The following is a 104,644-nucleotide window of genomic DNA, read 5'->3' on the forward strand; positions in this document are numbered from 1 at the left end:
CACGTGAGACCAATTTAAATTGCACGGAGGAAACCCACATCACAAAGTGCTTCAGGTACCACCTACTATAAAGTGGCAAGCAAATTATGTTGACTTATTAACATAAAGAGGAAACAGGAGTATCATTCTGTCTCTCACTAGGATGTAGTGTTGTGCAGGCCTCTGTCAGCCAACCAAGAGGCATGTTCTGAGTGCCTACAGAGGAGGAGTCACTGCTACTAAAAGTCGCGTGTACCTTTTCCACCAGGTCAATTGATTTACTTATTCAAGTGACTCAAGAGCAGCAGTAACTTCATCTAATGTGGCATTAGAGGTGTGAAAACTGAGGCTCACTACAAAATCCTTTTTCTCCCCAACTCTCTAAAATCTTTTTTCTTTGTGCATCTAAAATAATTAGTTACTTGTAAACAGAGTGCCCATAGCAACAATGCTCATTCACATATTTTTCCCAGATCTGATATCTTATTTAAGAGCAAGGGGTTTGGAATCAAGTTAAAATTGAGTTGACATTGTGACTATTACTGTAAGTAAATGTGATGTTGGGGAAGCCACATAAACTCTCTGGGTCTGTTTTCTCATCTCTAAAATGGGACTAAAAATAGACATTACCTCACTGGCTATTAAGAATTAAGTGAAATAATATTTGCAAATTTCTTAGACTGGGAGTATACATTCAATAAGGCTGGATTTAATTATTATTCTTTAATAACTGGCCCAGGTTTTGTAATTCTGCCAGGCAGTTTCCATGGATGAGTCAAGTGACTTATCCAGGGTTAAACAATTTGCTAGTGACAGCACAAGGTCTTCTGACTCCAGGCCCCAGGATCCCCGCCTCACCCTATTACCCCCAGTCAGCTTTATAGACTTTTACAGAATGAGATGCAGTGTCCAGCACAAGAAGAGAATTCTCCTTGGTGAAGGTCAGTGCCACAGGATGGGAAAGGCCCTGAGTGACCATGGGCTTCAATCCTGGGAACTCTTCAGGTTTCCCTAGGCACAGGATAGCTGGACCGGAGGTGTCTGTCACCACCACATTCCCCTGGTGATCAAAGGTCACAGCCGAAGCAGTAACTCTGGAGGGAAAGAAGAGGCTCAGCCCAAAGGTATCCACCTGGCCGATCAGTTGCATACTTGAGCTAAACACCTTCACTCTGGTACTGCAGGCCCCGGGTCCCAGGGCCAACGGGTGCTCTAGGACCGCGACAGCCCCAGTGAGCCAAGACACTGCCACCCCTCGGGGACTGCTCAGATGAGCTTGCAACCTTTCTGTTCTCTGAAGGGCTCCTTCCAGGAAGTCGACTTCCAGCAGGTGCAGAGACCCTCCTTCCGCATCGGTTACCAGGACCCCATTCTGAGGGGTGGTCTCCACACCCCAAGGTAAGGAGAACTGGCCTCCGATGACGAGCTTGATCTGGCCAAAAAAATCAAACACTTTGATGGACCGGTCGCCAGCGTCGGTGACAACCACGTGGCAGTCATTGGTGACGGTGACGTCCAGTGGGTACCTAATGTCTTGGGCGGCGTCACCTTTCTCTCCAAATTGATGCACACATCCTCCCCCTGAGTCAAAGATCTTGACCCGCCTCTTGCCGTCGTGCACCACCACGACCCGTCCTGTCTTGGGACAAAGTGCCAGACCCGTGGGGTTGACCAGGGTCCCCCACCCGCCAAAGGCATGGTGGCAGCTAAGGGCCCCGGGGATGCAGGGGGCGGCGCAGGGGGCGGCTGGGGACCGGTGAAGGGTGGAGCCCAGGAGCTCCAGCAGGTGCAGCACCGGCAGGCAGTCGCTGGTGTCGCAGGCGCGGCAGGCTCGCCGGCAGAAGGGGCACTCGAGGGCCAGGGTCCGCGGGTGTGCCAGGGCGGCCACGCAGGCCAGGCAGACCACGTGGCCGCAGGCCAGGTTGCGCGGGCGCCGCTGCTGGCTGTGGCCGAACCTCTCAAAGCACACCTTGCACTCCAGCAAGCTGATCTCGGCCTCGCGCACCAGCTCCGGCGGCGTCTCCCCGCCGCCCGAGGCCTCCTCCCCCATGGCGCGCTGTCCCGGGCTGGACGCTGCCCCCGCGCCGCCCGCGGTCACGGTCACTGGGCGGGGCGTCCGCCCTGACGTCGAGCGCCGCGGGTGGCTGACCGCGACCTACCGCCCCCTGGTGGGCGCGCGGCGTTTCTGCCTGTGTGGACGTTTCCGGGATGAATTCACGTGCGCATTTTTTGTGCAGACCGGTAACCCTCAGCCGTGGGTGGATCCCCTGCATTTAACAGGGGAGGAAGCACAGCCATGGAGGACAGGGTGTCCCTGTTCTTCAGCCCATAAAGGACAAAGCAGGAAGTAGAACCCAGTATTCCAGCGCTGGAGTCCCATGGTTCCTTCATATTAGGTGTGACCCGGCTGGGAGAACACAGACACGTCAAGGTTAAAACTCTAAGAAAGTGAGATGGTGTGCGCACTTCTTTGGTGTGTTTTAAGACGTTTGTAGTAAAGCAGATGTTTCCTGAATACTTATAAAATGAATTTGCATGCGGAAGAAGGAAGGTTATAGGACAATCAATACTCCAACACACTAGGCTTGTGGCTTTCAGGTGGAGAGCCACGGCTGAGAATGCCTTCCAGAGGAAGAAATATAAAATGATAAAGCTGTTAACAATTACTATAGAAATTTGCTCCATGCCTGCCTTTTTTATAAAAAGGGTTTACATAGGTTATCTCTTTTAAACCTCATGACAATCCTATATGGTATATTATTTTCATCACCCATTTTCTACAATAGAGTTCATAGAGGTTCAATATCATGTCTAGGGTCACATGGCTAGCAAGTGGCTGAGCTTCCATCCCCAGAGATTTAGCTGCTCTGGGGTGTGGTCTGGGCTGCTGGGATTTGTAAAGGCCCCCCAGCTGATTATAACATACAGTCACGTCTGAGAACCAATGCACTATGGTGAGTCCATCAAATACCAACAGGTTCCAGTATTCCAATCTCAGGTAGGACTGAAAGCAAAAAGAATCGATTACAGTCTTCCATTTGCAGGATGTTTTTACCCAAATGTCTTACTCGAGTGAGGCCCTTGACATTCTGTTCACTTAGAGATCCCAGTCATAACCAGTGACCCTTTTATTTCCTAGACTTCTGAGAACACAGGGTTCTATCACCTGTTAAAACCCGGGGAGAGAAACTTAATGTAAGACAAGAAAGAACATTTCCTTATTACTTGTTACATGATTCAAAGATTGTATATTAGAATACCACAACCAACTCAGTTCCGTAATTTCAGAATACATTTCCATTCCAACTAAATTATCCACTTAAAACACACCCAATAGAGAGTTCTTCTAGAAGTAATTTCTTAGTCAAGAAGTACCATTCAGAACATCAAAAAATGGAATATTTTTAGAACCAGTGTTGCCTCAAAGAAATATGAGCGCTACATTATATCATGCTAATTTTTTTGTTGCCACACTTTATAAAAGAAACTAGTGATATTAATTTAAGTGTATATTTTATTTAACCCCAAATATACAAATATTGTCACTTTGATTTTTTAATCATTACAAAAAATATCAACGAGATGTTATACTCTTTCTTTTGTGTGTCATAAGTAAAATCCAGTGTGTATTGTTCACTTACAGCACATTCCAGTTCAGATTAGCTCCCTTTCAAGTGCTCATTAGTCACATGTGGCCGGTGGCAGTCACATAAGGCTGGCTGCTACCCTCAGAGCAGCACAAATGCAGGCCAGGTATGTGCTGAGATGTTACCTTCTCAAGATGCTTCCCAGACTGACTCTGTGGATCCTTGATTTGCTCTAACATGTCTCTGCTCCAACATTCTTTTAAAAATATTCAAAGATCTCAATTCTTTGTTGACTATAGCTGAGCTTTGACCCTTCAGCCTTGTCCTGCCAGACTTCTAAGAGGGAGGAGCCGGAGGGCTCAACTCCTCTGCACACTACCTGCTAATCCTACCACCTTCTTGATCCTTTGTTGCCCCCGTGAGGCAACTAATAGTACTGCACCACCAGCTTTGTCAGCCCTTGGGGCTGCAGCCTAATCAAGGCCTCAGGGAAATACAAAGAGGCAGATGTTCAGAAGACAAATCAGAGCAAGCTGCAATAATGTCCACAGAGCTGGGCCCCGGGGTGCATGCCTGTAACCCCAGCGACTGGGGAGGCTGAGGCAAGAGGATCCCAAGTTCAAAGCCAGCCTCAGCAACTTTTCAAGCCCCTAAGCAACTTAGTGAGACCCTGTTTCAAAATAAAAATTCACAAGGGCTGGGGATGTGGCTCAGTGTTTAAGTGCACCCTGGGGTTCAATCTCTGATTCCAAATAAATAAATATAATAAATAAATAAACAAATATGTCCATAGTGATTGCTCTACTGCATTAGTTGGACAGCATAGTCGTGATGGAAAGCTTTGTGACACCCAATTTACCCTCATAATTTACTGTCGAGGATCCAGTGGTAAATTTGACATGTAGGAATATAACTTGTGGCATTTGATTGGGGATTAAGGTTTTCTCAATTAAGTCCTTTGGTGATTTAGGGTCACCATATCCTGGCTGGCACTCTTGGCTACTGTTATCTTTGGCCTTTGCTGATGCCCCATGGAGTAGCTGCGGTTTCTAGACTGGGGTTCCTGTCAACAGAAGCCAGCATTCCCTCCTTTTACACTGTCTCTGTTCCTACTTAACTGAAGATATGGAGTCCAGAAGGCTTTTTTGTAATACACTCTTTTTTTTTTTTTTTTTTTTTTTTTTTTTTTTTTTTAAATTTTTTATTGTGGGTTGTTCAAAACATTACAAATTTCTTGACATATCATATTCCACACTTTGATTCTAGTGGGTTATGAACTCCCACCTTCACCCCATACACAGATTGCAGATTCACATCAGTTACACATCCATTGATTTACAAATTGCCATACTGTAATACACTCTTAAAACTGCACCTTATCTTCATTCCCGATTTCTTTCACGCCTATCTCTGAAGAGATAAGAGAGTCCCACACCTGGTTTTACTCAGCACTGTATCCAAGTGCCTGTATCTACATTTGCTGAATGAATGCTGACTACAGTGACAGGAGAAATACAGCTGTCAAAAAATGTTGGGCTGGGGCAGAACACATGCTCAGCACGCGTGAGGCCCCGGATTCAATCTCCAGCACCATCAAAACCAAATTTTGTTCTTGGTAAAATATTTAGTGACTGGGCTATTCAGTAGGCTGAGGCAGGAAGACCTCAAGTTGGAGTCTAGCCTGGGCAACTTAGTCTGTCTCAAAGAGGCTGGGGGTATTGTTAAGTGCCCCGGGCGGGGTTCAATTCCCAATATCCCAAAAACAAAACAACAAACCTGTATCCAGGTTGATTGAAACTTTTTGTCAAAGCACACATATGTAAGTGGACAAAAAAGTAAGAAAGCACATCTCCATCTTTTCAGTATCATCTCAAGCAATAAGATTTGGTTGTTTTTGTTTGTCCTTCTTAGACTTTCCTATACCTTCCAAATTTCCAGAGTATCATTTTTATTATTTATGTATAAATAATTGCTAGTATCTGATTTCTAAATACCACTTCCCTTGACCATTCTCCTCTACCTTCTGTTGACAGGTCTCACCAGTAGTGAAACCAATTTCTATCAACATCCATTGGTTACTCACGCCTGTAATCCCAGCGGCTCGGAAGGCTGAGGCAAGAGGATCTCGAGTTCTAAATCAGCCTCAGCAACTTAGTGAGGCCCTGAGCAACTCAGTGAGACCTGTCTCTAAATAAAATACAAATAGAACTGGTTATTGTGGCTTAGTGGTTGAGCACCCCTGTGTTCAATACCCAGTGCCAAAAACAAAACACACAAACAAGAAAACACACTCCACTGGTTAACAGATTTTCAGGCATATTTTCAATTTGAACATTAAAGTTATATATAATTAAGAAATCTGGAACATGACTATTTGTCACACATAGCAGAGTGACTGTGCTTAAGGTACCTGTATGGAATCCTATCTTATCTACATTAACTCTGCCACTCTGGTGAATTTTTTTAAAATATTTTTTTAGTTGTAGATGGACACTTTATTTATTTATGTGGTGCTAAGGATCAAATTCATGTGCCTCACACTTGCTAGGCGAGTGCTCTACCCCTAAGGCACAACTTCAGCCCTACTCTGGTGAATCTGTAATATAATGTTTGGCAAAAAATAAAGCACATCAGATAAGAAGTGCTAAAAAGTCAGAGCTATAAGGATTAAAGACTATTATTATTATTTATTTTGCAGTATTTGGGGAATCAAACCCAGGGTCTAGCACATGCTAGGCAAATAAATACTCTACTATGAAGCAACATTGCCAATACTTTTTATTTTGAGACAGGGTCTCTCTAAATTGCCCAGGCTGGCCTTGAACTTGTGATCCTCGTGCCTCAGCCTTCCAAATAGCTGGGATTATAGGCATGTGTCACCATGTTCAGCAAGACAATTTTGAGTTTTAGAAAGCATTTAGTAGAAATCTTTCTTTGAAAGATCTTTGAGTGTGTGCCATGTACTTATATACATATATAAATGAGCATACATCTAGATTGTTCCTATTATGAGAATAAAATAGTGATAGGTGTAGCTACAGTTGTGAACAGGTAAATTACTTGGACTAACATCTCTGTGGGTTAGGTTTCTATTTGCACAGGAGTCCCTTTATTTGGGAACTCTCTCACAGGTACATCTTTCAGGCTACCTTCTGTGGTCCTCTGACCATTAACTGTTCACGATGCCAAATCCCTGGCTTGACCGAGGTCAGCATGAAAGCTTTGGTCCTATCTCTTTGTGCTTCTACTTCCCCACTCACCCACATAGACTATTACATTCTTTTCTTGTTTCCTCCAGACTGCTAATGATAACTTTGAATACCTACGTTGGACATCATAACCCTGTGTAGGCAAGGGCAAGGCAGTTAATGAATCATGGTTCAGATCCTCTGTTATTTAAAAGTACAAAATGAAATAAAAGGCATTTTTAGAAAAGTCTGAGAATAATTCAATTGCTGTAAAACAATGTATACCTTCTATCTTTTTTTTTTTTTTGAGAGAGAAAGAGAGAGAATTTTTTAATATTTATTTTTTAGTTTTCGGCGGACACAACATCTTGTTTGTATGTGGTGCTGAGGGTCGAACCCAGCGCCCCACGCATGCCAGGCGAGCGCGCTACCGCTTGAGCCACATCCCCAGCCCTATATCTTCTATCTTGAGACTTTTAAAAAAGTTCTTCCAATGAGGACACACATTACATGAAAGATTGACTATATCAGTATTCTGTTTTTCAGATGTCTAGGTGAGATGTGGCTGCCCCAGAGCTCCTGGTCCATGTTACAGTTTCACCCTCTCTGCATTCAGCTTACTGTTTTACTGTTTCAGCCCCAAGTCCAAAAATCTCAAAAGAGAATCAGATTGGCCCAGCTTGGGTCAGTGGTCCACTCTTGTTTCACTCAACTGGCTGTGTGGTATGTGTGGGTATGTGTGGCTCTGAGCCCACACTGTGGCCTGGGGACAGGGCTCGGGGAAATGAGAATCTTTTTTTTTTTTTTTTTTTGATACTGGGGATTGAATCCAGTATCCACATCTGGATCCACATCCCCAGCCCTTTTTGTATTTTACTTAGAGACTGGGTCTCACTGAGTTGCTTAGGGCCTTGGTAAGTTGCTGAGGCTGGCTTTGAACTTGCAATCCTCCTATCTCAGCCTCTGGAGCCACTGGATTATAGGCATGTGTCACTGTGCCAGCTCTTCTTATAGTTTGGGGAAAGAAAACATTTGTCCCATATAGGTTGGTTTACTTAAGTTTTAAAAAATCTGTTTCTTGATTTTGTTACATGTAGAGAAAATGTTACAGTGAATTCTAGGATTTCAGGATAAGATGGTTGCTTATAGTAAAAGCTCATCTTTTGCATAAGCTTTGTACTACTTTGAACCCTATTAAATCGTTACATTTCTTCCATGATTCTAAATTTCATAAAAATGCGAATTTTTCCAGTCAGTAGGTTATATGCATTATTTATTTTATCTTTTAATTATACAAGGAATACATGCTGACTACAAAAAATATTCTTAAAAATCTTTAAGACTCACAGGTTAACATTTTGCCTCCAGTTATATACTCCTCTGTAAAGGAGCTACCTTAACATTTAAGTACGAGTTTTCCTCTAAAAATTTATATGCACTTTTTGAGCAATGATCTATGATTTGACTTATGAGAAATTAAAAAAATTTTAAAACACCTATTTTTAAGGCTTAGCATGATTTTCAAAACCACATGACTTATTTTAGTTATATTTCATTTACTTTTCGGTAAGTAGATACAATTTTTCAAAGATGTAGTCAATTCCCCAAGTTTTATGTCTTTCTTCAAAAGTGTCGACCTTCTCAAGGCAAAGAATATTGCATTTTGTACCTAAAACGAGAAAGGGTCACACGTCAAAATTCTGTGAAGCAATAGTTAAACTATAGAACCAGCCCAGGTGTCCATCAATGGACAGATGAATAAAGAAACTGTGGTACATATACACATGGAGCTTATCCAGCCATAATGAAAAGAGAAATCATGTCATTTGCAGGGAAATGGATGGAACTTGAGAATATTATATTAAGTGATATAAACCAAACTCAGAAGGTCAAGGGTCGCATTTTTCTCTCATATGTGGAAGCTGGGGAGGAAAAAGGAGAAGAAAGGTGGTGAGGGTGGGGGTCTCATGAAAATCAAAGGGAGATCAGTAGAGGAAAGGGACCGAGGGGAAGGAGGAGGAGAGGAAAGGGGGAGTGCCAGGGAGTGACGCTGGACAAATTATACTGACACATTGTGTGCACACGTGTGAATATGTTACAGCAGGCCCTGCTCTTACATACAACTATATAACGCACCAATAAAAAATGTGGGGAAAAACTGAAGAATGTCATGAGGGTGCTTCTAAGAACACTTCACATGATTTTAAAGGGAGTGTGCACTGAGGCTCTTTCTCTTCTGTTTAATGCAAAATAGGAAATGCTAAGGACAAACTCTGGGCTCTGAATTGTTATCAATTAAAACTCCCAAGAGCAACAGTTAACATACCACCTCTGTAGAAGAGTTCAAATGTTTTAACACCAAGCGTATAGCCAAAAAGCCATGTTATAGAGATTGGTTCCTTTTCTAGGAGACAACGGTTTTCAATAAAATGGTCTTTGTCTTTTAAATTTCATAGGCTTTAATCACATACTAATAGTTTACTAACAGCTCAAAACAGTTAACCGTGGACTTAAAAAGTTAGAGCCTAACTTACCAAACAACCTTTGAATTTCAGTATCTGGCACATAAAATGGTGGGCCTAGGAAAAAGAGAAACAGGATGAAGAATGATTCCTATAAACCTGACTCTGAAGAGCAATGAGCGCCCCAGGCCTACCTCCACCTGTTCCCCGTGGCCCAGTTGTACCTGCTCTACACACAACTCCGTCATCGAAATAGGTGAGGATGTGCATGTTCTGTTTTTTTTTTTTTTTTTTGTTGTTGTTGTTTGTATTTTTTTTTTTTTTGCATATCTCATACAAAGAAGAAAACTGGGATATTGAGGGAATGATCTTGTTACATATCCATTCGAGTGTAGATAAAATAGAGGCTGAGCCAGCATGGATCTTTAGAACATGGAAATCAGGGTGGAGTCCATTAGTAAATTCCTTTGGGGTTTCTTGTCTTCTGGGCACTGATTTTCTTTCTACCTCCTGCACCCACTCACTTTCTGTATGCTCCTCCTCCTCCGCTGTGGGGCACAGAGTTTACTAGGAACCTTCCCTTTGCCTTTTAAGAGAGACTCCACCCCTAGACAGAGCCCGCTACGTCTCCTTCCCACGGGCCTTTCTGAGGCCTCTGTTCATGAATGGAATTCAGATCAGGTTAGCAGAACTAATTTCTGCCTGCAATAGCTTCTATTTCCATCCAACTGTCTCAGACTTAATTAGGGGCACTGGATCTCATCTCTTAATGAGTTTTTTTAGACCTAATTTATTCAGACAGAAAAAAAAGACTAACATATGCAAATATTTATATAACAAGGCTCTTTTTAAAAAACTCGACTAAAAATCCAAAAGGGGATTCTTAAAAATTAAAAGCCTATGTATTTGGTTTTCACTTCTCCCTGAAAATTAAAGTCCGGACATGACAAATGTTAAGTTTCAGTGTCCAGGCAAAATGAGTCTAGGAGAAAACACCCCGTTCATAGATTCAAAACAAGGGAGCCATAATGGGATGCAATAGATAAATTGTAAAGTTTAGGTTTAGAGATTTTCTGCCCACCCTATCACTTCTTCCCCAGCTGGTCCTGTGAGGGGGCACCTGTGTGTGTGCATAAGCACCTGACTGGCGCACTGCCACACCACGATGGTATGGCTATGCAGTATCCATGGCAGGGTGACCAGATCTCCCCTTCCTTCCACTCCAGCGCTTACGAGGTTTCTCTTGTATATTAGGATCGTCCATTTTCCTTTTCAACTATAGTTTGAGTATAAATAGTATATAAAATGTGAAAGGAATATACGAAAAACATATATAATATGGGAATACAAAAAAAAATGATCATTCCCATTAGCCCAAAGTAGAATTATCTTCATGCATACAAGTAATATGTTTCTCTTGAAATAAATTAGACCCAAAAATTCTTATTCATGTCAGAGAATTAAACAGAATATTAGGGGGAAAAAATAAAACCAGCTTTACCTGCATGTTTTGTTGGATCATAAGAAAGAACAGCCAGGAGGTACTGAAACCTTTCTCTCAGTAGGGACAACATGATATCCACATAGCTAAAGAGGACACAGAAAGGTTTAGGATACATTCCTCTGGGGACCTGAGGCAGGGCAGGAAGCCCGCGCTCATTTTCATCAACACACCCAAGTTAGTTCTCATTCTAAACACAGGAAATGGGTCCAGCAAATTATGGCCCTGTCTAAAGTGGGCGAGGAAAAAGAGCCAAGTTGCAGGCTGCTCCAAAGGACTGCGTTGCCACAGTGCTCAAGGAGGTGGCTCCCAGGCCAGGTCAGGGCTCAGTGTCACCCGGGCACGCACTCACTGAAAGGACAGATGCTGAACTCTGTCCACAGGTTGACTCAGCAGGTTTGCTGTGAGGCCGAGGATGCTGCAGTTTAACAAGTATCCTAGGTGCCTGGCCCCTCCTCCAGGGCATGTGTAGGAGATTCAAACTCAACCCTTTTCCTCTAATCTGCTGGGAGAGACAAGACCTCCATGCAGGTAAAAACTCAAGGTGGGGCTGGGAAGAGCACATGCATGAGGCCCTTGGTTTGATTCCCCAGCACTGCCAACACAAAAGAAAAAAGAAGAAAAAAAACATTAAAGTGGGCACGGTGGCATACACCAGAAATCCCAGGGGCTTGGGAGGCTGCGGCAGGAGGATTGCAAGTGCAAAGCCAGCCTCAGCAATGGAGAGGCCCTGAGCAACTCAGTGAGACCCTGTCTCTGAAACACAAAATAGGGCTGGGGATAGGGCTCAGTGGCTGAGTGGCCCCGAGTTCAGTCCCGAGTACCCGCCACTCCCGGCCCCCAAAAAGCATTCAAGGTGGCATGAGATTAAAGTCCTCCAACTGTGACCCAAGCCATGAGTGCTGCTGGAATGGTCCTTGCAGGGAGCAGGTGACACCACTTTCCAGCTATGTCTTGGTCCAGAGGGGGGACAGGACCCCAATTGGCCCATCAGTAGATGAACCAGGAGCCGGGGCTGGGCCTGGGGCAGGATGGTGAGGGGAACAACCAGGTGGCTCCACTTGGGAACGGAATTAGGAGAGGAGGAAAGCTAGGCGGTGGTGCTTGGCAAGCGTGCATTGTGCTGCTGTGCACAGTGTGCTGCTTTATCAGAGAATCTTACTCACGGTAAGAATCACACCATGCTTGCCCTGGGGAAAGAGCCGGACATGCCACACCTGGTCTGCCCTTGCCTGCCCTTGACATCCAGTTTGCTCCTCATTGCCTTGTGGGTTTCGCCAGGCAAACCAATGCCTCAAAGAAGAGGAGGCACATCCTGCCAGAGTGGGAAGTTTTGACATTTATCAGAATTGAGTTTAGTACCTGAGAGTGGTGTTTTATGGAGAAGAAAGCGTCTCAGGTGATGCTCTGAGTTGATAAAGGACACTTGAGTCCCATGTGAAAGGCAAAGCAGACATTGGAACTGTGGTGTAGATATTTGGGGGAAAGAACAAGGCTGGAAATATAAAAATCATAAGGGCAAAGGCCAGGTACAATTTATTCAGTCATTTCCCCCAACACTGGACATAGTATAAATTTAGAACATAGTAGGAACTGAAGAGTTAAATAAGGCACTTTCCACATATTTAATTTCCGTTAACACCCATGCTTTGAGGTGGTCAGATGTAGGGTGTGGATTTTAAAGCCACAACAATGAGGGTTAGAGCTCAGCTCCGTCTGTACTAACTGATGAGTAATTTAGTCTCTTTGAGTTTGGTCTCCTCATCACTGTAATGGAGTAAAGACAACGCATCCCTCCCAGACCTTCAGATGGACTTACGGCTTGATCTGGAGTGTCCCCCAAAACTCACGTGCTGGAGTCTTGGTCTCGAATGTGGCAATGTTGGGAGGAGGGGCCTTTGGAGGTGACTGGATCACAAGGGCTCTGACCTCGGTGGGTTTATCATGTATGAATTCATAGCTTAATGGGCTACTGCTGGTGGAGGGAGCTTCAGGAAGCTGGGCCGGTGTGGAGGAAGTAGGTTGTTGTGGGTGTGCCCTTGAGCTGACCTCAGCCCCTTCTCTGTCCTCTGTGCTTCCTGACTAAGATGAGGTGAGCAGTTTTCCTCCGCCACATGCTTTGTCATGATGTTTGCCTTACCACAGGTGTACGGGCAATCTGGCCAAGTGACCATGAACTGAGACCTTTGTGAGCCACAGTAAATCCTTCTTCCTTTGAATTGATTTATCTCAGGCATTTTGTCCCAGCAAAAGAAACCTGGCTAATACAGGTGAATTAAATATGTCAAACAACACCTGACAGAGGGCAAGTATCCAAGAGGTGTTACTGGGCCATATTAGTGAGGCAATGAGGATGGTGTGCAGCGATATTCCATGTTTGCAGAGGAGTAAACACAGAGGCCAAGAGAAGTTGAGTACTTTGACCAGGGCAACACAGCATAAAAGTGACAGAGCCACAGCCTTATACCTAGGTTCCTAGAGTGAAATCCTACGGTTTCCTAAAACTCAGTGGGTTTGTAAAAAAAAAAAAAAAAAAAAAGAAAGAAACAGAAAACAAAATCCAAATCACTTACCATTTGCGATCACCTGGATTAATGGCCACTAATGCTCCTCTATCCCAAATCCTGTCAAATTTGCCAATATTTGCTCTACCAGAAAGACAGAGGGAGAAATTGCAACATTTTATGTATGAAAAGTCAAATCCTGAACAAGATGTACCAGTTCCCCATGGCACACGCTGGTGCCTCACCCAGCATCAAGGGATTAGGATCTCAGGTCTGCTTTTCTTCACGGACTCCAGGGGTATGTTGATCTGGGTGTGGGGGGCTGTCCATTTCCTTATAGTTTAAGAGCCTGTGGCAGCGGTTTCCCTATTATTTTATGACTCAGAAACACAAGGAGAAATGAAGGACAATGTCTGACAACTCTGCTCCCAGCCTCTGGCTCAGCTATCAGAAATTTCAGATGGGATCTTGCTTGCTGGTGAACCTAGCCGTTCACTTCTGCGCAGGCCAGGAGCAGGGTAGAAGACACTATCTCACTCCCCCTACCTTTTCCTATTTGCCTGGGTTTGGGAGCTATCTCCTAGTTTGGGAGCTCTCCGAGAATATTAATGGACAGATAAGGAGTCTATAAGAAAAATATCTGCAGAACAGAGATTCAAATCAGTGCCTCATGGAGTTTACACCAACAGGCAGAAGTGACGAGAAGACCCCCAGCCCCTGGCCAGCACCCACTGTTTTGAAAGCATAGATGTAGAATTCAGTCTTACCTGGGAAGGTCAAAAATGCTGCAACAGTACAATGAAATATTCCCGGAAGAACTCTGTAATGAAACAATGAAAAAATTTTTTCTACTTAGTTAAGGTGTATTTGAATGCCAAAGAAGAAAAAGAAGTTCCAAAAAAAGCAAAGGCGGCAAAGAGAGAATGAAATACATAGTAAACACAGCAATTTTAATGTAGTTTAATTTACAATTAATTATTAATTAATTTAATGTACCTTATTTACTCTTTTAAAACCTGTGTTGGGTTCTTTAGGACCAACTCAAAGAGGAAAATCATAGAGTACAACCCTAAAGATCAGTGAGGTATTATATTTATATATATATTTAGTTGTAGATGGACACAATACCTTTATTTAATTTATTTATTTTTATGTGGTGCTGAGGATCAAACCCAGGGCCTCACACATGCCAGGCGAGCGCTCTACCACTGAGCCACAACCCCGGCCCTGACGTATTATGTGTTTTGAGGTTAAAATTCTAGTAATGCTTACTTGAGTAGGGTCCTGACATTTTCGCCCTGCTATAGATAAATTTGCAGCTCAATCAGCCTGCTGATACAGACAGATTTATTTATTTATTTATTTTTAAAAAATTTTTTAATATTTATTTTTCAGTTTTCGGCGGACACAACATCTTTGTTTGTATGTGGTGCTGAGGATCGAACCCGGGCCGCACGCATGCCAGGCGAGTGTGCTACCGCTTGAGCCACATCCCCAGCCCAAGACAGATTTTTTAATTGGTGCATTATGGTTGTACACAGTGATGGGATTTGAGTTACCTGTTTGTACTTGCACGTAATATAACAGTACAATTTGGCCAATATCACTCCACAGCAGTTCCCCCTTCCCTTCCCTTCTCCCACCCCCTGCTCTGATCTCCCTCCGTTTTTCATAAGATCCACCCCCCACCACAACCTTCTTTCTCTTTTTCCTCTCTAGCTTCCATATATGAAAGAAAACACAACCCTTGACCTTCTGAGTTTGGCTTATTTCGCTTAACCTAATGGTCTCAAGTTCCATTCACTTTCCTGCTAGTGGCTGAATAAATACCACATTTTCTTTACCTATTCATCTATTGACAAATACGTAGGTTGGTTCTATAGTTTGGCTATTGTGAATTGTGCTGCTATAAACATGGTGTGCATGTACCTCAATAGTATGATGATTTTGATTCTTCAGGATAAATACCAAAGAGGGGGATAGCTGGTCATATGGTAGTTCCATGCCTAACCTTTTGAGAAACCTCCACACTGTTCTCCACAGTGGTTATATTAATGTACAGTCCTACCAACAGTGTGAAAGTGCATTTATTATTGTTTGTTCTCTTGATGACTCCACTCATACATATTTAAAATGTTATTCAGGAAAAGTGTGTTTGTACTGCCTCCCCCATTTCTCAATCACTCCACCATGAGCACTTGTTGACTGAGCACTTGGGTGACAGGAGGGGACCTATCCTGAACTCTAGGTAATGCATGTGAGTTTGACTCAGTCTCTGACTGCAGAGAAACAGGATGACAGAGAAACAGATGGCCAGTTTGGTCATGGTGTGTGCCTGAGGACATTGTGAACACAGAAGACAGAGCAAGGGGCTTTCCGGGATCCTTGGGGCAGGTTGAACAAGAGGGAGCCTCAGATGGCGTCTTGATGTATCTGTTGACATCAAAGTGGGGGGCTGGGGGTGCACTCCAGGGAGAGCAACACGATGCAGACCTGAGAAGTCTGGGAGCTGGGAGTGCGGGGGAGGGCCGTGTAAGAAAGGTGCATCAGGATGCGCCAGATTTGACCGGAACCAAGGCACCAGTACAGGTTCCCAAGTAGAGGAGAGAAGGTCTTGAACACCAGCTTGGAAGCTCTGTGGGGGTCATCCAGAGGGTAGGGGATGCTGGAGGCTGGAAAAACAGCCAGTGGATCTCTCCTTTGGTTGCAGACTGGAATCCCTGGGCAGCTTTAACCAGTATTGACGCTCCTGCCCCAGAAGACTCCAATTTAATTGACTTGGGTGAGACTTGGGAATTTTTAAAAGACTCATGGATGATTTTAAATGTGCAGCCAGGGCTGGAAAGCACTACCCTAAGAGGGAGTCTGGAAGCAGGCCTAGCTTCTTTGGACTAAGCAAACTCCCAGAATTCCTACATGATTGAGAACGGGTTGGAGGTGGGGTAACTTTAAAGCAAAGTGTTATCAAGTCTTGTACTGAACTGAGCAATAAATTTCAATATTTAGAAGAGAATTTGTGAGAGACTGGGTATACAAATGGACAACAGCCAGGCCATTTATGACAACATGACTCTGAACCACAACCTGGGTCTACCTGGTTAATGACTGCCAGCTTCCCTGACACCTACCACCAGCCCCTCCAACTCTGACCTACCACAGCAAATCAAATACACTCCCCAACCAGCCACACAGGATGGCCATCCTAGATGCCCACCTGGCACATCCCCAGGCCAACAGCCTCCGGTCAGTACACACCAGGAGGCCTTTCCCCCACTATCATGTTTTCCTGCTCTTCTGCAGCCTTTGAGTCTCTGCTAAACACAAGTGGCTGACTCCCTCTTAAAATCAGCCTCTGCTGTCATCTGGGTGGGTTTGTTTATTTCTCTATTATTACTGCAAACTAGAGGCATTGTTCCACTGGATCAGGGTGATGACAACCCCCAAAGCCATCGTCTCCAGCCCTAACACCACCCCTTTCGTATCCTTCAACTCATCATCCCCAGAATAGAACTCATTTTCTCTGCTCTTCGACTTGCTGCTTTATTCTCTACCACCTGACTAGTTAGTTACCCGAGCTAGAAATGGAACCCATCACCCCCTTTATCCCCGCTCAGTCTCCAAACCCTGCCAGTGACACTGCAAATGTTGCTTTAATTCATCCTGTATTCTCTCCATGCCTCATTCTCCTCCCCCAGGCCTTTGAGATCTCCTTCCTGGGCCACTGCCACACCCTCCTATTGAGAGGCTACCTCCCTTCAAGTAAATTCCCATGAAGGCGTAAAGGTGATCTATCTCTAATGGAAATCTGGCCCTGTCCTGATGCTACTTAAACCCCACTGTGCAGAAGCAGTGCTGACTTCCGGGGGCATCTGAGATCAGGGACTCAAGCCTTGCCTTTTCCCAGGCTTGTCACCATGAGTCAGTGTGTACCCCAAGCTGGGCTGGGTCACTCCCTGTCATTCCCTTAATCCCCTAGGTCTTTAAGTTTGTTCCATGCATTACGTAGTTTCGTTTCTGTTTCTTTTTTCTCCTAAGCTAAGAGATTTTTTAGGGCAGAGACTATATCATCTTTTATTTCTTCAATGTCTGATACAGGTTTTGCCACCTAATAGATTCTCAGAAAAGGACTATTAATTTAAAAAGAAGGAGGAGAAGGAGAAATAGAAAAATAAAAGGTTAGGGGTATAGTTCAGTGGTAGAGCATTTGCCTAGCATACATGAGGCCCTGTGTTCCAGTCCAACACCTAGTGTGTATGCGTGCATGCGTACACACACACACACACACACACACACAGACCAAACCAAACTGTGCGGCTCAGTGCAGTGGAGTACAGAGAGACTTTGACCTCAGCTTTTGTATTTCTCTACGCCTATATATCTATCTATCTATCTATCTATCTATCTATATATATATATATATATATTTGGCTAGCTACCATCTATATTTTGAGGCCCTAGTTCCTTACTGTATATAATTACTTACCAAGATCAAAACAAACCTTAAATACTTTGGTGCCAGGAATTTCAGCAATTGGTTCTTCTGAGTAAGAGAGGTTTTGCTCCATAAAAAATTCCCGTATCCCAAGTTCACTGATTTCCACACCAACTACACTGTGTCCCCGGTCAGCAAACCTACAAAAAACAACATATTTATACTTACAATCCAAATAAAATACTAAATAAAGGCATATACCTCAATAAACATGTTTTCTTTAATTTTAAGGGATTCATATATATCTAGGTTCATGAGGTTCCTTCCACAAGACTTGAAAGACAGGGGGATCTATGTACTTTCAAACCTCCTGTTAAGTAGATTTCTGCAAAGTTGATTTATATGACTTTAGTAAAAAATAAAATTTGGAATGTTGAGTATTGATTTAAACCTATGTATCTGACTTGAGGAAATGCTTTCAATGTCCCTAAATCCATGCTTTCCATTAAACCATTGCGTGTGGAGGACAGGTCTATATCTGTGCGGCTCAGTGCAGTGGCCATTAACTCCTTGGCTACCAAACAGCGGTCTGACAGAGGAACTGAAATTTTTTTTTGGGGGGGAACTGATTTTTAAATTTTATTTAGTTTAAACATATAAAGCCACTGTGATGCGTAGCTACTATATTGGAGCACACAGCTCTAGAACATTAGCTTCCATTTCTATAATTATCTCATTTCTATTTATTTATAACAAATATCCTAAATTTTTTTATCAGCATATGCAACTAACATTTTCCTGGCAAGCTAATTATAGAAATCACAGTTTTGGGATCTTGGACACTGGAGAAAATAGTATCAACTGCTGGGTTTCTGATCTCGCAACTTAAAGGCTCAGGGGTCACTCCAGGTAAACTGGGCTGACTGGGCTGCGCAAAATAACCACACGAGAGACACAAATACTGTGACGGCTCCTCTGACCTTAAGGGTCCTCAGGAAGAGAGAGGGCGAAAGCATGCGCTGACCCCTTTTATTGAGGCAAAGTATTCAAATGAGGCAAGGAGTCAGGTTTCAGGGAGCTGAGTCTATATCTTCATGGTGTCCACTGTCAGCAGGTTGATTGACACCTGGGTAGGCCACACCCAAGGGTACAGTAAGAGAAGGGGACACACACAAGGCACTTCCATGGAAGATTCTATCCTAAACAGGGCAAGGGATTATATTACAAAGGAACAGGTGAGCATAGCTTCACCCATGGGGCTGTAGCAAGACACACCCATGCACGAGACACCGACCCTCGGACCTAAGAAGGGTGGGAAAGCTCTGCCACATTTATGTGACTGAGCGCCTCAGCACCCAGCCAGGGAGTGTGACTCAGTCATGGGTGAGGTTGGTTTCCCACAATCAACAGCACAAATACCTTGGCACAGTAATAAGGTTAGGTCCAATTACATAAGAATAGTCAGTTCTGCTGCAGTGTGACACATGCTTTCCTAAAAATCGCTACAGTATGCAAAATTGTGCAGGCCATGTAGTCACATGGCTGATGGAAATGTGGGGGTTAGGGAACGACATTTAAAAACTGTACAGTGCCACAGTAAACAGAAACAAGCAGGAACCTGACAATAATGGGTTCACACATGTGAAATGGTTAAGAATAGATAAATACTGCCACATGGCACTTCCCCTTGAAAAAGACCTAAAGTTTTCTTGTAGAGGTGGGCACTGGCAGGGCTGCGATTGGTGAATTATTGTGAAGTGATGGAGGAGTGTTACTGGAAACCAAATGGAAAGTTGCAGTACCTGGCGAGCACAACATAGGCTCATAGCACCTGGGGTAAATTGAGGCTGCAGGTGGTGCTGGGGTGTGTGCGCAGGCACGTGCTGTCTGGTCAGCACACGTTGGAGCACTCTTCTGCTTTTGCCTAACGTTTCTTGCAGACGAAATCACCAGAAAGCAAATGGAAAAATCATACAGTCCTCTAATTGTTCCCCAGAATATCAGTTGAGTTAGAACAAAATTCACATTTTCAAAACAAGAACAAGACTGACTGTTACCTATTATCTACACAAGAGTACATCCTTTCAACCAGGGCAGAGCATGAACTGTTTGCAGTTCCAAAATGAAACATACTAACTGCTTCTCTTGTATTTCCTAGGAAATTTGTGAACTAATACACAGGGAATATTTTTTAATTTTCATTTTCAAAAAATGCATTTTTTGAAATTATACAATATAAACAAAGAAAGTATCCAAATTGACTACATTTTCCCCCTCATTCAACACGTGGAAAAATGAAGCATGTTCTACAACAGAGTGGCATTAAAACAAAACAAAATAAAAACAAAAGCCTAAACAGCTTAAACATTTCATTTTGATGCTTATGGTTAAGTTGATCTATTCACTCTGATGTCTATATAGATTTCGAACATGGACCTAGTTAAATAAATGAAAATTTCTCTAATATAATAACTTACATGCCACCACAGTAGCTCAGTTCTGATATGTCATCGTTATTATATTTTGCAGTGCTGGGGATTGGACCCAGGGTTCTGTGCATGCTAGCAAGTGCTCTACCACTGAGCTACAGTCCCAGCTCCAAATGGCTTTAGACCAAAAAATATTCAACAACCACACTTAACTGGTTTATTCCTCATATTGTTAATAGAGTTAATATAAACTATTTGCAAATAGTTTCCAAAGTAACTCTGTCTTCTGGTTCAGTGAGGTGGTCAACCCCTATGTCTAACAATAGAGAGAAATGTTCTCAAGTTCATGGCCACATTGGATCTTAAGCCACAGCACCCGTTTAACATATTCTCTCTCTCTCTCTCCCCTTCCCTTTGTGGTGCTGGGAATTGAACCCAGGGCCTTGTGCATGTGAGGCAAGCACTCTACCAACTGAGGTATATCCTCAGCCCTTAACATACACTCTTATCTATAAGTTGAAAGAGCGAGAGCTGTCAAAATTTTGCCATCTTTATTGAAAAACCAACTATAAATACACCTTTCCTCCATGGATAGTCACTGATGATAGAGGGAACAGAATATTTTTACTCTATTTTGCCTTTACTATATTTTGCATTTAGTAGTCTTTTTTCTTTCCTACTTAATGATCAAATTTCTCAACATTTAAGCTTAAAAATGAAGATGTCTTGGCAGGTAAGCTTGTGTTTTGTGTGTGTGTGTGTGTGTGTGTGTATTATTAAAACAGAGTTCTGTATAGAAAACAAATTCCAGGTTCCTGACTTTAGGGTAACCCACAGTAACAGTGGCTTATTAATTAATGTGAATTATTTTGGTAGGAATTACTTGCAAGGAATATTTTATGCATCACTGATTTTATAACAATGATTCATGATTGAAAAAACTCTCTTGTTTTTGGACGGTGTGAGGATTGGACCCCAGGACTTCATACATGGCTAAGCAAGTGCTCTACCCTTAAGCTACATCCCCAGTATCTTTTCCTTTTTTTTTTTTTTTTTCTTGGTGGTGGGGTGGTGCCAGGGATTGAACTCAGGGGCACTCGGCCACTAAGGCACATCCCCAGCCCTATTTTGTGTTTTATTTAGAGACAGTGTCTCACTGAGTTGCTTAGCGCCTCACTATTGCTGAGGCTGGCTTTGAACTTGCGATCCTCCTGTCTCAGCCTCTGGAGCCACTGAGATTACAGGCATGTAATCAGACACTCAGCCCCTCTCCCTTTTTATTCCTTAAAGACAGGGTCTCATTAAGCAGTTACCCTGGGTAGCCTTGAACTTTCAATCTTCTTGCCTCACCCTTCTGAGTAGCTGGATTGTAGGTGTATGCCACCACACCTTGTCATTACAAAAATTTTTATTTGCTCATAGTGAGAGAGTGAGCTGAGCTGCACAGTGGACCATAAACACTGTCCTGCCAAAAACTTATAAGACATTTAAAATTTTTCTGTTTATCTCTATTTCAAATACCTAAAGTTAATTTAGGTTAATTCCTCAACTACCTACAATAATGAAACCATGCTCAAAGATACTGGGTTTTCTCCCCTGCTGGTTCCAAACTAATTTTTTTCCTTTGAAATGTAATGCAAAAAACCTGTGTCTGCTTCCTTTATTACTGTTTGAAAATATTGCCTCTAATTACATAACTATCAATAAGAGTCTACTAAAAATAAAGAATTCCTCTGCATTTCCTGAGGACGATTTTTTTTTTTTTTTTTTTTGGTACTGGGGATTGAACCCATGGGTGCTCTCCCACTGAGCTACATCTCCAGCCCTTTTATTTTTTGAGACAGGGTTTCACTAAATTGCCCAGGCTGGCCTTGACCGTCCTCCTGCCTCAGTCTCCCAAGTAGCTGGGATTACAGACATGTGCCACTTTTCAACCTATATCCTGTTAAATATTCACTCAAAGAATTTATCGTGAAAGACCAGTATGTTGATGGAAATCTCTTCCTACCATTTCATCTCAACAGCTTTTCCACAAAGAGGGAAAAATACTCTTAGTCCACTCTCCCTTTTAAGAAAAGTATCCAAATGTTTCTTTAACAGCCTGCGGAGAGAGAAAAAAATGTGATGTACACACAGATGACTTTTTATGCATCACCTCATTTAAAATTCTCTGAAATCTTAATGAGTAGGTAATGTTATTATAACATTCACTTTACATATGAATGAACAGGACAGTTAAGTAACTGGTTTAGTCATCCTTCTAGTAATAAATGACTTACACACTGGGTTTTCCTGATCCGTAATTAAAATTAAAAAAATTTTTTTTTCTTGGTCAATGTGTTTTGAAAATTCTGTATTAATCTTCACATGTATACTTAACAAAGAAAGTGTTGTGGAGAGGGAGCCTCTGAACCTGTGGAGTTTTCAACAACTGTTTTATGGAAATTTCTCTAAATAACTTTAACTCTTACAGTTTAATTTCCTCTACGGACACGTGGCTCTTCTAAGGCCACCCCTAAGGCAGAGGTGATCTATAACAATGTTCTGGGATGATGCCTCAATTTCTATTCACTGAAAAAGTGATAATAATAATAATAATGAAAACAACATCTTTTGGATAGTGGGGTGTTGGCCTAGAACAAAGATTGTCTATAATGATCACTTAACTCAAATGGGTTCCATAATTTGTCATTGCTTCTACAAAGACAAATACTGCTGCTAAGAAGTTGCTTGATATTCTAGCTCACATATTTTCTCTTCCTCTCTCTTCTTCACCATACAGAAGAACAATAGAATACATGTGACTGGAAATCTGTCAAAACACCCCCACTTTGGAGTATAGAGAGATGGTACTTCAGCATCTGCTTTGTATAGGCCTGCATGACCATAGATAGAGGCTACCAGCAATTTGGTTTTATATGTAGTTTTTAATTGTAGGTGGATACAATACCTTAATTTTACTTTTATGTGATGCTGAGGATCAAACCCAGTGCCTCACACGGGCCAGGTGAGTGCTCTACCACTGAGCCACAGCCCCCCAGCCTTGCTACCAGCAATTTTATAAAGAAAGACATATCATAAATCTAAGATGCCTTCAGTTGTAAGTCGCATCATTGTTTGTACTCTATTGGAAGAAAACAGATTGCCAATTCAATTATGACATGCCACAGATGCATTCTCATTTCAGAATTGATACGTATGACAAACTAAAAATGTGCCTCTTAAAAATCAGTCTAACAACTGATATTATTATTTCTGTTTCAAAATCAGTGTGTGATACAGAATTTCTCTTTCATAGAACAAACATATCTTACTGATGTCCTTGTTCTTGATGAAATCCAATTTTGTGGGTCACCCACTTGTCCTGCCATTCTTCCAGGGTTAGTATTCGGTTTTTCTGTACCTCCCAATCGGGGTACTCTTCAATATCAAGTGAAGTTCTTGTATCACTCATTGTGTATAATAGACACCTTTGTCTACAGGCAGATATCTCCAATTCCTAAATGGAAAATATGTGCAATGTTGTTATTTAAGGACCCTGCAATTCTACTACTAAACTCAATGAAAACCTAGTATCCTTGGGAGTACGGCTTCTAACAAATATTTCACAATTCAACAGAAAGTCATGCAAAAAATTACTTTTCAGTGAGTCTGATGGTAGAGGCATAACTCATGTTACACATTAGGAAAGATCTTTAAATAAATTGAATTATGCCTTAACACTACAGTAAAAGAGAAGGATTTAAGCTTCAAAAAGGTAGAAAAAAAAATCAGACATCACACAGTAACATTCATAAACTTAGAATTTTTTCTAGCATCTTAATTTTAAAAATTTTCATATTTATGTTTTAGTTTTCATCAATATTATAGTATACACAATTTGAAGAGTTTAACAGATTTGCTATGAAATAAGCAGTCCTTTTTCCCCATGAGAGACAACCATCTTTAACTCTTTTAGCTGGGTCATGCTATCTTAAATTTGCATGTTTATTTTGTATCTTCTTAATTTGTTCATTTCTAGGTAGCATCTAGAGAAGATGAGCATTTACCTCTCTTACAAATTCCAGGCACACATTCATTCACACACACACACACACACACACACACACACCATCCTTCTCATCTTTCCTATCTTTCAAATATACTCGCAACATACTTTTGTTGAAATATTTGGTGTGTACATTATAACTAGGTAGGTTCAAAGTTTAACAATATAGTATTCTATGATTACTTTTCCTTTTCTTCACAACTTTTGATTCTGTACTGGTTTCTCTCATTTATAAAATTTTCATGAACTCACTAATTCAACTCCAAGCTCTGCCAATTGTCCTGGTTTCCCATCAATATACTCTCAACTCTTAATCATCAGATATGAGGATTAAATTCTGTTATTGGTGGGGTTTCAAGAAGGAGGCAAAATACATGCAGGAGTTCAGTATCTCATTTGTTCATCATAATCTGTATTTTAAAATAATTTTCTCCTAGCTTATTTTTTGCGTGGGAAAATGCACACAAAGGGAACTGAGAAAAAGAACATATAAACATACCTGTAGGTCTATCAGAATGTAGAGGAAAATGTCCTTTCAATTTTGCAATATTAAGGACAAACACCACAATTCCAAAATTCCCTTTAAATCATTAGCGAAGCTAATTTGGTTTGGATTGAACTAGCATGTTATTATTGGCAGCTCAAACTTAATGATTTATTCATGAATAGCAAATTTGCATAAAAGCAAGAATTTCAGGAAAAAGTTCCCCTTTTGTTGCACAATTTGGCATCAGTGTGCTTAGGATTAAAGGAAAAGGCATATTTCAGGATTCACTTTTCAACAAATACTTGTTAACAAGTGGCTTTTGCAAGGCCTTGAAGATATCAGAAGGGGACAGTTTTCTGAGAGGCCCTGGGAAGTGTTCGATTATATTGGGTACACAAAAGCAAGAGAGTTGCAGGAACTGGACCCCTGAGTCCAGAGATCCCTCCTACAGAAGTTCTTTACTGAAACTAAATGGGAAGCACAGTCTATATCATTCACTAGAGCAATCCGGAATTACAAGACTCCATTCCTTTTCCACAGACTTGATCTATATTAATATCATAAATATCATCACTTCTTAATTCTAACAGCTTCTTAACGTGTACTCCACTTGTCTAGGTCATTTCTTAAGAAATAATGTTTCTCAACACGATATAAACGCAAAGTACCAGAATCAGAAAAGGCAAATTTCACAATGATCCCTTCTCATAAAAGTTAATTTCAAATGTGCTCATCGGTCGCCCAGGTCCTCCTTCACCTTAAAAAAATAAACCCTATTTCTACTTTAGTTACATTTTAATATTTTGTTGGATTGAGTGACTTCCCTAAGTCACACAAATTTTGAGTAAGGGCTTGGTGAAGCTTTTTACAAATGCACACGCTAGTTAACACACCACTGAGCAGGCCTTAGAATATTCACGACTCCCAGCTTTCCCTGCCCCAAGGGCACAAGTCACTATTTTGGCAGTTTTCTCTTTTCTTAAAACTCACCAATATAAACAGTGCTTCGTGCGTTCTCTTGAAATCTTGGATTCAAGGACCGTGCGCTACCTGACCTCTTTAGTACTACTTCTCGCTTAGGTTCCTTGACCCCATTTCAGGGCGCGGATGGCATCCGCGCTCCCGGTTCGCGAATTCGGGAAGGCTTCCAGGAGCGCAGGCACTCCAGGCAACACTCTCCTCCCGGCTCGCTCAGGGCGCCCCAGGACTCACCTCTCCGGTCCCCGGCTGCCTGTCTCTGCCCGCGTCCCTCCTCCCGCGGAGCTCCCGCCAAAGGGCCCCTCCTACTCCCCCGAGGCCCCGCCCCGCCGGATAGCCCCTCCTCCTTCCGCGCCTCCTGCCCCGCCCCTCCCGGAGTGCCCCACCCTAGAGGCCACGCCCCCGGAGGGCCCCTGTCCTCCCTCGCTCCGCCCCCGAGCGCCCCTCCTGCCGGCGCCCCGCCCACTCCTCGCCCCTCAGGGGCGCTCCTCCTTCCCCCGAACCTCGCCCCGCCTGTCCCTGAGCCCGGGCCTGCGCAGCCGCGGAAATGGCGGGGGCGGGGCGCGCGGCGGCGGCGGCGAGGGCGGGGCCTCGTGCGTTGTTTCTCCGGCTCCTCCCACCCCGGGTCACGCCGCGGTAGGGGCGGAAGCAGCGCGGCCGCGCGTGTGCTGGGTCCTGCGCGCGGCTCAGAGGGGTGCCGGCAGCCGGGCAGCGCGCACCGCGGCTGCCGCTGCGAGGTGGGGCTCGCGGTAGGGGGCGGGCGCGGGGGCGGCGGGATGACAGCTCCGGTCGGCGGCGGGGCGGGTCGCTAGCCCTCCCCTCCGCTCTGCGGCGCGGCGCCTGCCGCCCGGGAGCGAGGCGAGGGGGCGTCCCGGGAGCTGAATGCGCCGCCGCCGAGGGCAAGGTTTGTGGGGCGGGGGTCTCCTCAGAGCGGGGGCATTTCCGGGCCGCGGTGTCGGGACCACGGGGTTCGCGGCGGGGCGCGGGGCGGCGAGCCTCCGGGCCTGACCGCGTCTCCTTCCCCCGGCGGTGCCCCTCCCCGGCTCGCCGCGCCTCCGTGCGCAGAGGTGAGCCCGGGGCGGCTTCTCTGACGAGGGAGGGGACGGGGCTCCCCTCCGGGGCGGCCGCGGGACCCGGTGTGGCGGGAGCGCCCTCGCTCGCCCAGGGCCGCGCAGGTGTAGCGGGGCCGCGGCGCGGCGCCGGCGGAGCCCCGAGGAGCCGCGGCGGCTGCGCTCGCGCCCGGGGCCCCGCCGCGGAGAGCCCGGTGCTCGGCGCGGCTGGCGGGACTCCACCGGCTCCCCGCTACGCTCGCGGCGCACGGGTCGGCCAGTTTTATTTTTGTTTTTAAAAATATTTCAGTGGAAGAAAGGCGAGTGGGAGGGAGCTTTCTTCAGGAGGCGCGCACAGGAGAAAATGACCATCAATAATTAATTGTCTCCCCGGCGGAGAAAGTGGTCAACAAAAGACGTCCAGGCGGGTGGGGATTCCGTGTTGCATTACTGAGTCGTTCAATGTTGAATATAGTTCTGGGTCCGTATTCCTGAGAATTTGATTAGTGTAGGAGTAGTAAGGTATTAGTCTTGCCTTATTTTAAGTGGCCCAAAGGGAAATTATTCTTTCTTTGGTCTGTGAAGAAGTTTCTAGTATTAGTTTGTTCTAATTTTAGAAATTATGCTGACTCTACTGTAGATTTGGAATCCTCTTGATTCACATTTTTGTGAATTCTGTATGTTTTAAGAAACAGTTCCTGAATAAGGTGGTTCAGAAACACCTGGGAATTATTTAAGTAGAAGTCTGGGTATTGATATAGCCACTTGTATGTTTATAGAAAACACCTGCTTTTTTCTTTTATCACATTAAAAGCAAACCAAAGCTGTGCATTTCAAATTAGGAAGAAATGTGCTCATAAAGTATTGAACATGAAACATTATATTTACTTAGGTGTCTTTAAAGAATCAGATGTGAAAACTTTGAGTATCCCAGTTTATTTTAATGACACTTTGGTTAGTATTTCTAAGACGGTGTTTAAAAACTTCCTTACAACTTCGCTTATTTTTTCTCTCTTAAGACCCAGCAACAGTGAAAATAGGGATTATGTCAAGTGCTAAAAAAAGAATGGAGGTACATAATTGTATAATTAAAGGTGAAATGTACTATTTTAAAAACCTTTGATCAAATTTAATAATGGCCTTTATAGTGTTTCCATTTCGTATTTAACTACTTCTTGAATTATATTATTTTTTTATTGCATTAAGAACATTTTCAGTGTACAATTTGATTAAAATATTTGAAATTTCTGGAAACTATGCTTTTAGGAAACATTCCTAGGTGACAGAGTCAAATATTGCAGGAACCTTGGCTGATTTCATTTTTGTTCCTGAACCCCCCTTCAGATATTTTGCTACAATACCATATGTACTGCTGGAGGTGTAGCTCAGTGGTAGGATTCAGGAGGCTCTAAGTTCAGTCCCTGTCCAAAAAAAATTGTACTGTGCATAATACTATATATTTTCACATTCTTTTTTTGTTTTTTATGAATAATGTATAGATTTTAAAAATAAATATGTGAAGATTTATGTGTAAGAATTCATATTTATATATTCATATTTTTATGTATAGAGAGTTTTGTCAGACTTTTTGAAAACACAAATGAGACCCAGAAAGCCTTAGAGTATAACAACGATTAGGTAGGTACTATTATTAAATTACCAGCACCTTCTCTAGCAGTACAAGGATGTTATAGAACTAAATGTCAACTTATTTATTTTGGTGCTGGGGATTGAACCCAGCTTCTCATGCATGAAAAACATTCGTTTTACCACTGAGCTACACCCTCAGGCCCCTAAGCGGTTATTTAATGCTTAAAGAAGTATAGTGCACTTCAGAATATGTATGGTTCATAGGTAAAATTATATTGTTTCTAAGAAAATGAAGACTAAGTCAAAGGAAAATTGTTGATAGGAAGGCTTCTCAGAATAAGGGTAGATGGCAAAGTTTTTCCACATGATGTTAATAATCCATGAAAAGTACTCTTAAAGATGTTATTATAATGCATAAATATGAAACAGTAGGATTACAAAATCTTCAAAGCTTTTCTCCGAGATTAAGTTTGTGTATATGGGATTTGTATTTTATGGTAATACTTTTCTACTTTGAAATTCCTATCCACAGGTATGTCCTATTTATTTTTCATTTTATTATTTCATATATGTGTGCACACATAGTAAAAACAATGGATCAGGGAAGGGAATGAATGATAATTACAGAATCCATATATTATTAATTACTTATGCTAAGTATTTTTCTATCCTTAATTGAAAAAATTCGAATAGCTTTCAGTTTTTCATGTTACTATTCATTATTTATCTTGTAGTCTTTAGTTCTTATTGTTTATTATAACAACAACATGATTAAACAGTTTGAGAATGCTTAAAATTGATCTAGTAGAAGATACCAGTGCTTCTATCTAATCCAGATTCCTGTGTTCAGTAGTGACCACACATTGTGCCTGATACTCATCTATTGAGTTTACTAAGAAGGAATGAGTAAGTTTTTAAAGTATACTAAGGCATCAGAATTCAGGAACTGGTAAGAAGACACAGTGAGATGGAAAAAGGGGAACACAACAAAAACTAGGTATATTTCCCTACTGAATGTTACAAACAGTTGTGTAATTTGAATATTGATCATTCATGTGATATGTTTCTCATTTTAAAAGTGTACATAGTACTAATGGGTAGTATTTATTGAGTACTTCTGCCAGTACTGGTGCTCTAAATTATCTTGTTTAATTTTCATGCCACTGATGTGGTACACCTTTACCATGCCCATTTTATCTGAGGACACTTGGGGAGGTTAAGTAATTCCGAAGTGATGGCTTTACACCCAAGCAGTCTAGTATGCCTTCATACCTACTAAACTACATACTTTGCTCCACACAGTTGAAAATAATAGCAGATGCTAATATTGAGTGGCTTAATTTCTTTTTTTTTGGCAGATTTTTTTAATATAATGGCAACCCCTCGGGGAAGGTCAAAGAAAAGAACAGCTTATGATGGTTCAGATAGCCTTCCTTTGAGGAGCTCCGGCAGGCAGGTATGTTCATTTGTTCACTCAATGAACCTCTTTTGAGCATACAGGAATATTATGGTTGGGACTGGAAAATTAGAGGTGGGAAGACACCTCTAGTCCTCTAGTCCTATTGTGGAGAAAATCACAGTAGTCGTGGTATAGCATGATAAAGGGAGAGGACGTAGAAATGCTGCATCTCTGGTTGGGGGAACTGCAAGGATAAAGGCATGGCGTGCAGATGGGCATCAGAGAATTGCACTAGGTGATGGGGCTCTGGCCCCATTATGCACGGCTTGGATATCATTCAGAGGAATTTGGACTTCTGCTTATAGTCAGTTAGGTATTGCTTTCTTTTGGTAGTGTTTTTCTTTTTCATGAAAAAAATGATAGAATTATCTCTCTAGAATTTTCCTGACTTTTTTAAAAAAATAAAAGTCTGTAATACTGTAAGGGTTTAAGTCTTCTAAGAAAAAAAAGTCTTAATTTTGAGAATGACTTGTGTTTACTCTGAGCGGTGTCACTTTTTCCTGAGAAAGGCTCAGGTGAATTTGAGTTCCTAGGTGCCTGCTATTAAAGTGCTGGTTCTGTATCTCTAGCCAGCCAGTGAACTGTGTGTGCAGTGAGTCATGAGGCAGTGGTTCCTGTGGGTCAGCCTCTGGGCCACTGCCAGGATGTTGTTGACCTTCACACTTGGAACTCGTAACGCATGTGGTTTCAGTAGTAACACACCTTCCACCCCATCACCCTGGTCAGCCCAGTGATCCTCACCTCAGCTGACTCTCCCACAGGCAAAGAAGAAGGCAACAGAGACAGCAGATGAGGACGAGGATGGCGTGTCAGAGAAGAAGTATAGGAAGTGCGAAAAGGCGGGCTGTACGGCTACCTGTCCTGTGTGCTTTGCAAGTGCCTCTGAAAGGTCTGTTTGGAAGGCACATCCGGCCTTGAGTTGCTGCCCATGAGAGCAGTGTGCTTTGTGGGGACATCTTCCTAGAAGGTAGTTTTCCCAAAGACAGATGCCAGTACTGAAAGTCACCTGAGAGAGAGAGACATTGCTCATTCTCTACACTCCACATCTCCACAGAGCTCCTTGGCACTCCTGGACTAATGGGAGAGAGCACACCCATGCCAACTCTGCAGTACAATGCCCTCATATGCCACCAATCATAGGGGCTGGCGACACAGTGGGGAAGATCCTTGACCTTCCAGAGGAGACCAGCGAGTGATCACTGGTCACTGATTTTTCTCCCTTGTGTAATATGCCACGTCTTCCCACATCTATGTAAAAGTCTCACAGAAACTATGTAGTTAACTGCAGTCTGACATTTCCAGAGGAAAATCTTTAGTTAAGGCTTAAGATTCAATAAACTCTGGAAAACACATCCTGCTTATTTTGAAACATGCAGAGGTGGTGGGGGATGTGCTCCCAGTGGCAGGATTCCTCGTTCTGTTGCTGTATTATCTCTTTGGCAAGTTACGTGGCCAGATAGCCTGCGTGATATTCAGATTACAGCTGGCCGGATCCGTCCCTGTTCAGGATTGGGCCAAATGGGCTCCTGGAGTCCTCTGCACTAGCAACTCAAGTGCAGTGGCATGGATGCGTCATGGCATAAGCATCCATGCTCCGGGTTGGCCCCGGCTGCCAGCTAGGCAAGAGACCACTGGTCTAAGGCCTTGTGTCCCTACTGTGTACTGCAGATAGAGCATCTCTAATCTGAAAGCCAAAATGCTTTAAAATCTGAAACTTTCTGAGTGCCAACATGATTCTACACCTGACCTCATGTGATGGCCTCAGTCAAAATGCAAATGCTAATAAAATTTTGTATGAAATTACCTTCAAGATATGTGTATAAAGTACATATGAAACAAACAAATTTATACTTAAGTTTGAGTTCCATCCTCAAAATGTTTTATATGTATGCCAAGATTCTAAAATCAAAAAATTTCTGAAATTCTTCAACTTCTGGTCTGAAGCATTTCAGATAAGGAATACTTGACTTGGTTCACTTTATATACTCCTGCATTCCAGTTTCCCCTGTTGTTGGCTCATGGCCATTAGGAGTTTTATGTGGAAATAATGTCAATAGGATACCCTTGTTGAATGTTTTTTTTTTTAAAGGGAAAAGAAATGTTTATTTTTTATCAAAGTTACATGTTTTTGCTGTTTTCAGATGTGCCAAAAATGGCTACACATCCCGATGGTATCACCTTTCCTGTGGGGAGCATTTCTGTAATGAATGCTTTGACCATTATTACAGAAGGTTTGTTTGCTAATTGAACTGTCCATGGTGGGTGAGACGGTGGCAAGGGCAAGGGAGGGGATCAGGGTTAAGGCTTAGTCCCTGGGCTCACTGAATTGTTGGACTGTTTTGGTCACATCTGTGACCACTTTTACTTTGACCAGGACTTTGATGTGCCAGTTTGTATGTGTGTTTCTTATATGTGCACACACTCAGGGCTCAAAAAATATCTGCCACGGATCTATACATTCTGAAAGCTCTCAGAGCCGCTCTGCTATTCTGTCATAATATGCAGACGGTGGGGTGCAGAAGTAGGGGAGAGGGCTGCTGATGGACAGAGTGCACTGGACAGCCAGCCATTCCTTTTACTAATTTTATTGTGGGTTTTTTTTTTTTTTCCCCTCTTCTTCTCTGTTAATGTGGTTGGTGGCATAGGAGTTTTACTTAAAGAACTGATTCTTTGTTTATATTTTCAATTTTTTTGTGCTCTCATTTTTTTATTCTAGTTGATTTAGGTTTAATTTTTTTCTTTATCTAGTTTCTTAAGTTGGAAGCTTTAAGGTTATTAATTTTAGATCTCTCTTCTAAGAAGTGCATTTAATGCCATAAATTTCCCTCCAAATGATTTTCTTCCACAAATCTCAATAATTTTCATTCATTTAGTTCAAAGTATTTTTAAATTTCCCTTGAGTATTTTTCTTTGATCCAAGATTATTTACGTACAAGGCTCCAGCACCAAAATAAGTAACTGATTTAATTTTCAACTGCCTTTAATTTATGTGTATGTATTATTCACATTTTAAGAAATTATTGACATAGTTGAATTGAAATATATTAATTGCTGGTTGTTTATCTTGGTTCTCTCTTTTGCCTTCTCTGATTTTAATTGCACATTTTTTGATTATGTTACTTAATCTAGTGATGTAATTTTTAAGTGGCCACCCTAAGATTTACTGTGTACATTTGAAAATATTCTTTTTTTTTTTTTTTTTTTGGTGGTTCTGGGTATAGAACTCGGGGTCTCGGCCATACAAGTGCTCAACCACTGAGCTGTACCCCCAGTTCTTAGATTTTAAAATATCCTAATTTCTCCTTTAGAGAATACTTTTCCCTTATTAGATTAATTTTTTTTTTTAATTGGTTCTTTTTGGTTACATATGTCCGCAGAATTTGTTATGCTGTCGTCATCGTACAAACGTGGAATAGAGAACACCCCTTCTGACCGCCTGCTGTATGGGTGCCATAGTAACTTCCCTCTGTGTGAAAGACTGGGTTAGTCCTTCATGTAAAATTTACTGAACTGACTTGTGTTTTGACATGTAGCTTGGTATATTTATTGTTTGCAGCCATAAAGATGGATATGATAAGTATACCTCCTGGAAAAAAATATGGACCAGCAATGGCAAAACTGAACCTAGCCCCAAAGCATTCATGGCAGACCAGCAGCTCCCCTACTGGGTAAGAAATAGCATTTATTGAGCTAAAAGGAAGAGCAATGGATGAAAACCCTGACTTTTAAAAAATCTTTCTTTTATTACTTCTGTTCTGATTTATTTTGGGGGGTGGGTACTGGGGAGCTTAACCACTGAGCCAAATCCCCAGCCCTTTTTAATTTTTGAGATGGGGTCTCGCTAAGTTGCTTAGGGACTTACTAGTTGCTCAGGCTGATTATAGAGAACTTGGTGATCCTCCTGCCTCAGCCTCCCAAGTGGTTGGGATTACAGGTGCACACCACCATGACTCTCAGTTCTTTCTGATTATTATTATTTTTTATAGAAAGATAATATAGGAAGAAACTAACGCCTCACACCTGCTGGTGATAGTTATTGCTAAGTTTGGTATATATCCTTCTAGTCTTTAATTTATTCATATTTTTGAGTTTGTTTAAACATAATTTTGTGCTTTATATACAAATCTTAATTAGGTTAAAAAATTTGGATTTTTTTTTTTTTTTTTTTTACAACTTGTTTTAAATTTTTGGTACGAGGGATTGAACTCATGGATGCTTAACCACTAAGCCACATTCCAGCCCCCTTCCCACCCCCGCTTTTGTTTGTTTTGAGACAGGGTCTCACTAAGATGCCTAGAGCCTCAGCCTCCTGAGTTGCTGGGATTATAGGTGTACACCATTGCACCTGGCTCTAACTGTTTTTTTTTTTTTTTTTAAGAGAGAATTTTTTAACATTTATTTTTTTTTTTAGTTTTCGGCGGACACAACATCTTTGTTTGTATGTGGTGCTGAGGATCGAACCTGGGCCGCATGCATGCCAGGCAAGCATGCTACTGCTTGAGCCACATCCCCAGCCCCCTCTAACTGTTTTTTTTAAATCTTACTTTTTATGATCCTTTTTCCATTTAGCCATTCTTTGAAAATATATTTTAGTGATTATATATATCATAAATCACCACTTAATAAATGATTTGCTTTTTTTTTAATACAAGTAATTCTGAGCTGCCTTGTACACACTTAAACTTTTTATTGAAGTAGAAAGTCAAACAACAGAATTAACTATTTTAATGTTGTCTAATGAGGTTTTTTTTGGAGGGGGTGGTGGGGGATTCAATTTTTTAAAAAATATTTTTAGTTGTAGATGGAACAACACCTTTATTTTGTTTATTTAGTTTTATGTGACGCTGGGGATCTAACCCAACCAGGGTCTTACACATGCTAGGCAAGCGCTCTACCACCGAGCTACAACCCCATCCTGGGGATTCAGTCTTGATCTCAACATTGCTAAATACATGCTCTTCCCCTAAGCCAAATCCTGAGACCTAACATTAACTATTTAAGGCATACAATTCAGTGGCATTTAGCATATTAACAGTGTTGTGTAACTGCCACCTCTGTATTATTCCAACTTGCTTTCATCACCCACAAAGGAAACCTTGTACATTAGGCAGTCACCCTCTAGTTCTCCCACCTTTCAGTCCCTGGAAACTGCTAATCTGCTTTCCATCTTTTTTTTTTTTTTTTTTTTTTTTTTTTTAGAGAGAATTTTTTAATATTTATTTTTTAGTTCTCGGCAGACACAACATCTTTGTTTGTATGTGGTGCTGAGGATCGAACCCGGGCCGCACGCATACCAGGGGAGCGCGCTACCGCTTGATCCACATCCCCAGCCCCTGCTTTCCATCTTTATGGATTTATCCAGCTAGGGTGTTTCCTATAAATGGAATCCTACTGCATGATAGCCTAATTATCCTTTCATCTTTTGATGGACACTTAGGTTGTTTTAAACCTTTAGCTATTGTGAATAGTGTGGCTATAAACATTCTTTTATAAATATTTGTTTGAATATCTGTTTATAGTTACTTTAGGGCTATTCCTAAGGAATGGAATTGGAGGGCCATATCGTAATTCTGTATTTGATTTTTTGAGAACCTTCACACTCTTTTCCATAGCTGCCCCACAATTTTCATTTCTGTGTGTGTGGGCTCAGATTCTCAATGCCCTCCCCAACTTTCATTTTGTTTTACATTTTATATACTGGCAATTGTAAGTGGGTGTGAAGTGGTATCTCATTGTGGGTTTTTTTTTTTTTTAAATCACCTATAACAGTAGTTTGTAAGTGGACCTTTATTTATTTAAATGCAGTGCTGAGAATTGAACCCAGTATCTCATACATGCTAGGCAAGTGCTCTACCACTGAGCCACAGCCCAGCCCCTCGCTGTGGTTTTGATTTTCGTTTCTTTAACTAATGGCAATTTGCATATCTTCTTTGGAGAAGTGTCTGTTGAAATGGTTTACCTGTTTTTAAGTTGAGTTGTCTTTTTATTTTTGAGTTGTAGGAATTCTTTATACATTATGTAAACTAAGCCCTTATCAGATCTTGGATTTGCAGATATTTTTTCACTGTAGTTGTCTTTTCACTTTGCTAGTGTCCTTTGATGCATGAAAGTTTTCAGTTTTATAAAGTTTAGTTTGTCCACTTTTTTCTTGTTTGTGGTTTTGGTACCACACCTAAGAATTCACTGCCATATTTGAGGCCATAAAGATTAATCCCTGTTTTTTTTTTTTCTTTTTGGCTTGTACTTTTTGTTTTTTGATAAACATGACCCTAGACTATATTTTGACATACATACATGGAGTAAAACCCCTTCCAATTAGGATTCCATTCAGTGTGTATACATAATGCCCTGTTTTCTTCTAAGTATTTTATTGAATTAGCAATTACATTTAGTTGTTTAATCCATTTTGAGTTAATTTTTATGTGTGAAGTTGAATCTGACTTCATTCTTCTGCATGTGGATATCTCCACACTTTTTTTAAAAAATATTTATTTTAGTTGTAGTTGGACACAATACCTTTATTTTTATGTGGTGCTGAGGATTGAACCCAGGGCCTCGCACGTGCTAGGCGAGCACTCTACCACTGAGCCACAAACCAGCCCTCTCCACACTTTTTAAAAATAACTTATTTTGGAATAATTTAAAATGTACAGAAGGTTGCAGAGATAGCATAGAGAGTTCTCATATATCCTTCACCCAGTTTGCTTAATGTAATCATCTTATGTACCATGATTGTTTGTCAGACTGAGAAATTAACATTGGCAAGTGTGAATAATGACATTACAGATTTTGTTTAGATTTTATCTGTTTTTTCATCTAGTCCTTTTACTGTTCTGGGATCCAGCCCAGGGTATCACATTATTTGCATTGAGTGTACTGACTTTTTTGACCTGTGATAACAAAATTCATCTCTGATTATTTCCTTAGTCTGAGCTGGAAAATCTTTCTGACAACAGTTCTTAGCTCCTCTGTGCTCTTTGTTGTTGCCTGAGCTAGTACTGAATCAGAAATTAGCCTAATGGGGTAGAAGTGGATTATGTGGGGAATGGTGACACAGGATAAGTGGTGGAGGGTGGAAAAGTAGCTCAAGATTAGCCAACCTGTTGATCTTGACCTCTCTTCTTTCCCTAGGTTCAGTGTACCAAACCAGAGTGTGGTAAGTGGCGGCAGCTTACCAAGGAAATCCAGCTCACTCCACAGGTAGCAAAGACGTATCGGTGTGGTATGAAACCAAATACTGCTGTTAAGGTATGATTTCTGTTGGTGTTCCTTTTGAAGTAATGGATAACATTAATTTAGTTGTCAGTAAATAGTAAGGGTATGTATTTTTCGTTTTATCTGGGTTGTGTGAATGCATGTGACAACCCCAGCTGCAGGTGGTGTACTAATTAAGAATTTCACTTTTCTCTCGTTACAAGTGGTTTGGAAATAGGCTGTCCAGAGTTGGTCGTCTTCTTTCCAGTGCGTCTAGTCTATCCTTAGTTTGTCCTCCATCCTCAAGTTCATCAGGTGGTTGCCGTACCGCCAGCCACTGTGTCTAAATTGTACCAGAGAAAGGGCAAAGGGTGTGAGAGGTACAACAGCTGACTCTATCCTGTTATTGGGAAATAGGGTAGATATCTATTTGTATCTTATTGGCTGGAACAGAATCATGCAGCTACTCTGGATTGCACTGAAGACAAAGGAAGAAGATATTTTTACAACTGAGCATGTTGCAACACCAGACGAAAGCAGGATCTCACCAGTAAGGAGGGACAGATGTGTGGCTGTTAGGAATTAGCCATCATTGGTATAATGTGCCTTCTTTGAAATTTGGCAATTAAGGTTTAAAAATGTGTAATTCTTTAACGTGTTAAAGGAATTAATCCATACAAATGTCACTAATGCTTTAAATAAGTTAAATAATATTAAAAGTCATTCTGTCATGGTGGTTCACCCCTGTAACCCCAGTGACTCAGGAGGCTGAGGCAGAAGGATCACAAGCTCCAGGCACCTCAGTAACTCAGGCCCCGTCTCAAAATAGAGCTGGGATGTAGCTCAGTAATAAAGTCCCTCAGGGTTCAGTTCCTGTACTTAAAACAAAACAATGTTAGGAATCAAATTCCAGATTGAAAATACTATCTTTTTCAAAAAATTCAGAAATGATTTGCATATTATTTAAAATTTACCTTTTAAATAATATAATACAGTAGTTTGTGGTATATTCACAAAAAATATGCAATTATTTCCAGCAAAACACTTAAATATTCTTCTTTTAAAGAATGGATGGAAAGTTTTTATAAAGTTTATAGTCAAGTTTTAAAAACCTTGGATTTAACATAAAAATATTGCTAAAGCAACACATAATTATTTCAAAATATCAATTTGGTGTCTGGAGCCGTAGGTCAGTGGTAGAGGCCTTGCCTAACATGATTGAAGCCCTGATTTAGTCCTCCACACCACCAAAAAACATTGGAAGATTTTTGCAAGTGACAAAATGAGAAAAAGAGTATGAACATTTAGGAGTTAGAGTTTTTATTTTTTCATAAATAAGTTTTACGTAAGAATTTACTCTTGGGGCTGGGGCTCAGCAGTAGAGCACTCGCCTAGCATGTGCTAAGGTGCTGGGTTTTATCCTCAGCACCACATAAAAATAAATAAAGGTATTGTGCCCAACTACAACTAAAAAAAATTTTAAAAAAAGAATTTACTCTTAGGATAAAGTTAATTGAAAATATGCATGTACATATATCGTATACAACTAAAAAATGAAAGTTTTTCTTATCTCTTTCCTGTTTTGATGAGTAAGCTGTTAGTTAAGCTGTTAATGATTCATTTATCCTACTAGACTTTTTTTTTTTTTTTTTTTTTTTTTTTTTGGTAATGCTGGGAATTAAAGTCTGGTTGGTATGTGCTTGGCAAGCACTCTAAGACTGAGTCACATTTTCAGTCCTGTGTGGGGTGTGTGTGTGTGTGTGTGTGTGTGTGTGTGTGTGTGTGTCCCCGCTTTTTAGAAATGCATTTGAATGTATTTATGAGGGGCACATTACTTAAGACTATTGATATGAATATGCAAATTGCATTTTAAAGATCCAAAGACCCCAACTCAGAGTCATCATTATATCAAAACCTTATCTGCATCAACTGGTGTTATTTTTAATTGATATAAAGTTGCATCTTATTTTTGTTTTTGAGCTGTGATTACATACTATAGTTATAGGAATAGCTCCTAAGTGAATTTCATTGAGTTTCAGAAGATGTCTACAGATTGAATTCATTATGCCAATGAAGATATACAATATTTCCATCACTCTAAAAAATTCTGGTTATTTCTTCTCTTCCCCAGAGGAATTTCTGGTGTCTATCATCATAGCTTAGTTTTCCTTGTTCTTGAACTTTGTAAAAAATGAAATCAGGGGCTGGGACTTGTGTCTCAGTGAAACTATGAGAGGAGGGACAGATGTGTGGCTGTTAGGAATTAGCCATCATTGGTATAATGTGCGTTCTATGTGTGAGGCACTGGGTTCAATCATCAGCACCATGTAAAAATATAAAATAAAAAAAAAATGAGGGCTGGGGATATAGCTCAGTTGGTACAGTGCTTGCCTCACATGCACAAGGCCCTGAGTTCAATCCCCAGTACCACAAAAAAAAAAAAAAACAAAAAAAAAAAAAACAGCCATATGTATTGTGTAGTGTAGTGTTCGCTTTTTTTCACTAAGTAGGATTTGAGAGTCACCTCGTCACTCTCGTGATCAGTAGTTTCTTTTAATTGTCAAGTAAAATTGCATTGTAGGTATGCCCTGCAGTTTGTTTAACCATTGTCCCTGTGTTTTTGCTGTGTGAGAAAAGCTACAGTGAGCATTCTGTGCAAGTGTTCTGTGGGCCTTTTCATTTCTTACAGGCAAATACACAAGAGTGACACTACTGAGTCATGTAGTAGTTGTTTAATGTTAAGAAACTGCCAAATGGTTTTCCATGATTCTTGTGCCATGTTCCAACATTTGGTGGTGTTTTCTTTTGTGGTTTTGTTGGTATAGTGGGTATGTTTTGGCATCTCATGGGGGCATTGGTTTGCATTCCCCTGTTAACTGGTGATGCTGAGCATCTTTTTTTTTTCCTAATTTTTAAATTTTTAGTTGTACATGGATACAATATCTTTTATCAAGTTAAAGGCTTTTGATATGAGGAATAGGACAAAATTCAATTTTTTCCATATAGGTACTTAGTTTTTCAGTACTATTTGTTGAAAAGATTATTCTTTTTTTCATTGAACTAACTTGATATCATTTTTTTAAAAAAATCAATTGACCATACATGCAGTATGTACCACATTCCATAGTTCCCATTGTTTATCCTTGACCAAAATGGTCTTGTCTTGATTATTGTATCTTTTTTAAGTCTTAAAATTAGTTAGTGGTAAGTTCCTCCAACCTTTTTTTTATGATTATGTATTCTAGGACCGTTATGTTTCCATGTATGTTTTCCATAAGCTTGTCCATATCTACCCTCCAGGATTTTGATTGGAATGTGTTGAATCTGTGTATCTTTTGGAGGATAATGGACATTTTTCAGTTTTCTAACCCAGTTACTGCAAGTAATGGCTTGTGAGTCAAATCTGGCCCTTTGCCTGTTTTCATAAATAATGTTTTTTTTGTTGTTGATGGTGGTTCGTTTTAGTTATATATAACATTAGGATTAATTTTGACATAGTTATAAAAGCATGGAATATGATTTGCTCTAATTCAGACCCCAGGAGGTCCTTTTCCTACCTTTCTCCCTCCCTCTGTTCCCTTCCCTCTCCTCTACTAATCTTTCAGCTATAAAGAAAGTTTTATTGGTGCACAGCGTGCTCTTTAATTATGTAGTGTCGACGGCTGCTTTCATGCTCCATGACAGGAGTCATGATGGAGACTGCATGGTCTACAGAGCCTAAAATATTTACTATCTAGTCTTTACAGAAATCATTTCCCAGGATTCCTTAATTTCTCCCAGCAGTGTTTTCTAGTTTTCACTGAGGATGAATTTTTATTTTCAAGTTGTTTGTGGCATTTGTATAGGTATATAGTTGACTTATATGTGCTGACTTTATACCCAGAGACTTTTTTGGCTTTCCTTATTAACTTTTATAAGTCCTTTTGTAGATTCCTTTAGGTTGTCTACAAACTAATATCAACTGATATTCTTTTCTCTTTTTTTAATATTTATTTTATTTTATTTTTTTTTTTTAGTTTTTGGCGGACACAACATCTTTGTATGTGGTGCTGGGGATCGAACCCAGGCTGCACGCACGCCAGGCGAGCGCGCTGCCGCTTGAGCCACATCCCCAGCCCCTGATATTCTTTCTTTTTCTCTTTTTCTTGCCTTATTGATTTGGGCAGGACCACCACTGACATACCATACAGAGGTGGTGAAAGCCAAGCCTCCTTGTCTTACTCCTGGCCTCAATCTGACTGGAGTACTCTGCTTATTGATATAGCTTCTTGTAGATGCTCCTTTGTTAGGTTGAGGGAGAAGGTCCTTTCTTCTCCTGCTTTGCTAAGAACTTTTATTCGAAATTTTGGTTGACTTTTGCCAAATATATTTTCTTCATCTATTACGGTGATCATGTGGGTTTTTTGTCCTTTAATCTGCTAATGGGGTGAATCACACTGATTTTGAAATGTTGAAACAATCTTATATTTCTGGAAAAATTTCTCCCTTTTTTTCTAGTGTACTATGCTTTTAATATATTGCTGGGTTTTATTATGTTTTGTTAAGGATTCTGGCATCTGTGTTCATAGTGATGCTGTCACAACTCTTACAGCATCCTCGTCAGGTTCTGTCAGAGCTATGCTAGCTCCCCAAGAAGCAAATGGAGAATATGCCATGCTTTGTATTTTGTTAAACAGGGTGCATAAAGTCAGTATTAGTCCTTTTTTTAGTGTTTGGTTGACTCTTCTGGTCCAGGAGTTTGGGCCAGTATGTTTTAATTCGATTTCTTCAACAGATGTGTTATGATTCGGGTGGTTTGTGACTTGGAGATGGTTTGGAGATGCTTCAGGGCCCAGGTGCTTTTCATCTACGCTGTCAAATTTGTTGAAGTTGTTTATATTGTTCACTCTTCTTCTGTTAATGTCGGTGGCCTCTGTGGTATTCTCTCTTCTGTTCTTGTTGGTAATTTGGGAGTGAGGAATGGAAAGATCAGATCTGAGCCTAGTACCAGGTTCCTGGAATCGATGACTTGTTCTAAAATCTTTTAATTTAGCCCTTAATTATTCTTTTCAAAAAGTCATTTAATTTTAATTGACAAATGAAAAATATATGTTTGTTGTATGTAAGATGTTATTTTGAAATGCATATGCATTGTGGAGTGGCTAAATCAAGCTAATTAATTTATATATTACCTTATATATTGATTTTTTATGGGGAGAACATTTAGAATATACTGTCTTTCATCTTCAAGATCCTCAACCTCTGCTTTAGAATAGAAGAGAAAAAAGTGGGAGGGGGCTGAGGAATGCAGTGCTGAGATTGTGGGGCAGGGGAAGCTCCTCTGGCCCAGGGGGACAGTGCCTTGGTTGCACTGAATTAACCAGCACCATGCCCCAGGTGACTTCTCAAGTGAACAAGAGGCAGGCATTTCATTGTAACATTGAGAGGGGACTGCAGCCGCCGACCAGCAGTCAACAATAGAAGACTGCTTCATTAGAGTCTGGTCTTTGAACCATTTTCGCATGATTTATGTAGGTAGTGTTTTAAGGTTGAACAGTTCATTTAAAAAGATTTTGGATGAATCATTTAATAGTAGGTTACTAAATACGAGGTGTAATTTTTACATTTCTTTCTATGCTTTGACTAAAGAATAATTTGGAGCCATCCATAATTGCTCCTCTATTGCTCTCTCATAATTGAATGTACGACTTCAAAATCATCTCTGCTAATTGTTCACAGTGTTTGGGTGCGTCAGTATTTTTTCCCCCTTGGGTGGCAGTTGTCATTTTCAGCTTCTCTAACATACTTAGTTTTTGAAAACTATAGGGTTTTCTTTGGAATGACTCTTTTGTAGACAAATGATATGTGTCCATCATTGAAAACTTCAAAAGAAATACAGAAAAGAACAGAGATGCTAGCCAAGAAAATGTATGCTGTTAGTCATCATGAAATAGCCACCACTTTTTGAGAGTTTTGAGTGTTCCTGTATGAATGAAGGAGGAGTGGTTGACGGACAACTTCCTGTTAAGGAATAGTGCCAACAAGATTTTTCTTTCTTTCTTCTTTTTTTTTTTTTTGGCGGGGAGTGGGGAGTACTGGGGATTGAACCCAGAGGTGCTTGACCTCTGAACCACATCCCCAGCCCACCAACATGATTTTTGTAACATGCATTTGAAATAAGAAAAAGAAGCCAGGCTGAAATAAGAAATTGCTGAGCATGGAGTAATTATTTCCCCACCCAAAGAAATAGTGGTTTCTAAAAACTCCCTAAAAATTGAAAAATACATTATGTGACTATTGAGTTAAAATCACTCTAACCTTAAAAAAAAAAATCATAGTTCTATTAGAAGATACTAATCAACACCATGCTCTGAAATCAGTAAAAGTAATTCAGATGATATCACACTTCAGTCGACCTCCTTTTTCCCTTTCTTCCAAGTGTTTTAAATGTCATTCTCCCCCATAACCTCGTGCCCTCTGCCTTTTTCTCTCACTGCCGTAGTTCTGTGGATCCCCCGCTCCCTATGGTTTCTTCTACTGTAGTGCCTTCCCTTCCAGGTTCTGCACTGTGGTTTGTTACCTGGTTGGATGTATCTTAACATTGAGGACTTTTTTCCAGGAGGGTCTCAGAGGTGTTGGATCCCTTATGTTTTGGAAAACTTGCTTGCTTTTACTCTTAACCTTGCCCTACAATGGAAGCCTTTTTCGTCTCCTTAGGGTCCCTTACCTCCTCAGTCACTCTCCTTTGATACCTGCCATCCTGTTGTTCCTGTCTACTTGATTGCCATCCATAACCTGAACCATGGAAATATTTATTTAAACAGTGTTTACTGAGTCATCTTGGTGTTTAGCCTGGTAACACTATCAGGGACCAAGTTGAGAGTTTATTTGTGGAACAGCAGTAAGAAGAAAGGCAGCAAATTCCACGTGTTTTTGTCATTTCTTTTTTCAGGAGGCTTCCATCTCGGTACATAAAGAACTTTCTTAGGTGACTCTGATGTTTAGTCCACAGAACAAATGTACCATGCTTAATTCTGCACTTAAGGGGCAGTTAGGTTATTTGTAGATGTTATTGTTTATGACAGTACTGTAGCAAATAGCCTTCTATTGATGCCATTTTTGAGTATTTTTGTAGCATCAGTTCTTTTAAATGAAATTTTGGTATCAAAGTGTATGTTCAGTTTCAATATGATATAATTTATAAGTGCAGAGAGGATTTATAATTGTATGTAAAGCATTAAACGGTCCTCACCCAGTTTACGAAGCAGAGCAATGGCTTCCCAGGTCCTGGGTGCTCCTGCAGCGCGTCTCCTTTTCCCTTCTCTGTAAGGGCAAATGCTCTTTTGAATTTCATTGCTTTTTGTTTTATTAACTAACCTGTTAAGTGCCCATTTATCTGGCTCTTAGTATAGAAATTGAATAGCCCCTCAGAAGCCATCTGGTACTCCCTGTCTGTCACGGCCTCCAACCTTTCTCCCCTGTGTACTTATTATTCTAATTTGCAATATTGTAGATTTTTTTCCTTGTTTGAGCTTTATATAAGTGGAATCATATGGTCTGATGGGTGCGGCTCCTTCTGCTCAACATTATGTTGTGTGTACAACATGAATACATCTCACAGACGTGTAGTAGCCTGTGGTTGTAGTTCACGCCCATTGTTGTGTAGCTTGTCATCGTTTGAATATAATATGGTCTATTTGTCCATTCCACTATTGAGAAATTTTGGGTTGTCCTTATCATTTTTCCTATTACAAACCATGCTCCTTTGTACTTTTTTTTTTTTTTGGTGGTGCTGGGGATTGAACCCAGGAACTTGTGCACGCCAGGGAAGCACTCCACTAACTGAACTATATCCCCAGCGCGCTCCTTTGTATATTTTTTAATCTATCTGTTAGTGCACATGTTACAAGATTCTCTCAAGAAAATACATATAGGTTAGAATTGCTGGGTGTATCCTCTTTATGCTCTAATGAATTGCTGGTGGTGTCCTCAGTTATGAAGTCAAGTTACTATGCATTTAAAATCTCCATATTTTGTCAAATTGCTCTCCACAGTGGTATTCCTGCATGTTTTTACTAGGACATCCTCGCTCATGCAGGGTCTTAGCAAACTTTTTTGTCCGTTTAATAGGTGAAAAAGAGGTATTGAAGATAAATAGACAAGGCTATGTTTTATAAGTAAACTTAATTAAAACTTGGGTTTCTTTTGCAGCCTGAGACCTCAGATCATTGTTCCCTCCCTGAAGATCTAGTGAGTATTTCTGAGTATCCTGGATCAGAGTTAATGTGCTTTTGATGATAAGTAAATGACGGCAACGTTTCATGAGTTTCTCGTCTTCATTTGCTTGCTGATCAAAGCCTTTCTGATGTAGCTTGGTAACTGTGTTATGAAAATGTCATCAGTGGTGTTATATGTGACCCACTCCCAACTTAAAAATGTATACTGCTTTATATTAAAAGGAAGTAAAGGCTTCCTTGCCTTGCCTTAGGGCTCAGAATTACTGAACTTGTGTTTCAGGGATGACTTTATGACCCTTTCTCCACTTGAATCCTTCCCAGAAAAGAACAAGAGGGCCATAAATTGATTTTCTTGGCCTGGATTCAGCAGCAGGAGTGTCCCATGCATTTTGACCTCAATGTGACAGCTTTGTCCTTTTCATGACTAGATGTGGAAAGGGGAGTAGTATGTCTAGCTGGCAAGGACTGGCCACATTTCTGGTGTCTTCTTGAAGCTTAGCTCCCTGAGTTGGCAAGATCCGTGCAACCAGATCCAGTTTAAAATGATGTTTCAAAATTCTGGGCTTCTGAGTTCTCAAATTCTGAGAATTCTGAGTCATTCTGATTTTTAGTGATTCAGGATTAATTTGGGTTGTTCCAGGTATCTGAAATACAGGGACCAGAATGGAATTTTTAGCAAAGGGAGAAACTGACATCTAGCTAATCTACTTTAAATCCATTCTGTTACTTGAGGAGTGGGGTGTATATGTGTGTGTGTAGACATACACATATATACATACATATTTTTACAGGCTGGACCCTCATATATTCCCTTGGTATGGCAGTGGACCATATGATTTCTGGATTTGAGGTATAGACAGTATGAGATGATAGAAAGAAAGGAAAAATAACTTTAAATATTATATAATTGTTCATCCATCTGTCCCATAACACTGAGACTATTTTGCAACCAGAAAAATCTGAACTCTTAAGATAGAAGCTGTTTATGAGATATAAGTATGTAAAAAAAGGAAGAATTCTTGGAAATTGATCTGCTGGTTTTTGTGTTCAGCTGAGAGAGTCAGGTCCAGGTTGGTAGTGATGGTCATCTGCCTTACATTTTTAATGTTCCTGGGATTCTAGGGTCACAGCAGTTTCTAAGTTTTCAGTAAGTATCTTAGGTACCTGGAGCTTCTGTAGCAAGTTACCAGGATTCGCTGGAAGGCTTAGACAGTCGAGTGTGTTCTTCCACAGTCGAGTGTGTTATTCCACAGTTCTAGAGCTAGAAGCCCGAATCTGGGTGTCGGCCAAGCCGTGCTCCCTTTGCAGACTCAAGGGGGAGGGTCCTCTTGGAGGTTGCCAGAAGTTGTTAGCATTCCTTGGCATGAGGCACACTGCTTTCATCCCTGCTTGCATCATCACCACCCCTTCCCCCGGCTCTTTCTTCTCTCTCTGGCTTCCACTAAGGACTCTAGTCATGGTGAATTTGGGGCTCCCACTATGCCAGTATGAACTCATCATAACTAAGTACATCTGTAAAGACCCTGCTTCCAAATAAGGTCACGTTGTAAGGTTCCGGGTGGACATAAAATTTTGGGGAACACTAACCTAGCACAGTGGGTATTTGATGATTGAATATGCTAATAGATTGTATGTCAAGTACGGGTTCTTCAGTGGTATGTGTATTAAAGTGAGGGAGGGATGTTTGTTGGTCTGTTTACAAAATTATAGGGATCCAGGGTTGGCGACTAGCCGGAGCATGTACTAAGTATGAGTCCCATTGCTCCTACACCAGCAGAGTTCGGGTTGGTATGTCTTCAGATGGGTTTCTAGGGAAATAATAGCTGGGGGATTAGAGCAAGATGCCAAGGCCTCTAGTGGTCCTGACTCATTTTGCCCACTGAGCTGCATGACCCAGGGAACAGAAGAGAATTGGAGCAGCCTGGGTTCATGTTTTCCAAGGCACTGCATTCCACCCTCTGCATAGTCCAGCCTGAGTGCCAAGAGCTGAATCTCCATTTGCTCTTGCTTCGGGATCCGGCCAGGAAGGTGGCTGCTAGAGACAGGCTGGTGTGCTGGGAAAGGAGCTGGAGTGCCCCTGGTTTTGGTACAGTGTGGGCCTGTCAAGGATAGGTTTAACCTAAAGCAGGTGCTGAGAGCAGAGGTTGCAGGTGCATGTGGCTTTAGGGGCTGGGCATAGAAGGTGACTGAAGCAGTGGGGTATACTGTTGGGAATGTTGGGGCTCGTAGACAGTGAAAAATGTTCCAGATAGCCTCTTGTTCAGGTCTACGTTTGGCATCTTATTTGATGGTACTAGTGTACTTTTACCTTCCAAAAGTTTTTTTTTTTTTTTTTTTTTAAGTAGTTTTTGGCTAAAAGCAGTAATGATAGACTAGTACTTGGAGAATTATGTTTTTATGTCCAATTTTAACTCTTTAAAAATCTTAAGTAAAAGGGAGCTGGATGATAGATAACTGTGGAGCAGAAATAAATTTCCCTTTTGAAACTTAAAGCCAGGCTTGCAGGGTAGTAAGTGGGTGGAGCTCTAAAGATTTACCTGGCATTGGTGGGACTTTGGAGGGGGGAGACTGTCACTGTACATTAAGGCTATATTTTGCCTTAAGAAACATTGTGTGTATCATAATCCATTTGTTTTTAAATTTGTGTGTGCAGAACTCTGGTATAGAATTGTTAAGTCTGGTGGGGGGGGTAGAATAAAGGGCTAAGGATGAATGAAATGAAGATGGCCCTCTGTCCTTGGCACTAGCCGCATGTCCGTTTCTCTCTGCTGTTTTCTCTTTCTCCTGCATTTCAGAGAGTGTCAGAAGTTTCCAACCACTGGTGGTACTCCATGCTCATCCTACCTCCTTTGCTGAAAGACAGCGTGGCAGCACCCCTGCTGTCTGCCTACTACCCTGACTGCGTTGGCATGAGCCCTTCGTGTACCAGCACGAATCGTGCTGCTACTGCTGGGGATACCAGCCCTGGGAAGCTGGAGGCCTCCAAAGTGGCTCCCTCTGCGCTTGGTAAGAGCTGGTCCTGCTACTCCCTCCTTTCCAACCCTTACCCCTGCCCCCGAAGAAATGTAAGGGTGAGCAAAATGCAAAAGAATTCTTAGAAAACATAAGGAGGCATGATACAGGGCACATAATTATTCATGCATCTGGTTATATAGTCAGCTCTCCACATCCAGAGTTCTGGATCCACAAATCCAACTAACCATGGTTAGAAAACATTTGGGGGAAAAAAAAATTGTGTTGAGTATGTATAGACCTTTAATTCTTGTCATTATTCCCTAAATAATATAGAACAGCTATTTACATAGCATTTGCATTTTGCGGGGGGAGTGTAAGTCACCTAGAGGTGATTTAGAGCACACATGTATGTGGATTATATGTAAATATTATACCATCTTGGCGAAGGGACTTAAGTGTGCATAGATTTAGGTGTCCTGGGGTGGGGTGCGGCTTGGAACTAATTCCCTGAGGATGTTGAGGGATAACTGTACTGTGGACCTGTCACACCATTAGTTTACAGTGTACAGTTAACTTTTCCCTCAGTAATTTGGGAACCCTTCACATTAATCTGAACATTGGATAGTGTGTGGAGGATATGCACTCTGAACTACCAGAAGAAAGCTCTGAACTCTGTGAGCAGTACCTTTTTCTCATTTCCATCTTTCTCCTCTAATGATGCCATGGGTGATCCACTCTCAGAAAGGTGTAGAGCCTCAGGGTAGGCATGTTGCTGACTACCAACTGGAAAGAGAATCTTCAAGATTCTCCATCTTTTACTGTCTGTGCACACAGACAAACTGCATATTTTGTGGTGCGAATAGATGTTTACATTGTTTTTATTTTTCCGTAAGTTTTTATTTTTCCATAAGTTTTTAATTAATAACACTGATCCCTCTTAAAATGTAGATATGACGGAGATCAAACCGAAAGTGGTAATTCCCAGTGTTAATGAAGGTGTCATGAAATAGGTGCTCAAATCCTGTTGGAGGGTACATTTGTGAAGGACATGTTGGCAGTGTGCATCAAAAATCTTAGACAGGTACCCTTAAACCCAGCAGTGCCATTTCTAGGACTTTTTTCTGAATACCTATTGTATGAGTAAGTCCAAAGATATATACAGAAAGGAATTTGTTTTGGAATTGTGTACAACAGTGAAAAATTGAATGAAATTTAAATGCCCAGAATAGGGGAATGGCTAAGTAATAGGAAAATATATAACCATTGAAGTCATGTGTAATGACATGAAAAAGTGTTCATAGTATTCTAAATTCTAAAAAGCAAATTAGAAAATAGCACCTCTAGCATTTTCCCCAGCTTTGTAAAAGAAGTATCTGTTATATTAATATTCCTCATTTGTCAAAGCAGAATAATAGAGCATGCCCCTCAATGTAACCCCACCACTAGGACACCAGCAAGGGTTAGTGATTATTCTATTTTTTTGTGTGCCAAAAAAGTTACTATTAAAACATATCTTGAGGCTGAGGCTGTGGCTCAGTGGTAGAGCGCTTGCCTAGCACGTGCAAGGCCCTGGGTTCAATCCTCAGCACCACATAAAAATAAATAAAATTAAGATATTGTGTCTAGTTACAACTAAAATATATATATATATATATATCTTTATGAGGAGTTGTTTTATGGGTATAGAGCTTCAGTCTTGCAAGATGAGAAAGTCTCGTAGCTCTGTTGCACAACAGTGTTTTTTAAAGAATCAAAATTTTCATGCCACAGACACTAGGGTTGTGAATAACTTGTGAAGTAAGAGTGGGAAACTGTTTAGTTCATGGACATTTTATCCACTAGGTGCAAGAAGCAGAAGTTGTGCTGGATATACTGTGGGGCTCGCCCAGGTTGTGCTTTTGGGTTTGTTTTTGCTCTTTAATTCTTCTGGATTTGGAAGTGAAAGCCTGCAGGAGTTTCCTGTTTGTGTCACCTGTCAGTTCCAGGCATGAACCGGTACTTCCAGCCTTTCTACCAGCCCAATGAATGTGGCAAAGCCCTTTGTGTGAGGCCTGATGTGATGGAGCTGGACGAGCTTTATGAGTTTCCAGAGTACTCCCGGGACCCCACAATGTACCTGGCTTTGAGAAACCTCATCCTTGCCCTGTGGTATACGAATTGCAAAGTAAGTAAGCTTGGCCAGCTAGCAGCAAGGGGACAGAGGACCTCCTTGCAGGAGAGTGCTGCCCTCTGTGGGGATGGAAGCCTCAGACCAGGGCTTCTCAGCCTCAGCACTGTGGCATCTTGGGCATGCCGCCATTTGGGTGCCAGGGGGGCCATCCTATGTGCTGCAGGATGCTGAACAACAGCCCTGGCCTCTGCCCACTCTGTCAGCAACACTTCCCAGTCATGACAGCCAGATACACACTGAGGATCCCTTATCCAAAATGCTTGGGACCAGATATGTTTCCAGTTTGGGTTTTTTTCAGATATTAGAATATTTACTTGAAACTTTATCGGTCAAACTCTCTGATCCAAAAGTTAGGAATGCTCCAAAATTCTTTGAGCACTGTATTGGCACTCAGATTTTGAAGCATTTCAGATTCTTGAATTAGAGATGCTCAGCCTGTATGTTTCTGGACATTTCCAAAAGGGAATAGAACCACCACTCAGACCATATGTACATTAGAGTGCTCAGTCTAGGAATGGGAATGAGGTGCAAGACTTGGTCCAAAGAGTTCCGGCAGCACTGCCAGGAGGGAGATAAAAACAAATCAAAGATTGGATTTAAGAGATCAGGTCTCCTTACCTCAGTGTTTCCAACCAACCAAGATGGTGATTTTCACTCTGTTGGAACTGAATAAACGTTGGGAGCACCAAACAGCACCACCTTGAAAGGCGTGAACATAAGCTGGGGATGGGGGGAGTAAGAATGCCAGTAGTTTTGTTTTTGTTTTTAACAAAGACAAACTCTCTTGGCCCTAGTATTTTTCTGATTTATTATTTCTTCAGCAATTATTTGAGTCACTGTTATATACAGAATGTTGTGGGAGACTGCCACAGTGGTCTTGATTAAAGAAAGATATTCTGACTTCACTCTGATCTTTCACTGGATTAGAATCCAGTGTGAAATGAGTTGACCCAGTTAAATTCTGGATTAATACAGTTTATATGAATTATACCCAGGTGAGTATGCTGGGCAAGGTAGACATATTCATTTTGTGCCCAGATGGTTTGAGATAAGGGCTCACTAAACATTCACTAAATTATACAAAGTTGTGGTCAGAATTTTCTGTAAATAATATACATTTCAGAAACAACCTTGGATTTATTGTTTGTTATATTTCTTTTTGATTTTGAAATTTGATAGGGCTGGGCACGGTGGTGCACATCTGTAATCCCAGTGGCTCCAGAGGCTGGGGCAGGAAGATCACAAGTTCAAGGCCAGCCTCAGCAACTTGGCAAAGCCCTAAGCAACTTAGCGAGACATTTCTCAAAAAAAAAAAAAAAAAAAGGGCTAGGAATGTATCTTAGTAGTTAAGTGCCCCTGGGTTCTATCCCTGGTAACAAAAATCCCGAAAATTTGGTAGAGGGGAAGAATTTAATAAAGTCCTTGGTATTTGTATGTAGTTTATGGGTTTTTATTAGGAAGGGATACTGGGGATTGAACCCAGGGGCATTTAACCACTGAGCTACATCTGAGCCATTTTTATATTTTATTTAGAGACAGGGTCTTGTTAGGTTGCTTAGGCCTTTGCTAAGTTGCTGAGGCTGGCTTTGAACTCTAGATCCTCCTGCCTCCGCCTCCTGAACCACTGGGATTACAGGTGTGTGCTGCTGTATCTGGTTCTGTAGTTTAGGTTCTAATAAGAGTATTTATTATTTACATATGAAATAATTTGGTTAAAACAAATTTAAAAGAATTGAAGACTTTGCAGTGCTTTTTCTAAACTTTACGAGCACAAATGTCTCTCTTCAGCAGCCCCAGCAGCGTGCTGCATGTTGTTTGAGTCTGCCAGCCACATCGTCAACTCCCAGTCTGATTGATAGTGGAGCCAGATGTTGGTGACAAGTAAAGGATCCTGTCCTCAGCTTCCTGTCCTGGGCTCGGGAAGTGGACCAAGGAAAGCTAGTGTCTTTTTTTTTTTTTCCTTATAAGTTCATGACATCACTCATGAGCCAGCTTTTGCTGCTGGTACCAGCAGCAGCCCGGGTTTCTGTAAGGTCCTCTTGAGTCAGAAGGGTAATGTGTCATGCTGCCACATTCCCTCGTAGCAGTCCTTCTCAGTGAGAAGAAACGGGATGCTCAAGTATAAACTGCTGAGTCCTCTCTCCCTTCCTCCTCTTATTCCCTCCAGCACACCCCTTCTGTCCTTCCTGTCTTGCTGATAAATGGTGGATGCAAATTATCCCTAGAGGCTTTTCTTCATTATGATAAAATAAACATAATTTACCATGTTTACCATTTTAGTCATTGTGGAATGTATAGTTCATCACCACTGTCGAGTTCCAGAACTTTCTCAGTATCCCAAGAAGAAACCCCATACCTGGTCACTCTTTCCTGTCCTTCACCAGCCCTTAGTAATTGCTAATCTACTTTCTGTCTTTGTGGATTTGCCTGTTCTAGATGTTGCTTATAAATGGAATCATATAATATGTGGCCTTTTGTGACTGGCTCTTTCACTTAGCATGGTTATTTTCAAGGTTCACCAATATTGTTGCATGTATCAGAACTTCATTCCATTTTATAGTGGAAGAATAGTTCATTGTTTGGGGATATACATATGTGTGTATCTATAGATGTAGATATGTAGACAAATATGAATGGTTATGTTTATTTATCCATTGATGGACATTGGTTTTCACTGCTTGGCTGTTTGAATACTTCTGTGAACATTGTATCTAAACATGTTTTTAATTCTAGGTCATGTAATGCTGGGTCATATGATGATTTTCTGCTTACCTCTTTGAGAAATCAAAAGATTTAAAACTTATTTTTAAATTGACAAAAATTGTATCTGCTTATGATATATAATACAATGTTTTGAAAAATGTGTACTTAAGGGGCTGGGGTGGTAGAGCACTTGCCTAGTATGTGTGAGACACTGGGTTTGATTCTCAGCACTGCATTTAAATAAATAAAAATCCATTAGCAACTAAAAAGTAGTTAAAAAAAAAAAAAGAAGTATGTGTACTTTTGGAATGGCTAAATCAAGCTAATTAATATATGCAAATTTTTTTTGTGGTGAGAACACTTAAATCTACTCATTAATTTTTCAAGTGTACGGTTCCTGTTACTACCTGTAGTCCCAAGTCATGTAATAGATTTCTTGCACTCCTCTTGTCTAACAGAAACTTCGTACCTTTTGGCCAGTGTCTCCCCACCCCACCCCACCAGTCCCTGGTCCCTTCTACACTCTCTCTTGAGTTCAGCTCTTTCAGATTTCACATTTATGTAGGTGAGATTGTGCCGCTTTGCTGTCTATTCATCTGTTGACACATTTCTCAGCTCTTGTGAAAGGTGCTACACTGAACGTGGGAGCATAGACCTTGACACTGATTTCATTCCTTTTGGAAACTGACCCAGTAGTGGGATTGCTAGATGGCATGGTAGTCTGTTTTTAATTCTTAAGGAAACACTATATCATTTTGCAGGATGGCTGTGTTGATTTCCATTCCCACCCACAGTGTGCAGAGCTCCCTGTCCTCCGCCTCTCGCCCCTTTTACTTTTGCCCTTTGGTAAAGGCTGTTAGCTGGATGAGGTGATGTACAGCATTATAGTTTGAATTTGCGTCTCCCTGGTGATTAATGAGCTTGAGCATTTTATCGTGTACCCATTGGCCACTGTTACATCTTTTGAGAAATGTCCCGTTAGGTCATTTTCCCATTTTTCTGGTGCCGAGAAAGGAACAGGGCCGTGCACATATCAGCCAAAGTGCTCTACCACTGAGCCACATCCCCAGCTGCTATTTTGTCCATTTTTAAATTGGATTGTTTCTTGCTATTCATTCATTTTGAGTTCCTTGAGGTTTTTCTTAACACTTGGTCTCATTTCCAAACACAGGAAGCTCTTACTCCTCAGAAATGCATTCCTCACATCATCGTCCGGGGTCTCGTCCGCATCCGGTGCGTTCAGGAAGTGGAGAGGATACTTTATTTCATGACGAGGAAAGGTCTCATCAACACAGGCGTTCTCACCGTGGCAGCTGACCAGTACCTGCTTCCTAAAGACTACCACAACGTAGGTGCCGCTCTGCCCTGTGCTGTGGAGCCCGTGTGTCGCTGTGGGGGTACCCAGCAGACCATGGCATCACCATAGAACTCGCTTGAGGATTGTGTGGAGTGTTCCCCCCACGAGGAGGGTGCCCAGCTGTCTCCACACTGAGGAAGAGGGGAGGGATTGCTTCAGACAAGTAGCACCATGTGCTTGAGGAAAATAATTTTCTAAGAGAATTAAAAAACAGTAGGTGAACGTCAGAAAAGTGGAACAGTGCATTGTTGCCGTTGCTCTAATTTGAGTTTTGTTTCTTTTCTTTTTTTAAAGAAATCCGTCGCCATTGTTGGGGCTGGTCCAGCAGGATTAGCAGCTGCTAGGCAATTGCATAACTTTGGAATTAAGGTAAGATTTCTGGGATATGTAGGTGGAAACAGATGGTTATCTGCTTCTTTGGTCTTAATTTTCTAAGACATAGAAACCAGTTCTAATTTTAGTAGAGAATCTAAATGTGTTACCTCTTTACACTAGATCCTAGAATAGTCATAGCATTTGACATTGATTCAATAAAAGAAGGGTGGAGAAAGGTAGAAATCCTCCCAGCTTTGGAGGGAGTTTCAGACCCCATTGAGCAAATCAGGAGAAACTCTAACTTGGAGTTAAAATATAAGCTCTTGATAGATTTCCTTTGCACAGAGGCCAAGGGGAAGCCCTTGCTTCTGTTGATAGTTTGAAAAGACAAAGGACAGCCCTGCAGTTCGTTTCTTGGAAGTTCCTGAAATACTCATGTAGATTTTCTTAGGCAAATAAATCAAAGGCACTCTTTGGATCTTATTCAAAAACAAAAACCTTTGCTTTTGGAAGGAAGACTGAATTGATTGATTGCTTGAGGTAGAACTGTGTGATTTCCATAGTCCTGCAGGTATGTAAGGGGGCTTGCTCCCCTGAGGAGGGGTGGGCCCCATGCTGTTGCCAGACTCTTGCCTTAAACCAGTTCATATTGAGCCATAATAGAGACTGACAAAAACATCTATGTGATTCATTGTTCGATTCCATTAAATTAATTCACATTAACCATCCCTCAAGTTCACTGATTGGCTAGGTCTGATACATCTCTTCTTTCTCAAATTTACTTTGGAAGAACTTTGGTTTTAGTGAAAAATGAAAAATTTGTAGAATTAAATTAGCCTTTTTACTCTTCTCTACTTGGCTAAAAGAAGTGACCTTTTTTTTTTTTTTTTTTTTTTTTGGCAATATCTTCTCTGGGATGATTTTTAGAAGTTCCAGAGTTTCAGAGAAAATTTTTCAAAAGCTGTGCCTAAAAGATTTTCTTCCTGGTGGATGGAAGACCCATGTCATGGATCATTATATAGTTGGCAAAACAGAAGATTCTGAGATGGATTTATAGGACATGTGCTTGCATTTTGAAATATTTTCTGTGTGGTAGTAAACTAGAAAGTATTTTAATTGATTATTTCAGCATTGGATATTAGAGCCAGCTTTTTTGTTTGTGTTTTACTTGGGAAACCTACAGATTATATTTCATAACCAACTTGAATCTAATGTATGAAATATGATATGTGAAGAGCTTTATAATGTTTTGAACAACCAATAAAAAAAATTAAAAAAAAAAAAATAAAAAAAAAAATAAATTCTAAAAAAAAAAAAAAAAATACAGATTATATTTCAGAGAAGGTTATTAATATCCAAAGTCTAGGGAGGGGCTGTCTTTAATATTCAGCCTTCCTCTTACTCTAAAAAGAAACTAAAGTGTTAAAGTTGGAGAAAGATGGTGAGGAGCATGGAACCACACAGTGTAGCCTTCCTGGTTAGAGGAACTGAGGAATTTAGGTCTGGGGTCCCCTGCCACTTTCCTCTCATTCTTCCCAAGTGATGAAGGACAGCCAGGAGACCATCCATTCCCCTTGAGGTTAGGAAATTGATTCTTGTCTTAGGAAAAAGTTAAGGCCTATTTGTAGTGCTAAAGGGATTTTGCTACACATATAGACATTTCATAGGAAAATCAATTTTTTATCCTAATTTTAAATATAGTTTATGGAACTACTTAGTGATAGCTTTCAAAGTACATCTCACTTACTAACTTATCAAATCTTATTATCTGATTTGAGAAGGAAACAGTGAGATCACTTTAGCAGATCACTCAAATCGCTCCTCTCGGATATCTGGGTTGTTTGAACATCTGCTTTGCCTTCTGTTCACCCTCAACTGAAGTTGTTTCTTTAAAAGTATATAATAAATGAAATATGGAGATTCTTTATCAGTATCATTCTGTATTTTTAAAATATTGTCTGGTATGACTATTCTGTCCTGTTTAGATTCCCTGGTTGTCTTTTTAGGTGACTGTTCTGGAAGCCAAAGACAGAATTGGAGGCCGGGTATGGGATGATAAATCTTTTAAAGGTGTCACAGTGGGAAGAGGACCTCAGATTGTCAATGGCTGTATTAATAACCCAGTAGCACTAATGTGTGAGCAAGTGAGTTTCTTTGAGATCTGTATTGTGAACAAAGTAAAGAAAAATGTTTCATTTCATTATTGATAGTATTAATGTGGCTGGGGTGTAGCTCAGTGGTAGAGGACTTGTCTAGCATGTTTGAGGTCCTGGGTTTGATTCCCAAACTGGAAAAAAAAATAGTGTTAATGTGCTTCTAAAGTAAGTAATATTCAACAGTCTCCTCATCCCTTTTGCAAGGTAAATAAAACAGTTACCCTTCTGTCTTCCCAAGAAGGTATTTAAAAGGTTTTTTTTTTTTTTTTTTTTTCTTTTTCCCAGATCTTTAATTTTGTATGTTATTTACAGGCTACTTGTTCATAATCTTAGGGCAGCTGATCAGCAGTTAAGAATACAGGATTCTTAGTTAAAATTTTTTTTTTAAAGAATGACTTTTTTAAGTTGTTGATATATCTTTATTTTATTTACTTATTTATATGTGGTGCTGAGATTTGAACCCAGGGCTTCACATATGCCAGGCAAGTGCTCTACTGCTGAGCCACAACCCAAGCCCCTCTTATTTGACTTTCAGATAAGCAGTCATTTTTTGGTGTAGATGTGTCTCATATTACATGGAATATTTTGTCATGTTTGAGCATACTTAATTCTTTAAAAAGTGTGTTATTTATTTACTGGGGCATTCTATTTATTATCCGGTAACTTGCGAGGCCCAAGAATTTTTCTGAAACTTTTTTTGGGGGGTGGGGGGGTGCTGGGGATAGAACCCAGGGCCTCACGCATGCTAGGCAAGTGCTCTGCCACTGAGTTAGAGGAATTGAGGAATTTAGGTCCTTCAGCATTGATTGACAGTACACTCAGTTTCAGCTTCTATGAGTGTTTGTGTGTGTTGTGTTCATTTACATGAGGGTCCAAAGGGGGGCAGAAGGGTCTATGAGGACAGGCAGTCCACAGCATCTCAAAGAGTGGCAGGGGTTAGAGTTCACGGCGCAGAAACTATTGCTGTCCCCCTCACATTCTCCTAAAATTAAGGCATTTTCCAGTTCACGCTGTTTTCTCGCTGCGTCACTTTGCTGTCATTGTGTGTTAAGCACGCCCAGCTTTATTTTTGCCTTTAGACCCTCTTCTCCATGAGAGGTCTGTCTGATTTCAGCTTAGAACCTGTAAATATTTTTTCCAGGGAAGATTTTCACCTTCTTATTCTTATTATTTTGAAGCTTGGCATCAGCATGCATAAGTTTGGAGAAAGATGTGACTTAATTCAGGAAGGTGGAAGAATAACTGACCCCACTATTGACAAGCGCATGGATTTTCATTTTAATGCTCTCTTGGATGTTGTCTCTGAGTGGAGGAAGGATAAGACTCAGCTCCAAGATGTCCCTTTAGGAGGTATGGGGAGAATGGCATTCTGATTGTTCCATCTTCTGTCACTCTGACCTTAGCAGGAGCAGCGTTCACTCGGCAGGCTCCACGTCCATGGTAGGGGCAGAGCTTATGCATGTTCCCTGGGGATTAGTGGACTCTGCAGACTGGTCCTCGGAGGGGGCAGAGTTTCCTTGGGGGTCCTTTCCATGCTTGTGTGCATATGTGCACAGGGACCTTATTTTTCATGATAGCTGGTGTTTTACGAAGTTACCTAAATGTTCAATTTTTAATTTCCCAGGGGAGCTTTCTTTTAAGGAAACCTCTGGTAAGCCCTGTGTTGTTAAATCCTCAGCCCGTAATGTCTAGATGAATGTTTCCGTACACCAGGATTTCTTTAGGCAGTATATTTAGTTTTTTTTTTTTTTTTTTTCAGTGTATTTTGCTTAGGAATGTTATAATTTAAGAATTTTAACTCAGAATCCTTCAGCTTTGGTACTTAAATGAGCAGTTTAACCACAACTCTGTAGCATGCCTGACTGCCTGTAGTGACTCATTTCCATGAGGGGGCTGGCCGAGATTTCCTGCACTGCTTCTTAAATTGATATTTATGTATCCTACAATCTATGACCTTGGAGGCATGTCTGTATTTCTTGAAGTGTGAATGTTTGTACTCAGTTTGTAAGACGTTAATTTTCTCCAGCTGTGCGTGTCTGTGCATGGATTCTCAGTTCTTCAGGTGGGATAGCGCTTCACCTGCTTGGGCTGGTTGGGCAGAAACAGTCTTTTTCTCCTCCACTACCTCTAAGAGATGGACCCACTCTGATCACCCTTGGAAAGGGTTGACTGACAGACCATAGCAGAACATGTTACAGAGATAGACTCCAGTGCGCAGGGACCGTTTCATCCCGTCTTGTGTGTAGAGCAAGTGGTGGGTTATTAAATTTTCTGGGGTTGAAAACTATTAGTCTCACTTGCAGGGTAGTCTCAGGATTTGGTTAGTGTTCTGCATCTGTGGGGTAGTTGCTGGCTGGGGTTTTCTTTACACTTCTTTCAGAGTTACAAAAAAAAAAAAAAAAAAAAAGATTGCTTTGTCTTGGCCTTATTTTTAAAAAGTCATTGAAGGCTGGGGTGTGACTGACTCAGTGGTAGGGCAGTTGCCTAGCACATGCCTAACCCTGGGTTTCATCCCAGCACTGCAAAAAAAAGAAGAAGAAGAAACAAAAAGGCCTAGTGATACTGTATAAGTCATTTTTCATCTTTATATTTAATTTAAAAATTCCTTAATAGTACACACACCTCTGTATAAGGTTATAGATACTTTCTGCGTTTCAGGATCTCAGCTGAGATCTCACCTTAGTGTAGCGCATAGCTGGAAAAAACAAATATACATACTGAGAAACTGGAATTCATTTCACAAAGCATGTAGACTGAAGCTTTTAAATATCACATACAAGAAAATTGCAGTAAGGCCTTTCCTAGTCTGTTCATTCTTAATTTTATATTCTAAAAACCATGATTCTTTCTCCACAAAACAGGAAAGTAGAACTGGTATCAGCAAGGGCCTGGGACTACCAGGAGGGCACTGGCAATGGCAGAAAGCCAAGGGTTGAAAACCTAGCATAAATCCAGAGGTCCTTTGGACATCCCCATGTTACAGTCTTGTGTGAGAATAAATTCTAATGAGAACCTTGATTGGAAGTTAACTGCTCCTTAGTTGATTCTAGCAAGGCAAGGACACGGTGTTTACCGGATGCTTGGGGTCTGTGATGTACCTGTTGGGCAGCTGTACTCACAGTGGGTGCTTGAAATTAGACATGTGACCACATGCCTCCCTGTCGGTCCTCCAGGGATTGTTTCATAGGGCTGTGTCTGCAGGGTTAGACTCCAGGTGAATGGGGTAGATGAGTGCTGGGGCCGAGAACAGGGAGAGCTGCGGGGCCTTGGAGTGGCTGGGTGATGCTGGGCTGTTAAGTCATGGGTGGGGAGGACAGTCCCAGGAGGGAGAGTGGGTGTGGGCCCTGCAGGGCTGGACTTCACCAGGAAAAGTGTCAGAAGCAGCAAGGCCACACCTGTAAATGGACAGGCAGCAGTTGCTACCTTAGAAAAGGCTAACATGCTAGCTGTGGCTTTTGGAATTTATTTTCCAACAGGAGCCAGTAATTAAAGATACTGATACAGAAGGGTGACGTGACAAAAGGACTTAGTGGACTGTTCTTGTTTGGGAGAGAATGTTGCCAATGGTTAGTCTACTGTGGTGTCTTACTTGAAGTGAGATGTTAAGAGAACTTGACTTTAAGACATTGGCAGTAGGACCAGAGAAGTACTCTTCTTTTTGTGTGTACTTACGTGTGTGTGTTTGTGTGTGTGTGTATTGGAGGGAGGGGTATTTTTTTCTGCATCTTGGGCATAGGAGGAAATGGTTTCTTAACTCAGCATTAATGAAACATTTTGAAGGTATCAACCCCCATATCTTTGTTTCCATTAAGATAAGCTTTTGCCTCCTAAGAAAAATCAACCTTACTGAGAGATCCCTCCCCAAGATTACTTAGGGAGAGACTTGAGAAGTTTTGGGTTTTGCCAGGTGAAGAAGATTGAGAGCAAAGGATAAGGAACTAGACAGAATCATGTAAATGCTGTTTTTTTCTGCTTTGATCCATTATCACAGAGAAGATAGATGAGATCTACAAAGCTTTTGTTAAGGAGTCCGGGATCCATTTCAGCGAGCTGGAAGGGCAGGTGCTGCAGTTCCACCTGGGCAACCTGGAGTACGCATGTGGTAGCACCCTCCACCAGGTGCGCCTGGCCTTGGGAACGGGCTTGGAAATGCTGTCATGGGGGGCGGGGGCGGGGGGCGTCTTAGGTTTAAACACCCACTCAGGCTGGTTTGGATGAGCAGGGAAGAATGGCTGAGTTTTACCCAGAAGATTGACAACCAGATTTCAGACCATGTGAACCCTACAGTGATTTAGAAAAGCAAGAGAAATCCCGATTCAGATAATGCCCATGAGGCCAATCTATAAAACCCCAGAAAGGAGCGTGGCCAGGCTGAATTCTGATTCAGGGGGCCAGGAGCCTTGCCCTCTGCAGAAACTCCTGAGTCACCTTTGGGGAGTGTGGAGTCTCAAAGGGCCTTTCTCAAGAAACCAAAATACAGCATCCTTGCAATTTTGGCCCATTTATCTTGTAAAAATAAATTTAAGATTTCCTTCCTCATTGAACCAGCTGTGAACCTAACACTCCAGTGTTGTGCATTTTGAAAGGAAACCCATGGATGGTTTGATCTGCTCTCCTGGGGGCTCCTTTCCCGTCAGTGCTGCAGTACAATTGAATTGCATGCTGAGTTCAGTCTCTGTAGAGTTTTATGTTGAGGAAACTTGCCAGCATATATGTAGAGCTCATCAGAAGCAGTTTCACGCCCAGGGAATTCTTCTTTGCCAGAGTTGTCTATATATAAAATCAACTTTTATTATCTTAAGAATGGTCCCCATGCCCACGTTGTGTAGGCCTTTTGTTCTGTGGAAGGCTTTCCTCTGCACTCTGGAGGAAGATCTTCTCTGGTGGTGGCATCTCCCTGGCTGGTCAGATTGTCCTCTTCCTTGATGTTTGCCATGGGCTGGTAGCCTGCCCTCCCACCTCGCTTTGCGTAGGTGTAGGCTTAAGGATTTACATTGCCAGGTTCCCAGCATCCCCTTATATTTCCCAGGTGTCTGCTCGCTCCTGGGACCACAATGAGTTCTTTGCCCAGTTTGCTGGTGACCACACTCTCCTGAGTCCTGGGTACTCTGCAATCATTGACAAGCTGGCTGAAGGGCTAGACATCCGGCTCAACTCTCCAGTGAGTATGGGCCAGGGTGGGGACTCTAGTTCTGCCTTGTTTTACGAGAGTGTGAAGTTTGGGGCATGGGCCCTCAGGGGACAGGTGTGGTTGCTGTCTCCCAACTCTGTGGGGTGGTGGCGGCCTGTGATCAGTAGCATTACCACGTTGGGCGATTGCTGTTGCAAACGGTAGCAGCCGTGTGTGTTAATCAAAGTGGTCAGGCTGCTTGCCCCTCCAGCTCAGTGCAGTTATTTTCACCTTAAGTTTCCCTTCAATCTTTATCCCAAAGGATTTATATTGTACATTGTAAAAACAGAGATGATTATATATGTTTCACTTTATGCTTCATTATGACAATTTTCCGTATTCTAACAAGTTTATGAAGTTCAGTTCTGAGTTCAGCTGTAGCTATTTAGCTCTGAATGCCAGGAAATGGTTTCCCCTGGCCTTAGAGAAGTGAGCTCACCTGGTAGGAGAATTGGAAAAGACTGAGGTTCCAGGTCTCATTTTCTTTCCGTAATTGCTTGTCCTGAGCCAGGTGCAAAGCATTGATTACACTGGTGATGACGTGCAGATCAGGACGACAGACGGCACTGGGTTCTCTGCACAGAAGGTAAGTGTCAAGCCTGCGCCAGGCCTGAGGGAAGGAGTCAAGGGCTTTTTCTATCATATTGTTTGCCTTTGGCAGTCTGCCCAGGGCCTCGTTGGACTTCTCATGAATTAGGTCTGTCCACTTGGTTGTCTGTAGATGTGCGAATCTGTTCTGCTTGGTGGATGCCCATCTAGATGCAGGGCGGATGCAGTTCTGACCAGTGTTCCTCAGGTGGGTTCTGTGGCACCGTGGTCCTGCGAGCAGGAAGTGTGCACGTGTGTGTTTACGTTCCCAGATTGTGCTGGGGTTGAACCGAGAGCCTTGCACATGCTAGGCAAGAGCTCTACCTTTGAGGTAGGCCCCGGTCCTTGGGACACTCTTGGGCTGAGAGGAGCATAGTAGAGGTTCTGGAAAGTCCTGCATTGAAGAAATCCGTTTTACTTTAATTTTGTGCTTTTTACCATGGAACCTTTTTCAGATAAAATTCTGTTTTCATCCTGAAGCTACTTTTCTATAACTTAAGTACTTGTACGTAACTCAAAGACAACCTGGAGTCACACTGAGATATCCCTAGTCCTGGAAAACAAGGGCCCATGCCTGGGGCAGAGGGGATTATAAATAATGGAAGTTCAGTTATGCCTCAAGTGATACCAAAAAATATCATGGAGGAATGGCCACTGGTTCGCAGACTAGCTGTGCTTTCTACTCTGCAGTGATCTCACATCAGTTCCAGTCTTTGGTAGTCATACAGATATAAAGGGGTGTGTGTCACATGGGAAGAAAGGGCCCAGAGATGAGGTGGGGTAATACTGCTGTTGCCACAACTGTGGACTAGCAGTGCTTCTCAATCTAGGCTGCAGGTTAGAATCACCTGGGAAATGCTTGCGAAGAAAGGTACAAAACCTCCCTCCCAAGAGAGTCATGGTTTCAAAGCCTCGCAGTTGATTCCAGGGTTGTAGCCTGGCTGGGAACCACTGGGCTGCAGGGTCTTAAGTTTAATGTCTAAGGCTTTGTCTAGTGATTTTTTTTTTTAAACAAAAATCATTTTCTAAAATTTCAAGTCAGCTTATGGTTCAGGCTTTGGCTCTGTGCTCTGCCTCTTTTTGTCCGGGACCACACCCTAGCTGTGCTGCCCCTGCCTAGTCACCCTCCCCTGACCTGACTGGGCACATGCACCATCCTGTCTTCATCTTCTGGCCTTCCAGAGAAGTTAGGGCAGAGCTGTAGGCTTCGTTTTGAAATGTTTAAAGCAAATATTTCATTTTTCTGTAGCTAGGACTCACTGCAGTTTGAAGTCTTCCTGGATGCGTGAGGGAAAGCTTTCCAGCCCAACACCGTAGGTAGACCCGCAGCCTTTAACCAACTAACTCAATCCAGGCCGCTTCCACTGTGACTGAGTGGCAGTTTCCAGCCAGGGTGTGTCTGTGTCATTTGTTTACCCAAGTTCTTATGCTTTGGGAAACTTTTCTCAGTAAGAAGACATCTAGACTTTATTTCCTTTCAGTTCTTATTCATAGCTCAGTGGCTAATTTCTGCTTGATGGTTTTGGTCACATGGTAGCTGTTATTTATAAACAGACTGTGAACTTCTTAAGGATGAGAAGGACATGTTTTATAAAGTTTTCATGCAGAAAAAAAAAAATCACAGGAAGAACTGTGAGATTTGTGATCCTGAGTTGAGGGTTCAGCTGTGTTAGCACAGGAGCTCTGGGGTGGGTGGGTGGGGTGCTTGCTGCTCAGCTCCACCAGCTTTCCTTCGTGTGGTGCTGGCTGCGGGGTTGGGAACACACACCCTCTTCCCGGGCCCCCTGTGGCTGAGGTCAGCCTGGCCAGCCACGTGCCCTGCATGGGGTCTGGAGGCTGTGGCTTCCTTGGCACCTCCTCTGCTGACAAGTGGTCAGCATTTTGTTTCTGGAGCACAGAGCAGAGGTCCCGGGGCTGCGTGTGGTGGTGGGGCGGTTCTGGGTGGGCTAGGTTCTGCCGGCTGCAGCAGCGGCAGCTTCCTCATGGCAGCGTGGTTCTGGAGCCAGAACTGCCTGAGGTATGGCGAGGCATCACCTTTGATGGCTGGTTTTTGTGATGTGGCCTTGAGAATCATTCTTGGAGGCTCAGCTTAGCATCTGTTTCACCAGCCCTTCTAAATGATTTTTTTAGAACCATATGAGACTTTGTAATAAATTACTTTCAGCTTAAAAAAAATTTCATTGTGACCGGGTAGGGTGGTGCATTCGTGGAATCCCAGCAACTTGGAAGGCTGAGGCAGGAGGATCATGAGTCCAAAGCCAGCCACAGCAATTTAGCAAGGCCCCAAGCAACTCAGGGAGACCCTGTCCCATATTTTATATAAAGAAACGCTGGGGATGTGGCTCAGAGGTTAAGCGCCCCTGGGTTCAATTCCTAGTACCAAAACCCAAAACTAACAAAAACATGGCTTTACACAATACTATCACTCTAATCCCTGACATTTGTAATGTGCTCCATCATTTATGAAGCATATTAACATATCTTATTTTTAATCTTGAGCATCATGTGGTCCTGACATTAATAGGGCAGGTATTTTCTTCATCTTATAGATGCCTGGTCGAGATAGTGACAGAGCTTGACCACACATTAGAATTTATCAGAAACAATAGAAAAAGTTCTGCCGGCCCCATATTTTGGACAATGTTCTTTCATAGTACTATTTTTCAGGGCTGGGATCTGCTATCTCTTCTGACCCAGGATTATTGTAAGTTTTCAGGACCTTTATGCAAATTCCTCCATGTGGATGTCCCTTCTCAGCCAAGGACCCTTGTAGTGAACAAACTGCACAATCACACATGGCGGCCCTTGTTTTCATAACAAGATGGGATACTGATGATCTTTTGATTGGAAATGGGGAGAATGTTCAAGTGTTGATCTTCTAGGAAATAAACCCACTGAGTAGTTGTGTTAGTTCAGTTGCTGTGTGTTTACCATTAATTATTTCCCACAGGTATTAGTCACTGTACCACTGGCCATACTGCAGAAAGGTGCCATTCAGTTTAATCCACCGTTGTCAGAGAAGAAGATGAAGGCTATCAATAGCTTGGGGGCAGGCATCATTGAAAAGGTGAGGAGACCTAACTTATTTATCCTCAGAGCTCAAGCAGTTTGTCAAATGATATGGAGCAGTAGGGAGTCATGTTTTAATCCAAATACAACTCAGAGATTTCCTTTTTATTTGAATAATTGTTCATGAAGAATACAAAGGAACATTAACAAAACAAAAGGCTATCTGAAGCCTCAGTTTTGACTTTTAGGAGAATGAATCTTGTTATTCAAAATTTGGATTTGCTATGAGCAATTCTTATATTTTCTGCTTTCATGTTCCACCCCCCACTCATTTGTCCCAAGGAGGACTGTGGTCTATTTCCTCTCCCTTAGAATCCCCTGTAGAAGGCTGCCAGGGCTGCAGTGGATCTCTGCACACAGGAGGAGTGGGTGATCGTGACATGCTGCTTTAAGACCCCCATCAGGAGGGCTGTACATCTTTAGATTAGCCTGTGGATTAGCCGGCAGGCGACTTTATCCAGGGGAGTGTAGAACCGGGTGGCAGAAGGCAGGAAGCTCACAGGTGAGAGGAGTGGAGAGGGTGTTGACCAGGGTGTGTTTTGGCATGAGCTGCAGGTGGCTTGGAGGCTGCATGTGATTTGGGTGCAGGAAGCACTTCATCTCTCCTCTGCTTGCTTTCCAGATCGCCTTGCAATTTCCATATAGATTTTGGGACAGTAAAGTTCAAGGGGCTGACTTTTTTGGTCATGTTCCTCCCAGTGCCAGCCAGCGAGGGCTCTTTGCTGTATACTATGACATGGATCCCCAGGTAAAAATCATGTGTGAAGTGTGGTTCAAATTCACATCTCCAGGTTTAGAATGTAATTAATTATTCACGTGTCAGGCTCAGGAATGAATGAACATTGCGGAGATTCTTGATAGTTCCTTTCTGGGAGGTCACCTGGCCTGGGACATTTTCCAGTGGAAAGGAACCCTGATATTTGCTGTTTTCTGAAGGACTAATGTTGCTTTTTTGGGCACGAATTGTTGCTTGTGGAAACGAGCACTGCAGGCTGAGGGAGACATCCTCTAGGTAAAGTTGGTGGCAGCATAGTCAAGAGTGAGCTTGACCCTTCCTAAGGGTCTTGTGGTGGGTACGGAGGGCAGGAGGTGGTTGGTCTCTTGGGGGTGGGGGGGGGCACACCTGGAGTGAGCAGTTGCTGGATTCCCTTGCAGCTGCCACACACTGGTCACAGCTGTCATTTCCTGCTCTCTCAGTTCCAAGAGACTTTCTCTTAAAGTTTCACGTAGGAGCCAAGGGCAAGCTTCTATTACCACTTGTTTTCTTCTCATTGTTTTGTAATTTCCCCTCAATCACTTCCTACTCCTTCTGAAGCAAGGTTTTGTATGTGAACAGCAAAAGGAACCCTAAATTTTATTTTTGCAGTATTTCCTGTCCCACCAGGGAACAGTGGAACAGGTGGGTGAGTAGCATATGTTTGAGGAGAATGGATAGGAGATTGGAGGGAGGATAAGGGACAGTTGAAGTTATAAAATTGAGCTTGGAGGATGAGGCCCTTGTCCGGAACTGAGCCTTAAATGTTTGTACCAGAAGCAAAACACTTCAACTGCTGTTCCTTCCTGCCTCCAGAAGCAGCAAAGCGTGCTGATGTCAGTGATCGCAGGAGAGGCAGTAGCATCCGTGAGGACCCTGGATGACAAGCAGGTGCTGCAGCAGTGCATGGCCACCCTCCGGGAGCTGTTCAAGGAGCAGGTCAGAGAAGCCTTCTTGAAAGAAGGACCTGCTTTCCCTAGTGGGAGGGACCCAGTGCTGTTGAATGGCTAAGGATGCAGGGGGCCCCATTCTTTCTCCACTTAAGTGCCTAGATGAGTTTGCCAGGACTGACCTAACAGGAAATCACAGGACCGTGGCTTAGCAACAGAAAGTTACTTGTACGGTTCTGGAGACTGGAAATCCAAGATCAAGGTGACAGCAGACTTGGGCTTTAGATGCCTTTCTCCATGGCTTGCTGATGGCCCTCCGCTCTCTGGGTCCTGTTATGCTCTTCCCTCTGTAGTATGTGTTGTCATCTCCCCTTTTTATAAGGACATACACCAGTTACACTGGATTAGGCCCACAACAACAACCTCATTTTAACTTCTCATTAAAGACCCAGTTTCCAAATAGTCACACTGTCCAAATAATCACACAAGAGACAGAAATACCTTTTTCCCTGGGTCCTGTGACACCTCCTCTGACCTCAGGGGTCCCTGGACAGAGAGGGCGAGCACGTGCTGAACCCTTTTACTGGAGAGAAGCCATTCAAATGAGGCAAGGGGTCAGGTTTCATGAGGTTGAATCTAGGGTCATGTCTGCTGTCAGCAGATTGACTGATATCTAAGAAGGCCACACCCAAAGGCAGAGCAAGAGAAGGGAGTTTCCATGGAACATTCTATTCCAAACAGGGGGAAGGGGTAGGATTATAAGAGAATAGGTGAGTGTAGCTCAACCCCAGAGTATGCCGACTCAGAAGACTGGGCTTGCTATCCAAGCGGGGGTAAGGATCTTTCAGATCCCCATGCGTCTGGACTGGAAGGCGTGGTAACTCATTGTGGCTCCCCACATGTGCCAAGCATTGGCCCAGGGTGACTTGAACTCTTGACCACTGGTGATAGCACCCAGAAGGTAGGCAGATGTCGTCTCTGGCAGGGTGAAGTGTGGAAGCAAGGGAGTTGTGTGTGGCTGGGCAGGGAACACGTTTATGGGGTAAGAGGAACATGGATGTTCATAGTGCTAGAGGATGAAGGCAGGCCACACCCTGAGGGAGAAATGTGCATTTATAATTGGGGGTACACTGTGCCCAAGTTCTTCCTTGATCCTGTTTTATGATTCCTTTCTGTTGGACATAGGAGGTCCCAGAGCCCACAAAGTATTTTGTCACTCGGTGGAGCACAGAGCCATGGATCCAGATGGCATACAGTTTTGTGAAGACCTTTGGAAGTGGTGAGGCCTATGATATCATCGCTGAAGATATACAAGGAACTGTCTTTTTTGCGGGTGAGGTGTGTGTCTCAATTCAAAATTCAGTTATATTTTGATTTTTATTATAATTAAAACAATTGCCATCCAGAGTTTAAAGACCATTATGTCAAATACTGTTCAGCATCTTAAGACAACAAATGGAAGCCTTCTCACACTCCCAGAGGCAGTCATTTTAAACTCTTCCAGCCATTTTTCCAGGACTTTCCTTCCTATCTTAAAAATTATGTTTATATCGCTGTCTTCTGACTTAACATTAGACAGAAGTGTTTATTGACTAGCTGTCAGATTAAAGATTCAACACATTTAGTCTGCAGCACTTCAGTTAGATTGGTGGGTGTTTCTATGCAAATGTGTGCTGCTGAGCCAGGGTGTCTGTGGATTCCATCTTGGCCAACATCAATTGCTTCTTTGGTCATTATCCTGTTTTGGTCCCTGTCCCCTTCACACATCTGATTTCAGTCCAGTCTGAGCTGGCCCGTTACTTCAGCCTCTGACCTCCCCCTCCCCCTCCCCCTCCTGCAGTCCTTCCTGGTTCCAGTCTGGGGGCTTGCTGTAGGGCCTGCTGAGTCTTTAAACCACTCTCAGTGTTGGGCCTTTGCTCCAAGATCTGCTTTTCTCTGATTTATTTGTTGAAAATGCTGTTGTTCTGTTTCTGGTCCTGTCTTTTTTCATTTCTTGATGATTCTCCAGTTTTTACTTTCACTATTAGATCTGCTGTCCTGGAACTCAGATCAACTGATATTTCTCTTTATTGTTCTTCGTTTCTTTTCTGCTTTGGGGGATTTTGGAGGGGAGTGTGGGTGTGATGGTATCTCCCAGCTGTTAAATTGGCTCTTATATTTCAGAGTGCTTTCTTGTTCTCAGTGCCTTCTTCTTACTCCATAGCTTGTTTCTTAACTAAGGTTATTAAGACTTGGTTTTTGACTTCTTCCTGGAGTTTCCTCAGACTTTCTATTCTGTGTGCTGTAGTCTACCTGCTGTGTGTCCAAGTGCCCCACCCTTGACTTTGAGCTTAAGATTTGACAGCTTCAGCAAGTTCATCAACTGGTGGTTGGACTCCACATCAGTGCCTTGGGACATTTAGTTTGTGTGGTGGAAGCAGGAACCTCTTGTTACTCCAGTTTCCAAGTGACATAAGGGGTCTCTTGAAGAGTGGTCTTGTTGAGGGGCTTTTGCCAGTCTTTATACCAATCCTGTTTTCCTCTGAAACTACTCTCTGCCTCCATAGTTCCTCATGCCCCTAACAGCTGAGGTTTTCTAGGGTTTCTTTGAGGAACCATTTTGTAGTCGTTACATTTATTATATTACAGTTTAGGGTTACATGTCTCCCTGTTTATTTTAGAAAACAGTTGATGATGTTTTTTTCCTGTGATTTTTGGGTAATTATAAAAGAATAAAAGAATGTCATCTTAAACCCAGATGGATTGACTACTCTTGGGCCTCTGAGGAGCCCACTGCAGGAAGGGCACATGGCTGCACACAGACAACGGTCAGCCATTTGCAAGACATGGCTATTTTAGGGTAAGGTATTTAAGGGTCACAAGCAGGATTTAGGCTGCTCTAGCTTTCCTTTGATGATTATCATAATTCACCCACTAAAAACCCATTTCCCTAAGGCCTGTGTTGCTACCCCCCACCAGTATTCATTGTTTTCAATCCAGTACCTCACACAGATACCTAATATTTTAATGAATGTCACACAGGCAGGACAGAATGTTGTAGAATTAGCAAGTTGGGCAAAGCATGGCAAGATAACCAAAGAATTTCAAATGCTGTGATGGGTGAGAAGTGTTATTGTGAGCACACAGATTGGGACAGGAGTCTTACTTTAGGAAGATCAGAGAAAGTATAAGCTTATATTGAACTCTTCATGCATGAGTTCAAATTATGTAATTTTTTTTTTTTTTTTTTTTTTAATAGGCGACGAACAGGCATTTTCCACAAACTGTTACAGGGGCATATTTGAGTGGTGTTCGAGAAGCAAGCAAGATTGCAGCCTTTTGAAGAGAATTTGGACCCTGCTTTTCTTTCTGTATCCCAAGTGGGAAAGTTTGAAACACATGTTCAACCTCAATTTTATAAGGGGGAACTCTTGATAGGTGCAAACCCATGCCACCACTCTGAAAGCATGAGCTCCCCCAAAATCCTTATGAGCACTTACATTTAATTGCATCTTCTATAGGTCCAAATATGCTGTCTTCTGGGTTTCAGAGTAAGGCAGAATATAACCTTAAGTTGAGACCTTGAGTGTGGTTCTTCCATGATTTGGAGGTTCCCTTCAGATTTGACAGTTTTTTTGGCTGATCAGTTTTCATACATTGTGAAACCAAGTTAAACAAGCAGGAAAAACAACATACTAGATAAAACCATGTCTGTCTTCTGTGAAAATGTATCAGTATCTTTACCAATGAGCCTTAATATTTTTATATGGATCCAATATTGAACTTAAAATCAAACTTTTTTTGATACATTAATTTCCAGTTAAAGTTAAATGAAGCTTCTATTTTATAACATTTCTCCCCATTGAAAATTCAAAAGAAAAATTCAGTTTATCTTTGGAGATATTTTAGAGATTTGCATAATCATTGGCAAAACAAAAATCTTAATCCCTTAGAATACCCCCCCCCATTTAGAATGGGGTGCAGTGTGTTATCTTCACACCATGACACAGGATATAGCTATTTTTCTTAAAGTGCTACACATTCAAATCTGGAGTATCCTTAATTTTGGCAATCACTATTACTCAGTATTATGATTCGGGAATCATAAAACAGATTCATAATTTTTGTATAATTATGTTTAGTTTTCCATAGGCAGGTCCATTGGAAAACTGCAAAAAATGTGAGTTATCTTGGTAAATATTACATTTATAAAAGCCTACAACACGGTAAGTATTTACTTTTTCCACTTAAATTGATAAACATGGGTTTTAAGGTCTTCAAGATACCTATTTTGTCAAGAAACTTTAGTTTACAGGTTGAAAATAAGCTTATTTAAAAATTTTTGAACAATTCTTTGAATTATATTGGTCTGCTTTTAAAGCCACTTTTAAAAATAGGAACTTTTCAAAAAAATCACTTTGTAAGAACAAAGAATATCATTCAAACAGTGTACAGTGAACTTCAGACACACACATACACGCCACCCCCTCCCCAAAGTATGATACAAACAAAGCCAAGAGCTATATGTTTCAAAAATTAGGAAACATTGATGTTTAAGTTGAGACTCATTGGTACTGATTAGGAGGTATTCTGCTTTAAAGTATTGTTTTAAATGTTTAAACAGCATGCATTATGTTAAGTGATGATAAATGCAAAATGTTTGAAATGGTTCACAGTAAATTATTACTTTACTTTCTGAGCACTTAAGGCTACTGTGCTACAAGTAGGAAAAACCCTACTTAAAAGATGGTAAATGTGTATTTAAAATAACTGTCTTAAATGACCTATATTTTGACATTTTGTTCTTTAAGGAGATATGGTACTTTTCTTTAATTGAGTTACTTTGAATGTTTTTCAGTGTTGTCCCAAGATTTTGTAATTGAGTAGCAGCGAATACACACTTTTACAGTAATTTAACTTGCTGATCACAAATAGCTGGTTGTGTAAAACTGCTTAATAAAAACTAGACTTTTTCAAATATGCTCTGTGTCTGTGCTGCAGTGGTAAATGCTCTAACTGGGCATTTCATCACCAAGAACTCACACCCACCTCAGTCTCCTCACCTGCGCACACACATTCTTATCCCCTTTATAGTAATGGGTTATGAAATAGTTAACTGTAGTGCTCATCAAATTATGTTATGGGGCTAAAGCCATTTAAAAACTTTTACTATAAGGGGGAAATGATATGTAAACACATAATAAGTTAAAACATCAAATTCAAGAGACTTAAAACATCACTATTTTTATTGACAAGGTTTGTAAGAACAGATATTTAAAATCAAAGGTCAATTTTTAGGTCTTCGTTGCTTATTCCATTCACTTGTATTAAGTATGCTTTCCCCTAATGTCCTAACTTTATCAAGAAACTAACCTGTGAAAATACCTGTTAAATCACTTATATATACATTTCTATGATGCAAAGTTTTTTAAACACTTCAATTGGTACATCAAATATCTGTCATAGGCAGCATGTTTAAACTGATTAAGACCATTAATTTAAAAGACAAAATTTAGTCTTATAATTCAGGAGTGGGCTGGGTACAGTGATGAAAGCCTATAATCCCAGCTACTAGGAGGCTGAAGCAGGAGGATCACAAGTTTGAGACCAGTCTAGGCAACTTGGTAACATCCTGTCTCAAAAAAGGGCTGAGGATATAACTCAGTGTTGGAACACCCCTGGGTTCCATCCCCAGTACAGGGTGGTGGTGGTGGTGGTGGGGGGGGGGGACATGGATATGACCAGGAGTGGTCCACATGTTGATCACTTTGAATCTTGATTGGCCAAAATTTAAAACGCAAGAGCCCTGATTCCACATTAAATTTCTTTAAGGTTAAAAATATTACTTTTGAGAAACTGTCAGGTATCTGCTATTACCTACACATTATCTTCTGGCATTACACCTCGTACTTTTATCATAATTATGAAGGTGGCCAGATTTCCTGTAAATATCAGCATTTTATATGGTCAAAATCAGTTAATAAAATTAGTTCATTTACTATAAGCCAAATGTGCTTGTACTCAAGCCCACCCTTTCCCAAAGTTTTTGAAGCTTTGATGTGTTGATTTTGGTCTGTCCTTAATATAAAATGCGTCCACAGACACTTTTGCAGAGTTAACACAAACTATAGATGGATGACACTTTTCGAGGCATAGCAGAACTAGACAGTTCCTTCAGTGTTCCCATCACTGAATTCTGACTTCCCCTGCTCTGTCACTCCATCTCGCCAAACACTGACATTTCATAGTTTACAAGTGTAAATAAAGGTCCCTACCTATGTTGAATTTAAAAACTGATCTGCACAAAAGAAATAAAAAAAACTTTATATACAACAAATTGGTTTTTTAAAAATACAAAAATAACATCTGTCATTTCTGTCATGCTGACAATTTGACATATATACACATACAGAAGAAAGTTCCAATTTAGTCACTTGGCTAGCTGTAACTTGTTAAAGATGAGCACACCGCCATTGAGTTTTCACATTGACAGAAGAAAATGTGTATTCAAAATATAGTAAATACTGCAATTCTCTGCATGTATAAATGCTGGCTATAATAGTTTTGTTCTACTTGATTAAAATATGTCTTAAGCAGTCTAATGTTAAGTGCACTAAAACCCACAACACTTCAGGAATCTATGACCTTATATAAAGAAATCCAAAATGTACAAAGTACAACTATAAAAGCAAGGAACAATTACTGCCATGCAAGATTTTAAACTAAAAACTGCATAGAAATGCAATTTAAAGCGGCAAACTGATTTATGTAACACTCAAGATAAAAAAAAGGTCAGCAGTAATCCTTAACGAGAATTTAGAAAAGGAAATACATTCTCTTTGCTGGTATAATGGTATAAATCAGATCTTCAAATCTATGGGAACAAGTCATCTGTCTCTGTCCTGTATCTCAAGAAATTAGCTGTAATGAAAGAAAAACATTATTTTACCTTGCCCAACACAGAATATTAAGTATACATAAATCATAAAACTTGACCCCATTTTTGTTTTTAACATGTTTTATTACTGTGACCTTGGAAAATCAGGTGGGTCAACATAAAACTGCAACTACTATGGATCTCCCCTACCTTGTACTAGCCAGAAGAATTTGCCCTGACATTTTTTGAGCAACTCTTGAGATGCCTCGCTACTAGGTACACTGTGAATTCACATCTAATCTGAGTTCAGATTCTATCACTAATTGTTCAAACTTTATTTTATATACATTCCCATCTATTTTGAATAAATGAGGATCAAATGTGATATTTAATGATAAAAATACAGTAGAAAAATATACAAAATATATTTATTTTGTCTTCTATGTCCCAAATGATCAAACTATAAAAAGACTAAAATATTTACCTCTTTTACAGTTGTTTTTATGAAGTCTTTTCTCTCAGTTAAATCATAAGCAGGATAATTTTCATATACCTATAGAAAAAAGGAAAAAAACATTTAAAGAATTTAAAATCCAAGATTCTGTCTCTGAATATGCACAAACAGCTGCATGTATATTTGAAGAGTACTCATTTGTATTGCAAATAAGCACTTTTGGAACACGGTACACAAAGAAAATGAACATGCAGACATTCTCAGTGCTTTATAAACTGGCAGTATGGGCAATAAATATGGGTTAAGAAAACATTTCTGTTAACTTCTTTAACTAATCATCTGTAATATTGCTTTTTTCTTTTTTCTGTACAGGGGACTGAACCTAGGGGTGGTTTACCATTGGTTTACCTCCTTGGATCTTCATCTTTTTAAAATTTTTTTGAGACAGGGCTTCATAAGCTGCTAAAGCTGGCCTTGAACTTGTGATTTTCCTGCCTTAGCCTCCCAAGTAACTGGGATTACAGGTGTGTATCACAGTGCCTGGCTCTGTGAACCATCTTTTGATATATCCTTTCTTCTCTGTTAACATCAGCCAACATTTTATCTATAATTCCACAATTTGAGCTTCAGCCTCTCTAATCCACTGAATCCTCTCCCCGGTAAATTCACTAACATTTAAGAGGTCTCAGCAGTCCTCAACTCCTAAAAATGACTAAATTTCAATCTCATTTGTCAAGTTTCTTTCTCAGTCCCATTATACCTGCTACTTGACTTCTAAGCCCAACACCAATTGCTCACAATCTTATAAGCATCCTTCTGCTTAATTTCTATCACAGTTCAGGGCCAGAAACTTTTTTTTGGTAAAGTATTATAATGTAAATAGTTTCAGCTCTCTCCAACTATTAAGAAAACCAAGTGGTATGATGGATTTAGTTCATAGGCTGTAGCTGACCAACCTTTGCAAATATAGTCTATTGTTTAAGTTACCCTCATGTCCCTTGTTCTTCCCCTGTAAGCCACAACTCTGAATTGGTCTAACTATCCATTTCTCTATGGTTAGGCTGAGGCCAGAGGTTACTTTGGAAAATTATTAACAACTTTGAAGTGACTGACTGCTTTAGCCTTCTAGCAACTGCTAGTCTCAGGTCAGGTTCTCCCTTTATTCTCCGCACTGGCAGTTTCATCTCCTTACTGCTTTTACTCAAGAAGCTATTATCGTGTCAACTTTCTGACATACCCATTTCCCCTCCATTTTACCTGCATTCTTAATGATTCCCATTTCCTTTACCTCCACAGGGATCTATCCCTCAGCTCCCCTGTGGCTCCACCTTCTCTTTTCCCAGCATTTGCCCCCTGGCTCTTCTCTGGTCCCTTTAGAAATATTTTCTCACCAACTTGAAGCTGCTTGAAACAACATTTAATTCATTCATGTTCCTCCCAATTAATTCTTGATTCCTAATTAATTCTTGAGATGATGAAATTCGTTTTATTAACCCTCAAATTTACTATTATATGATCATTTCCTAATTACTGTCTGAAAAAAAATACCAAGTCTTTCTTTCCCAACCTCTCCGTGTTATTAATGCCTTTTAAAAAATGCACAAATTGACAGAAATCCTTCAAATGGCCTATCTAATCTCTCTTCAAATTCTTCTGCACTCTGCCCTCATTTAGTTTGGGACACTCAAACACACATAAATAACAATATGGTTTTTCTGTATGGTATTCTATATTTTAAAAAATTTAACATTACTTGGAAGATTCTTCCATGTTATTCTGAACTGCTACACAGTAGTCCAAACAATATGGATGTACCAGTTTAAACATTTCTCTACTGATGGCCATTTCTGATTTTTCAGTATTATAGGCATTAATAAATATAATTAACATTATTGTAAACATTTTTGTACAGATGTAACTATGTCTTTAGGACACAGACCTAGGAATGAAATTGCTGGGTTAAAGGGTATTTGCAATTTAAATTTTAAGATGCTACCTAAGTGTCTTCTAAAAAAGTTGTTACAGTGAAAACTAATTTTCTTCAATCTAATAAGTAAAAATATTTCCTTCCAATTTTTATTTCCCTGAGTAGAAGGATAAGTGCTTTTGTATATTTGCAAATCTATTCTGTTTTTTTTCCTTGGTGCTACCTCTTTCTTGAAACTCTCGTCTCTTGACTTTCCTAGCCCCACTCCCCTGACCTTTCTTCTTCTACTCTAATTTCTATAAAATATAAGAAAATACTTCTCAACTCTATGTTGGTGGTTGTTAGGACTGTTTTACTTTTCTTACCCTTTATCTTCCCTTGGCTACCTTATTTATATTCCTGGTTAACTCTTAGCAATATCCTGGTCTAGATTTCTTTCCTAAAATGGAGAATCACAACATTCCTAATTTTGTTCACTTAGTTATGCTAAGCACTCCAACTCAAAATATCTAAAAACAAAACAAAAACCCCCACATATTCTTCTAGAATATTCTTCCTGTTCTATTTTCTATTCTGAGAATGCTATCTAAGCTCTTATACCCCAATGAAGCAACCTCTGATGAGGCTCTCTTCTGACCTGGATTATAGCAACCCTGTTGATTTGTTGTGGCACTACAGATCAAATCCAAGGCCTTGAGCATGCTAGGCAAGCTACCAGTGAGCAACACCTCTGTTGTTCTGGTTGTGATATAAAACTGGGTTTCCTGTCTCATCCTTTGTCAGGCTTCCTTCATGATTTCCTTGGGATAACTTTAAAAAATAAAATGATTTCTTTATGCCCTTGACAAATATTTCTCAGTAATCTATCCAGCATCCTGATTCCCCACTAGTTTCAAGTGGTGGCATAACCCTGTAATCCTAGCGGCTCAGAAAACTGAGGCAGGAGGATTGCCAAGTTCAATCTCAGCAATACATTGAGGCATTAAGCAAGTTAGTGAGACCCTGTCTAAAATTTTTTTAAAAAAATTTAAATAACGGGGGGAGCTGGGGATGTGTCTTAGCACCCCTGGGTTTAATCCCTGGGGTAAGAAGGAAAAAAAAAAAACAAAAAACCCAGACCAAAAACACAACACTCCCCCCACCACCAAAAACCCCCTAATTTAGTAATAAGGCATATATAAGATCTGCCAGAGTGTTTTAATTGTTGTTTTTCAGTGAGCAGTGTTCCTCAACTGTATGGAAAAGCTGATACTCTACAAAGAACTTAGTTAAAAATTTTTCCAGATGCTTTTTTAGACTCTTCCAAACTCCTTCCCTCAATCCTAAGTAGTAAGTTGGTTCTGTCGTGCTGCAGCTTCTTCAGTACTGTTTTAACATGGCCCTCACATACAGCACTCTTACTGGAATACTTGTCTATCCCACCGAACCACAAACACTATTTAAAGGCAAATAATGGCTTCTCTGCTCCATCTGTAACATCTAGCCTTGTGCCTGATATGTTGAATGGTTCAATAGGAATACACCAATAATCTGTTTTCTTAAAAAGTATGGGATATTTTACCTTTGGTACATTTCAAAGTTTGGATTTCATATTGCCATAAAAACATAAACTATAAACTCTCCCAATTTAGATCTAGGATATGGAATCCCTATGAAATCACACTCAAGGCTACAATGTTTATTTTCTGAGAAATCTTAGAAGAACTTCACAGAAGTGTAAGAACGTAATCTTTAACAGCTCATTTACCATACTATCAAGAGAATAAGGTGCCCAGTAGATTGTTTTTTAAAACTAACACAATCTAAGAATATACTGGCAATTTCCAAATCTGGAAAGTTTCCTATGCAGTTTGAAACATATCATCCAAATTTCATTTACTGACTTTAAATACTTATCCAAAGAATAAATACACAAAGGAACGTAGCTTCAGATTAAGGAATAGGTGAAAGAAAATTTTAAGGCAAAAAAAAAAAAAAAAAAAAAAAAAAAGGATTAAAACATTTGTCTAATTACCTCTTTGCAAATCTGCTTCATTGTGACTTCCTCCAAGTTGGCATTGGCCAATAATTTCTTCACTGTTTCTTTTATCTCTTCATCTGTAGGTGGTTTCTTCAACTTTTTAATTAAAGGTTCATCATCTGAACTATCCTCAGATTCACTTTCTAAATGTAAGATAATTAAATATGAATTGAAAAGTAATTTAATATTTAAGGCAAGGCTGGAAGAATTTTATAAGCTTTCAGAATTTGCAAGGGAGTACTGGACCCCCAAATTATAAATCACCAACTTAAAATTTTAATTCTTAATAAAAATTACAATTTACTACAATAAGCTACTTATAAAACATGCATTAAAATTTCATGTTGATTTTGAATTTTTTTTAAGTTTTAAAAAACCTCTTTGCAGTTTACTTGTTTTCCACACACATTTAAATATTATGCACAAAATATATTTTGTACCTTTAAAATTGCTAATAATGTCATTTCTAACTTACCTTTTTTAGAACTGTTTTGATTCTTCTTGGTGGTACTACTATCTGCCTTCTTAACATTTGCACTCTTTACAGACTTTTTATTTTTAGGAGTACCTTTCTGTTTCACTTTTTCCTTTTTAGAGGTCTTTTTTGGTGGCTGTTGGAAAGGAAAGCAAAGTATATATACTGATGTGATTCACTACTATTCCTCTATGCCTCTCAATATTAGAAAACATCAACATTAGGTTACAACAAATTATTAATTATCAGTTTTTGAGAGATGACTAATACACTGAACACAATTATATCCCAATATAAGTCTAAGTACAAATCAAAAAACAGTTACAAAAAATAAAAGATGCTCACATTTATTCTGCTGGATGGGTAGGAAACCCCTATTTAATCCTGGGGAAAAAAATTTTAATCCTAAAATATATAGTATCATCTCTTATTTACTTTCTCTCTCTTCCAACTATAAGTTCCATGAAAAGGCCCCCCTCCCTTTGTCTACCAATATATTTCTAATTCCTAAAATAGTGCCTGCTATATAGTAGTAATTGCTCAATAAATATTTACGACTGTATGAGAAAACTACAGGCTCAGTGTGAGGTTATCTTGTCTACTGTCACATTAATAAAGAGCCAAGATTCAAATATAGATCTGATTCCAAAGTGTTTTCAAATATCCATATCTGATTAAACAGAAGCAAAATGCATATCTAAAGAGATTAAAATGACAAAATTATAGTTTATTGTTATTTTGCCTCAACCAGCTTCTCTGAAATTAGAAAACATTAATTCTTCATTTAGTTAACATTCTCAAAGGCAGAGCATTCCTATAAACTAATGCCCTAAGATAAATTAAAATCACCTCTACATACTACAATTGTCAATAACTTGAAGAATGTTCCTCGAATATTTATTCAAGTTAAATTACACATCATCTTTTCCTTTAAAAAATAGAAACACTGTGCATCCTTCAGATTTAAGTGTACAGAACAATTTATTCCAGAAAAATTAGTCTGAGCTCAGACTATTTCTAAGTGCAGTCCACTGGATTTTAGTGTCTATTTCTTGTAACAAAGTTTACAAGGAATATTAAAAGAAAAGTTTACATGTTTACAAGTAACAATGTCTATTGTAACAAATTACAATACTATCATTATACATATCTATATAAGCCTAATATTATCTGCACTACTACTTAAGTGATGTACCCTTGGCTAGGAACTAGCTAACACATCTAGTTTGGTTGCTACTAAAAAATCCACTCAAGATATCAAGGTGCTGACATCCTTCTCCAAGTACATGAGCTTTACCATGAATTTTTGCTCTTCAGAAGCCATTGTTACTTCCTAATTCTGATGTTCCAAATAGTAGGGACTGTGGGACAAGAATTAATCTTTTTATCTTTCCTATAATTATCTTAAAGTTTTATTAGGTGTCCACCTAGTTCACACAAGCTACATCAGGCTCCTAAGGAAATACTAAAAGTCCATAAATTCTGTTGACACACTTAATACACAGAATAAAATAATCAGTATATCACTATTTAGTCAAGGGCTAATAAAATCTGGACGGTAGGTAAAATAAACTAAGTTATTATTCAAAGACTTCGGGAAGGTGAGCAACAAATGATACTTGAGCCCCATTCAAATTATGTAATTAGATAATTAAAATACATCCAGAGGCTGGGCACAATGATGCATGCCTGTAATCCCAGCTGAGGCAGGAGGATCGTGAGTTCAGAGCCAGCCTCAGCAATTTATTGAGACCCCATCTCTAAATATAATATAAAAAGGGCTGGGGACGTGGCTCGGTGGTTAAGCATCCCTGGGTTCAATCCCTGGCACCAAAAAACAAGACCAACAAACCAACCAAAAAAAAACATCCAGAGCCTTTTATCATTTAAATTTTAGCAGTCACAAATAATATGGTGCCATTTTTAAACCTATAAATTCATAGTGGTTAATAATTTGACAAAGCAATAAACATTTGCAGTGATCTCCATAACATTTTACTGACAAACACATAAACCTTTACATCTTTCTATATTTAACACCATCTTTTAGAAAGAATAATGTTCTACAGTCTAAGTGGACAACTAGCCTATTATCTAGTAACAAAATTTCTAAAAAACATATTATACAGTTACCATAGAAAAAAGATACAAAACACAGTTCAGAGTGTGGGCTCTTGAGGCAAGCTGGCCTGCTTTCAAATTGCAAGCCCCAGTGTATCTCTGGGCCCTATTTTCCTTATATACTCAGAGAGCAAGATTACCTATGGTCTTATGGGTGATAAATGCATTAATGCAGGAAAGTATTCTTAATTGTGCCCGGCACATAGGAAACACTCAAATTAGCTATTATTACTTTTAAGAGTGGTTTTTTTTTGTAGTGAAAAATTCTTTCATTATGCAAATGAATTTTTTTCTAATAACTTCAAGTTTTTAGGTGTTCTTTAAAAGCAGGGCAGATTACAGAATAAAAATTTAAAAAGCACCCAGACATTCTCAAGAACACTTGTATTAACTAACCACATCATATCATACTCTTTTCATATATTAACCTGACCCCAAAATACCAGAATCTCATTGTTATTCATACTGGATTTCATTTATCTTCAATAACCATTCACCCAATTTTCTGTGACAGACTTCAAGTAGGAATTCAGTATATTTTTAGGTTAATTTGTGTTAACTTGAGAAAGAGCGAAACAACTAAACCTTGGATGTAGTATCTTAGGCAGAGTAGTAGGACAGCTGATGAATTCTTACTGTGGCCGAAGTCCTGTGGGTGTTTAGAATCCCTTCTCCTACCCTGAAGATAAGCTATTAGGTATGGATAACTTGGAAAATGGAGACATTTCAAAGAACATACCTCAGTATTGGGACACAGTGGACAGGTTTTTGCAGTTAAGGCAAACATGGATCTCATTATTTAGATGTAAAAAAAAAACAAAAAAAAAAACTGGGAAAATTGAGAAGGCAAGTTAAACCATGTCCACTTTAATTTTACATAAACTTTCCTCTACTTACTAAAATCTTGCTCATACTTCTAAATCCATCTGAGAAATTATCTCTTTAAATCTTGTGGAAAGTATCCTCAAGCAGTGAATAAGAATATGGTTTTACAATCAAATCATTTGGTCCAAACCCTGACTCCACCACTAATTTTGTATTCCCAGGCAAATCACCCTTTATCTGCATGTTTCCTTATCTGTGAACATGGAGATAATAATGGCACCACCTCTTATCATTTTCATCTCTCTGACATTGGGGTACACTTTACAATCTACATAACAATGTCTTACAGGCATCATGGATTTGATTAACTATGGTCATATCTAAGAAATTCTGAGGATGAGTTAATACACATGGCAGCAAAGAAAATAGGTATTTAATATTTGTTTAACAATAGTTATTTTCCTATTTCTCCACTACACTTCAAGCTTAAAGGGAGATCTGAGTATCTCCACAAGAATAGACATGGATTACCTTTATTCAGCACTATCATTCCCTAAGCACCTAAAAAAGTGTTGTTTACAATCACACTTGTAGTACAGCACTCACACATAATGTCATCAGCTTAAAAAAACAAAATAACAACAACAACAAAAAAAAACAGACAAAAAACCCCAAAAGCAACAAAAAGCCAAAGCAAAACCCAAATTGCTTAGCTAATTAAAAATCAGAAATGTACTTAGCAGTTAAATGAGCCAAAAATTTACAGCTGTTAAGAAGTGAAGACCCTTGGTTAGTTCCAGTGTGCTTCACACTCAATAAAAGACTTAACAGGAATGACTACTTACCTAATGCACTTCTTGTAGGCCAGAGTTGAATTTGTAGAACTAAGTTAAAATAAGCCAACTGATACCACAACATATTTATCACGTGCTAATTTCCCCCCTATTGCATACAAATATTACAGATAACCCCAAATTTAAAATGTTGGCTAAAAATACAGAATGGCAACAAAGGAAAACAAATTCTGCATAAGGGCCAACTCTGGCCCTTACAGTCCAAACTTTGTACTGGCTCCAGGATTCTTTCTCTCTGTTTTACAGCTCTTATGTTCTATTGCAATTCCCCCCCACCCCCACCCCCACCCCCGAATCTTTGACCTCTCTCCTCCCATCTACTCAACTGAAATGCATAAGGATAAAGATATTGTTCATTATTTATTCATATGTAGCACTAATGATTATTTGGAAAACTGAAATGGAAAAAATACCTGGGGACAAGATAACGTTTAAAGATCTCTTTCAACCCTGAAGTTCTACTTTATTAAAATTACCCCGACGCCTAGACAAGGATATATCCCATTCAACAGCAACCAAACCTCTTGATTTTTAATAACGCCACTCTCTGACACAATTTACCTATATAGGTTGTACATTTGAAAGTGGGGGGGGGGGAAGACCATTAGATCAGACCATCAAGATTAAGGGCACCTACACACACACACACACACACATACAAATTTTGGTCACCAGGGATTGAACCCAGGGGCACTTAACCACTGAGCCACAACCCCAGCCCCTTATATTTTATTTAGAGACAGGGTCTCATCAAGTTGCTTAAGGCCTTACTAAGTTGCTGAGGCTTGCTTTTTGAACTTGTAATCCTCCTGCCTCAGCTTCCTGAGCCTCTGGGATTACAGGTGGGTGCCACAATGCCTAGCATAACTATATATTATTTTTAAGTCCCACAGCTGACTTATCTAGCTATACCATATAAAATGAAAAATACATTTATAGTATAGCCATGTCACCAAGTTTTCTCCATAAAGTGCCAAATAGTAAATATTTCAGACTTTGCCAACTACATACAATCTCTGTTGCATACTCCTAATTTTTTAAATAATCATTTTAAAATGGAAAAAAAACACATTCAGCTTATGGGCTATATAAAACAAGCACGGGCTCGATTTGGTGTACAGGTCAGAGTTTTTTGATTCCAAGACTAGATTTCGAATTATTAGAGATTTATACATATAAGGAAGGAACCAGATAAGACATTCAAAAGGATAATTTCTTAAGTTACAACATTTATGTTAACAGCCTTTAGAGTTTTAAGTTTTGAGAATTAGATTCTGTTCTCTTACTCAATACAAAAATAAATAAATTAGAAACTCTAGAAAAATACAAAATAGCACTTAAAAAGGTCATTATATATTTATCATAGCTTTAAGTACAAAAGTGAGGCGCTCTCTCCCATGAGTAAAAAATAAATGAGATATAAGATACATACAGAACATAGTAGGTTCCATTTCTGTATCAACAAATGCATATTGAATGAGTACTATTTCTAGCTAGGTAGACTGTCAGTTCCTGGAAGATGTAAGTCTCCCCCCCCACACTTAGCAAAATGCTTAGGTATAAAGACAATCATTTTCAATAAATGAAAATGATAAATCTATCTCAAGATTGTATTAGTCTCAATGGTGCCCAAGTTCACCTTCACCACTCCAGCTTTGCCTCACTGCCCTACTTCTGTGGCACAAAAAAGCACTCCTGCTCTGTTCCCTACTTTTGTTCACACATCCAACTTTCCCCTATATTACCAATGTCAACTTGAATTGGTTGCTTCTTCCGTATCTCCCTTAAGCCTTCTCTCAAATAAAGTATTAAGTATCAAATGGCATTTGGGTAGAAAGTATCTTCTGTAATTCCAATGGCACTTAGTATATCCCCAATTTATTGAATCAATCAAAATGTGGTTATATTAGAAATCAAGTATTGGCCCTTCAAGTCTCTTTTAAAATATTCTAAAAACTATTAATTATAGTAAAAACATTATTTATGGGGGAAAATATTAGGTAACAAGTTTGGATAAAAAAGAATAAAGAAAAAACTAGTTTCCAAATTGTCAGCAGGATTTATTTTCAAAGATTTTGGTTTGTTCTCTCTGAATATATGCTTGTGGTTCAATCAGGACCATCTAGGGGAACAGATAAAATTGATGACCACCATTAATTTCAGATAGTACAATGTACCATAGTTTAAATTTTTAAAGATTAGTTGTATACAAAAATTTAAAGATTTTTCCATGTCTGATTACCATGAAGGTTCAGAATCAGAGGAACAAGACACTTTTTGAAGGCAAAAAACCCCCACAAAATTTGGGAGATTTAGGCTTACCTATCTTTTATAGGAAGCAGGGCTCTTGAAGGAGGGTCACCAAAAAAGAAGCCTGTCAGAGCCAGAATTCTGTCCTCACAGCGAAAGGTTGGACTGGGTAAATAGATGAACAAAATAAACATTAGCTTAAAATACACTATTCTTTTAATAACTTGGCTGAGAAAATGCAGAATGCCAAGAGAAAAGAATGTGCCAGTATAGTTGTATTTCACAAAAGATAATAAAAGCAAGTTTAAGTCAAGATGGATTTTATTATGGTGATCAATGAACTTTGCCTTCCAACAAAAGGGTTAGATGGTTTATTCGATGTTGTTATTCCTCCGAACAAATGATGAGATTTCTTAGTTTTAAAAAAATATAACGAAGCCAGGCACAATTGCACATGCCTGTAATCCCTCGGGAGGCCGAGGCAAGAGGATTGAGAGTTCAAAGCCAGCCTCAGCAATTTTAGTGAGGCCCAAAGCAACTCAGGGCCTCACTAAGTAAAATATAGAAAAGGGCTGGGGTTGTGGCTCATGATTAAGCACCCCTTGGTTCAATCCCCTGTACCAAAAGCAAAAAACAAAACAAAGCGAAACAAAAAAACCCATAATTAAGAACAAAATGTTCATATTCACCCTCCTATTACTACCAAAAAAATTCCTTCAATAACCCAAATAGATAAGCCTTCCAATAACTGAGTTTCTATGATTTGTAGGATGGCTCACTCAACAACCTGCTTTTGATCTGCATTCCTCCTATGAAGTCAAGAAAGCTAATATCTGGATCTCACAGCTTCCTTGCAGCTAAGCAGCCACGTGACATAATTCTGGCCAAAGTCATGTACATGGAGATATCTGATAAAAGGCATCATGGGGGAGTCGGGGGGAGATGACATCAATGGGAAAATGTCCTTTGCTCTTTCTTGTCTGGAATATGAATACAATGTCTAAAGCTAAAACAACCCTGTGGATCATAATGTTAAATGCTATATACTAGCTCAGGAAGAGAGGGCATCCAAATCCTTTCCTGAGTTGCCCTACTGGCCCAGAACTACCTATCTGTGCACTTTTTTATCATGAAAGGTAAATGAAGTCCTGTTTTGGACATTGGTAAGGTTGTGAATTATCTCAGCTGAAAATATTCCTGACACATAGGGAAGAGTCAGATAAATACTAGGAAACAAAAAGTAAAGAAAAAGTTACTAGGATAAGTTGGAAAAGAAACAAAGTATATTTTTAAGGTGTAAAGACTACTCCCCCCCATGGGCAATGTTTCCCCCTTTTTCTTTATAACAACAATGTCTCTGATCCTGTTAATACATGCAAGTAGCAGAAAAGAGTATGATTTAATCTTACTTGCTCATTTAAGCAACCTTCCCCTAAAGATACCAATCCAATATGGGAATCAGATGGTTTTCAAAATCAGTTTATAGAAAATAACAACTTGTTGATATTCACATTTTCTCATTTTGAAGAAACTTCACCTACTAGTTTCTTCATTGTTTCTAATTGTTCATCTTGTTGTCCTAAAAAGTCAATGTCAAGAAAGAAATTAAAGGGATACGAATAGGCAAAGAAGGACTCAAACTATCACCATTTGCTAATGACAGGATTCTATATTTAGAAGATCCAAAAAAATTCCACCAGAAAACTTCTAGAACTAAAAAATGAATTCAGCAAAGTAGCAGTATACAAAATCAGCACTCATAAATCAAATGTATTTCTATACATAAGTGATCAAGCCACTGAAAGAGAAATTAGAAAAATTACCCTATTCAAAATAGCCTTAAAAAAAAAAAAAAGGCTTGGTAATCAATCTAAGAGGTGAAAGACCTCTACAATGAAAACTACAGAACATTAAAGAAAGAAACTGAAGAAGACCTTAGAATAAGAAAAGATCTCCCATGCTCTTGGATGGGAAGAATTAATACTGTCAAAATTGCCATACTAACAAAACTGTTATATAGATTTAATGCAATTCCTATTAAAAATCCCAATGTCATTCTTCATAGAAATAGAAAAAGCAATGATAAAATTGCTTTTAACCCAAAATAGCCAAAGCAATTCTTAGCAAGAAGAGTGAAGGAGGGAGCATCACAATATCAGACCTTAAACTACACTACAGAGCAACAGTAACAAAAACAGCATGGTACTGGCACCAAAACAGAAATGTAGACCAATGATACAAAACAGAAGACACAGGGACAAACCCACATAAATACAGTTATTTCATACTAGAAAAGGTGCTGAAAACATACACTGGGGAAATGACAGCCTATTCAACAAACGGTGCTGGGAAAACTAGAAATCCATACGTATCAAAGTGAAACTGAACCCCTATCTCTCACCCTGCACAAAAATCAAAGTGGAGCAAAGACTTAGGACTAGAATAGAGACCCTGCACTTAATAAAGGAAAAACTAGGCCCAAATCTTCACAACATGCTAGCTTAGGACCTGACTTCCTTAACAAGACTCCTAAAGCAAAAGAAGTAAAATTAAGAATCAATAAATGAAATGGAGTCAAACTAAAAAGCTGCTTCTCAGCAAAGGAAACAATCAACAATGTGAAGAGAGAGTCTACAGAATGGGAAAAAGTTTTTATACCACACATACCTCAGATAGTCTCAAGGATATATAAAGAACTAAAAAAACTGAACACCAAAAAACACAAATAAACCAATCAATAAGTGAGCAACAGAACTGAACAGACACTTCACAGAAGAAATATAATCAATCAAGAAACATGAAAAAATGCTCACCATCTCTAGCAATTAGAGAAATGCAAATCAAAACTAAGATTTCTTCCCACTCTAGTCAGAATGGCAATTATCAAGAGTACAAGTAATAATAAGAAGGATGTGGGGGAAAATGTTCATTCATACATTGCTGGTGGGACTGCAAATTGGTGCAACTACTATGGAAAGCAGTATGGAGATTTCTCAGAAAACTTGAAATGGAACCACCCTTTGACCCAGCAATCCCACTCCTTTTTTTTTTAAACTATTTTTTTTTTTTTTAGAGAGAGAGAGAGAATTTTTTAAATATTTAATTATTTTTAGTTTTCGGCATATACAACATGTTTTTTTGTATGTGATGCTGAGGACTGAACCCGGGCTGCATGCATGCCAGGCGAGCGCGTTACGGCTTGAGCCACATCCCCAGCCCCCACTCCTTGATTTATACTCAATGGACTTAAAATCAGCATACTATAGTGATGCAGCGACATCAATGTTTATAGAAGCTCAATTCACAAAAGCTAAACTATGGAACCAACCTAGATGCCCTTCAACAGATGAATGGATAAAGAAAATGTATATATACAATGGAATCTTACTCAGCCTTAAAGAATAAAATGATGGCATTTGCCCGTAAATGGATAGAACTACAGAATATATGCAAAGTAAAATAAGCTAATTCCAAAAAAACCCAAAGGCTGAACATTTTCTGAAAAGTGGATGTGCTGATCCACAGTGGGGGGGGGGGGGAGGTAAGTAGGGAAGAATGAAGGAACTCTGGATTGTGCAGAAGAGAGTGAGGGGAGGGGTTGGGCGGTAGGGATGGGAAGGACAGTAGAATAAGACAGACATTATTACCCTGAATACATAAATGATTACACTACTGTGACTCAGCACCATGTACAGTCAGAGCAATGAGAAATTGGGCTCCATTTATGTACAATGTGTCAAAATGCATTATACTGTCATGTATAACTAGAATAAATTAAAAAAAAAATAACTGCACCCAAAACCAAAGTAGAAACCGTGATGAAAGAGGTCTATAATAAATATACGACACTCATTAAAAAAAAAAAAAAGTCAATGTCAAGAGCCAAACTAATAGGGAAATCCAGTGAAGTTCTTTTATAAAGGCATTAATTACCAAAGCTACTCTTAATAAGCATCCTCTTGTCCAAGGAAAATGATTATAAAAACTTTTGTGAATTATTCATTGTATATCATAGAAACAGGTACAGAATAGAAAACTTCAAACGCTTTAGCGAGTATCAGTCAATATGCTAAAGCTTACATCTGTTTTTTTTTTAAAAGAAGACTTTATAAGCTGTCAATTGTTAGCTGTTTAGATTTCAGTGGCTTCCTAATTCTCCTGCACAGATAAATATGAAAATCAGCAAGTGAATAATATTCAACCTCACATAATCTGCTGGAGAACTATAATTTGAATTGGACTTCTATCTAAAACTTCTAATATTATCATACAGATTAAATTTTGATTGTAGTCAAATTACCAAATTTACAGAGGGAACTGGTTAAGATAAAATTAATCTACCTAAGTTCACAGTTTATTCTAAGATATTAAAATAGAAATTTTAAATTAGCTTCTTGGCTAATTTAAATGAAGTTAATACTAATGAAAAGAAACATTTCAGGAAATAATCCAAACTATTAATTTAGTAATTTTCTATTTTAAAAAATGAATAGGCAAAATTGGCGCAGTAGCACATGCCTATCATCCCAACAATTTAGGAGGCTGAGGTGGGAGGATTGAAGCTCAAAGCCAGCCTCAGTGATTTACAGGGAGGGGTGAGGGAGTGGGATCACTTAGGGAGGCTCTATGCAACTTAGCAAGACTGTGTTTCAAAATAAAATACAAAAAGGCTGGGAATGTGGTCCAGCGGTTAAGCCCCTCTGGGTCCAATCCCTGGTACAAAAAACAAAACATAGGCAATCCATAACTTTCCTGTTTAACCTGCAACTTTTTTCTTAATGGCCTTTCAGAAAAGAGGTCCTTTAGCAGTAATGACCCAAAATACTTTCATTGATGAAGTACCTAACACAGTTTCCACTTAACCAAGACGTCGTGAAATAAAGAAAACAAAGTGGCCAAAGAAATATCATTCCTCCCACTAGAACTTACTTTCAAAGGCCATCAGACCCTTTCACATAAACTCAAATCAGCAATAGTTTTTGAGACCAGTCCTAAATTTTTACCCAGCCTTGTTGGAGCAAAGTTTGCAGGGGGTTGAGGAGTGTTGTTAATCTAGACTTTATTGGAATCGTATCTTATGAAATCTGTCAGGACCAATCCAAGCAGGAAAAGTCCCTCTAATAAAATGTAATATAGATTTTATCTTGTGGTTCTTATACAGCTTATGTTTGTAAAAGCATTATCTCCCATCCTTGTGGCTATCCACCATTTGACCAGGGTTTCTAGCAACAGATCTTAGTTCATGTCACTGTAAAGCTTTGATTTGTAGTGGGACATTTCCACACGTGATCATTATCCAAGAATAAATATAATTACAAATATAGAGTTCAACTACTTAGAACAATCTGGAAAACAAATAAACCCAGTTTCTAAAGCCCATGGTTTGTCTCTATGAAAAAATGAAATGTTAATATTCTATGACAAGAGTTTAGGGGCACTGGGGTTGTGGCTCAGTGGTACAGCACTTGCCTACCATATGTGAGGCACTGAATTCTATCCTCAGCACCATATAAAAATAGATAAAATAGGGGCTGGGGCTGTAGCTCAGTGGTAATGCACTTGCCTGGCTTGTGAGGCACTGGGTTCGATTCTCAGCACTGCATATAAATAAATAAAGGCCTATCAACAACTAAAAATAAATAAATAAAAGTATTGTATCCAACTACAATTAAAAATAAATATTTATTAAAAAATACAACAGCTTAGGATACAGTAAACAGAACATGGTAGATGGCCAGAAATCTGAATGCAGAATAAAATTTAAGAGTCACAATTAGCCAGATGCAGTGGCATACACCTGTCATAGCAACAACTTAGGAGGCTGAGGCAGGAGGATCCCAAGTCCAAGGTTAGCCTCAGCAACTTAGGAAGACCTTGTCTTTGCAGGGGGTGAGGACCAAGATATGGCTCAGTTGTTAAGCACCCTTGGGTTCAATCCCCAGTATCAAAACAAAAACCAATAAAGGAACAAGAAAACCTGTCACATGTTTTCCTCTCAGATGTCCAATCCATAGAAATGTTAAAGCTCAGATTATTCATCTTCCTTTTTGTCAAAACAAAACAAAAACCCTTAAGATATTTATGAAGCACCTGCTAGACGGATGTAACCAACCATCTTTTAAAATTATAAAGCAGTTCATACTTCGTTTGACATTAAACCAAGGATGAATTTTAAATACCTCAAGACTAATAAACACTAAACACACACAAAAAATAGTTTACTACTTTTTAATCCCTCTAATTCTGTGGTGCTCAATCTTCTCTCCCCAGGGAACACCTGGCAATGTCTGAAGATATTTCCAGTTATCACAACTAGGGACTAGAAGTGCACCACAAAAAGAATTATTTAGCCCAAAACATCAACCCAGCATTAACTAAGTCCCTAAGACAGGGGAATTTACACACAATTTATAAAGCAAGTTCTGACTGCTAAAGGAAAACACCCAAAAAAAATTAAATACTCTCTACCTGAACATCATTAACAACAGGAATGTACAGATACATCTTCTGTACCTGTTCTCCCTTACCTACCTGACGGAGGATGTATATCAAAAGTTTAATCTTTTAACTTCATCAGTTTACCTCCTTCCTGAAGCCTCACGTTGAAAGATAAGTATTCTCAATGTTTTACAAATACTCCCAAGTAAAAAATGACAGACATTTCTAAGTCCTATAAAACTTACCCACCAAACTTCAAACAATGTCATCCTCATTAAATAACGCCCAACACACACACACAAATGATGACCCTTAAACACCTTACTTTTTGCACAAATTGGCTCAAGCTAATGATATACCATGAAACAAAATCTCAGAGAATCTGCTCCAATGTGTTCCAGGATAAGCATCCTTCCAGCTTCTCTGACCATTTACCTATTCTAGACTCAAGTAAACATTTCAAATTCAGGACATTCAGACTATTATATTTCAACTTTTATACTCTGGGTTGGCAATAAAACTAGATGCTCTATAAGGGAAAGAAATGGGTTTATACTTAATTTAAAAAACAAAGCACTTTACCTCCTCTTCACTTTCTTTATCTTCTTCATCGGAAGACTCTTCCTTGTTTTTCTTTTCATCTTCATCACTACTAGATTCATCTGACAGAATTTCAGGACATTTGGTTCGCTTTGCCTTTCTTGCCATTCCAGAACTATTCCGTTCTTTTTTACTGCCTTTGCTAGAAGTTTTTTTAGATTTTGGCAATGGCTGTATAAAAAATTCATAATAATAACACCAATAAGGAATTAGATTTCCAAGTCAACCAACTGTACCTGATAACTACTTCTCAATTTCATCTCTCAAAAAATACAAGCTTTTAGGCTTTTTTTTTTTTTTTTTCAATTGAGTCAGGTCAACCTAAAATTGTATTACCAATACTCTATTCATATTCTAAACACCTAAAAAGACTTCCCAAAAGTTGAGAGAGATGTATTCTAGGTTATGACATGGAACCAGAAATGCAGTGCATGCAGACAGTTCTTTATACTTTATCATAATTGTTTTAAGACAATTTATTTCATTTTTATAAGCATTAAAATTGTTGCTGCTAGGAGTCCTTGCTTTTAGAGGGTTCATGAATCAAAAGGAATGGGAGGCACTATTAAAAAGAACATAAAACCTTATCATCAATTATACATCTTGAATTTTTGAATGAACTATCATATTGCCTTTAGGCTCTATTTTCAATAATGCCAGGATCATATTTTGGCTGATGCTTCTGAATATGCAATAAACACTGGGTATGTTAATTACAAAACTAATTAAGAACCACAAAATAGGTGCACTACAATCACTCTAATATTCAATTAAACCCACAATTATCTTTTATATTCTTTTATTTTTGCCTGTGTTACATTATATTCGGCAATAAGCAAAAACACTAGGGTAAAATACAATAATGCAAAGTATGGGTTGAGCATCCCTATTCTTCAAAATCTAGAGCTGACATTTACTACAAATGGAAAAATCCACATGTGGACTCATGTTATACATGGCACAGTAAAAATGCAGGCACACACTTGAGCTGGGCATGGTGGTACATGCCTGTATTGCAATTCAGAAGGCTAAGGCAAGATGATCACTAATTTGAGGACAGCCTTAGCAACTTAGAGACTCTGCCTCAAAATAAAAACAACTGGGTACGCAGCTCAGTGGTAAAGTGCTACAGAGTACAACCCCCAGTACAAAAAAAAAAAAAAAAAGTAAGAAACAAAAGCAGGCACATGAAAATAGTATACAAAATTACCTTCAGGGGTTGGTGTATATATAAGGTGCATATGAAACCTAAATGAATTTTGTATTTAGACTTTTGAGTCCCATTCCCAAGACATCTCATTATGAAAATCTTCCAAAATTGGGGGGTGGAAATCCAAAATCAAACACTTCTGGTCTCAGCATTTCAGATAAGGGATATTCAACATATTTTAAATTGTATAAATGTTTGTGGCAACTTTACATAATATTTTTCATAAAACTAACAGAACCACAGGTCTTTCCAGGAATATCCAATTTCTCAGGAGTCACAGGCACCTACACAAAAATTAAGAAAAAGTATCTACTAGAAGATAGTGTTCTCAAGTTATCTACAAATAAAACAAATAACAGGACAGCCTCTAGCTTGCCCAAACAATGGTGATTCTAAAGGCAGACTGGGAAACACAACTTAGATCACTCCAGAAAGTTAGTGACTCGATCAAAAACATTTCTCAGAGATGATTCTCTATTAAAAAAGCAAAAAACAAACTAACAAAAAACCTTCCTTGAGGTTGAACGTGGTGGCACACACCTGAAATCCCACCTGGGAAGCTGAGGCAAGAGGATCCCAAATTGGAGGCCAGCCAGGGCATCTCAGGGAGACTATCTCAAAAAGGACTGGGACTGTAGCTCAGAGCCAGAGTATGTACAAAGCCCCAGGTTTAATCCCTAGTACTCAAAAAAAAAAAAAAAAAAAAATCCTTTAACGTATACAGGTATCCTTGATCCTTGTTATGTGAACTACTACCAAGACCCAATTCTCATTTACATTAATTCTTTGATAGCACTATTTAGAGAAAAAGTGACACTCATTGTCCAGACTTCTACTGTTCACTATATGAATGCCAAGTCTCAAATGTATTAGAATAATGTGACATCCTCTACTATCTCAGCTCAGGAACCAGATGCAGGTAGTATTCTCTACACAGAATTAATAGCAATGGGAAAAGAACGGGTGCTGGATAAAGCTATAAAGTGAAAGAGGGGCTGGGGATGTGGCTCAAGTGGTAGAGCGCTTGCCTAGCATGCGTGAGGCACTGGGTTCGATTCTCAGCACCACGTAAAAATAAATATATTGTTCGATTCTCAGCACCACGTAAAAATAAAGATATTGTGTCCACCTAAAACTAAAAAGTAAAAAATATTAAAAAAAAAGTGAAAGAATCAACTACCAAAAATAAATGAGAATCTGTTAAAAAAATAATAATAAAGTAGTATACAAATGCTTTAGAGCCTTTCCTATACTGGTTCTAAGTTAAATCTACTGAACAGAGTTCAATGTCAGTAACATTATCTCTTTTTGGAAACTAAATCTACCCCCCCGCCAAAAAACAAAACCAAAAAACCCACAAAAACAGTACAGTAAGACAGACAATGATGAATGCTGTGTCCTTTCAATACCTTTAAAATCATTATTGAAAAAAATTAATAGATCTTATAGCATTTTCCTTTTTTTAAAAAAAATTCATTTATTTTTTGGTACAGGGGATTGAACTAAGGGGCACTCAAATCACTGAGCCACATCCCCAAGCCCTACTTTTTAAATTTTATTTAGAGACAGAGTCTCATGAATTGCTTAGTGCCTCACCATTGCCGAGGCTGGATCTGAACTCGTGATTCTTCTGTCTCAGTCTCCCAAGCCACTGGGATTACAGGCGTGAGCCACTATGCCCGGCCTTAAAGTATTTTTCTTAAATGATTGTAGCTTACAGTAGCACAGAAAATAGCTTCAATTTACCATTATCAGATTAAGAAGTAATCACCACAGGGTCACATGTGAAAAACAGATGTAAGAAATTCTAGAGGAAGTCCAGGCACAGTAGTACTCTGTAATCCCAGGGACTCAGGAGGCTAAGCCAAGAGGATCCCAAGTTCAAGTCCAGCCTTAGCTACTTAGCAAAGCCTTAAACAACTTAGTAAGATCCTTCTCAAAATTTTTTAAAAAGTACTTAAGCAAAAAGGACTGTGGACTCAGCTCAGTGTTAGTAAAGCCACCCCTGAGTTGAATCTCTAGTACCAAAATTCTCTCAAAATGTGGCTCATGGATTCTGGGGTTCCCTGAGACCATTTTAAGACTCTATACAGTCAACTATTTTCACAATAATATCAACATATTACTTATTTGTTCTTTTTATGGTGTTGACATTTGCACTGAGGGCTGGGGTTATGGCTCAGTGGTAGAATGCTTGCCTAGCACATGTGAGGCTCTAGGTTCAATCCTCAACACCACATATAAATAAATAAATAAAGGTGTTGTGTCCACTACAAAAATATTTAAGAAAGAAAGAAATTTCCACTGATTATTCAAAAGCATAGGTGGGTATTAACCAAGATACCTTCATATCAATCAATGCAACAAAATATACTAGCAATCACTGCATCCCTCACAACTACATATCAGTAGAAAAAAAAAAAAAAAAGGAAAAATTGCTCTACTAAGAATGTCCTTGATGAAACCATAATATTACTTGCATTGTCCTTTTAACATCTGTGACAAAATGGGAAATACACCACATAAAATACTCTGGCTTCACATTGACATTCAACGGTTTTCTCCAGGAAAGTATTTGTGCAATTCTTTGAGATGTGAGCTAAACTAGCTGTTTTTTTCATGGAACATCATTTTTATTTTTGGCAATGCTGGGAATCAAATCCTGGGCCTTGCACATGCTAGGCAAGCACTCTATTCACAATGACACCCCAAGCTCTGGAACATGATTTTTAAAAGAACTGACAAACACAGACATTCAGAATTTAGGTATTTGATAGACACATTTTAAAAAGCAAGCAGGTAAAACTGTTACTTCAAGGAAAACAACTGACAGTATTTACTGCCAATAAATTTTACAAAACTAAGCAGAAATTGCAATTTGGAAACAACACTTCTACTACTGTGAATGTGGTAATTTCCTAGTATCTAAAGATTTTTCTGACAAAATAGTGTATATATTGACAAATGTGACTTTTGACATGCTTCATGAAATGTGTCAGTATTTGGAAGATCTGCATTATGTAAGCCAGGGAAGTATTATTTCCCAAATGGTAAAGGCATGATGTTACAAAAACATACATGGGTAAAAGACCCATGCTCATTCACATGTCTCCAGATCTACATTAAAACATCACAACTAATCTCTAAGAAACTACCAACTGTGGATTTTTTTTGTTGTTATCAAAAGAAAATACCCACCATCATCTGAGAGGATTTTAAAAAATATTTCTTGTCCTAACTACATACATGTGTGAGGCTGAATTTTCTTTGTATATTTCAAGCAAAACAGTAAATTGTAAGAGACTGAATGAGAAGCAAAAGAGAATTGAGCTGTTTTCTCTTAAGCCAATATTAACTAGATGTACAAAAACAAAATAATGCCACTCTTCTAATTCTTTTGAATGTTTTGCACAAAATATTTGTTAATATTACTTGAAAATTAAACTGTTCATAAACCAAAGCTCTTGAGTTGTCTCATTAATTTTCAAAGGATGGGCTGGGGTTGTGGCTCAGTGGTAGAGTACTTGCCATGCACATGGGAGGCACTGGGTTCAACCCTCAGCACCACATAAAAGTTAGTTAGTAATTGCTTCTGAGATCAACCTGCCACACAAAATCCTTAAAAAACACAAGTATAGGTATAAAATTATAAAATAAAAAGATAATCTGTCTTCAAGTAAGCCAATCTAATGTAACAAAAAAACATCATACCCCTTGGGTTAGTAGCTGCTTAATTAAAGTAGCAGCTTGACTATCCTTTATCTGTCCCTGTACAGCTAATGGAGAGTGGGATCAAGAGCAGGCAAACCAAAGCTCCAGAGCTGTTTTCTTATTTTGATTCTTCATGCTCTGCACACCCCCCACCCCCTGTGAACTCCTTTACAGGCCTGCTAGACCTCTTTACACTTCTTTTCCTATGGAAATGAGAAAGGAATATGGAACACTGGCCAACAGACCTAAAACAAGCTGAAAATGCAAGATCATATAAGTAACATTTCAACAGACATTTTGAGTCACCAATGTCATTGATTACTGTTGAATAATTAAGGTGAACTTAAAATTTAGGAAGTATGGGAAAATTACGTGGTTGTTTTACTTCCCTGCCCAGCTCCTAGAGCTCTGATGATTCTAGAAACTCAATCCAGGAAACTTGTTTTTCAGCTTTTTTGTCACTTTCTCATAACTTTATTTCAGGATCTAGAAAACAACCAGTTCATCTCATCCTTTCTATCCTTAGTACAAGATTATATTCCCATCCCTGGCCCGGTGCAACACCTCATACTCAACCTGTTTCTGTTCTTCAAGGACCTTCTAGACACACAATCCTAGTTTTGTATTTTTTGTCCTATCTAACATATACTTTTCTTAATCTTACACCCCTCATAATTGATACCAGTGAACATATTCCTATTCCTCCCATATTAGTTCTATCATGAAGTGTTGCAGTTTTATCAATGGAAGGTATACTCATTATAAAAGCAACTATTACTGAATGCCAAGTGCAAAACTACTCTTCAATTATACTGTTTCACAGAAAAGAGAAAGTAAGGCAAGACCATTAATAAGTGGTTTGCTATTAAAATAGTAAAAACTGATCCTCACTTTGCCAGAAGGCTTTGGATGCATTAGGAAATTCAAGATCCTCTTCACTAGTTCACTATTTACACCAGATCTCTCCAAATCAAGAACTTCACAGATGCTCTTTAACATGGCATTTCTAAATCTGAAACAGAAAATGGGAAAAACCAAGGTGATTATATAGGAGTTTATGAACATTCCCCACAATATAATGGCAACAGCCAACAGAACTGGTTGTCAGATACATTGAAAAACAAACAGCCAATGTTTCTCTGAATCTTACTCTTAATACTTTTAGCTAGTGTTGAACCACATGAGCATTAGAACACTGAAACTGCCATTTACCAGCTAAGTTTAAAGGCATAAAAGAATAAATTAAGTAAACTTACTGGAAAATTATGTAAAAGATTCTCACCTACAAAATTAAAGAATTTGATAATTCTTCTGGCTAGTAATTAAATTTATACTTTTCCTTCAGCATTTAGACTATGACAATGTTTCAAAGAAGAACTCAGTAATAATTTTTATTAATTATTTAAACTACAGGCATTTAAAAAAACAAAAACTCTGAAAGCACATCAACTTATTTCATTATGAAGAACACTGTTTCTATGAAGTGATCATCTTCAAAATAGTTTAAATGGCTTAAAAGAAACAAAGTAGCTGACAAGGATAGGAACTGGAAAGATTTTTTTCACTACATTTCCTTTAGAGTTTTGGACCCTCTGAATAATCAATCTGTATCATTTCTTCTAGAAATAAAAATTTCTTTAAGGCTTTTCAATAATCTTGATAATTCCTATACACTAGAAAGTAACAAACATCCCAAATTAGCACTATGAAAATAAGTTAAATCATAGCACCTAAACAGTCAATGTACAAAAAAAAAGGGTGTTCATGTTTAAGTATATTTACATAAGTATTATAATTAAATACTAAGACAAGAAAGTACAGTGATTAAAACATGATTACTTACAAAAATGACTTACTTTTTCAACATTTCTTCTTTCTTTTTGTATTGGATACTCCCTTTTTCAAATGGAAATCCACTGAACTGCCCCACATTCTTCTTTAATGAGGACACCTGAAAATGTTCTTATTATTGATATTTATTATCTAGCAATGTACAAAAAAATTTCAAAGCCAACATCTTAATTTTCCAGTCTTCAAGTTACAATATATTGTTCAAAATTGAAAAATATTACTAATGTTACCATTATAACAATTGTTTTTCATTTGGGAACTTTTAACAAAACTGTTATCTAATAGTCCCAGGAAACTTGGAAATTTACTGATTAAAAAGACATCTGTTGCTGGGCATGGTGGTACATGCCTGTAATACCAGTGTCTCAGGAGGCTGAGACAAGAGGATCACAAGTTCAAAGCCAGCCTCAGCAACAATGAGGCTCAGTGGTTGAATGCCCCTGGGTTCAATCCCAGGTACCAATAAATAAATAAATGGGCATCTGTTCTGTCAGGTGTGGTTGTACACACCTATAACCCCAGCTACTCAGGAGGTTGAGGCAGGAAGACTGTATTTTCAAGGCCAAGTTGGACAATTTATAGAGATACTGTCTCAAAATATTTTTTTTTTTTTTAAAGGGCTAGGAAAGAAGCCCAGTGGTGAGAGTGCTTGCTTGCCTAATACACACAAGCCCCTGGGTTAACCTCAGTAACACACACACAGATGTCCTTTCCATAAGCAATACAAGTTACTACTCATAATTCTTATTTTCCAAATCAGAAGTCAAGGACTTTACTCTTTGAAAAGTAAAGCTACTCTTTGGTATTCCAAAGTTAATACCATTTACTAGTTATGAGATTTGTCTAAATTAATATTGTTGTGATGATTAAAAGAGATTAATACATGAGGAAATAAATTATGTAAGGCTTCAGACATTCTATTCTAATAACACCAAACTTTTACTTTCCCTATGTACAACACATAACAAAGTTTCCTTAATTGTGTGGAACACTAAGTTGTATATAGTATTAAGTTTCTTTGGCAAAGAAGTACCACCCACATTGCTATCAGGTATTTGTACAAAATGAGATACAATTATACTGAATTATTTATTCTCAATGGCCAGAATATCCAAAAAATAAAATTTCTGACCAGGCATGGTAGCACACACCTGTAATCCTAGCCACTCAGAGTGAGGCAGGAGGATCCCAAGTTTGAGGCCACCCTTTGCAACTTAGTGAGACCCTATATCAAAATAACAAGGGATAATAATGTAGCTCAGTGATTGAGCACCCCTAGATTCAATCCCTAGTACTTTAAAAAAACAAAAACCAACTCTAATGTAATATATTTAAAGATTACTAAAATAATCATACTTTCAAATTTCAGTTAGGAATAAGAAACAACCACAAAGAACCCTGAATATTATAGTCCTAATTGTTACTATCCAACTACGTGACCTGTGAAAAGTAATAGCAAGTATGTGTGTCAGTGTGCTCAACTGTACAGAAATGAAATTATCAACCAGTTTTGCAAAACTAAAATTATGGTCCTATCATTAAAGTATTTTAATACACAAAAGAGAAAACAGATTAAAGGTTATTTTTAAAAAGGTCTTACAGTGCCTGGTCTGTTGTAAAGCAGTTTGTGTAGATTTCTAAGTTCATCCGTTTTTTTCTTGCTCAGAAAGAAATGTATCCTTTCAATTTCACAAAGTTTCTGCCCCTTTCCTTAAAACAAAATAAAACAAACCAACAAAAAACACATAAATACCCCTTAGTTAATACATTTATAAAATTGTCTTATTGACAATTATTTTACAGTATAATTTACATATAACTTTGCTTTAATGAGGCAAATAAAATTAAGTCAAGAATATATTACTATTTACTTAAGGCTAAATACCCTAAATACCCAAGCAAGGCTAACCATATTTTCGCATATTTGGGCATTTTCACCATAAAATGAAAAAAATAATAAACTCACCTTGTGCAATTGTAAATGGCTCTCTTTGTAAGGAAGATACTTGCATTGTCAACCTCTCTACTTTTTTCTTTTCCCTCTTGCCTTCAACAATGAGACTCTTTTCTAGATAGGAAATTAATTTTGAGAAGTAAATGACATAAAAGATAAAACATCACAGAAATTTTTTACTTCGCTTTAGCCAAGGCTGGCTTTGAACTCGCGATCCTCTTGCCTCAGCCTTCCAAGCTGCTGGGATTACAGGCATGCGCCCAGCAATTTTAAGCTTATTTTTAATTTTTATTTTCATAATTGTACTTATTTCCAAGGTGTACTGTGATAATTCAATATGTACATACAATGTGTAATGATCTAATTATAATTATTACTATTTTCATTTCATCATTTCTTTGCATTTGGGGCCATTGAACTTTTCTCTTCTTATTCTTCATAAAATATACAATACCTTGTTACTGCTGTAAACTTAACTATATTTTGGTGCCTGTTACCTGTTGTCAGATAATGTAAGTTTAAATATACAATCGACTGGCCAACCCTTAACGTGATGTGATAAACAAGGTTCATAATGATGGCCCATAAATCACTCTGAAAAAAATGAGTTCTATTTAGTCCAGACTGTCTTTAAAAAGAAGAAGAAAAATTTGGCTGGGCACAGTAGTGTACACCTATAATCTCAGCTACTCCAGAGGATAAGGCAGGACAATCACAAGTTGGACTCCACCTGGGCAACTTGGTAAGACTCTGCACATGATACTGAGGGAATGAACAGATGATGAAGACACTGAACATTTTTTGAAAGAGATCATGTCTACCATATCATGCTGTAATGCAGAAGATGATAAAACACCTTTAAAAAGATACAAATAAGTTCTTTGAGTAAAGAAGGAATTATTTTTTGACTAAGAAAACAGGATCGAACATCAGTGCTGGCTCTGAAGGATAAATAAAATTTGGGGATGTAAAAATTTGCACATAAAGCATCAGAAAGGGATGCTAGCAGGTATTCTGGAACCAGGGCTATGAAGCCACCCTATTATCAACAGACTTTCTCGTAACTAGTGATTTAAACCATTTGCTTCTGATTATCATCTATATAGTATTAACTACCCAGTCTAACTCTAGGCAGAGTGTTCTTCTGAGATTCAGATCAACTAATGCACACCTAGCTGCCACCATACATAGCTCTACTTCATGTCCTACGGGTACTTGGACTCAATACATCCAAAATGTAAGTCATAATCATCTCCAAACTTGTTGACCTCTGCAAATTTTTTCAGAAAATACCTACTTGCCAAAGAAAGCAAACTACAAGTCATCGTTCTACCAGTCAACTCACCCATTTTTCTCCCCAAGTCACTGACATTTTGGGTTAGTCTAACCCTTATTTGACACACACTTCATCAATTTCAATACCTTGCTTCCAAGATGCCTCTGAACTAAAGTATTCAGAGGTACATACAGGTGTTCCACAAACATTACAAATGAGTAAAAAGGGTACTACTCAGAATATTATAAAATTGTTAGGAAATAAACTTTATACTAAACCATGTTCTTAAAAAAAAAAAAAAAAAAAAAGGCACAAGAGCTCAGTGATAGATGCTTGTTTAGCATGAGCAGGGCCCTGGGTTTAAGCCCCAGCACCATAAACATAAACTATATTAAGCCTTGCTCCATGGGGCATGCTTGTAATCCCAGCAGCTGGGACTGAGACAGGAGTATCAAAGCCAGCCTCAGAAACTTATTGAGGAGCTAAGCAGTTCACTGAGATCTTGTCTCTAAGTAAAATACAAAAAAGGGCTGGGGATGTGGCTCAGTGGTTGAGTGCCCCCCCCCCCCACTTCAAAGCCCAGTACCAAAAACAATAAAACAAACAAAAAACCCCAAACAACATCAAAACATTAAAACCCAACTATTTCTTTAGAACAAAATCTGGGATTTTTCTGAACTTCCAAGCACCACTATTTTGGCCATTCACAGTATATTTATATAAGTTCTGTAATTCTTTTTCCTTGACCAAAACAAATGACCATTTCTGTGGTATGTCAACCCAGCCACTCTAGAAAGACTGAAAAATAAACAAAAGATCAGAGGAAAAAATGCCAATAAAGTTTTGGTTAACAGATGTATCACAGCCCAGTGTCGCTTATCACAAATAACAAAACTATTCAGCAATAACTCATGTTAAAACTCATAATCAAATGCAGACTGTGGTTAAATACAAACATACCCCTACCCTGGGGCAGAATCCTCAACCACCAGGCATTATAAAGAGCTGGCCGTGGCGGATTCAGACTTAAAGAAACGGTCAAACACGGGTTTGTCTGCAAAGCTTCAAACTTGGGTCCCCTCCCAGGCGGGTGCGTGTCAGCCAGGAAGCTGAATAAGGCTCCCGACAAAGGCTGCGGGGCCGGGCCTCGGAGTCCCGCCGGAGCGACCCCGGGAGCGGGCCACCTCCCCGGGCTGCGGCTGGCAGCGGCCCGAGGTGCACCGCCCGCCCGCCCACCTGTCAACGCGGCCAGCCGCAGGGCCCAAGCGCGGGCTCGGGTCCCCCCCGGCGGCCGCGGCCCCGCTGCACGGAACTTTCGCGGCGCCTTTCGCTGGAGCCACTTTCTCCGGCAGCGACAGCTCTCGGGGGCCAGACGCCGCTCGGCGGGGGAGGGCCTCCGCTCGCGCTCAGCCAATGCACGGCCGGTCTGTGGGCGCGACGGCACCTCGGGACTGTCGCCGACGACGCGAGCCGCGACCACAACTTCACGCTGCAGAGATGCGCCCGGAGACCCGCGGGGCGCCGACGGCGGGGCCGCCGCACCGCAGCTCGCCCGGTCCCGCCCGCAGCGCCGCGGGGCGCCGGCCGGAGGCTGCGGGCGGGAAGCGCCGGCTGGTCCGCGCGGCTCCCACCTTTCTCCTCCTCGTCCTCGTCGTCGTCGTCGTCGTCCTCCTCCTCCTCCTCGCTCTCCGCTCTGGGGTCGGGCAGGTCGGGCTCCTTCTCGGACTCGGGCTGGGCGGGGGCGCCGTCTCCGTCCGCGGCAGAGGCCGAGGCGGACATGCTGGACCTGCGGGCAGGGAGAAAGCCGGGCGCCTCGGACGCTCGCTCCAGGACGGGGCGGCCGCGCGCTCCCAGCCGCCGACGCCGCCGCCCTCCCGGCCCCGGGCGCCCGCGTCCCCTCCCCCCGCGCAGGCCGCCGTCCAAATGGCCGCGTCCCTCCCCCTCCGGCCGCAGCGCCCCGGCCCGGCCTCCCGCGGCCCGCCGCAGCCCTCACCGCGGGTCGCGGCCGCCGCGGGCCTGGAGCGCGAGAGCACGAGGCGGCTGCAGAAAGCGGCGGGGCCGACGCCGACGGGAAGGCGCGCGGGTCGCTGTCTGGCGTGACGCTCGCGCCGCGCGCGCCGCTCCACAGAATCAACAAGATTTTCAAAATGGCGGTTCGGGAAGGAGAGCGGGAAGGCGGCGGCCAATCAGGGCCGCGGGCTGCGAGTTGGCGGGCGCGGGGCGGGGCGGCGGGCTTCCGCTGGCCGCGGGGCGCGCGGGCGGGGCGCGAGGGGTCTCCCGGCCGCGGGCGGAGGGCGCGGCGCAGGGGGCGCGGGCGGGGCGCGCCCCGAGCGGCGGGCGGAGCGGGCGGCGAGCCGGCCCGGCGCGCAGAGCGGACGGAAGGACGCTAGGGGGCCTGCGTGCTTGTCCTCGCCACGGTTGGTTCCCGGAAAAGAGGATGAGCGGTCCCGGGCCGGGGCGGGGGCCGGGGCGGGGGCGGCGGCAGAGAAGTTCGCGAATCCCCGAAGTCGCCCTCGGCAGCCCTTCCCCGAGGCGGGTCACTCAAGGGCGACTTCCGGACCTGATCGGGGAATGACTCCCGGGTCTGCCTCC

At 40.2% G+C, this 104,644-nt stretch overlaps 4 protein-coding genes across 7 annotated transcripts; 1 reads left to right on the plus strand and 3 right to left on the minus strand.

The window, feature by feature from the left end:
• Positions 1-668: 668 nt before the first annotated feature.
• Positions 669-2,067, minus strand: Nhlrc1 (NHL repeat containing E3 ubiquitin protein ligase 1). The gene has a single exon (XM_046453493.1). It carries the CDS (start codon positions 2,027-2,029, stop codon positions 842-844), a length of 1,188 nt encoding a protein of 395 aa, XP_046309449.1. The 5' UTR covers positions 2,030-2,067; the 3' UTR covers positions 669-841.
• Positions 2,068-8,010: 5,943 nt separating this feature from the next.
• On the minus strand, positions 8,011-25,896 carry Tpmt (thiopurine S-methyltransferase). Of its 3 annotated transcripts, none has more exons than XM_046453554.1 (9): positions 25,830-25,896; positions 23,397-23,581; positions 22,091-22,183; positions 17,721-17,853; positions 13,989-14,041; positions 13,291-13,365; positions 10,718-10,803; positions 9,289-9,333; positions 8,011-8,423 (listed from the first exon to the last, which is right to left on the minus strand). In XM_046453554.1, the coding sequence occupies exons 2-9, from the start codon at positions 23,534-23,536 to the stop codon at positions 8,311-8,313; spliced, it is 738 nt and encodes a 245-aa protein (XP_046309510.1). In that variant the 5' UTR covers positions 23,537-23,581; positions 25,830-25,896; the 3' UTR covers positions 8,011-8,310. The 3 variants fall into 3 exon arrangements, with proteins under 3 accessions (XP_046309510.1, XP_046309509.1, XP_046309511.1); XM_046453553.2 differs by having other exon boundaries at positions 25,608-25,865; XM_046453555.2 differs by lacking the exon at positions 22,091-22,183 and having other exon boundaries at positions 25,608-25,868.
• Positions 25,897-26,222: 326 nt separating this feature from the next.
• Kdm1b (lysine demethylase 1B) lies at positions 26,223-72,189 on the plus strand. 2 transcript variants are annotated; one of them, XM_046453331.1, is made up of 21 exons: positions 26,223-26,332; positions 29,593-29,690; positions 30,455-30,582; positions 31,835-31,924; positions 33,250-33,361; positions 36,825-36,941; positions 45,078-45,116; positions 47,899-48,109; positions 50,038-50,222; positions 54,103-54,279; positions 54,583-54,657; positions 56,610-56,747; positions 57,938-58,109; positions 60,751-60,878; positions 61,789-61,920; positions 62,441-62,515; positions 65,468-65,584; positions 66,209-66,334; positions 67,157-67,279; positions 68,416-68,568; positions 70,469-72,189. In XM_046453331.1, the coding sequence occupies exons 2-21, from the start codon at positions 29,607-29,609 to the stop codon at positions 70,550-70,552; spliced, it is 2,466 nt and encodes an 821-aa protein (XP_046309287.1). In that variant the 5' UTR covers positions 26,223-26,332; positions 29,593-29,606; the 3' UTR covers positions 70,553-72,189. The 2 variants fall into 2 exon arrangements, with proteins under 2 accessions (XP_046309287.1, XP_046309286.1); XM_046453330.2 differs by lacking the exon at positions 26,223-26,332 and adding an exon at positions 26,454-26,499.
• Positions 72,190-72,427: 238 nt separating this feature from the next.
• Dek (DEK proto-oncogene) lies at positions 72,428-104,199 on the minus strand. The gene is made up of 11 exons (XM_046453333.2): positions 104,046-104,199; positions 103,684-103,838; positions 100,789-100,890; positions 100,423-100,532; positions 98,828-98,922; positions 97,863-97,983; positions 92,033-92,221; positions 78,963-79,098; positions 78,482-78,630; positions 74,571-74,639; positions 72,428-74,130 (listed from the first exon to the last, which is right to left on the minus strand). Exons 2-11 carry the CDS (start codon positions 103,829-103,831, stop codon positions 74,119-74,121), a joined length of 1,131 nt encoding a protein of 376 aa, XP_046309289.1. The 5' UTR covers positions 103,832-103,838; positions 104,046-104,199; the 3' UTR covers positions 72,428-74,118.
• Positions 104,200-104,644: the final 445 nt, after the last annotated feature.

This window comes from Marmota monax, unplaced genomic scaffold, assembly GCF_021218885.2.
Source record: "Marmota monax isolate L192 unplaced genomic scaffold, Marmota_monax_Labrador192_F-V1.1 WCK01_AAM20220418_F8-fsc00029, whole genome shotgun sequence".
NCBI lineage: Eukaryota > Metazoa > Chordata > Mammalia > Rodentia > Sciuridae > Marmota > Marmota monax.

Bases quoted from the DNA above. Each gene is read 5' to 3' on its own strand.
- Nhlrc1 (XM_046453493.1), bottom strand. From the start codon at position 2,029: ATGGGGGAGGAGGCCTCGGGCGGCGGGGAGACGCCGCCGGAGCTGGTG.
- Dek (XM_046453333.2), bottom strand. From the start codon at position 103,831: ATGTCCGCCTCGGCCTCTGCCGCGGACGGAGACGGCGCCCCCGCCCAG. The intron at 92,222-97,862 runs GTGAGGATCAGT...TTTTTTATACAG, and splicing joins ATCCAAAGCCTTCTGGCAAA to CCATTGCCAAAATCTAAAAA. The intron at 79,099-92,032 runs GTAAAGTGCTTT...CCTTTCCAACAG, and splicing joins ATAAAGAAAGTGAAGAGGAG to CCACCAAAAAAGACCTCTAA.
- Kdm1b (XM_046453330.2), top strand. From the start codon at position 26,478: ATGCGCCGCCGCCGAGGGCAAG. The intron at 26,500-29,592 runs GTTTGTGGGGCG...TTTTTTTGGCAG, and splicing joins GCGCCGCCGCCGAGGGCAAG to ATTTTTTTAATATAATGGCA. The intron at 61,921-62,440 runs GTGAGTATGGGC...GTCCTGAGCCAG, and splicing joins ACATCCGGCTCAACTCTCCA to GTGCAAAGCATTGATTACAC.
- Tpmt (XM_046453554.1), bottom strand. From the start codon at position 23,536: ATGAGTGATACAAGAACTTCACTTGATATTGAAGAGTACCCCGATTGG. The intron at 14,042-17,720 runs GTTTGTTTTGAT...GTTTCATTACAG, and splicing joins CTGGCACCAAAGTATTTAAG to AGTTCTTCCGGGAATATTTC. The intron at 13,366-13,988 runs GTAAGACTGAAT...TCTTTCTGGTAG, and splicing joins AGCATTTTTGACCTTCCCAG to AGCAAATATTGGCAAATTTG.